Genomic DNA, 143093 nt, shown 5'->3' with positions numbered 1-143093 from the left:
GGAGTGTGTGTGTGTGTGTGTGTGTGTGTGTGTGTGTGTGTGTGCGGGGGGCTTTCGCGTTCCGCCGGCAGAACCAATGACGCGAAGGGGGGCCTCTGTCCGGACCAATGGAAAGGGAGCAGTGCGCCGGAGAGCGCGCGCCCCACCGGGGGTTCGGACAGAACCCGTCCCGCAGAAGCGGACCCATCGCGCCAAAGTTGCACCGACCACCCACACTGCAGATGGACGGCTCCGCGGGGGGCTCGGGGGAGGCTGTCAGAGCACCCGACAGCGGGGAGGGGGTTGTGGCCGGTAGACTCTGATGAAAGTCCTGCTCGATCCGAGCCCAGCCCTTTGTAACCGCGCGCGTCTCCCGCACTCTGCGACTTCCTCGTGAATAACGCCGGCGCGCGTCACGCGGGGGGTCGGGGATGGAGAGGAACCCCAGCACTGCGCCCGGTCGCCACGGCCCCGCTCCTCAGACCGCCCACCAGCAGCACGAGCCCATCAGCTTCGGCATCGACCAGATCCTCAGCGGCTCCGACCAGGACGCTTCCCATCAGAGCGGCTCCCGCGGCGGCTCCGACTCCGGTGCGCGTGCCGCCGGTGCGGGAAGGTTTGGCGTCGGCGGCCCCGCGGGCGCGAGCGCCGCGCCTCGCGCGTCCCTTTGCGGCTCGTTCAGTGGGATAGCGGGCGCGCTGGAGGAGTCGGGACGGCTGAGCGTCAGCCTCAGCCTGGCTCCCGGGGGGGTGATTCGGGTCCCCGCGCACAGACCCCTTCCTGCGGCCGTCCCGCCGCCCCTGAGCAGCGCAGTACCCGGCTTCGGCAGCCTCAGCTTCCCCTGGATGGAGAGCCGGAGCCGGTTCGCCAAGGACCGACACACAGGTACGGTGACAGCAGGACACCGCGGCACTGGCCGCTCGCATTTCTGAAATCATAATTCAGTTCTTTGTGGACAAAAGTCACGTTTTATTCGTTCACGTGAAAAATGTTTCCAAGGTGTAAGTGACGTGCTTTTCACACTGTCCGGTAATACCATCACTATTCCACATAACACGTAAACAACTGAGTTAACTGATTTAATTAATCATTCCTGGTGTGTGAATTTCTTTCATTATGAATACGACTGCTTCCATGAAGGTTGTGCGTTCAAGTCCCCGCATTTCCTGCAGTCCTTCGCTCTAAATGGAAACTGTAAGAATACCCTGCTGTGTAAATGGATTAATCATTGGAAATTTAATTATCTAGTATTGTAAGCTATCTTGGACAGAAACGTGAGCTAAGGAAGCTTAATAATAATAATAATAATAATAATAATAATAATAAATATGTGTTTTATTACCTTTACTTAAATATATTTTTTAGCAATATTTCCCTCAGATGACTAGAAAAATTATAAAATTCTAAAATATGTTTTTTTTTTAATTATTATTTTGTGCTGTTATTTTTTAAGTTCTTCACATTTTGCTTGGATTTTCAATATAATAGGAACACACCAGGAAGTGCGCGAAAAACTGGCATACTTTTGTCTGGACACGGGAAAACAGGAAAGCACAAGGAAGCCCGTGAATTGCAGCAAGGAAATAAAAAATAAAATTAATAATTCTGCCACGTTCAATATCATAGCCCTCTGACGATCGTAGGATGACAGATATCCGGAAGTGCAAAACACATCAGCACAGAACTGAATTGGTCCTTTTACGTATTTTTTATGATCAGGAGAAATAATTTTGTTATTAACCGTCAGTGCACGAGTTATTTTGACCAGTCTGCTGCCTTAAATTAGAATTACCTGAGAACCAGAACAATATCTCTTTATAATTAACCCAAATTACTGCATGTCACAGCTTTTAGGCTTTGGGATTAAACCGCAGAGGTCAAAACAAGTAACACTTACAAATAAAAAATAGAATATCAATAAATGCACTCATACTGAAGACAAAGATATTATATATCCATATACTAGTGCAATTCACTGTTTTTCTACGAAATGTTATAGCTCTCTCCGAATTTTCTATAAAATATGCCATATTCAGCCTATTTTGGACAGTTTTTAAACTGAAAATATACTCTATTTTAAAATATTTTTGAAAATTTGACGCCCATATTTAATTTCTAACATAATGCTTCGACCATTTGCATGTAAAACATTTTCCTTCAGTTTATTGCACAGTGATACGTTATAAAGCACAAAACAGCGACAAAAACTTGATGATGGTATCGTGACAGAAAAGAAAATGTGGAAATTCCTTCTGTTACCCAGGAAGAAATCACGGCTACAGCTCCTCCTGTATGAATGACAGTGAGGAAGACGTTATTATAATCCGTGTGTTTTTGGATTCACTGATGTCACCCACCTTTTATTATTATCCTTTTATAATAATGCCGGGGCATTTCGGGACATGGCCCTTCCTCAAGGGGACTGCAGCAGGTGATGACAAGGTGATGACTCAAACCACTGCGCCTCCCTCTGTACATATTGTATGTGACTCCGTTTTGGGAATTATTACTTTGCTGAAGAAAGAGCTCAGTGGGACCTGGTGCACTAAATAGGACTGTGGCTGAACATTTTTTCCATTCATAATTTAAGCGTAGTCTGACTTGCTGTGACTGTTTCTGCTATAGGCCGCTTATTGGGTTAATCGTTTTTCCTCGGTACGATTAAAAGAAACGTTAATGGTTTAATTAATTAATTAACTAATTAAATTAACATTCTGCGAAAATCAGTTTTATTTCGTGCTTTTCATTCGTTTGAAAATGATTTCAGAATTTGTTACGAGTGCGTCGGTTCAGCGGTTCCTGCGCTTCACTACATTCTCTGCACATCATCTGTTTCAGTTCTATACGCAGCTATTCGGCTCATGTGTGCTGGAAAAAAAAAAAAAAAACAAAAAAAAAAAAAAAACAAAAAAAAAAAAAGACAGAAAAAGCGGTGCTGTTGGACTGACTGACTGTAATAAGTCACGTGCGCGCGACTTTTCATGCCTCCATATGGATGGATGCGCTCTTTACATCAACCAGGTCTTTATATCAATGAGGTCTTTTTATCAATCCGGTCTCTCGGAGAAATGCACTTTTGTTCTCTCTCAATTGCTCGTCGCTTCGGAGAAAAGCGTCCGAGAAATTAATTAATAATATAATGTAAGTAATTAATAATTAATAAATAACAATTGTATAAACGTGAATGTAGATATAAACGAGGAAATATTTTATTGCAATTAAATTTTGCCGACTTTTCTCAACAAGGCGTTCACACAATATTTGTCTTTCCATTCTGATGCCCTTATGATTTGTTTCTTGCTGTCTGTCTTGAAAAAAGCATGGCTTTAAGAAATAATATACGAACGATCAGAAAGGAGAAATTCTAAGACAGTTATGTCATTTTAAGGACATTTCTAATTCCTGAATTGCTACGGAGAAACTTTTTTTTCAGATTTATTCAGGTTATAAACAAACTAAAGAAAGCAGTTGCATTTAAAATAAATATGACTTCTAATCTGTGTATTGATATCTTTTTTCCTGACAACTAATGAAACATATATACATATATACATACATATCATATCATATACTGTAAGTGTGTGTGTGCGTGCGCGTGAGATAAACGAGTTTTAATCAAATGTTTAATTCCGTGTACGCTTCTTGTTTTTTTTACATTATTTGTTTTAACTGCTCCTCTGCTTCCATGTTTTATCCCCGTTTTAAAGCAAATGGCCAAGTGATTTTTTTTTGGTTCAACACCTAGAGGAAACACAGTGACCAGCTATTCTGAATTTCTGTGAATGCTGCAACTCTAGACAACTGTGGACTGTCTCTGTAGAATATCCAGCTTTTTAAATTGTAAGACTTGTAATTTTCTGAAAATTAGCAGTTTTTTTTTTTTCCAAAATATAGTGACTGAATGCATATGTAGGGGTTTCTTTTATTTCTTATTAGTTCAATAGATTTCTTCATTTATTGGGCAATATAAAGAAAAAATTGGATGCCAAAGCTAAAATTAAATGAAATATATTTCAAGCCACTTACATGTAATTCCAGTTAAAAAATAGACAAAAATATCTTATTTCACAAAGTTTCAATTTATATTAAGGATGTATTGTATGCTTTGGCAGTTGGCATCATAATAATAAAAGAAGTGGACTTTTTAAGGTTACTAGTTTATGCCCTACCCAGGCTTATTGGTGTGGTGCCTACCCTGAAATGACACATCAAAATACCACGTGTATAAATAAAGCAAATGTTCTATATGGCATTGGATAAAGGAGTCAGCAAATAGCAGAATTAAAAGTAACACCAAGAGAACAATTAGTAACTGGCATGAAATTTCCCCAGCGATTCATATTAGGTAAAATCCCATGTTGAATTTATCCCAAGTCTGATACAGTTGTTGTTTTAAAATAGACTACTATATATATTAAGCATCTGCAAAATCGATAAAGGTAAATAACAAATAGTTACATACCACTTTTCCCTTTCCAAAATATATTACACTTTTTGTTTCATATTGTCCAGAAAATTGGGCTATCAAAAAAAAAAAAACCTTAAATCAGAGGTAGTAAAATGTCCTTGGTGTAGTTTCTATCTCTTATCAGCTCAGTTATCCTTCTTCCCTTCTTCCGGCAGCGCTGACCTCCTTCACTATGTCCCGGCGCATTGGCCACCCGTACCAGAACCGCACGCCACCAAAGCGCAAGAAGCCACGCACATCCTTCTCACGCGTACAGATCTGTGAGCTGGAGAAGCGCTTCCACCGGCAGAAGTACTTGGCCAGCGTTGAGAGGGCTGCCTTGGCCAAGACGCTCAAGATGACCGATGCTCAAGTGAAGACTTGGTTCCAGAATCGCAGAACCAAGTGGAGGTAAGAGAGCCACATGTCAAGGAATTGGTGTTATATGTACAGTGATGGTTATATGGATGGTGCTGCAGAAAAGAAGATCAAGTGACTCTTGCTGCTTTTCATGAGACGGTGGGGCCATTTCTTTTGTTTGTTCTTTAACGCCAGCACTAATACAAATTACGGTTGGAGAAGATATTGATAACGTCACAGAAGAACAAAAGATACATGACTAAATGATTTTTGTAACTTAGCGCTCTGAATAACTTTAACAAAAATATGCTATCTGAATGTCAGGAAGGAAAAAGCTCTACTCAGAAGGCCAGATGGATCAACTCAGTATGGTCTGTGCAGTTCCTCCCTTGTCCCACTGGTGTTTTGTGGCTTTGCCTTCTGCAGTAACTTTGGCCACTTCCTAATCGTCGTCTGACCAGTTCTCTGATTCTCCCCTGTCTGAATGTGACTTTGTCTCAAGGCGGCAGACGGCCGAGGAGCGGGAGGCAGAGCGTCAACAAGCCAATCGGCTGATGATCCAGCTGCAGCACGATGCCTTCCAGAAGTCGCTGAGTGATTCCGTGCCCCCCGACCCACTTTGCATACACAACTCCTCCCTCTTTGCCCTCCAAAACCTGCAGCCCTGGGCCAACGAGAGCAGCAAACTGGGGAGCGTCACCGCCCTGGTGTGATGGTACGAATGTCATCTCTCCAGATTCCTTATGGAACAGTTTGTTGACTGAAAATCAGACTTCCCACTGGCACAGATGGAATCTAGTATATACACATATTGAAAGCAGACTTTTTTTTTATGGCAGGTTGTGCTGACCAGTTGACCGACCCTCCTGGGGTGAGATGACATCACAGCCCTTCTTCCCCTGGAAATGAAGCAATACTGGACAAAAAAGTGGTAGTGCTGGCACCAGTGAGGGGTGGCGCTGAGGACACACCCCTTTAGCTAGTGCTAGAGGACCAACTGTGGGCGGAGCCTATTAAAAACACCAATAAGGTCTGGCAATGGAAAGTTGCCCCTTTAAGAAAAAGCAGTGCTGGAGGCAGTCCTTGGAGAACGGACCGGAATGATCTTTTTTCGGACTGTTTCCAAAATGGCTGGAATTTTTGCTTTTTGCATTGAAATTAACTCTCTTTCAGAAAATCACACTGAAAATGAAAATTAAGAGCCAGCTGTAATTAGTTGTTTGTAAAATAAGGACCATTACCTTTGACCTGTGATAAACTTCAGAAACAGCGCTCCTCTGGCAAGTTCCACGGCTGACGCGATCATTTTTCACAGAACAAAAGCTGTGCACACCAAAGGTTTGGTGCTATTGCTCCTTAGAACCGTTCAACAACAGAGAGTTTGTTTCAGCAGATATGACACTGTAAACCATCAAATTAACCCTTAGAGAAAAGCAAAATTCTGACAATTCTGGGTGAAATATCTGCTGCTTCCAATGCTTCCTGGACAGGTTTTTCTCTGCTGGTCCTTAAAAAATGTGCTTTATAAAGCACAACTGCCCCAGAGTAATTAGAGGGAAAGGAGGAATAAACTATTTTCATAACAGATGAAAAAGCAGAACTGGTGGCAGAAATATTCATCCAGTTCAGTCAGCTTTCTCTCTGAGTCGACGGCATGCAGAGACGCAGGCTGAAAAGGAAAATAGTGGTTTTCAGGGCCCTCACGCCTTCAGATGGATCATTGTATTGCGTAAGATGTATCAGCACAGCAGCCACACTGGCAATAATCTAACATTGTCCATTCATGATATTATACAGTATGTGGGGAACAAGCATTGTAATTGGGGAATAATGTCCGCACTGCATCTCCAGTTTAGAGAGAGATTAAAGGCAGCAAAGAAAGCAATATACAGTATTTATGCTGAAGTACGTATTTTGAGGGAAGGGTAGTTAGGTTTTAAAGTGCTCTGCTCTGTGGAACCCATGTAATGATTTTTACTGTTATGATTTGTATTTGATGTATATGTAAATAATAATAAACATTTACTCATTTTCTCATTTTCCTCTTATGATGCAGCATTACAGGGGAAGTATTTCAGTCACCCGCAGAGCCATATTCAGCCGCACTGTAAGCAGTAAGAAGTTAGACCCATTGTTTGGGACAAGGACAGAGGAAGGTATTTTTTGTAAAACCATTCCTCAATGATTAAGAAGCAAATGTGAACCGAAGCACTTATCAACCAAGAAGAGAAATTAATGAAAATTGCAAGCTGAGTATGAGTACTTCAAATTTGTTCTTCAAAAATACTGTCCAGCAAAACTGGTTTTGAGGTATTTATGTTTGCCAGATTATATTTTTATAGTTTTCCAGGGAATGCACACAAAGGGTGAGGAGACTTCTGCAGAAATTTCCCCACTAGGAAAGCAAATTACTTTTGAAATGTATTATGTATGAGGATCTGCCTTTGTGTTCATAAATTAATATTTCTTCAGATGCTTCCATTCCAAAATTAAGGTAGCATACCATAACTTTGCAGCATTATTCTTCTGACGTGCTTAAAAGAACCATAATCCTTGGCGTTTAAAACAGATAATGGGGGGAAAAAGCCTTTCAAACTTCAAGAGATCATTCAATGAATGGACACAAGCAAAAGGGTCTGGCTTGTCATGCAAACTTAGTTAACTGGGTGGCATGATGGCACAGTGAGCAGTGCTGCTGTCTTGCAGCACCTTGCTGTTGCAAGAGGATGTAGGTTCAAACCCCACTCAGTCTGTGTAGGATTTGCATATATTATTGTCTATGTGGGTTTCAGCCCAAAGACATGCTGTTCAGGTGGATGGGTGACTCTAAGTCATCCTGAGTGTGTTCTACTGTGAGTAGTGTATCTAGCAGAGTAAGATGTGGGCTGGTGACACTACATAGTGTTCAATGGAAGTCGCTTTGGAGAAAAGCGTCTGCTAAATGAAGTAAACGTAACCGGCACGCGGAATGTAGTGCGGAGTTAAACACGGCGCCACCTGTTGGTGAAAAACGTAACAAAGCTTTCTTTCTTAAGAAATCCTGCCACCTGGTGGTGAGAATTTAGAATTTAGAATTGATTTTCCGACGAACATTAGTATGTTTATTGCGAAGCTGTGGATTAAAGGCGGAGGAGGGAGGTGCTTGGACTCCAGCCTGTTGTTCATTCTACATTTCGCCTACGTGCGCAGTATAGCCATCCATTTATGACATGACATGACATATAAAAAGTCGGCGACCATTGTCTCACTAAGGAGCTGAATCATCATGTGCATGAATTAAACCCTGTCCTGTAGGTAATAATAAAACAGTACAGTGGGATCTGCTGTATAAATTAGTGCATACAAATAGTGACATGTTTCATTTAGTTGTAGACGCGATGTCGAACGTTATAATAAACGAGTCACACTTGTAGGATTTGCGGTGTTCCGTTGTTATATACTAGCGGGTTATGTACGCTGACTTGGGTCCGTCGTCACAAGAGGGACTTCGGAGGGACAGAAGCGAAGGGGGAGGCCGACGGTTCAGCGGGAATCAGTCCGATTTCTGCAGCTTTCGGCAGAATAAAACCGCCGGGTCTCCTTCGCACCTACAACGTCACGAAAACACTTTGCTTTTTCCTCTCGCTCATCGCAACGATCGCGACGCGGCCGCTGTGTGTCTCCGCTTTCCGGCCCGTCGCGTCCCGTCGCGTCGCGTCGCGCCCGTTTTATCCGACCGGCGCCGCGATGGAGCGCAACGGGAGCCGTGGAGCCGCGTGTCTGCAGGAGCCTCCGAGCTCCGAAGTGCTCATTTCCAGTAAGCAACAATGTCTCCTTGTCTGCACTTCGTTTATTTAAGTCGTTTTACCCCCCGTCTTGTCTCCTCCTGTGCAAAAACTCGTCTTGCGCTCGTCACGTCGCCGCGTAGAGGCAGGAAAACTGTGCTGCTTTTCCACTCAGTTTCACTGTGCAGTAATTATTACCTCATGAACGTGTTCCACTCGCACACAAAAAGGTCCTTTCAGGTAAATATTATATTGTATAAGTGCAATAGTTCAGTGTGCACTACCGCGTCTCATTTTATGTCTTATGTTGCGCAGAATTCACCTGTCAGTTTATTTATCTTTGGTTTCTAATTGTTACATTTCTTTTATTCTTTAAGAAACACAGGAAATGTAACAAACTTTTCTCTCATCATGTATGATATAGTGTAAAATTTTCCTCTCCTGGCACCGTGTGTCCCTTTCCTAGGCTATGGTCATCTTTCTCCATCAATGGATCCCTCTATATGATCTCACACACACACACACACACACACACACACCACCTGAACTGCTTGTCCCATACGGGGTCGCGTGGAACCGGAGCCTAACCCGGCAACACAGGGTGTAGGGCTGGAGGGGGAGGGGACACACCCGGGACAGGATGCCAGTCCGTCGCAAGGCACCCCAAGCTGGGCTCAAACCCCAGACCCACCAGAGAGCAGGACTCAGTCCAACCCACTGCACCCCCCCCTATATGATCACCTCTTTGTCCATCAATGGATCCCACTGTATGATCATCTCTTTGTCCCTCATCGTGTCCTTCTATATGATTGTCTCTTCCTATTCCTGAATTCCTCTGTATGACCCTTTCTGTGTTCCTGTCTGTGACCCTGTGTGTAGACATGGACATGACCATGGGCTCCCTGTACGCAGTCCTCACGTTGATGGCTGTGGCTGGAAGCCTTGTGTACCTGGAGGAGATCATCTACATCACCAGGAAAATCAGCCCTTCTTACAAGCGAACCACGTACATCTGGGTCACCGGGGCCGCACCCGTGAGGATACTCTTTTGACATGTTGGCCAGGGAATGGATAAGTTATAAGACCTCCTCAAAACATTGTGGAGTGTCCTCGGTATTCGCCAACTACTGTATACTGTCAAACATGGTCAGCTGCATCTGTGTGTTTCTCAGGTAATCGCAGCCACGTCGTGCATCGGCATGTGGATACCGCGCTCATCCATGTTCACAGACTTCACCGCCTCCATGTGAGCAAGAACATTTGTTGGTACTCGGGAGTTTTTGTACATGTTGCAAGATTTTACGGTCTTGGCCCACAACTCAGTCCTCAAACAACAGGGTCCTGTGCTCCAAAAACTGCTACAATGGCTTAGAAAAATATACACCCCTTTTCCATAAAACAGGCTTAGAATTCTTATAATTTCTCCTCTGACTATGACTTTCACTCTGCAAAGCACATGCTGATGACACTGTTCCTCCCATAACCAAACCAACTTTATCCTTCCTACTTTCCATTTTGTATCGCACGAACAGTCTCCACCAATAACAAATAAAGTACTAGTAAACACTGTATAAAACTGTCTCACAAGGCAAGTAACAGATCCAACATCATTACTCTCATTTATTATTTCATTATTTTATTTATGATTATTAATGATTTTATTTTAGTCACATAAAGAATTCAGCTATTTATACAGAAGGATAATTTCTTCTGGAGCAATTCAGGGTATTTACTTCTGCAGGAGTGGGATCCAACATTTTTTAGGAATGGTACACGGCATGGTGAGCAGCGCAGTGTCCATGTGCTATAGAGGGTGAACGACACAGTCGAGGTCTTGTGATTTTCATTTCTGCCATCTGGCAGCAGGGAGAGACACTCTGCTTCTCCAGCTGCTTCTTAACCTCTGGCATGATGGTTTGCAAGTTTTTATATGCTACACACTTTGGCTCAGCTTTTCCATTTTGTCCACTATAGAGGACAGTGTCTCTCCCAAACAGTACATGCTACAATACTGAGTCCTAATGCACCTTATACAGGACATTATATGTTTTTAAATAATACCACCTGCTTGGGGGATGGGGCTTGAACAACATCCTAGAAATCCCAGAAATACAGTATATCCAAAAACAATTTTTGCTGGGTCTCAGGATGATATTCGTTGCTTTTTTTTGTCCTGTCCGCCGTGCTCTGTCACCCACCCATTTCTCCTTCAGATACTTCACCATCTGTCTGCACAAGTTCCTGGTGATGATGGTGGAAGAGTATGGTGGCGATGAGGCCTGTGTGCAGCGGTTGCAGGGGGTGCCGCTGAAGACCAGTACTGGTCCTTGCTGCTGCTGTTGCCTCTGCCTACCACCACTACACATCGGCAGGTTACAGTGTCGAGGGGGGTAGCTTGTGGAGAACGGGCCCCTGGGACACAGGAAGGGTGCACATAAAGTTATACCTGCATGAGCTTTCTGAATACGACATATTAGGAATCTTACCAGACTCTTTTGTACAAGGGAACAGTAGGGACCTTCGTTTTATATGTTATGTGTTCATGCTGTAGGACATTCGGAAATTCAAGCATCTTGCAAGAACCTTCCTAGATTGAAAAGGATGCAATGTGGATGTGATATAGAGCACGAGCCTTGACTCTTACTCTCCATTTCTTCATGAACAGAAGAAGCCTGACGGTGCTGAAATGGGGTACCCTGCAGGCGGCTCTCCTTCGGCCCACGCTCATGTTCTTTGCCATCGTCCTCTGGACCAACGGCACGTATCAGCAAGGGAAGGCAAGTCAAAGCTCAGTGTGCAATGCTAAGACTACTCAGTGTTTCAGAGGGCAGTTGTACAGGACTTCACAGTCTGCCCCCTTCTTATGAAAGTGATGCATTTCTAAAATCCCTTCGCCGGTGAATCCTCTGAAACTGAAGCTGTAGTTACCATTAGTTTCAGCTATAACATTTTTTATGCATTCCTAAGCCCAAGAACTGGCAGTCATTTATGGTAAATTATCACTAAATCTCATTAAAATGAACACAATTCCTTCAATAGTTAACATTAGTTATCATAACACAACGTAACAATGCAGTTTCCCTTCATTACTCTATAATTACTCTATAATACTATATGTCTGTTTACTTGCGGGGGGGCGTGGTGGTGCAGTGGGTTGGACTGAGTCCTGCTCTCCGGTGGGTCTGGGGTTTGAGTCCCGCTTGGGGTGCCTTGCGACAGACTGACGTCCTGTCCCGGGTGTGTCCCTTCCCCCTCCAGCCCTACGCCATGTGCTGCTGGGTTAGGCTCTAGCTCCCTGTGACCCCGTATGGGACAAGCAGTTCAGACAATGTGTGTGTGTGTGTGTGTGTGTGTGTGTGTGTGTTTACCTGCACTCATTCAGCTCTTTCATATTTATTACACACCGTACACTTATTAAACTCTCACAAACTAAACATATACAGTATATATTTGACAACCAGTTTTTATGTGTTAATTCAGCTTTTAATACAAAAAACAGAGCAGTAAAGACTAAAAATACCAATGAAAACAATGCAAATGAATTCTGACTGGCTAAACAAGTTAAAGTGGTGTCTGCAGGGCACCTGGGCTGATGTTAGTTTGATTTCTGTTCCGTCTGTCTGGTTTGTACATTTGCCTCGCGTTTGCATGAGTTTCCTTCCATGTATAAATATGTGAGTGATTTCAGGGAGTTTATTGGTGTGTATCTAGCATTGTCAGTTGCCTTGGTTAAAGGTGTCAGCAGAATAAAATTCATAGTCACTGAAGTCACTTTGGAGAAAAGCATCTACAAAATAAATAAATGTCAAAGTTTCACTCTGCTCAGCTGTTGGGAGACACACAAAATCCAGATTTGGTCTTTGCAATTGAGATAAAAAGCCAAAGCAGTAGTATTACATTTATTCACTTAGCAGACACTTTTCTCCAAAGCAACTTCCACTGAACTCTATGTAGTGTTATCAACCCACACACCTTATTCACCAGGGTGACTTACATTGCTAGATACACTACTTACACTGGGTCACTCATCCATACATCAGTGTAACACACTCCCTCTGTGTCATTCACACACTATGGGTGAACCTGAATGTCTTTGGACTGTGGGAGGAAACCAGAGCACCTGGAATAAACCCACACAGACGTGGGGAGAACATGCAAACTCCACACAGACTGAGCAAGGATCAAACCCACGTTCTCTCGCACCACCCAGGCGCTGTGAGACAACAGCACTGCTCGCTGTGCCACCCTAGCATTAAAGGAAGTGCCACGAAAAGTCAAATTCTTACAGCTGGAATTAGCGTGTCTTGGGGGATGACTGCATATAAGACCAACAGAGGAACATCATTCTGCGAATTTAGAAAGGTGCTTTGTGTAAACACATTTGTTTTGTCAGTTACTACATATGTGTAAAATAAGGTATTGAGCTAATGATAATGGAGGTATATAATGACAGTAACACAAGATGTTTTTCACCCTAGATGAAGGTGAACGGTGCTTTCCCGTGGATAACGGCGCTATCTGTGGCTACGTTCATTCTCTCACTGTGGCCCATAGGAATTCTGTTTTCCCAGGCCAAGTCGAACCTCTCGAAACACAACATTGTGCCAAAGTTCGCCCTAAACCAGGTGAATCTCCCTCAGCAGGCTTCCTGCACAACTGCTTTTCCCGTATTGGATCACCTGGTGTAGGACTGAAAAGACAGATAAATCTTCACTTTCAGTCTTTCTTCTTGCAAATGCTTTTGTGTCTCTATGCCAAACTTAGGACGCTGGACATCCTGCATGAGCCATCTCTTCCGAGTGTCCTTCTTTCATCTTGTTTGTGTTCTCTCTTGTCTCACGAGAGCGTGGCAATTCTCAGCCAGGCCCAGGGTGGCGTTATAAGTTTGCTGGTCAGTACAGGAACAATTGTGTGTGCCCCTCCGTTCTCTGCCCGTGCAAGAGGAACATGTGAGTTCCTTCTTTCCTCTAAACAGACTCCTAAAATGTGCCGCTTGTAGTGGATGATATGAACGCCTGGATAATGAACTGATGTAGAACCTGCGATGTCCAGCACAATTGTGCAATGATTTCAGTTTGCGGGGAGTATATTTCTAGTAAGGCTCATACACGTTTCACTAACCTGATAAAATTACTGTATTTAGTTGTGCTTAACCTCCTTTGACCTGGCATTCAGTGTCTGTCAAAAGTTTGAGTTCACCTGGGCAACCTGTCCAATATTTCTATGTGAGGAACCTAGACAAATGAAAGCAAAGCAGCCAGAAAGTGTCCTACATCTCTGGGAATTGCTACAGATGAGCAGAGAAGACCTTCATTTCTAGATTCCACCAGATATACTCCAACTTTTGACGGGTACCACACCTAGAGAACTGTTACTTTCCCTGATGTTTCTATCCCTGATGTTTCTATCCATCCTTTTCCCTTAGTCATGCATCAGCAGCTCGTGGTGATGGAGATGTTCATCGTCATATTGGTGGCGCGCTTCTACTACAGACGGCGCTACAATGACCACGGCATTGAAAAGCCCTTCACCAAGCCTCTTGCCAAGGAGAATGTGCCAGGAGATGCAGACAGGCAGGATGGAGGTGTCTTCATGCAGCCTTTGGTCAGCTCAACCCACTGGGTTTGACCAGCACTGATGTAGCTCATTTTCCTTCACCTCCGTCCAAAAAGTACTACATTTCAGTATCATCCTGTTGTAAAATCAACACACTTGAATCTTGTTGATCCAGTAGGATCTCCATGGAATAAAATGAATTTCCATAGGCGATTTAACAATTTTATCTGATACATATAGAATGTTTACTATGTGTTTCTAACACTGTGAAGTTCAGCAGTGCTGTAAAAAATAGCCTGTTCAAAACAACTCAAGTTATACATTAAAAAGTACATGTATTGCTTTATTTAAGAAAAAAAAAAGAAAAAACATCATCCCCTATGAACACAAGGGTATCTCTATGGACAAGGATTTCTTTACGCGAATGCACCGCTGAGGTGTTCGGTTGTTCGCCGAGCTCGGCATTTAGGTTGCAAACGTTTCATCACCGGTCGAGGTGACATCATCAGTGCATAAGTTGTGTGATTTGTGTTGGATGCTTCCTCTTTTATGTGTAGTTTGATGGGTGGGATTGATCACCTCAACCATCAACCCAAGCTACGAAGACCACCAATATTCTCTATGATCTTCGAACGCACTGCTATTTTCTTGCTATTTCACTGCTATTAATCAACCGTTTGGTTGGAGTTTACCTTTATTTTCTATTGATTTGACAGTATATTTAAATGTGTTATAGAAATAGGCTTAGGTTCAAGTGTATAAATTGTATAAATAAATAAGTTTAAAGAAATCTGACATTTTATGATGTCAACAGCTACTTTTTAATGACTTGAAACTTTTTTTGATTTTACAATGAATGGGACTATTTAAAGATGTACTTCAGAACTGTTACTGAAAATCACTTCTAATATTTTATTAATATATTTTTCCTCTTTCTGTATTTTAAAATAAAAGTGTAGTTGATTTCAAAATTATTGTACTTTCTGTCCGGGAAGAGCAGGCCTATATAGATACAGTATGTGACCGTACTGCAAATACAGACATTTATGCATTTCCTTCCAAAGAATTATACCTCAAAAAGCTCTGTCCTTATCTTTCAACAACACACTGGTCACAGACAAATAGTCTTAGCCCAGCTCCATTCAGCTTTGTTACAAAGACCCATGAATGTTGCCTGGAAACACTGTTCCTGAGGACCCTCCATGAACAGAGGGGTCTTTCATGACCCTGAGCAGCCACATAACTGGCTGTTTCCATCAACTGCCAAACTAATCTGCAGTGAAGGCCTTCCCGACTTAACGATTAAAAAAAAGCAAAACAAAACAAAAACAATGAACAAACCAGGTTACTGCATATTCCGCTCCAGTCTGTTGTGGTTTAGCAGATTTGTTGTTAATCTTTGAATTGGGAGACTGTCTTTTCAGATTATGCAACTGTTATGAAAAAGCCTGGACTAAATAGCATTGTAACCCTCCTAAAAGTATATATTTCTCCTTTCTCTGCCTCTAGTTCCAAAAATAAAGGCATACGAAAGCAACTTTGTTCCTCATTAGTACAAAGAGGTGCCCTATGCTGAACATTAATAACTGTAAACAGGTCAATTCTATGTAAAGCAAAGTAACTAGACATATGTAAACTCTCTGATTTTTCAGTTATTCTTGAAAAAGATGCTTTAAAGGTTTTTTTTCTGAGCCCCTACTCCCATACGGGGTCACGGAGCCTAACCCAGCAACACAAGGCGTAAGGGACACACCCAGGACGGGACGCCAGTCCGTCGCAAGGCACCCCAAGCGGGACTCGAACCCCAGACCCCCTGGAGAGCAGGACCCGGTCCAACCCACTGCACCACCGTGCCCCCTCCTTTAAAGGTTAATATTATAAAATGTTCTAAAGCAGTAATATTTTCTGCAGTCATAAATAATAGGTATATTGTTGGTGACTGCAGGAATTATGGTGACAGATTCGTGACATGATTGTGCATTTTATTTAGGATAAAGTATTTTGCTTCATGCTTTTGTGTATTTGGGGAAATTACAGATGTTCATGTGCATACCTCATATTCTAGAACTACAGTTGTACATTAAAATGTTACTGGGACAAAAAAGTGTGATGAGATTATTCATTATATACTGAAATGGGAAAAAATTGCTGGAAACCACAGGGATTAAAAGATTTTAAATGGCAGTTCATGCACTTCTGTGTACAGCATGAAACATTTTATATATGCATGGAGTTATACCATTAGAGATTCACTAGACTTGAACAGAGTAAGACCAGTTTCTTCCTTCCTCCTATGAAAATGTATACTATGATATTACAGCAATGCTAAGTGAGTATGTGCAAACAAGCATTTGGTTGTGCAGCACACATCATGTTGAGAGCTTGCCGTCGGCAGAGCCATGTCATGTTGCAAGGATGAGCTCGACAGACAGCTCCCCACTCCAAAGTTTCCGGTGTGAATACGATTCGTCACCAGTCTGTCAGCATATTGCCTGCAGTCAAAGTCATATTGTGCACGACTCATAAAATATAGCTCCTTTACAGCATTTTATAATATTAACCTTTAAATCAACTGAAACTGGCCCCATGCCAGGCCAGGCTAATAGAGATCAGCCTCTGGTGATGGAGAGGACAATCAAGCTCAAGTGTTAAAGGCAGCTTGTCGGACAGTAGAGACAGTCTAGAGAGAAAGTAGGTGTCAAACCAGCTCACCTGTCACGTATTTTAAAGTCTTTTTCCCAGCCTGCCTATGATACCTCACATTATCCTATTTTCCAGAGTTTTAATGCAACTAATGGAAAGGGCAGAGACGTGTTGGATGTCTCTCGGTTATTTAAATGTGATTACAGTATAAATTGCAGTACTGCGTAGATACGATTGATCCTCTCAGCTTGTGGTTAAGCTGTGCTGCTGTTGCTGCTAATCCAAGAACCCATTTTTAGGCATAACTCATTCCTGCAGCTTTTCATTTATGAATATAACAGTTTCCCATTCCAGGCAAAGCAGAACTTGAGCATTTTCTTTTAATCATCTATTTTTTATTTTCTCAACAGATTGATGGTTGCCTTTGCATTTCAGAAGAATCTGTTAAGTGCAGGTAATAGGGAAAGACATTGTTTACTTTTTGATTAAAAAAATTAGGTTGGTATTATGATTCACATTGAAATGCTCACTTTTCAAGATAAGAGGTAAACCTTGCTAACACAAGTTGTAATCTCTATTAAATAGAAATATATACCATTCAAGAAAAGAGTAAACGTAAAACACTTTCACATCAGCACTATAGAGGTAAATTCAACAGATGTTAATCTGATTCATACCAATCCAGAGCATATACGTAGTTTCTAGTTATTCTTTTAATTGACACTAGTCAGCGACGCTCACTCGGCAGGTATGTGACCTCTTACAACAAATCCAAAGTTGCCCACATCAAAGTTAAATAGGCCAGTCTAAACTAGACACCTTATCACACCACAAATCATACCACAATTGTCAGACATGGACAATGAATTTACAGGCTTGATAAACAAAAACTTTCAAAGAGACATTTCAAACCTGGACGTGTGTACGATGAATAAATAACATTTTGCCACATACAACACTTAGAACACTGAGTGCATCAGGAATATTTCTTTGGTGATGATGAAGTGTTTGGTTGTGCTAGCTACATAATCCAACCACCTACACAGTATAACATTAACCATCAAAGAAGCAATACATTATCGTGGAGCCCTCCCTTTAAATCAGGGAAAACACTAATGATTTCTAGGCATGTGAGATTTGTGCTTTTCTCCTCTTGCACGATTCTTGACGAAATTTAATTAGCCCAGTCGTGTTGCGACACCAACCCTGTGAAATGCATCATCTTCAATGACACGGATCGCTGCATCACCAGATCGCCGTTTCACTAGCCTTTTGTGGGTTAATGTGCTTTACCGTTTCACCACTTTTCCCCCGACTCTGTCCTCGGGAGCTCACTTGAAGAAGTGGGGCCGCATGCTCGGTTTCACCAAGCTAAGCCCCAGGGCACCGAGGAAAACTGTGGAGATGGTCATCACTGACAGGAAGGCTGGAACTGAAGGCAGCCACTGTTCGAGGAAGCTCTCTCTTATTGGCTGTGATGGGACTTCCTGCAAAGTTTTCATCCACAACACAAGAAGAACAATGTGATCAAAAGGGGATCCACAAGTGACAGAAATGAGAAGCTCTGTGGCATTCTTTAACAAATGACATTGACTGTTTTGGGACTCACACCTATTAGAGTTGGGTAGGTATAGTGAATTGCATTTATTTACTCAGCTGACACTTTTCTCTAAAGTGACTCACAACGTTAATCTACCTACATTTATGTGCCCATTCATATAGCTGGGTAATTTTTACTGAAGCAATGCAGTGTAAGTGCCTTGCCCAAGGGTACTACAGCAGAAGGTGGAATTTGAGCCTCGATCTTTCAAATACAAGGTAGTAGCACTAACCGCTACACTACCGGTTGCCTGTTTACTTAATAGCAGTACTCTAGTCACAGTTTGTAAACTTAGGCTTACTTAATTTAATTAACAAGTAGTGTGTATACTGTACAGCTCTAGAAGTATAATGTCCTAGTGGTGCAGTACGTAGTGGGGACACAAAGTCTGTACAATGCTACAAGAAACCCTGTAAGGCACAAAATTAAGCAGTGATTGACAAAATCTTTTCCGATCACTGTACCAATAACATTACAAAGAAAAATACCTATAAATAAAGATGAGCCCAATGAATCGTTGGATCTTATTCAATTTCACCAGTGTTTCTGTTTAAATGTTTCTTTTAAAATTAGCTTTTCTACGCTGGTGTGTTGCTCCCAGAAACTCCCACACAATACCTGAGCCTCCTCATCCTCTTTCCAGATTTCCAGGGATGAGATGCGGCCCATGGCATGCAAAACCTGTGCGATAAACAGGCGCCTTTAAAACAATGATCAAACAACATTCGGGCCATAACGCATCTTCATGTGAAACCCTGGTCAAGTCAACATGCATACTGCAATGCTGGTTGATGAGCCAGCTTCCCCACACACCTCTCTGGCTGCCCTCTCCCCAGCTTGCACTGCTCCATCCATGTAGCCACTCCATTTGGTGGCTGTCTCTGTGCCAGCAAAGAAAAGTCGTCCAAAGGGTTTTCTTAGGGCCCTGCGTTACACAGAGAGCAAACCAAGGATTTTAGTATGAAAACAGAGCAGAGAAAAAAAGGGTCTAACCACCACATCTACACAAAGCAACATCCATAAATAACCACGTTCCTACAGTTCTGAAGTGTATTCTGCAGTGTGATACTTTGTTTGGGAGTATATTTGCACAGACACCACATTTTATTTATTCTTCACAAGGAATACATAAAGGTAAAACAAAATGCTAATACCCTTGTTCTTCCTCTTACAAACAAATCACCTTAAAGTTCCTCAGCTTACGAACACAGCTGGGACCACAAGTCTGTAACTTGGTTTGTTTGTAATTCTAAAGTTACTCAGTCATATAATAATAAAAGGTCACCAACAGAGACATCTCTCTGTTTATTAGCAGGATAGGTGCTGTAAAAACCTCAGACATTGCTATGCAAATTTACAAAAGACTTTGTGACACATTTAAATACAAGTCAAATATTTTGTTATTGATCACCAGCACTGATATATACGCTTATATATCAGTGCTGGTGATCAATAACAAAGTTTGTGTATATACATATTTAAAAACCTAATATAAGCTTCAAACATTGCAGAAGTGAGTTGAATGATGGGAGTCCCACACTCCTATTCTAATTGCTCCTACTCCTATTCCTGCAACCTAAATGCCAAGCTTGGCGAACAACCGAACGCCTCAACCATCAACGCGAGCTACAAAGACCACCAATATTCTCCGTGATCTTCACACTCCTATTCTGTTTAGTTCAGTTTTCCTCAACAGACAGAAATTGTACGAATTAGAAAAAGTATGGAAAATGCCATTAAAAAAATTAGTAAACTGGAAAATATTAAAATTTTCAGTGAACTTCATTCATCGCTTACAATCACACACACACACACACATTTTCAGAACCGCTTGTCCCTTACGGGGTCACGGGGAACCGGAGCCTACCCGGCAACACAGGGCGTAAGGCTGGAGAGAGGGAGGGGACACACCCAGGACGGGACGCCAGTCCGTCGCAAGGCACCCCAAGCGGGACTTGAACCCCAGACCCACCGGAGAGCAGGACTGCGGTCCAACCCACTGCGCCACCGCACCCCTCCGCTTACAATCAATTCATGAGTATTTAAAACATTTCCACAATTTAAATGAATGTTTCCACAGCGGGGGGGTGTGGTGGTGCAGTGGGTTGGACCACAGTCCTGCTGTCCGGTGGGTCTGGGGTTCAAGTCCCGCTTGGGGTACCTTGTGACGGACTGGCGTCCCGTCCTGGGTGTGTCCCCTCCCCCTCCGGCCTTACGCCCTGTGTTGCCGGGTAGGCTCCGGTTCCCTGTGACCCCATATGGGACAAGCGGCTCTGAAGATGTGTGTGTGTGTTTCCACAGCCTGTAAAAGAGTGTGTACTGTTGGAAGGGGTTCTACCTGCTGAACTGGAAGAAGGTTCCAGGTGGGAAGTAGGCTGAATAGCAGCCACCTGAGTACTGCTCTCCACACCAGTCCTTCTCCTCATAGTGGACAGGCTGTAGGGATCAACATCAGGTAGAGAAAGAAGACCAGGTTTTCTGGGGAGTTTACTGTCCTCATTCAGTATGATCAACTGATTTAGGAAAGTGAGTGCTATAGCATGGCAGTGTGGAAGAACAGCCTTTCAAGGACACAAGAAGGCCTTCCTTCCATGTTTTCATTACCCTACACTGCAAGATCTGTCTTTCATTACAGAAAAACACTGTTATTGTAGAGAATTACTTAATCAAAATGACACTTAATAGTAGCTACTGTTCATTTGCAGATAGCGTCTACTCACCTTAAGAGCTTCAGTAGTACCCAGCACTTTTGCATATATCTGACATATTTGCTGTTTTCTCTCATCCTTGGTCAGTTCAATGAGCTCCCTGGCTTTCCTAGCCAAGATGAACCTATAACAAACAGGATATCAGGCACTCTAAGGTAATTATTCAGATTTTCTGGCTAATTAAATGATAGAACAGTGAAAACATTTCGTTTTACAAATGCATTATATAATGAGACTATTTGGTAATTACACAGGAATTACAAAAAAAACAACTACCCTGATTTATGAAAATAATCTTCGCCTTTCAGTGATGGCCCATTCTGATGAATGACAAATAATACCAATGGCACATGTATTTATAAGTGGTTTTTATGTGTCTTGTTCATGACTGATGATATGTTTTTGTGGATGTACCACTTCTGTGGAATATCAGAAAAATTAAAATGTTTATTGTCCCAAATTGTTGTCTGCTCATGAGAAATCATTTTCATCTCCACAGTGCCCTAGCCTGGAGGGAGAATTGATTCATTTGCTCAATTTTAACCCAATAAACCCGACCATTGTCACAAACTCCGTGATCAACCAATTGCTTAGGAAATAAACACTGTAGCTTTATCTGAGCAATAAATTTCTGCTTCACAGGTCTGATCAATACAGTTGGAAAGCTATAGCTTGCCTTTATTATTTTGTAAATTGTACCAGCCTTTTTTATGGACACATTTCATTAAATATTTGTGAAAACTGCAGCATGGCTTCAAATAGGTGAAGGAGTAAAGTGCTCAGCATAAATCACATGACAAAGTTCTGTATAAAATATGAAAGGAGCAAAAGCTTGTTATTTTTTTGCAAATAAATTGATTTACTTTGCTCATTTTTTATAACTGTCATGGCCGGCTCCGGAAGGAAGTGGCGGACCCAAGTGCAGAGCGGAATTCGTGATTTGTTTCAGGGAAATCCAAGAGCGGAGGTCAAGGGACAGGCAATCGGTCTTTAAGGCGCAAACGTCATTGAAGGGGCAATCCAAAAGGCAAGGTCGGTACACAGGCAAGAAGTCGATGATCATAGAAAGGTACAGCATCGAGGGAACAAGGGAGGGGATCGGGGAAGGCGTCAGGGAACAGGAAGGAGTAAAGCAGGAGACTAGGAGATCGCTGACAAGAAGGCTGATCAAGGTTCCGCATCAGCTACCAGTTTGACGCAGCCTTTTATGCCCCAGTCTGCACTGCGCCCCAGGTGTTCTGCGTCGGCTTGAGGATGTGGACGTGACGATAACCAGCTATAGTGTTACTTCTGAGAACAGTATTTACCAGTTCACCAGTTCAACTTGCTGGTAAGTGGAATGCTAGGTATAAAAAAATAAACGCTTCCTTTCCTTCCTTCCTTTCCCTTCCTTTTATATTTTACATGAAATTTTCATAGAAATACTGCCTGCAGTGGGATGAAATAAAAACATATAGTTACCCCATTATACAAGGACAAGACCCATCAGGCTTCGTGTCATCTAGAGTCATTGAAATGGGGGAGTTTTCATCTTCAATCATCATTGTTCCACAGTAACCTGAAAAAAATATATGAGGTGTGCTGTAAGGTTTGTCAAAAAATGACTTAAAGTCATTCAGTCTCCATGTAAATCACTGATATTTGGCGACAGTGGTACAACAAATGTGACATTCCACTACTGATGGAAGATTTTACTTTTAATAGATATACCATCTTTGATGGATTAGTGTCCCACACAAGGTATACTTAGGTAAACTGAGTAAACCTGTGTTTCGGACCACTGCGACTACAGTGAAAGTGAGTGAGTGAGTGGCTAGATCATGATAGTTCTCAATCTGTATTAGTAACAATACAATAATCATGTAAAAAAAAGTTCAGGAATTGACAAACTCAGGTGTAATGACTGACACAACTGTATAAACCACAATCTTCTAGACAGATCTCAAAGTCCTGTTAGTCTAAAGAAGGTGCAGTTTTTCTGTTTTAAACCTCAGACTTTTATACAGTATACTCTTTCCTCCTTTTCAGCTTTTACCAGTTCCCCTCCACCGAGGTCATTCATAGTGTACACTGACAGTAAGATGGTAAAAATCCCAGCTGCTCTTCTGTTTCCCAAGGCTAATGGGTTATGAAGATATTCTGTTTTCTGTCTTTTTCCTCTCACTATGGGATATCTGATCCTGAGATCACAGTCAACTAGATGTGGACATCTAAATTGTGGCAGCAGTAAGACTCAGTGCCTTAGTCTGATCTGATCAACTTCAGTGTTGTGCCTTAAGCAAAACACGACTCAACCATTTGTAGGCCAGATGGCGGAGGGGTTAAGTAAGTGCCATCAAATCAAATTTGACTCATGGTGACCATTTACATGGCTTTCAAGGTAAGGAATGGTATGGAAATGGTTTAACAGTGCATTCCATGCCTGTCGTTGAACTGTGGGAGGAAATCCACATATGGATGGAAAAAATATATACAAGTTCTCCACAGACTGAGCCAGTTCTAAACCTCAAATCCCCATGTACAGCCCAGGCACTCTGAGGCACCAGCATTATTCACTGGGCCACTCCAGAACACCACATCATCATCTTCCTCCAAATATGAACGTGCATACTAAAGATTTTTAACCTGTAGACAAAATCTTTGTCAGTGATATCTGATTTCTTTCTTTACAAGGTTTTAGAAGAATCAGGTTTTGATTCATAAGGAAGATTATCTGTAGACTGTTTTGTGATTTTATTAATCTACTAGTGAAAAGTGGCCTCAATTTGGCCAGACTTTTCACTTTTCCTTGGTTCAAAAGCATCACCCCCTGAAGATCACAACTTCTGTAGACTTGTGAAGAGAAGAACTGGTCCCAAATATTAAAGACCTGAAAAGGCAGAGCACCAACTCTTAGACCAACAAGAGACTGAGGTCTTTGAGTAAGTAAGTTGTTTCCCTCTAATGAAAAAAAAAATGGATTATTAAAAACTGTGGCATTTGTTAATTACAAAAATGACATTCAAAGCCATTAACTAAAGGCAGCCAACCAATACAAACATATAAATATGAATAAAATTTGCACATGAATAAGATGGAGAACTGAGTAATAGTTTTTGAAAGTTATTTCTTCACATTCTGTGTTCAAATTCCATCATTTTCTATGTTCTGACATTGAAAACAAGACTGCAGACACTTCAAAACTGGAAAACTAAAGGAAAAGACCAATTATGGAGACTGCATCAAAGTCTTTTCATTAAGACTTGGGTTTTAGAAAAGTCCGTTTCCAAACCGTTCTCAAAAAAAGAGGGTAGTGTTTTTTCTTTCCCAGCTTTGAAATTATCTTCCCCATGTCTTTGTACTGGCATGGAACTTCTCTGCAGTGGTATTTTCAGTGTATTGACTACTGACATGGACATCATTCACTTTTGTTGAAGTTCTGACAAACAATAAAGCATCTAGGTACTTCTGGCAGTCTCATCTACTGTCTATGAATAAAGTCTGGCCATGTTGCACTACGAAGCTCTGAACATAATATTTAACATCATATCCCATGCATATCACTCAGGTTCTAAGTGATCCTTATCCCTCCTTACCCTTGTCCTTCCAGAATGCCTTTTGGTAGTACATCATGCACTTGATTATAGAGCCCATAGGCACCCTCTGGATTAGCTGGTTTCTGATGGGTGGCAGTTCAGGCTCATAGTGGATGTTCATGGTCAGGCCCGGTGGAATAGCACTGATAACATATGCTCCCTGGAGAAATACACATCACCCCAACAAGTAAGACCTTGGTAAGATTTAACTACATACAGTTTGATCATGGCAATGCATCATACTTTGGTAAAGGTAAGGCTCCACAGAAAGCTCTACATACACTCGTTGTGTGTTTTCTATTGACAGGGTCTATACAATTCTTAACGAAATTATAATGAGTACTCTGAATTGTGGTATTCACAGTAATGTCACACACCCAAAAATCCTGCCATGGTACTTCATCTGAAAAGAGGTGAATGAAAAATGAATGAAACAAATAAAAAATATACAGTGCCAACTGTGTTAAGTTCCTAATATGAAAACAAAAAGTGAATGCACCTGGTATTTTTCTCCAGTTAGGGTCTCTACAGAGACACCACCGGGATGCTGAGATACTCTGACAACAGGCTGCTTCAGCTTGACGCTCCCCTTCAACTGCTCTGCTATTTTCTCGCTGATTTGTCCAGACCCACCAACAAACTTTCTTTCCTTCAAATGTGAAATAAAACACTGACATCAGACGTTGGTGGTGGGAAGATTCACACTGATCTGGCTTTGGAAGGACACTTCATATGGACTTCAGCGAAGTAATATTAAAGAAACCTTAAGAAAATGACATGTGGTAGATCAGTTATCTTCTTTGTCTGGCACACTAAGATTTAGGCCAAATTTTCAGATGTTTATTTTATAGGACAAATGCTTCCATTGTTCTGCTCCTGAGAAGTTGCCCTTTCAAATGATGTATGCTTTGTCTAAATAGGCCAGATTTTAAAACTCACAAAAATGATTGAATACAATGTCATATTTCTGTTTGTTGTTTGTATATAAGAAATTATTTCGGCAAAGAATAATTCTCACCTGCCCTCCGTTTGATGTGGAAAATATCCTCTTCGTTCCTCCACACAGCTTTATGTACCAAAGAAACCAGAGGGCGGAAACTTCATGGGGCTCTGATGTCACATTCACATTCACAAACAGCCTGGCAAAGTCCTTGGCTGTCCTTTTGTAAATAAAAAAACAGTAATCTGTGGTCTTGTTTGATTTCCAGCTTTCTTGAATTGATGATCAAACTAATGATTAACTGATGAACAAGGAATTCATCTGGGATCGAAATAAAAGATAATATTCCAAAACACAAGCAGCATCAAGAGAGGCATGAAGAGAAGATGGTAAGGAAAAGGTTTCCTCTGACCTGGTCCAGCACACTTTGTCAATCAGCTCCTTCATAGTCATATTGTCCCATTGCTCAGCATAGCGACAGGTCCATGGCGCATTGGCAGGGATCTTTGGGGAAAAGAACACAGCTGAGTAATGATCATGGACAGTTAAACCTACATGACAGTTCTCTCATACAGGTATGTCAAGTTTTATTAATAGAAGGAGAAGTTTCAGCAGTATTAATAAATTCAGATGACCCGTTCATTTTTTTCTTTTTAAAATCCTTTCACATGGGCTAATACAAGTATAAGACTCAGTATGTTTGTATAAATATGTAATTATCAAGTATTCTTCCACATTTATTCTGCATCTTCAGATACTTCAACTTCCATGTATAGTTGTGCTCAGGTGATTCATTCTAGCACCTCTTTTCCTAGAGAGTCCAGGGTTCTCCAGAGGTTGTTGTAATCCAGGTACACTACAGGGTTCCAGGCTGGGGGAAAAGGGCCCCTGAAGGGGTAAGCTTTCCCCTGGCAGAAACATGGGAAAACAAAAAAATAGAAAATCACTGCAAAACAGAATCACTAACAAGGGGATGCTTTCTTGCAAAAAAGAACTAATGAAATTCTTTCCAGAGACCAGGCTTCAAATAAGAAGCTTTCTTATTAGCATGCACTTTGATCTAAACAGGGAAATACATCTAAATTAAAATGACACCATGCCTACAAGCCTTCCTGTATCCATGGCAACTGGGGACAGGGAGATAGGACCTTTAATAACCAGCAAAGCCAGCAAATTACTTCTGACAATATTGAATCTGTTAAAGTAAATAACAAGGCCTGGCCATTTTACAGGCATTGACAGAGGCAAAATCAGATGAAATGAACACAAAGGAGTATTTACAAATTCAGCACGCAAGACCGGGGAGATGTTTGTTCAATTAGTTTTCTAATGGATATTCTGTATGATAATATGGCATGCAACATTTGATTAACTTTTAATTATAGTACCTGCCTTGTACAGTTATAATGTGCACACCAGCAGAAAGAAGAACTTAGTTGTGTTTTCAGACGGTGCTCATTCTCTCCTGATATCGGACGACAGGTGGATAACAACCTGTGGTCCCTGCTTCTGAAACTGAGTACCTTTGTAGATGTAAGCACCACAGTTGTTTACCCCAACTGGACAGAGATGAAGACCCTCACACTGCCAGTGTTTACCTTGGTGTAGTGGATGAGGCGCTCCTTTTCATTCACCAAGTAAGTCTTCACCCCCAACTCTCTCGCCAGTCTGAGGATGCAGTTTTGGGTTGGGCCAACGTATGCGCCGCCGAGGTCCACATACTTAAACTTTGGCCCCTTGGACAAGAAGAGTGTTGTGCATTGTTTTCAAACTTGCATTAACCTGACAGTAAGTTTTATAGAAAAATATGATCAGCAGTGTGCAGATCATAACACCAAGAAAATGACAAGAGCATTTTTACAATACTGAAGGAAGTAAGCTGATCTATCAAGGGCACAACTCCCATTGTGCATATAGAGAACTCACTGTCACGGTGTAGGTCCTGCCCCCGACGCGATCCCGAGCCTCCAGGACCACCACAGTCAGACCAGCTTCCTTCAGCAATTTGGCCGCACTCAGGCCTTCAGAATAACCGGTGCAGGATGAATTAAGTGAGCACATACTGTAACAGTTTGTCACGAAATTGCTGAAAGCATGAACGTGCATCACTTTCATTGCAAAAGCGGAGTGTGCACTGTTACATTCAGTAAAACAGCATCTAGCTGTGTTTGCTCTAACTCTTCACGACATGTAAACACCACACTCTCATAATTCTTGCATTTGTAATTAAAACTGTCACAAACGTCCTTTAACACAGTCCCTGCACACTGAATATAACGGATGAAAGAGCACAGGAATCAGGTTTTGCACGTACTGCCGACAGCCCTTTTTTCTCCCTATCTCTCGTCCCTGCCTCCTATCTGCTCATTTCAGCACCATGACCACGTTGCATGTCGAGTTATCATTCAATAAGGCTGTAATGAAGACTTGTCCCTCAGGAAATTGTCCTTTCGCTCCCCAAACGTTACTCAGGAGAAAGAAGGGCGAGATGGGCAGGCTGGAAACAACCGTCTCAGTGGGACTTCAGCTACACCGTTTGGGAAATGATCACTTCTGCTCTAGCATTCCTGGCAGAAGAGATATAATAGTAATTTTTCTCTCTCGGTATATGTGCTCATCTGCTTGCTTTGTGTTCTCTCCTCTGATTTACATATCCTGTATCTGAGTTACAATATGATTTCCTTATAAGTTGTCTAAAAAGAATACTGTACTACCAAAACTTTAAAAATATGAATCTACAAATTTTAAATTTCTAGGTTGTCTCTTAACATTATCCCTAAAGACACACACACACACATTTTCAGAACCGCTTGTCCCTTACGGGGTCACGGGGAACCAGAGCCTACCCGGCAACACAGAGCGTAAGGCCAGAGGGGGAAGGGGACACACCCAGGATGGGACGCCAGTCCGCCACAAGGCACCCCAAGCGGGACTTGAACCCCAGACCCACCGGAGGGCAGGACTGCAGTCCAACCCACTGCGCCACCGCACCCCCATCCCTAAAGACAATTTTCTAAAAAATGTAATACAATGCTCATAAAAAAATAAATATCTCTAATATCTCTGTTACGAGACAGCTGGTAAGAAGACAGCATGACTATAGGCAGTTCTTCCTACGTGATGGACAAACCTTCGTCGAAAACATATGTAAGTTTTAAAGAGGACTGAAAGTCTACAGATTGATGCTGATGATGCTGATCCCCCAACTGCCACACCCCTCATATTATCAGGTTTTATAAATGGAAGGATCTGTAGCCAGTTCTGAATCAAGATGCTCCAAGCACACACACTTTTCCTCTTCGAAATGATAACTCACCACAGCTGTCTACACGCACGCTCGGCGCAGAAACCATGACATTTTCAGCAGGAAGTTCAAAAATCACCCGACAGCTTCAGCACCGCATTATCAACATTTAAGTCAAGGATTCAGTAAACATCTGCCCCATTTTCACTATTTACGGTTCACACTCAGGGTTTCCCAGAAAAAAAATGACACAACAAATTGTAAAATGTTACATGTGGACTCAGAACATTATGATGCGAACAGGTACTGCATTTGTTAAATTTATGAGTACAAAAACTTCTTTGTGTCAGTGCCTGCAAAGTGTTGACTTTGCTATAGCTTACAGTTCAGTCATACTGATATATTATATGCTGTTATCATCATGATCATGATAGCAAAAACAGTGATTTAATTCCAGTTTATTTCGTGTGAGGTAAAATGCACAAAGATGATATTTATGATAGTATTATTACTACAAGTACGCAGATGATGGAGTGTAATATTTATCGCAGCTGTTACAACATGACATTTATTATCATGTGGGAATTTCCGGCAGTGATATACAGCTATATATAATATAAGGAAAGAGAGCAAAGCAAAGAGGCTCGGCTTGTGCAAGGCAAGAGTGCGCAAACAGGTGTGAAAGCAGCCCGTTCTCACCCGACAGTCCGGCTCCGAGCACAATAACATCTGTCTTCTGCTTCCCCTCCATGTTGACTCTCCGCGGCGCGCTACCGACGCGCGTCTCCACCGCCCAGCGCTACAGCTCTGTCTGTGCGCGAGCGAGAGCGCGAGCGGGCGGCAAACAGTGGGCGTGCAGTGGGGCGGGGCTACACGCGCTCGCGCTCTCACTCGGGGGACATCTGGCGCGCGAGGCTCCCCCCTCCCACTCCCCCGCCCGCCACCCCGCGGCCAGGCGCGCTCCACGCTTTTGTGCGAACGCTCTCACCCGCCCCGTTACATTGTATCATGTATAATGATAGGGAGTCATAATGATATCATTCATAATGAGTTATACATTATACATGTATGTGCTGTGTGAACACAAGGAGGAGCACGTGGGCAGAAGCTGGGCCTTAGTTTGAAGTAACTAAAGCACATTACTAGAAAGGCAGTGAAGGTGAGTACCACTTACCCTCATCATCATGTATCTGCTAGTAAAGGTGGCACAGCCAGAACCCTACAGGCTGCAAAACCCAGACCCGAACCCATAACCGAAGCCCTGGTTCCAAAAGGAGGCGGTGGTGTGTCATGAGGGACGGGACTGAAGTGGGCAAAGTGAGGACGTCTTTATGATAAAATTCAGAGAGTGTGTTCACAGAATTTGGGAATTGCGGTCGACATTGATCTATAATAAACGGCACGTTGGTTCATAGAATTAATACTGAACTTTTTTTTACATAACTATCATAGGAGAGCAATTCTTATAATATTAGGTGTTGTGCCGAGTGCAGTATTTTTTAGGAAAGGGAAATAAATAGATAATTCGCCAAACTCTACAGAAGGGTTCATCCAGAAAAAATGCAATATCTGCATATTGTCATCGCTGACACGCATTCTCGTTTATAAGGCCCACACGACTTTGTAGAACTCAGATCTACAGTTAGATGTCGATTGCCAACTCACCAGTAGTAGTTACAAGCAAGCTAAAATACTTCAGAGTAATAATACTGAAAGTGGACAGTACGTGAATAAAGCGAGACACAATGAGATGCAACCAGCTAATGTTATGGAACAGCGGAAGGAGCGATTGTCCTACGATGAGACTTCCAAACGTAAGGCCTCAAAAATAATATAATAAGCTTAATGAACAGCCCATGAGACAAAAAAGCTAAAGGGGCACAAAAAAGCTTTTTACTACCTTGTACACGTTTTAAGAGAGTATTTTTCTGGCACCTCTCAGACTCCATCGTACACATAGTCGAACTCAGGTTTTCTCCCCAGGCCATGAATGAACAAAACTCAGCTTTAAAGTCTGACCAAATTCTGATTGTTGTTACTGCGAAGGAACTGAGCTATGGCCAATGAAAGTGAGAAAACGGTGGGGAGGTTAGGCCATTGTTAACGGCTCACATGAAAGTGACCGGCTAATGAAATAAGAGAACGGCTAGTGAAATCTACAGAAGGCATAATGTTCACAAAAAAATGGCTTCAGTTTTAGGGAAAGTTAAAATATTAAATGTGAAAAATTCAAAAGTAACTACAAAAGGATGACAGAAATGTAACAGAATTAAAGTATATTGTGGCGCAGAGCGCCATGGGTTTGGATGGGGCGAAGAAGGACACAGAGGCAGCGTTCATAACGAACGATTTATTCGAACACTGGCACAAGGGAAATGATGCTCTCGGTCCGAGGACCCCGTTTCCTCCAGGACCTGTGCTTACAGCCAGCCTGCCTAGAACCCCTAGGTTCTCCTCCAACACACTGGCAGACACAGTCAACCCACCATTTCCCCCTGAAGTGCCCCCAGCAGTTACAAACATTATTTACAGATTTCCCATAATTCAACTATTTACATTAAGCACACACTCCCTCCTAAAACAGTAACGCCGGGTCGTTACAATATTATAAAGATGTATTCAAGTAGGGGGTGCGGTGGCGCAGTGGGTTGGACCGGGTCTTGCTCTCCGGTGGGTCTGGGGTTCGAGTCCCGCTTGGGGTGCCTTGCGACAGACTGGCGTCCTGTCCTGGGTGTGTCCCCTCCCCCTCTGGCCTTACGCCCTGCGTTGCCGGGTGGGCTCCGGTTCCCCGCGACCCTGTAGGGGACAAGCGGTTCTGAAAGTGTGTGTGTTCAAGTAAAAGTAGAATTTCTCTGTTAAGTAACTTGTTGGGGGAAAGGAGGATATCTGCCCTGCCCCCCCAAGCCTATACATATTCTAGAGAATGACAGACAGCATTAAAAACTACCAGTGGTTGCCAATTGGATAATAGACAGCCCTACTGCTCAAAAATGCAAAACAAAATTCCTGGTCCAGTCTCCACAACAACTATGCATCATAAACTTCACGAGGTAAATATTTTGCAGAAGCAACTGTTGAGAAACCATTTACATCCAAAGATAAAGATAAAATCAGATAAGCCAGGGGACTGTGTAGAAAACCTGGACTTCTGAGCAGTGGAAAAACGTAGTATAAACCGAAGAGCCATCTTGTAGTCTTTGAACTATATTATGATATGAACTATATTATGATATGCCGCGATCCTGCTCAGGATAATCGGTTGTAGACATGTGTGCGTGTGAGTATATATACATTTATACGATATAGTGCTGCTTGAAAGTATGTGAACCCCTTGTGTCCTTTAATATTACCATAAAACAGTTATTTAATGAGAAACAGTCTTTCATATCTGATATAATAGGTGTGTTATAACCGATTTCATATGTTGCTTTAGAAGAAATCTTGTGTGTAGAAAAACAGAAGTAGTGCAGGCGCAAAAAGAAGTTGTGTTGGTTAAACCAAGTAGAATCAAGCGTGTGAAGCAAAATCATTTATTGTTTTTAAAAGTTTAAGATTTAACATTTAGATTTTATACATTTATTTTAATGTTTTATACAAAAATAATGACCATCTCTATAGAGTAAACACACTTCGAAGCAGCACTGTGTAGTAGTGTGTAGTCTGTGCTCTTACGCTACATCTTGTAAATCAGATTTTTCATATGTGAAGGACTTATGTAAAATAATCATTCTGAAAAATGAAACCAGATGGCTGGGTGTCTGGTTCGGACGGTTGCTTTCCCGATTCGCTGGAATTATAAAATCTCCCCATTGTGCCACCCACAAGATGGCCTGGAGCCAGTTAACCTTTTTGTTTCGGTGGAGCCGCGGCAGAGCCAATACATTGCATCCTTAGCCAGGAGAAGGCCGTTCCTGCCCCAGTGAGAAGAAGCAGGTCCTGCGGGCTTCTCAGTCTGAGCAGGGGCTGTAATCCTATTTGTGCCATGTCATAATCGGGTTACTCAGGCCTCACCAAAAGCTACAGGCTCTTTCTCTTTGCTCAGCCACACCACATCGGTCCATCAAATTGAATTAGCTGTGAATGAGAGTGAATAAGGAGCAGGGAGGCTTCACTCATTCCCTCAAGGGTCCTGTTAGATGTGCATCATGTTCAAGTGAAAGGTCCCTCAGCAAAGCTGCTTCATCTTATCACCAGGTATAGCAATACTTCTGTCTGGATCAACCCTTTGGAGCCACATATACATAACATTTACAAACGGTCCATGAAAGGAACTGCTGCTGATGGGAAGGAGCGAGGCTATGTGTCCCAGACCATGATACTGGCTTGGAAGAAAGAAAGAAAGAAAGAAAGAAAGAAAGAAAGAAAGAAAGAAAGAAAGAAAGATAGAAAGAAAGAACTAGAAGTAAGTGTGAAAGAGATGTTTTATATAGTCGGGTAGTTTCTACTGTATCAATGCAGGGTAAGTACTTTGCTCAGGGGTACTACAGCAGAAGGGGGACTTGAAGCTGCATCCTTTGAGTCCACACACACACTGTCTGAAACCGCTTGTCCCAAGTGGGGTCACACATTTTGGTTTTCTAGTTCATTTTGGGTGACACACTTTTCACTCAGGAACCAATTATTTTTTCCATAAGAAATAATTTCAGTTTGACCTATCATAATGGGAATTTGACTATTCTGTGATTTAACAGGGGGGGCGCGGTGGCGCAGTGGGTTGGACTAGGTCGGACCGGGTCCTGCTCTCCGGTGGGTCTGCGGTTCGAGTTCCGCTTGGGGTGCCTTGTGATGGACTGGTGTCCTGTCCTGGGTGTGTCCCCTCCCTCTTATGCCCTGAGTTGCCGGGTTAGGCTCCGGTTCCCCGCGGCCCCATAGGGGACAAGCGGTTCAGAAAGTGTGTGTGTGTGATTTAACAGAACAAATGAACCCTGTAAGGTAAAGGATGGGAGTCTTTACAATCTTTCCTGTGTTTATAGAGCTCAGTCATCTGAGAAGGGCTGTCATGGATGTTATAATCTGGGCATGACAGTCAGTGTGATGTGGTGTTCCAAAGCTTAATTGCCCATTTTCTTATTTATCATATATATATTACTCAATTTCAGCACACGTTCCCACCTTCCACGATGAAGCCAGGTTACTGTAATGACCAAAATGAACCAAAGGCTCAGGTATGTAAAGGAGGGAAGAAACCTCTTTGACAGAATTTCTACAAACCCTCTGCAGCACCTCTCAGAAAACGAGTCTAGCTAGGCATGTTCCTGAACTACATGTGAAGAGCTGTACTTCACAGTACTCAAAACTAAGCATATATTAAGAGTTCCTTTTTGAACAAAAGTTTGATTATCTAATCTGTCAGATATGTTATAGTTTTGTTTAACAACTCAAAGAATTAAACAGTTTGACAGTAAGATGTTCTTAATGCAATGGACTGGTGTGCCATTTGGGATGTACCTTCCTTAGTCTCCTCTCTAGAGTTCTTGGAATAGGTTCCAGTCTACCATGACCCAGAATTGGATAGGCAATTAATGACAGTGAGGGAGTGAGATGTACTGCATTCTCATTTCAATCTCTGCTATGAACTGTACAAAGAAATTTAAAATTCTTTTACTCTCAGCGTGTAATTTATTTTAATACATTTGTTCTGTGGCTGGGGGCACGGTGGTGCAGCAGGTTTGGCCGGGTCCTGCTCTCCGGTGGGTCTGGGGTCCAAGTCCCGTCCTGGGTGTGTCCCCTCCCCGTCCAGCCTTGCGCCCTGTGTTACTGGGTTTGGCTCCGGTTCGCCACGACCCCGCTTGGGACAAGCGGTTTCAGACTCTATCTGTGGTCTGTGGCTCAAACCAAATTTGCTGTAGTCACACTACACATTTTTGGAAGCTTTTGAAATAAAAATGTGAATTGTGACAAATAACTTTGTGTATTTTTAAAATAAAAAGCTATGATTAGATGGCCATTTAATAATTTATTTCTGAAGAACATCAATGTTATACTGTATACGTTGCATTATTATACAAATACTGTACAAAAGAAAACAGAAATGTAAAGTTTTACTGTCAGAGTGAATGTTTTTCAACATGCCTGTTTTAACCACTGGGTGGCATTTGCAATCTGTTATTAGGAACACAAACTCAAACGTGTCTTGTGAGAAAATTGTGCTAAATTTTACACCGTCCTCTCCTGCATTGTCCTTTATGTCATAAAGCACATGTTTCTCCTGACACTGATTTTATTGTTAATGATATCCAGTCACTTATCAATATCAGTAAGACACTGTGGTAACTCTACGCAACTCCTGGTCCAGACCATGGTGATGTCCTGCCTGGACTACAGCAAGTCTCTTCTGTCTGGCTTCCAGCCTCTACCATCGAACTTCTCCAGCTGATACAGAATGTTGCCGCATGAGTTTTACCTGCCGAAATGTTCCCACGCATCCCCCCCACTCGTCTTTCTGCACTGGCTCCCTATAGCTGTCCAGATCAAATTCAAAGCCCTGGTTCCAGCCTGCAAAACCATCAACGGATCTGCTCCCCTATATCTACAAGGCCTGATCTCTCGCTACACTTCGACCAGACTGCTACACTCCTTCACCTCTGTCCACTTGGTGGTCCTACACAAAAGAGGTCCAACATCAAAAGCACGCGGGTTTTCGGTTCTGGGTCTCATGTGGTGGAATGACCTCCCCCTCTCACTCGGAACTGCTGAATCTCTCTCTACATTTAAGAAGGGTCTCAAAACTCACCTCTTTCAGACTTGTTTGTTTATGTTCAATATTATTAATAACAATTTGTTTAATAATAGAGAAGCTTTTTTGCTGTTATCTGTGTGATGTACACTGGTTCATATGGTGGAATGAGACAAATTAAGTGCACTCTAGAATCACACATCTACATCCAGATCTCTTCTGTTGATGTAATGCGCTCTTTGTATTGTTCTCAGAGATGTACACAGGTTTGGAGAAAGCGTCTGCCAAATAAATAAATGTAAATGTAAATATAAGAGATCTTTTGTGGAATCATAGTCCAGTTTTAGTGACAAATGTATGACTGTGCCACTGATACATATTTGGTATTGCTTGTATACAACTTAACCTTGTGTTTGATTATTAGGCCCACAGAATCAGAGAAAGGAGAGGAAATAGAAAAAAATTAATATATGTGTGAGCATTTACATTTTGGAAGCTGAAAATGATGAAGGAATTCTCATTAAACAGCAACTGGTTGATTATCGTCATCATTTTATACGTGTGTTCCTTTAAAACTTCATTATTTTTAGACTGAGAGACATCAATAAGAGAAACAGAGCTACAAACCAGCACAAAACATATTACTAACCTAGGCTTAACCTTTCAGATTTGCTCTACTTCAGACAAATGGTCCAAAATGCATGCATTTCCAGCCTATGTTGGTCTTATGATCGCAATCCTCGGCCCAGAAATGTCTTGTTATTTTCTCTTTCCCAGCCGAATAATTGAGATCAGGGGAAATCGTATTCAGGAGAACTTGCCTAATCCGTGTAACAATGCATTTAACTTAGTTTTGCACACATTATCCTGACCTTCAGAGAGGGAAAGCCTAACTAGCTCATTCTGGGATAAGAGCATTTCCTTTCAATCAACAAACCGCTCGCTTTTCAGGAGAAATAAATCATTTCACCACTTTCTCCATTTCGGTTGCAGTAACAATGGAGTAATAAAGAAAGGCCGGATGCTGAGATGCAGCCACAGACACGGCCAAAGGCTTATCAAAATAGCTCTCCTATCGAACCACATCCTTCCTCTTCTCCTTTGCTACTGTGAACGTTTATCTGTCCCACTCAATGTTTTTCTTAAAGCACTTTGGTGGAATTAATCATAGCTTGAATTCTTAAGTAGGTTACACGTAGGACACAATGCAGTTTTCACTGATAGTCAAAGATGCTGCAGCTAAGAATTTTACATTGCTTCTGATTAAAAAACTGCTTCTTAATATGTTTGAAACAAACTTTCATTGGCTTTAACGGGAACAACCAACCATTTCTTCGTCTCACATTTTTCTCTCACAGTTTCCCATTTCCATCTCTTATTTTTGCTCGATTCATTTATTTTTTTGGACTTGGTTCATGAATTATATGCTCACTTTCTAATAGTTTAGAAAAGATTTAAGAAGAAAAGAGCAGTATTACTTGAAGCTGGGTTGTGCCTAGAACATTATGCAATTTAAAGACATAAAGCAAAGCGAAGGGAAATAGCAAGGAAATGATCCAGGATTCCTTTAAAATGTAGACCTGGTTCCTGGTACAGACTGAACCTTCTACATTCCTGGTACCCACCATTCTAAGGCACGCACGCACACACACACACACACACACACACACACACACACACACCTCTGGAATTCATCACTCTCGTCTGTTAATCTGTAACTTCACTTAAGTTATCTATGTTAGTAAAATTGGCACTGAAAATATAGCTTTTTATGCCACAAGTAACAACATGGTGGAACAGCGAGTAGCACTGGTGTCTCACAGCACCTGGGTGGTATGAGAGAACCTGGGTTTGATCCCTGCTCAGTCTGTGTGGAGTTTGCATGTTCTCCCCTGTGTCTGTGTGGCTTTTCTCTGGGTGCTCCTGTTTCCACCCACAATCCAAAGACATGCTGTTCAGGTTCACCCACAGTGTGTGAGTGACAGAGAGAGTGTGTTCCACTGATGAATGGATGAGTGACCCAGTGTAAGTAGTGCATCCAGCAGTGTAAGTCACCATGGTGAAAAAATTGTGTGGGCTAGTAACACTACGTAGTATCCATTGTAAGTCTCTTTGGAGAAAAGCTTCTGCTAAGTGAATAAATGTAAATGTATGTTCTCAAGCAGTATGGTCACTCTGTGGGTGTTACTTCGGCTTTCAGTTTTTGTCCTGGCTCAGTATGTAAGGAATGTCTTTTCTTGTGTTCCCTCTGGATGCTCCCGTTTCTTCTCACATGCGTAAAACATGTTGGGGTGAATTGACAAATTCATTAAATCTGGTCATTAATTCATTCCTTCAACTGATACTTTTCTCCAAAGCAACTCAGAGTGTTAAGATACTTACAATAATTTGTCCATTTACACTGTTGTCTGTTTTTCCCCGGAGAAATTCAAATTAAGTACCTTATTCAAATGTACTTACCGCGGAAGGTGGGATTTGGACCTGGGTTCTTCAGGTGCATAATTTCTCTGCATTAAGTCTGACTCTTACCCTCAGAATCACTGAATTGGGTTTGGATTTCTGTAACCTTGCACTGGATAAACAGTTTGTTTATGAAAATTATTTTTATTTGTAATGTTTTTTTTCTTGCTGGATAGCAAGGTGACAGACAGAGTAGTGAAATTTACCAGTGACCAGTGCGAAACTGAGTGCACGCATTGATGTATTTATTATTCTTAACAAATTCTTAGTAACAGATTTTGAAAACATTGATCTTGTGTGTGTACAGGGGGGCGCAGGGGCGCAGTGGCGCAGTGGGTTGGACCGCAGTCCTGCTGTCCGGTGGGTCTGGGGTTCGAGTCCCACTTGGGGTGCCTTGCGGCGGACTGGCGTCCCGTCCTGGGTGTGTCCCCTTCCCCCTTACGCCCTGTGTTGCTGGGTAGGCTCCGGTTCCCTGTGACCCCGTAAGGGACAAGCGGTTCTGAAAATGTGTGTGTGTGTGATCTTGTGTGTCAGATGTGTTGTATTTTGAGCAGAAGCAGATCTAAAACATTTCAAACGTGTTCTGTACAGCGGCATGGGACACGTGGATTTTGCAGTCTGAAGGGTGCCTGTTCGAATCCCACTCCTTGAACAAAGTACTAGGAGCTACTGCTGTAAGAACAGCCAGTTCCATGATTCATGAACGGAAAATCACCGTAAATCCAGCTGTCGGACATTGCAAGTGCGCTCGGAGGAATGCAGCGCCGCGTCATGAGCTCGAGCACAGCAGGGTAACCACCGCGGGAGGATGATCGATGGATGGGTTTCGCCCCCTGCCCTTGCGCTGAAGAGGGCACGAACGCACCTCCTCCTTCAGAAGCAGACGCTGCTGCTTCCCCTCACTCGCTCTGTCATTTCCCAACAGGCCTTTTCGTTTTCCACCAGCACCCGCTTCTGCGGTCCACACGCACCTTCCAGCTCCCAGAGTTGCGCAATCGCGCGAACGCCCTCGTTTTAAGCGCGTGTGTCACCCGCTGCGAGTCACAGTCGGTCACCGCGCGTGTGAGAGAGACGCGATCATGGGCACGCGGCGGTGCGGGTGCGGGTCCGTGTCCCTGGTCCTTCTCGGCGTGGCGCTGAAGGTGTCCCTGGGCGCCGTCAGGGAGTTCCACATGGCGGCCGTGGAGCTCGGCTGGGACTACCTGCACACCAAGAACCTGGAGCTGCAGCCGGAGCCCAGGTAGGTACGGCGTCGTGCGCGTGTAGCACACAACAGTGAAGTGAAGTGTACACACACACACACACGCACACACACACACACACACACACACACGTGTGACTGCCTGTGCGTATATATTATTCAAATGCGTATATTCATATGGTTTTAGATTATTAGTATTATTATTAGTAGTAGTAGTAGTAGTAATAATAATATTATTATTATTATATTACTATTTATTTCTATTCAGGATGCGTATTCCTATACGCACATACATAGTTTCATGTTTTCTTACTAGCTGTGTTACTTTAAGACTTGTGCGTGAGAATTATTTCCTTTTTTTTGAATGTGGTGTGCAACCAAATAAGTATACGTGTATTTTACGCTGACTTATGATATTCTTGAGTTTACATTTTCCAGTTCCAGCTATTGTAATTATAACCAAACGTCGCCACTTACCGTCTGTCGTCGTTTTTAGTCGATACCCGAAAACCCTTCTTTTAAGTTAACCCCCCCCCCCCCCCCCCAAAAAAAACATGATTTAAGGCAAACACACACACACACATTTTCAGAACCGCTTGTCCCATACGGGGTCACGGGGAACCGGAGCCTACCCGGCAACACAGGGCGTAAGGCCTGAGGGGGAAGGGGACACACCCAGGACAGGACGCCAGTCCATCGCAAGGTACCCCAAGCGGGACTCGAACCCCAGACCCACCGGACAGCAGGACTGCGGCCCAACCCACTGCGCCACCGCACCCCCTTAAGGCAAACAACAACAAAATATTATTATTATTGTTTTTCTTGTTGATTATCATTATCATAATAAAAAATAACCAAACCAATCATTTTTAGGCGGCACGTGGTACAGCGAGTAGCGCGGCTGTCTCACTACGCATGGGGGGTGAGAGAGGACGTGGGTTCGATCTCCGCTCAGTCCGTGTGGCGTTTGCATGTCCCCCCCGTGTCTGCGTGGGTCTCCTCTCACAGTCTAAAGACATGTTATTCAGGTTCCCCCATAGTGTGTGAGTGACAGAGAGATTGTTTTCCACTGATGTATGGATGAGTGACCCATTGCAAGTAGTGTATCTAGCAGTGTAAGTTACCCTGGTGAATAAGGTGTGTGGGCTGATAACACTACATAGAGTTCATTGGAAGTCACTTTGGACAAAGTGTCTGCTAAATAAATTTAAAAAAAATATTGTAGTAGTGAGGGGGTGCGGTGGCGCAGTGGGTTGGACCACAGTCCTGCTCTCCGGTGGGTCTGGGGTTCAAGTCCCGCTTGGGGTGCCTTGTGACGGACTGGCGTCCTGTCCTGGGTGTGTCCCCTCCCCCTCTGGCCTTACGCCCTGTGTTACCGGGTAGGCTCCGGTTCCCCGTGACCCCTTGTGGGACGAGCGGTTCTGAAAATGTGTGTGTGTATTGTAGTAGTAATAGTTTTACTATAATAATAATAATAACAGTATCAGCTAACACTGGTACTGAAGCAACTTTAGTAACAGGTTTGCACTATACAAACATTTAAAAGGAGTATTTATGTGCTTGTCATTTTGGTAACAATGTTGAGCATCTTTGTGCCTCTGTTTCACCAGGCAAGCTCCACAGTCCAAGGACGCCACACAGCAGTACATGAAGGCCGTTTACTGGGAGTACACGGACTCTACCTTCTCCACACCTAAACCCAAAGCTCCCTGGACTGGTCAGTACCAACAGCACCTGTAGCTTGTATTGTGTCATGTGTTCCTTTTCCAGACATGTGAGCACTGACTGCCTCTTCCTTTGCATCTTCAGAAAGTTTAAATGCTGCCATATATGAATTGCTTCCTATTCTTTTCTTTAAATGTTCAGTATGTGTTTCAATGAGTAAGAGAAGAAGAGCCTGCTTCATTATCTTTGTTCTAATCTGAACTCTTCTGTACTATGTAATTTTCAGGTACAAAATATGACAATGTAACTGAGAATTCTATTAACATTGTTTTCTCTAGGTATTTTAGGTCCAACCATAAGAGCTGAGGTGAATGACAAGGTTGTGGTACATTTTAAAAATTTTGCCTCCCAGCCCTACAGTGTACATCCTGTTGGTATATCTTACTGGAAGCAATCAGAGGGTGAGATAGTTTCTGAAGCTTCTTTAAAAGCTTTATAAATCATTTGAAAACATTTTTTGGTTACAACTGACAATTATGAATTATAATGACATAATTTTTGCAGCATAATTAATTGTGTCCGTTTTTAATCTAAGAACACTTCAGCATCTTGGGGAAAGTGTGCATAATCGTTTTCCTGCATGGAAATGACACTCTTGCAGGAGCTGGGTATGACGATGCCACATCTAGTCAGGAGAAGGAAGATGACGCAGTCGCCCCCGGTGGCTCCTACCGCTACGTGTGGGACATTCAGCCAGCCAGTGGCCCCACCTTGACTGATCCTGAATGCCTCACGTACTCCTACTCTTCCCAAGTAGACATCATCAGGGATTTGAACTCAGGCCTTATTGGTGCTCTTCTCATCTGTAAAGCAGGTCAGGCTCTTTGAGACATGTTTTCCATCAAGCTCATCATATCCAGTGTACTCCACTGAGAGGGTAAAGCAGCTTTACTCGACTGCTCTTCCTCCGCGTAATTATTGTTCCCGTCCTCATCGTAGGTGTTATATTGCTAAAGTTACTCAAAATGCCAAAAACAAATTTGCAATCAACCAACAAATAATTTGTGTCTTTCTCTTTCTTTGTGTCTAACTTTACCACACAGGAGCCCTTGGAAATGACGGCCACCAAAAGGTCCCAGTATACATCCTGCTTTTTGCTGTGTTTGATGAGGCAAGGAGCTGGTATGGAGAATCAAGGATGGCACGGGAAAACCTCCAGAAGTCTAGAGTGAAAAAGGTGTTCCACACCATCAATGGATATGTCAACTCAACTTTACCAGGTCTATCATTTCTCCTAGTATAAGTGGATTTATCAGTCATTTAATACTTACTGCACATGTAAAACTGTACATGACAGTAATTTCAAAGAAAGGTCACGATCAAGGTTGATATCTACTTACATCATTTCACCTTGTTCTTTTAAATGCATTTTGCTGTGTTGTAAATGCATTTTGCCCTGCTTGCTGTGTCCAAATGCTTAGGTTTGAAGCTGTGCCAGAAAACCAGCGTGTTCTGGCATCTAATCGGAATGGGCTCCTCTTCGGAAATCCACTCTATCCGGTTCCAGGATCACACACTACAGGTGCACAACCATAGGAAGGTGCTTGTGGAGGTGACGCCCATGTCATTTGCCACGGCCGAGATGAAGCCTGTGGCTCCTGGGAAGTTTCTCATCTCCTGTCAGATTCACTCTCATCAGATTGGTAAGCTAAATTCCTCAGTTATTATGTACATTAGAAAAAAAACCCTTATTCATTACCACATTACCACAGTATAATGTTTCTTGTGCCAGTTGTGCTGCAATATCAGCTGTACAGCCAACCCCCATTTTCATAATTAACTTTAGGTATTTGTTTCTTTTTGTCATGGAGGAGATTAATTGCGGCACAGAAAGTGGCACAGCAGGCTGCACTGGTGCCTCACAGCTCCTGGGCTCTGTGGTCAACTTGGGCCCATCTATGCAGAGTGTGCATGTTCTCCTTGTGTTTGCATGGGTTTCGTCTGGGTGCTTTATTTTCCTCACAGAGTCCGAATCAGGTGAATTGGTGACTCTTGGTTGCCCATAGTGTGTGTGGCTGTATAAGTAAATGAACGAATGTCATCATCTTGTACTGGACCTGTGTCCCATATAAGGTGTAGCCTACCTCATATCCCCTGATTCTGGGATGAACTCCACACTGCAAATATATTTTGTCACTGACAGCAGATTCCTATGGAAATGCACAGGAGATTAATCTATTACCTTTTTAGTGTGATGCAAAAAAATTCTCTGTTTATGGAGAGCTACCTTAAAAAACCACACAGAATCTACAAGTCTCGGTCTGTGAACATGAAATATCTCTTTGTGAAGAGCAGACAATAACTGACAGTAGAACTTCAGCATTTGTAGCTGTTAAGGATGCCTAACATCTCTCACCAGCTGGCATGAATGCTCACTTCACCGTGGACAACTGCCCAGAGCCAGCGGAGATGAGAGACAAAAAAAATGCCATCCACACAGACGACTACGAGTACGACATCACCTTGGAGGGACTGGTCTCCACCATGGTGATGAACTCAGGCCCGAATGTCCGTTCCTCCGTGAAGCTGAAGCCCAAGGTGTGGGAACATTACATTGCCGCAGAAGAGGTTGTGTGGGATTACGCACCAGAGCTCAGTGGAAGCGAAAGGTACCTGGAAAGCCGCCAGCGATCAGATCTCTTAGTGCTTTTAAATTCCGCCCTTGATCTTTTTTTCTGGTCAATTTTGCTGTCGTGTGCTTATGTTGTGATGTTTCAGCACATCAGACTATGTAGTTCGTGGCCCACAACGCATTGGGAAGGTATACAAGAAAGCAGCATATGTTGAATACACAGACAAAACCTTCAGGGTCCGGAAAACAACAGAAAAAAGTCTGATGGGGCCTGTGTTACGAGGAGAGGTGGAGGACAAATTGAAGGTGAAATAGTAATAATAACAATAATAATAGTAATAATAATGATATTTAAATTACATTGTGATATTTTCTTTACTGCTTTAATTGCACTTACTGTAACTGATTTGTGTGAAAATGTTAATTTTGTAATACATTTCATTTCCCCCCATTTAGATAGTGTTTAAAAATTTAGCGAGTGTGCCTTTCAACATTTACCCCACTGGCCTTGCCAGCATCTCTTTCCTTGGAAACCCAGCTTCACTTAAGGGTAAGATACGTTGATATTGAACAGCTTCAAGTAAATACAGGTGGTCCCCGATTGACGATGGTTCGACTTTCGATTTTTTCGACTTTACGATGATGAGCTGGCGATAGACATTCAGTAGAAACCATACTTCGAATTTTGGTTTTTTGCAAGAGGAAGGGATGTGCGGAGCAATACTTCCTTGCGATGCTGGGCAGCGGCAGCAATCCGCATCTCCCAGTTTGTCATGAAGAAGCGTGTATTAGGTGTATTAAATGCGTTTTCAACTTCCGATATTTTCGACTTACGATGGGTTTCGTGAAACGTAATCCCATCATAAACCGGGGACCACCTGTAACCAGTTCTGGGTTAGCAAAGGAATCCTCAGCATGTAATGCTGCAACACTATGTGATAGTTATTGGAGACTTTCAGCAGTGTGTGAACCTTGGTAGACACATAGGCCTGACTAGGACACAAATGTTTATGTTTGGGCTGGAAGGGAAGGACCTGAAGAACAATGGGGTGATACCCAACGAGACGGCCGTGTACATGTGGACAATCACAGCGGAGGATGGGCCCACCAAGGCGGATCCGCGATGCTTGACACGCCTTTACCAGAGCACTGTCAACCCAGAACGAGACCTGGCCTCAGGCCTTGTGGGCCATCTCATTGTGTGCTACAGGAAGACGCTGGACAAAAGAGGCAATGTGGTGAGATGGAATGTATTTCATTTTTTCGCTGAGCCTTAAACCTGATTTCAGTACCCATGTTACGTTTATGCTGTGAATGATTATTATAAACTGATTAGATCAAAGTTCCTCTACAATTTATGGCTCCTGCACTGAAAACTACAGTAAACATTTTCAGTGAGTAATAGTCAAGAAAAATTGCATAAAATGCTGCTTCAAACAGTGTAATAACTGTAAGTTAAACAGAAAACGGCGGTACTTTAAGATCCATTTAAAGGTACTTTGTTGGGCATTTGAAGTAATACTGCATCATTAAATGTCGTCTGGTGTTTTTGTACCAGCTAATGTCGGACAGGGAGAGGCATTTAACATTTGCAGTATTTGACGAAAACAAAAGCTGGTATATTGAGGAAAATATCCAGAAGTACACTAAGGATCCATCCAAAGTAGATCCCAATGATCCTAGTTTCTACAAGTCCAATGTGATGTACAGTAAGTATGTCTATATTGTGCTTAACACACTTTTAAAATGTGTGCATTTTGCAACGCTTGAAATTGCAACGTTAAACAAAGTGCTAGTTTAAAAAAATATGGAAAAGAAGACAAGACTTGCTGTTTTGGTTCTACAGGCTTTTTAAATAAGTTGATTGAGACAGTATCTTCTTTAAAAAAATCTTGTTTAATAACTTTTTACACAAAATTATTGATGGTTGCAATATGGTGTTTAGGCTTTTTTGTATTTTCTCTGCCCTGGCCTGCTTCTGATGGTAACATTTTCTTCTGTATGTGATATATACTGTTTTCATACTTTACAGTTTTTTGGCTCCCTTTACAAGCTATTTTTCTCTTCTTGCACCTCCTGATGAAAAATCAGAGAGACAACTCATCAGTGTCACTTCCGACTTACATGGTGGTACAGTAGTGACAGATGTTTATTTCATTACCGATGAATTTTATAAAACGCGCATTTGTAATTAGAGTAAGCTCAAATCAAATGCATTATCAGTTTATGTTAGAAAAACAGTATCCTAACTGAGGAATTCCTAATTAAAAAACAAAACACAGTAAAAACAGTTAATAGCAGAACTTTCTCTTTCTTAAACTCACCCAAAGCCTTACAAAAAAATCACACCACCCTGCACATCTCTTCTGAAAATTCTCTAAAAATTGTTCCTCGAAGAATGATTCCGAAGATCTGACAGCTTAAGACATTTTCAGAAGTGTCTTGACAGCATTTTTACCGCAGGGAACAGCTGTATGACGTGTCAGTCCTTCTTTTGTGACAGATGTTAATGGGTTAATGTACAACAACTTGAACTTCATGACTTGTCTGGGAGATGTCACGTTATGGCATGTGCTGAATGTGGGGACCCAGAGCAACTTCCTGTCAGTCTACTTTATGGGAAACACCTTCGAGCGAGACAAGATGTATGAAACAGTTCTCACTCTCTTCCCCATGAGCGGAGAGACTGTCAGCATGGAAATGGAGACTGCTGGTATGGTGAATTTGGCCGAAACGCTGTATTTTGCCTTTGCTGTACACGGACAAAAAAGTGACAAAGAAAACAAAATATGCCATAGATATTTACTGAAGAAATTGAAGTAAAATGCTTTGTAAATGCATTACGCGGTGGATGTCAAATGTGCGATATACACAGTATGTACTTCACTGTAAAGCAAATTATTTAAATTTTAAGATGGAAAACAGATAAATGTTTGTAACCCATCTCGGTTGCTGATCATAATTCTGAGTACAGCTCTGTTGGTGTCAGTGCATTTGCTGTTAACCTCCTGTGTACTTGCAGGGGAATGGGAAATCACTGCTTTTGACAGCAAAATTAAAAAGCGAGGCATGAGCGCCAGGTACACAGTGCAGCACTGTGAGAGGAATGCCTTGGTGGACGAAGAGGACTATTACGACTATCTGGAAAACAACATTGTACGCAGTTCTGGAAGCAGGAGGAACAGGACGTTGGCTGTCAAGCTGTGTAAAAGGCCAAAAAAGAATAACGTAGTGAACTCTGTGGGAAACGCCACTGTGGTGGGCCCTGAGAAGCCAGTCTGTGTGGTCAAGTACATCACACTCACCAAAGATGACAAGGAGGAAGACTTCTCAGACAATGATATCCCCGAGGAAGTCCTGCTGGAACTGGAAAAGGAGAATGTCCCAGTGACACCGCGCAAAAATATTACTCGTGGCAGTTTTCTTGCTGGTCTGTTAAGGCCAGTGGTGAACAGCACTTCCCTGTCCGAGTCTGGTAACGTCCTTGGGAAGCAGTGTGGATCCACCTGCCAGCAAAGGAGGAAGAAAAGAGCCTTGGCGATCCCTGTACAGGAGAGTGTTACGACTACCCCCCACAGTCCTACGACCCATTCCAAACAAAGTGAAGACATGGAGAAACAAAAGGACTACGTCAGCAGCCGAGTTCCTGATGCAGTGCTACCTGGGCCCACCAGGGAGGAAAGTGGACAGCAGAACCAAAATAACGGAGGCCATGTTACAGAGGGAGATGCTCTGGACAGAAACTTGAAGGAACAACTCGACAGGCCTGACTCATTTTTGGCTATGGCTACAAGTTACCACAGGATAGGTCATGCTGTTACACCACAATCCATTTTGGAAGCTAAAGCACATGACAGGCCAAAAGTAAACCGGCTACAGAGGCAAACCTCACACTCACAGCAGGAGAACCCAACACTGAAGTACAATTTTCTACCGGAGAAGGAAGATTCGATCCAAACCAACAATGTTCGACGCAGTCTGAGGCATGTCATCTTTAATAAAAAAGACCTCAGCAAAGCATCTTTGGACCTTCAAGAGTTGGATCTTGAGGCAAGAGGGCTGAATGTCAGCAACTCCACTCTCAACAAGCTGCCACAAGAGTATGACTATTATACCGATGAAGAGAATGAAACCTCCACAACGTCTGACTTGATTGACAATCTAGATCTCCGTTCCACTGAAGGGAAGTACCGCAGTTACTACATTGCTGCAGAAGAAATCATGTGGGATTATGGCTTGACGAAACCACAGCAACTTTTCAAACCAAAGTAAAGTTTTTCATCCATTTATAGATCTTAACTGTTTTGCTCAGTGGAATTTAGATTACTGTCTATGAGTTTTAATATGTATAATAATTCACTCAGGATTGTACGTGCAGATATACGGTACAGAGCAATACTTACAGGACATACTTCAAGTGGCTTTGAAGTTTTCTTGATTCGTATTTCTACTGTGTGTCTAAATCACATATCTGAAAGAAACTGCCACAATGTTATGAGATAAGGCAGGCAATTCTCAAGAAAACAATGCAGAAAACCTTTCAAGGACATATATTAAGGTATTCCTGTGACTCTGTTGACAGAGAAATGCGGAAAGGAATGAGAAAATATCTTCCAAAGTATAAGAAAGTGGTGTTCCGTGCCTACCTAGACCAGGACTTCAAGTATCCAGCATCACGAGGAGAACTGGAAGAGCACCTTGGAATCATGGGACCTGTGATTAAAGCGGAGATCAATGACTTTCTCACCGTGAGAGCAAAGTGCAATTTTCTATACAATACTCAAGTTGTTATTCAGTTATTCTTGTTAATTTTGTGTAATTTTTGGTATTGTTCAGTATTGATCATTTGTTATTTTCAGCAACACCATCTGACTAAATGTTTCCCTGCTCTTTTCAGGTGACCTTTAAGAATCTTGCTTCTAGGCCATTCTCTTTCCATTTGCATGGGGTTTTCGATAGAAGTCAGGGGCAAGAGTTTGGAGAAACCCTTGGAGAGGCAGTGCAGCCACAAGAGGTCCGTGTGTACAACTGGAAGATCACAAAGAGACAAGGTCCCTCCCCTAGAGACTTTAACTGCAAGGCCTGGACTTACTACTCCACCCTTAACATGGCAAGTTTTACTGTCAATTGTGCCAAAATTGTGTGCGAGTCTTGTAACTACATATGGGTTCATAATGTATCATAAAGTGTTGTAGCATCTTAACAGAAAATGTTCAGAGAAATAATATCTGCGTTTATGTCCATATGTTCATGTGTTGTTTGTATAACAGGAAAAGGATATCAACTCTGGCCTCATTGGCCCCTTAATTGTCTGCAAGCCTGGAACACTTAATAACCTTGATCTTGACATCCAGGAGTTTTACCTCCTTTTCAACGTGTTTGACGAAACCAAGAGCTGGTACTTTGATGAAAACATAAAAGAATTCTGTACACCGCCTTGCCAGTTCAACAAAGATGACCCCTGGTTAGAAATTGGGAATAAGTTTGCTGGTGAGACAATAGCTATACCAGATGTGTGAGATGTACATGTGCTTTGAATGCTACTCCACTGTATTATTAACCATGGTAAAATTAACTCGATTTCTGAGTTGTCTGAAGGTCCTGTATATGGAAGAAGCTCTGATCTTACTCTGTAACACTAAGTACAAGAGATGCTGCCAATGAGTCTCGCTCTGATTAATAAGTAGAACAAAAGAATTCTTAAGTCATTATTAGCTGTAAAAGTACAGAAGCAGTGTCTATACCCACATGTGGTATTTTTGTATGACCTGCTGTTTGCTAGAGTCAGATTTCAGCCGTGCTGGTTTCCCCACTGTTTCCTCCAGCAATCAATGGCTATGTGGCAGAGACTCTTCCCGGCCTGTTGGTTCCGCAACATCACCTTGTCCACTGGCACCTGCTGAACATGGGTGGTGATGGGGAGTTCCATGCTGTACACTTTCACGGTCTTCCTTTCACTGTGCGCAGTGACCAGGAGCACCGCATGGGTGTTTACAGGCTCTACCCTGGTAAGCATGCCATTAAGAGCATATTTGATCTCCCTGTTTCCTTAAAAGGGGGGGGGGGCATGGTGGCGTGGTGACTGTGACCTTGTCCTGCTCTCCGATGGGTCTGGGGTTCAAGTCCTGCTTGGGGTGCCCTGCGATGGACTGGCGTCCCGTCCTGGGTGTGTCCCCTCCCCCTTCAGCCTTGCGCCCTGTGTTGCCGTGTTAGGCTCCGGTTCGCCACAACTCCGCTTGGGACAAGCGGTTTCAGATAATGTGTGTGTGTGTATGTTTCCTTAAATATGAATGAGAAACCTACAGTACTGCAGCTGGTTTAGTAACATTAAATCCTTTTGTGATTTGTCAGTGTTGTTGTATGCTATTAATGTGTGAGAATGTAATATAACTAAGAACACCAGCTCCATTCTATAGGGCTGTGGACACCCTCATTGATGTACTAGTAGGAAAACTCCCATTGGGTAGTATTCCCTTAGGTAGGCGTGATTGCTGGGGTTCTCTCTCCCTCGCTACTTGCAGCAGCACTTACAGTCAGTGCAGTGCCTACAGATCGAAAAAGGTCAGAATGCGCTTTGCTCGAAAACATTTTATGTGACCCGATGAGGCCTGCAGATATAACAGGGAAACTGAGCTACTCTGAGTTGTATGTTTTATATTGCTTTTGGAAAAAAGCCTCTGCTAGATGAGTAAATGCACATGAAAAAGAAGGTATCAGACAATACACATATTAGAGAACAGACAAAAAGAAGACATCTGTTTGTGGAAGCATTCATGATTGATGTTGTGCTGTCCCATTGCCCCCATATGTGCACCAGGAGTTTTTGGGACTGTAGAGATGAGGCCAGCAATGGTAGGCACCTGGATGGTGGAGTGTTCTATTGGAGATCATCAGCTATCTGGAATGAGAGCCAAACTCCTGGTCTACAGTCCAAGTATGTACCTCTCCTTCATCCCTGTGTCAGTGGACCCATGTTTATATAAAATGCTGCAATGGAATAGAGTCAGTTTATAGGCCATTGATTGTGGAGTCTGTTCATGGTAGTTGCTCCAGCACCTTGATAGTAAGCAAAGTGAAGTTATTCTAACCCATACACAGTCTTTCCCCATCTTATGAAGGGTTCTTCTGGAACACAGAATGACACCCATTTATGCTAAAATATCACCAAGTCCCATTAAAGTGGAAACACGTTGATAGTTAGCATCAGTTATCATAACACAACATAACAAAGCAGTTTCCTTTCACTGATTTCTCGCTAAAGCTGTTTACCTGCACTTGTTCCACTCTTTCATAGATGATATGAACCATAAACTGAACAAAGCATAGTTTTTCTCTAGGTGCCTGGTCCTCCTCTCCCAGTTCAAAGATATAACTTTCATTTGAATAGAAGATGCTAAATTGTGTGTGTGTGTGTGTGTGTGTGTGTGTGTGTTACATTGCTTTGCTGCTGACAACTTGTAAAGCTAAAAATGGGGTCTAACCCGGTCAGCACTTAAACCTTATGCAATATGCTTAAGTAAACTTGCAATTACACAAAAATGAATAACACATATAACAGTAAACATGTATATCAAATTATATTGTAATTACCTACAAATAGTTTTAAAAAGTAAAAACACTAGTATACACAGAAGATATATACATATAAATACCCCCCGACAAATAACTCCCCTGTGTCTCCTCATGTTTGCTTGGGTTTCCTCCTTCCACAGTCCAAATACCTATACATCTCAGATGACCTGGTGACTCTGAATTGCTCTTCTTTTTATGTGTTTAAGTTATCTAGCATTGTAAGTCAGTGTGTATGAAACTGTCAGCTACATACTAGTTAGTAATCATTGTACGTCATTTTGGAGAAAAGCATCTGCTAATTGAACAAATGCAAATGTATACGTCTTGAGCTGCTCGGCTGTCGGAAGGTGCGCAAAATCCAAACGCGGTCCTTGTAAATGTGAAAAAATGTCTTGTAAGACAAAATAGGGCTATTAAAGAAATAATAATAAACTCCTCATAAAGTAAAATACTCATAACATGAATTGGCATATCTTGGGGGATGACTATGTTTTCGAAGATAATTTTTTGGATGAGTTTAGGAGTTTCTTTTTTAGGATGAATGTGACGATACAGAAAAACTTGATTGTGATGTTTATTTTGCAGCATGCAGTGAACAATTAGGGATGCGGACAGGAAGGATTACAGATAGTCAGATCACGGACTCAGATCATTACGGTAAGAACTATTCAGATTTACATATTTATGTATTCAGAAGAAGTTCACAGAGGCAGACAATGGAAAGTAGTGTAGATTTGGACTAAATTGCTGGAGTTATCTACACAGTTCTGGAAAAGGTACAGAAGTTGGCTTCATATTACCTATTCATATTATATATTATACCTTCGTATTATTGTTGCAGTTTTAATAGAACACCTTAGATGCTTGTTAAATGTATGACTTACAAGTTTTGTCTTACTTTAGCCTAAAATGCCTGTGATGCTTTTGATTTCTGCCATGTCAAAACTGTTGCTCTGGACAACAATATCTGAAAAGGGAATGAGCAAATGCTTGTATTGTTAGATTTAAGTGAAATGGGGGTGGGGGAAATTTATTAATGTGAACGCAGACATTGCTTTATGCTCTCGCGTATCTAATTGTATCCTACAAGTAAAGCACATGTCAGGTCTTAGTTTTAGTGTTTTTTTTCCAAGGCGACTGGGAGGCCAGGTTGGCAAGGCTGGAGCTGTCGGGCTCAATCAACGCCTGGAGCGGCTTGAACAACATCTCCTGGATTCAGGTGCAGTTAGGACTCTTGCTCTTTCATGTGAAGAACCTCGTAAAAAATTGAGCTTTCACATTAATGTCAGCCACTCGTCTTCTTTGGCACCTTGTACCGAAGCCTGGAAAGCGCCTATCAAAATATGTATCATTGGACCAATGTCAATTTGCACCGAAGGAAATGTCTGATATTTGAATAGCTACTGTAGCTACAAAAACAAGTTATTTTTAAACAGCCACATTTTAAAAAGAAAACATTGTATCTCAAAATTCATTTTCCGTGATTATGTTTTATTAATGCAGTCTACCAAGCCCCTGTGACACTGAAGCACTAACAGAAATATTACACATGATGTCTTTATGATCTGCAACTTTGTGACCCCTCCCGACAGTCAGGTGACCACAATCTCTTTACATTTAGGTGGATCTTCAGAGGCCAATGCTGGTCCATGAGATCCGAACACAGGGAGCATCACATCGATTCTCGGAGAGCTTTGTGTTGAGGTTCACCCTTTCGTACAGCCTAGACAACTTGGTCTGGAAAACATACAAAGGGAACAGCACAATATCAGAGAAGGTCAGCATATCAGTGAGAGGCACTCTCTCCACAAGACATTATGAACAGTATTGCTGAGAGTGTTCATCTCCTTTTAAAGGCAGTGTTAACTATTGTACCTGGCTCTTGTACTTCACAACAATGATGTGCAGTCCTGGGAAACAAAATAAAGTTAACTGTTGCATGATTTATAAAACATTTGGACAAGGTAAAATAAATTGTTTACGATTTTGGCTTTTACTTTTGAGAGAAACTGTGTGACAGTTTTTCACAGGTGTAAAACCTTTGTATATAATGGTGATTCTGTATCCCTTTTGTGTCAGTAGTTGACTTTTAACAGCTATGGACTGAACTCTTGTTTAGATGTTCAGTGGAAACACAGATGGGTCCAGAATCAAAAGCAACTTCATTTCCCCTCCAATGCTGGGCCGCTACATACGGGTTAACCCCATAGCATATAGAATCCGCCCCACTCTTCGCATGGAGCTCTACGGATGCGACTTGAACAGTGAGTCCAAGAAATCAACACCCACAGTTACACTTTGGCCATTGTGGGTTGAAGCTGGTTTCTTCCTGTTAAAAGTTTCCAAAACAATACAGAAAAATTCAGGATGGATATGAAATTTCAAATTGTCCTACATTATTAGGTATCATTTTTAAAGGCTGACTTTGTCAGAAGCATGCAAAGGAGGTGCTCCTCTGAAATACTCTACTAGGACTTGACAGGTGTTTTTCCATGTCTTTTCAGGTTGCTCAATGCCCATGGGAATGGAAAAGATGGTCATTCCAAATCACAGCATCAGTGCATCTTCCTTCTTTCAGAAATTATTCTTGTCCTGGAGCCCTTCTCTTGCCCGCTTGAACTTCGAAGGCTCTGCCAATGCTTGGAGACCAAAGGTATACCACTGGGGCAGCAGACTCTGCTGCCATCTTTCCTGCCTGAATTCAAACATGCAGTTACTACTATAGCATCCCTCATGCTAATACTGGTATCCCCTTTTCTGTTACCTTTTCTGATTTTGATTGTGTGTCTATCTTAATTTGCCAGACAAATAACCCCTATGAATGGATCCAGGTGGATTTTAAGGAGGTGAAGAGAATCACAGGGGTCATCACCCAGGGTGCACGGTCTTTTCTTACCCATATGATGGTTACGGAGTTCACTGTGTCATTTAGCAACAACGGTCATGTCTGGTCCAGCCTACAGGATGAATCCGCCAAAAGAGAAAAGGTAAAATCTGGAGATGGTTACAACACAGATCACACTCCACCAAATATGTAAAGTATCAATGGTTCTTTTGATCCTACTTTTTCATTTAAAGCACATAGCACATGACATTACATACCATGGTTTACATGTCTAGGAATCTATACGTGTTATTTAATGAGTAACATTGAATTTTTAAAAATTAAGTAAAATTAGCAGAAAAATAGACATTTGTAAGCTGCTTTCAAGCAAATTGTTATTAAAAACCAAATAAACTTTTCCTTAGGTCTTCCACGGAAACAATAAATATGACGAAGAAGTTCTGAACATATTTGAACCACCGCTGTTCACCAGATACATCCGCATCCATCCTAAAGGCTGGTATAATGATATTGCCTTGCGTCTGGAGTTCTTGGGTTGTGACACACAACAGTGACTCTAAATCTCTTCAGAAACTAACTGAAGCCTGCAACTGTATAACATGACAGAAGCAATGAACATTGACTGATGCATAAACATAATACCTTCTTCACTATGGAAATGGTTTAAAAAGCAGTGAGGAAAATGTATTAAAAAATATGTATATATTTACATTTGTTCATAACTATTTTTAAAATGCATCACTGCCACAATGCATTATTTTAATCTTACAAAGCTGATGCCTTTGTCCAAGGTGACTTACTGGAATACACTGTCTAAAGTAGTCATTTCAACCACCAAACCCATATGAATTGTACAATTTACCAATAACTACTACTAGAAATGTGTATTTTAAAGAAAAAACTATGCACTGTAAAAATAAGAGTTGTATTTTGGGAATTTTGTATGCTGTTACTGAAATCTACAGGATATTACTAAAGGATACTTCAGCTCTTCATTTCTGTTGAATGAAATTACTAAAATTAATGTGTGAGTGACACAGCAACAGAACATGTAAAGAAATTATTTTTTCAGCTATATAAATAAAATATATTTGTGAATAAAAGTATTATGCATCTTTATGCAAAGCTTTTGTGATATAGAATGCATCATTTGCTTTTTCATTAATTTTCACTTTCTTTTGAGTAAAAAATCTTGTTAGTTATTGATCCCTTGAACTCTTCTACCTGTTTTGTAAGAGTAGAAGGGAATATGTTTGCTTCGATCCATAAACTTTAGACAAGTAACACTAGTACACTAACATTTCCACTATGGCCTTTTTGCGAAAGAATTTTTTATTTTCCTACATTTTTCCTCAGTTACTTGTTCAGTGGATCATTTCCTTCACATGGAAAGATAACTGCAGTAAAAACACTGTCTATCTGTCTACCACTGATTTGCTGCTGTACTCAAGAGTAGTTCAACTGACAAGGCATTCCTGGTTAAAAAAAAAAGATTATGCTCTTTGGCAAGAACTGTGTTATTTTGTTATCCTGTTTCCATTGCACCTATTCTTTAAATGCTCCAGGAATGTTTTCACAACTTAAAGCTAAGGAGAGGCCATGAGAACCACACTGTCCACTTGTCTTCTTCTCTGGTTCACTTCTACCTAAGCCATGCGCATAAAGTTGAATTATAAGGTTTATGAAATTAATGTAAACTCTGGCTGGGAAAGTATTTATGTGCCACTCCAGGCAAACAGAAATTGACCTGAGGAATTGTTCTGTTGAGCTCTAATGGGTGGGGAGAACAGTTCCTATCTCAGGAAGTTTGAGAACACTCTGTTTAGCTTGGAATGTAGTGAAACATAAAATCAACCACTGAACAAATGTTAACATAAATACTCCTGTTCCCGGTAATTTTTCAAGAGTATAATTGATTGGAAGAAAAGCATTTTTCTTGTTTTTAAAAAAAATAAAAATTCCTGCAATTTGTGAGTGACTTGAATTTTCTGTTTTTTCATTCTCATTCTCGGTGAATGTCTGAAAAAACTCTGAACTATGATTATATATTGTGACACATTTTAGTTCCTTGATTCATTGCACATGACATTTGGAGGGGCAAAATATATGAATTGTGCCTAGCAGAAGTGATTACTGAAGACTGCATATGTTTTTTTTTTTTTTAAAAAAAAAAAAAAAAAAGATAAACAATGAAGGGGGGTGTGGTGGCGCAGTGGATTGGACCGGGTCCTGCCTTCCGGTGGGTCTGGGGTTTGAGTCCTGCTTGGGGTGCCTTCTGATGGACTGGCGTCCCGTCCTGGGTGTGTCCTCTTCCCCTCCAGCCTCGCACCCTATGTTGCCGGGTTAGGCTCCGGCTCCCCGTGACCCCGTATGGAACAAGCAGTTCAGACAATGCGTGTGTGTGTGTGTATGATAAACAATGAAGAATTCAGTTCCTAAGGTTCTGAGTCTTTTTTTTTTCCTTCACTGTCGCAACCTTGTTACTTGTCTTCATCTCGATGTGTTAAAGATTCACGCATCAGAGTGACAGCTTATGAGGAATATTGCTGGGAGGTCACACACTTTTGTATGTGGATGAAAGTGCCAGCCAGTCTGCTCCTACTCTTGGTGACCATATGTATGATTTTCTAGTCAAGGGCGAATGGAAGCGGTTTGCCAATACCTTCTTCTGTGTATATCTGTGGGGTGCAAACACTGGGAGAAACAACACACTTAAGTTATCTAAACTCTAAATCAGTAGGCCAAACAGAAGTGACTTTCATGGGGGGAGAGCAGGTATTGTAATGATTTAAGACAATGCCTTGCAGTTTAAAGGCCCAGGCTGTGAATCCCACACACCCTGTCATAACCCTGACCAACATGAATTGCTGTACCTTGAATTGCTCCAGGAAAAAATTACCCAGCTGTGTAAACAGTTTTAAGTAGCATAGTGGACAAACCTAACTCTGCAAGTTACCTTGGACAAAGGCAACAGTTCAGTGGATAAATGTAAAATTACAGTAAGCGGGTTGGCAAAGATTAATTTTCCGCTGACTCCGTTGCATGCATTGTAGATGAGGGTGTGATTATCGGAATGGTTATTTAATGGGATTGTACCCCCCTTTGTAAGCGTCTCCACATTAATCTCAATTTTAAAAGTAAAGCAGAATATTGTACTGCTACAGTGACTAGAAGTGTCACTCGGTCACAGAAAAAGCAAAGGAAATATGATTTATTCATCTCCAACTGCAGAGACCTTGAACAGGCCTACCTTCCTTATATTTAAAATATAAACTGTCTACACCCAGTACCTGAGGCACGTTCCCGTTAATGTTATTTTTTAATTTTATGTCCCAATATATATATGCAACAGAACCCACCGCCTTTCAATGTGAATACATGTGACGTCGGAAGAAAAGCTCTCTGAGCGGCGGCCTCAGTCCTTCCGTTCATCCAATCCGCTTCGCTCTAGTCACGTGGGCAGATATACTCATGAATATTCATAGAAGGAAACTAGGTGGGACTTATGTTTTTCCGGTGCACGGGACAGGGAAGCTACAGGAGGTTGCGATAACGTCAGTTGAATTGATGGAGTTATGGCTTTACAAGAGATACTCGCTCGTTCGTATCCTGATCTATAATTTAAGCGGGATTCGAAGAAACCCTGCAGGTCGCCTGCTGACATGTTGAGCAATGGCCAGCAGTGCGCCTTGCTTGAACGCAGGCCCCTTCTCCGAAGCCGTTATGTTTGTGTGAATATGAACCAGCATTTTTGTGAACCTAGTAGTAGTAGTATAGAAACTTGTAGAAGTCATATAATTCTGTGTTGTAGAGTTGTTTTAGGGCGAATTTAGTTGAACAACTGCGTGGTATATGCTGTTGTTCCTGTCCAACCTTCAGACTGTTGTTCTCCGTGGTTGAGACTCAAGGAAGTATTTATTTTATGACACGCGCGCGGCCGGCGACGTCACTTTAATGTAACTTTAATGTAAATCCGTGTGCGAATGCGGAATGGGGCGACACAGGCGCGCGCAGAGCTGTCTCGTGAGCAGCCCTCCTCGTCCTCAGAACAGTTTTGCGCTGTTTTTGCGTGCTTTTCAACGCTTTGTGGCACACCGCGCAGCGGCAGTGCTTCTTCTTGTGAGCTTCTCTTCGCTCTCAGTGTTTCCGGAACAGTTTCGTTTTCATTGAATTAAATTAAAGACCTCTCCGGCCGATTATTATTTTTTGGTCACTCACTCACTGTGTGACAAAATTTAAGTAAGTTAACGTTTTTCTTCAGCTGCAGCAGTCGAGTGTCGTGTGTGGAACTTGCGCGTGCAGCATTTTCCCTCTCTTTTTTCTTTTTTTTTTTGCCTGTTTCAGTCAGCGGAGAAACTAGTGGTGGATGCTGAGACAGGCGAGCGCGCTGTCTTTCATCTCGTCCTGTCCGTACCTGCTACAGTCCGAGAAGAGGAGCGCCATGTCGCGGTATAACGTGCGCACTTTGACGGACTGGCTGTACGGCGGGGTGGACCCTCGCTTCGCGGGCAACGGGGGCCCGCAGTGCGCCGCCTTCCTCACGGCCGAGCAGCGCCTCGCGGAGAGCCTCGTCATCAGCCTCATCTCCGTGTCCGAGGTGGCGCTCGCGCTGCGCCGCATCGACGTCTCCAGGGACTTCAGGGAGGCGTGCAGGAGGGAGGGCGCGCGGCCGCGGGAGGGCGTGGGCAGGAGCGTCTTACTGGTCTTTCTGTGCCTCACCTTCGGAGTGGAGGTGGGCTTCAAGTTCGCCACCAAGACCCTCATTTACCTGTTGAACCCCTGTCACGTGGTCACCATGATGCAGGTATGGGGTGAAACGAGAAGGCGAGCTCAAAAGTTAACTTTTAACACTCAGGACAGGAAGGTCATCATTTGTTTGGGGGGGGGTCCAGGTGTGTCTGTGTTTACATTTAGCTAACCCTTTTCTGGGAAGGGACTTGCAATAATAAGCTACACTGTTTATTCAGCTGGGTAATTTTACTAGAGCAATTTAAGAAAAATACCTTGCTCGAGGGTACTGCAGGTAGAGGTGGGATTCAAACCTGTGACCTTTGGGTCCAAAGGCAGCAACTATAACCACTGCCCGAACATAATCTGGGTGAGTGTGTCTATCTACAAACCCTAACTCAGTCTGGGGGTGTTGGTAAACATCCCACAGACTTTTCCAGATCAAGAAGCATTTCGTGAGCGATGCTGCGCACCTTCCGATGTTGACTTGAGTAATTCAAAAGCAGGTATGGGTTGACGTCCACAGTAGTTACAGTCTGAAGGTTGCCGGTTCCAATCACACTCTTGCCACAGAAAGTCATTTGAGGTACTTTCCCTGAATTAATACAGTAAGAAGACCTGGCTAAAAATGTGCAAATCATCATAAAATTGATTCTCTAACATTGTAAGTCACCTTGGACAAAGGGAAATTAATAATAACCAACATTTTGGTGAGGATTCTGTGTAAATTGACCCATATTATTTTCATAAAAAAACTGTCCAAGGTCTTACAGTTTTCATCTTTCTTTTATGTTGTTTAATGGCAGAAATATGTGAGTTCAGGGTGTTTGTTGTATGAAAACGCTGCAATTTAAGCATGTAATAAAAATATAAACAGAGCAATTGCTGTTTATTGTAGAAACACACATGGGTGTCTGCTTTGATGATGTTGCTCAACCTCCTGTACAGAGCCTGACTTGTAGCATTGTTATAATATGCTCATATTTAAATATTTGTAATAACATTCTTCTAGCATTATCTGATTTCCCTCAAGGTTCAAGACAGACAGGACTAAACCAGTAGGCATCGATGGATAGTGCCTTACTGCAAAAATAGTATGCTGAGTCAACAGAGAGGTGTGGACAAGGGCATTTGACGTAACCTTTGTAATTCCAGTTCTTCACTTACAGGAAGGTGCTGTGGGATAGGTGGTTTCAGTAAGGTGCATGATTCTTGGAGGATTTCAAACACCAGTAGTACATAGCCGTTACGTGTGTGTCGTAGAAACTGGGAGCCTGTGTCAAATTTTATCTGAAAATCATACAGCTTTTGCCACACTGAACCGTAATTTAGGTGCGCATTTTAAAACAAGAATTTTGAGATGGGCAGCATGTTGGCACATCAGGTAGCGCTGGTGCCTCACATCTCCTGGGCTGTGGGTTCAGAAGTGAGGTCAGACCTATTGAAGTTTGCACAGTTATCACTGTGTTTGCATCCAAAGATGTGTTTCAGGTGAACTGGTGACTAAGGTGCCCTTTGTGTGTACATGTGAGTGAAAGAGGGTGTGAATGACTCTCCTGATGGCTTTGCTTCCTGTCCAGGGTGCACCTTGCCTTGTATCATATGCTTCTAGGATAGGGCCCAGACAATCTTGATCCTGTATTAGAGCAAGCCGTTGTTGATAATGGATGGATTGGATTGTGAGATGTGAAAGGATAGCAGGAGGTGTATTCAGTGAGCCTGCTGCTGATCTGTGTCCTTCACCAGTTTGTTCTCGGAGGCCTTCTGAGGACTCTTCTTTGTCCAGAATTGCCTGTAAAATTGACAACTCACTACCCAGTGCAGATAATCGAAGAACATCTGAAATAATATGAATCACGAAAGTTGAACACAGAAGCTAATAACATGCTTGAATTTTAAAATGGAAAGCAACCGTTGGTTTTATCAAAGAGTGTGAGTACATACCTAGCTTCATTATTCTATGTTTTGAATTTTATAACCTTTGAGGAGATTGCAATGCTAGTTTTTCCACATTGAGTTTGTGTGCTGCAATGTGTAAATGAAACTAAAGTAATTTAATCTGTTTTAGGCTGTTAAAGCTAATGTGTTACTTTGGAAAGGGTGTGTACACTGACTAGAGCAGGAGTGTCCAGCTCTGGCCTTGGAATGCCATAATCCTTGAGGGTTTATAGAAGAAATTAACACCTGAATTACACTTGGCATAAAGTAATGTGAATTAATTCTTAACTAATGACAGAATAGTAAATGACTGGAATAAAACAATTAAGAGCTGAGAAAAGAAACATACAGGATGGCCCTTGAGGACTGTATTCACATCAGAATCCAAGAAGGGTGAACCAATAACTGATTGCTTGTTCTGTTTCTTATTCTGATCCTTTTACAACGTGAACTCATACCTATTGAGGCAAGTGTTTTAAATGTGTTTCAGAACACAGATGGCAACCTGTGTTTAAAAAAATTATATGTTTTCTTCCTGTGCTTTCCCCTGCAATAAATCTGTTTCCGTTTAGTTGTTATGGCTACACATGACCCCTTTTCCTTGTATTTCTTGTCATTGGCCATAACTCTTTGCTTCCATTCTTTCTCTTTGTTGTGAAAGGAAACGCTTGCATAGTTGCCTCTCTGAGGAAGGGTGGTCTGCACAAGGTGAACAAACAGCTAAATTTGGCTGGCGGTCTGTCAGTCGGGCAAGAACAGGTCTAGAACTTCAATGGGAAAAAGCAGAAAGTGGCTTGATTGTGTAATGAGTGTGATAAGGTTGCCGACACACTGATTAGTGTAAACAGTCATCTTCGATATGTGGATTACCTAAAATGACTGATTTGGACAAGTGTGAGAAAGTATTCCTGCCACGATATAATTTCTTCAAGGTGTGTACCCATTGATTTGTGAATCTGATCAGTGCAAAAATTCTCCTTTTTGTGCCAGATGTTTTATTCATGTCCTCCTGCTGTTACAGCAGCTTGTTTCACTCTTGTCACCTTTTACATTTAGGAGTGTCGCAACATCCGGGTTGGGTTTTAGTACAAGTGTACCGCCCGTTTGTCTCTGTGGTTAATTGGGAAATAGTTTTGGTTCTCAGCCCTAACTTGTATGTAAATATCTCTCAGGTCAGTCATCTAGCTCGCTGAATAGCGTCTCGTAGGAGAGTTGTCACTGCAGTTATACCGGGATAGGGTAACTATCAGTTATAATCTAGTATGTGTTACCTTTGTGTGAACTGCTTGTGGAACTAGATCATTGGCTTTTGTGTCACATACAAACTTCTTAAAGTTTTGCTGGTTTATTCAGGAAAAAAAAGCTGTGTTTTTGCGCCAGCATATTGCTCCTTTCAGTTGTTAGATATCCGATTTGGTCTTCAGATGACATAGATTTGTTTTCTTATTATGGAAGGGTGCAAAGTCACGGGAGTCCACTGTCGTAACATATCCTGGCGTCAAACACTGTCAAAGTGGTCTGTAGCAGCAGCTGAACAAAATACCATCACTGTCATCACAGGCCCAAACGCTTTTGTTCCACTCTAGCCTCCTCTTTCATCTTTTCCGTTCTGTTTTTTTCCATACACCTCTGGTTGCTGCCAATGTGCTGTGAAGACGGCTGACTTGATTTTGGTCTGTGTCTACCACCTCTCTCTTGACCTCTCCACAGTGGGAATGTTCATTTCTCCTTTACCGCCATCATTTTCTGTCCTTGTTTGAATTCCATGCTCTTTATGACTCCTCCAGTTTCTTGAATGATCTTGACATTTTGTTGAGTACCCCCTGTGGACAATGTTCCACTAATTCTTCCAGGAGACTTTAACATACATCTTGACAATATTCAAGCAATCAGCATTCAGTCACTTCTGCAGTCCTTTGACCACCCTGTGTTCCAGTCCTCTGCCGCTCACAAGGCTGGCAACCATCTTTTACAGGAAGTGTGCCTTTCCTGGTCTTTCTGTTACTTCATATTTCTGATCACTTCTTCATCTCACTCCACCCCTCCATCAGCACTGCTACCCCATCTTCCTTCTCCACACCCGTGTTCACTTGCCAGCATAATTTAAACACCCTCCCACTTTTAGTTTTCTAATTACCCTCCATTCCACTGCAGCATTCTCATAATTATGGATAGATGATGCCACATTTGTCCTCCTCTCTTGATTCTAACTTGTAAACCAGCACATTGCACCTGCAGCCCAAACTCCATGTTGCTGAACAGAAATAGCAGAGATCCGTTAGTCTTCACACTATATAATGGTCTCCTCATGCCCTTTGACCCTGCTCTTTCCTCAGCTGGAAGTACTTTTCCCATATAAACAACAGTCTGCAGCTAATAACCTCCACAAACTTACCAGTTTTTCTTTCCTCCTCACCCCACCCTCACTGCTGACAGTTTTGCAGACAAAACTGACTGCATTACCAGTCAGTTCTCAACATCCTCCTTCTCCCTCAATCATGCCAGGACTCCCTGCAAAGTCTTATCCTCAGTCCATCCGCCTTTCAGGATCTCTCCATCAAACTGGACAGTTCATTCATTTAATTCGCTTCATTGGTCAAGCTTGGATGCAGCAGTCAGCTTAGGTGTCTGCTTCTCACAGCACAGTGAAGCCATAATGCCATTCTTTATAACATCTGCAGTATCTGCACATATTTCACCCCTTCCCTCAGCCCTGTCTGCTATACTGGCCTCTATAAGAGAGTCAGAATGCTGCTTTATCAGTTGTGTTTTACCTGTTAAAACATTATGTTATGTATCTGGGGACAGCCAGTACTGTAGTGGATAGCACTGCTGCCTTTGAATCTAAAGGTTGCAGGTTTAAATCTCTGTTGTACTGCACATGAGCAAGGTACCTACTCAAAATTGCTCCAGTAAAATTGCCAGTTGGGTAAATAATTGTACGTATCTTAACATTGTGAGTCACTTTGGAGAAAAGCATTGGATAAATTGGAAGCCTTCAAGTTCTTGGGTTTTTCTCCAATCTAGGGGGGCAAGCTCTCTCTCTCAGCACTGCCATAGAGTCTCAAAATATTTCTTTTTTCGACCCGCTCCTCTGTTGATGATGTGGCAGCTCTGTAAATTTACATCTTACCATCTGCTATAACCAACCTCATATTTGCTGTCAGACTCAATTGTATAGGCAGCTGCTTGTGTAATGCACAGCGGCAAAAAATGCTGGTGTCAGACAAACATCCTGTAATTTGACAATCCCTTTTCAGCATGTAAAGCTCTTGCCTGTTTTGAAATGCAATTTACCCTGAGTCTGTCGCTCAAATGCATCTGCTAAAATTAATAAATATGAACTTTTAAAATAAACCGTTAAGAGCTGTGCCTTTATGTGGACATATTTTCGCTGCATTATGTAACAACCGTTTTCAGTGGCCTCATTTGCCTAATTATCTAGGTGGCAGTTTTGTGTGAAATATTCATGAATATTGCTGGAATTAAATGACTGTTAAGTATATTCTTTGGCATAGTGGTTTCATTGATCTTTTGGTGATGAGGGAGTGAAATGGAAGTCAAAAACTGAGAAAAGATCCAGGCTTTACAACATTAAACTATCTACAGTTACTTACCTTAGCAGCATGGTAGCACGGTGAGTACTGCTGCTGTCTCACACCGCCTGTATGGGGCAAGAGGACGTGGGTTTGATCCCTGCTCAGTCTGCATAGAGTTTGCATGTTCTCCCTGTGTCTGCATGGGTTTCCTCCTCCATCCTAAGATATGCTGTTCAGGTTCCCCATAGTGAGTGAGAGAGTGTTCCACTGATGTATGGATGAGTGACCTGGTGTAAGTAGTGTATCTAGCAGTGTAAGTGACCTTGGTGAATAAGGTGTGTGGGTTGATAACAGTACCTAGTGTTCACTGGAAGTTGCTTTGGAGAAAAGCATCTGCTAAATAATTAAATGTACTTACCTATTTGTACAGCTAGGTAATGAGATTAAAACCTGCCTGCAACCTTTGGGTCCAAAGGCAGTAGCACTAACTACTATGCTAATGGATTTAATGTAGCCACCTATTCTGGCTGCATGTGCAATCAGGTCCTTTGGTGAGAAATTATAGTTGTCATACACAAGGGTCTGGACCCTTTATAACTGCTTTTTCACCATTTGCCAGTTGGTCTCACCCAAAATGAAAGAAAAGAAATTGCACCAAAGAAAAATGTGTTTAGATAAAGCTTTATATGAAGACTAAAGCTGTGTTTTGTCATCAGTTACATTTTTTTTTTTTTCCCGTAAAATGTGTTGTGCTATGCTTTCATACACAAATGGCACCTATTCACTGCAGGCTATAGAGTCATCAGTTTCTTTGGCAGCCAGGGAATAACTGAGGATGACTATTTCTGGGGATATCCTCATGAAGATGTATTCTGTAATGATGTGTTAAGCGTGTAGAGTGTTTGCTGTGAATGTTCAGCACACTTCTCCAGCAACCAGGTAAAAGAATATTGCCTGAAAATGTCTTCATTTTCTCACTGTCATAGATCTTCCTGCTAGCCTGTCCACCATGTAGAACAGCCATGGTCGTCTTTAGGTAAGTGTTCCTGCATCCCTCAGCGGACTCCACAAATAGTCATGTATATAATTCAGGAATTCACAGGTAGTTGTTGTCCCTGGTATGGAACTTTAAGAAATATATTTTGTAATTCTGCATAGTTGCCTGATTGTTAGATGGCCATGTGTCTCTCCTCGTTCCTCATTTCCTCAACTGTCCACCTGCTAACCCTTTGAGAAAGTATTCAAACTAAATTTGTTTGGAAAGGAGCATTTAGATTTTTGATCTGAAAATCCTCTTGGGATGCTCGCTCTTTGACACCAGTGCATCCATCGAGAAGAAGTGTGTAACCATTAAATATGACAGACAATGTAGATGAACAACAGCAGAGCTCCTCCTGGGCCTTGAACCAGTCACAACTCTTGTTCCTTTTTTTCAGTTTTTTATTTATTTATTTTTTGTTGTTGTTTACAGGTTTAAATATGGTGTTCTGCCTTTTGTTTGCCTGTGTTCCAGAATAATGTGTTTCAGGGATGACGGCTATGTTTACTTTACCTTTGGCAGTGTGTGTGTGTGTGTGACCTCCCCTCCTGTCGCTTCAGGCTCCAGGTCCACATGCTGAATGGTGCTGCTTTGGCTCTACTCTTCCCTGTTGTTAACACCAGGCTGGTGAGTACGCTGTCACCTCTGGAACATGAAAGAGCCGCCTCCGTCACAGTGTTCCCAGTGTGTGTGGCCATAACAACATATGTAAATATTGCCCTATTGTTACTTTGTCTTTGATAAGCTCTCTTCAGAATTAGGCATAAAAGAAACTGAAAGGCTGCTTATTTAACAGTGTCATGTAACAGTGCAGACTTATAAGATGTACATTTTGTGGGAGAATTTTTTTTTTAAACCAGTTATTTTGTGTGTGCTAAAATGTAGGATGTGGGAACAATGTTCTTTTTAAGTAGCTGTAATGCTGTACCACATCTCTTCTCTCAGCTCCCTTTTGAAAAGGAAGTGTACTACATTCAACACATCATGCTGTATCTGGTTCCTGTCTATCTATTTAGGAAAGGAGGTATGTATGTCTCTGCCATGTGCACACTCACTGTTTTTCACATGATGTACTACATCGCCTAGAGCCGCTGACAGCGTGTGGGTAGAGCTGCTGTCTTTGGACCCAGAGGTTTGAGCCTCACCTCCAACTGTAGTACCTCTATGCAAGGTACTTAGCCTAAAATTGCTTCAGTAAAAAGGAAAATATCCAGCTGTTTAAATGGGTAAATAGGTTAACATTGTAAGTCACTTTGGAGAAAAGCATAGCTAAATGAGTAAATGTACATCACCTATGAGTAGTATGGCATGCACATCACACACATCATCTGAAACCGCTTGTCCCATGTGGGGTCGCGGGGATCCGGACCCTAACCCGGCAGCACAGGGTGTAAGGCTGGAGGGGACCCACCCAGGACAGAACGCCAGTCCGTCGTAAGGCACCCTAAGCGGGACTTGAACTCCAGACCCATCGGAGAGCAGGCCCCCGTCAAACTCGCTGCACCCCTGCGCCACCACGCCCCCCGGATGGCATGCATTTCTACTTATATACACATTTTAATCAGTAGTCTAAGCAGCTATCTTGTCTAAATCACAAAATCTAGGGGGATAATTTTAGAAGATGTAGTTTAACTTGTTTATCAAGACCTGCAGTTTGGATAATTTTTCGTAACTGGGTTTCCATGCTGGAACTGGTAGAAAAGCAAACAGGATAACACTGCCATCTACTGTTGATTCTGCCACTTGCAATCAATAAATCATGATTTTCCTTCTTTTGGAATGTTGTCTGTGTTTTCTTACACATTTTTATGTAGAAGGTGCCATCTGAAGCTTGCAGGGAAATCTAAGGACAAGCTCTTTCCACAGTCTGAAAATGTGTTCTGTTTGTCACAGACTACAGTCTCATTTAGGATCAGGGTTGTTTGACTTTTGATGTCCTTCCAGGAGTATACAAACCAGAACCTTTGAGAGATTTGTGGTGGGCTCTTCTTTCCACTGGGGTCCTCTTCCTGTACCACTTCACCTTCCTGCAGGCCCTGGGGCTGGTAAGACAGTTTGCATATTTCTTCTTGTACGATGTTTGTGCAGTAAGGTATAGTAATGTATTAGTGAAGTACCACATGTATCCTTTTTCTTAACGTAGTAACACAAAGTCTTAGGATTTATAAGGTGGAAGGCAGGTCTCACACTCAGGTTGCATGACCTAATCCTGGTGTTTAATTTGTGTAGGAATATTTCAATAATTGCCTTACTTCAGTATTTGCGTTTTGCTTGCTTTGGTACCCCAAGTGAAATTCTCTGGTATAAATGATTTTTTTTTTTTTTTTTGCACTTGGAACATATGACACTGACATCACATTGTAGGTAATTTTCTTTTATCTAATGTTGCTCCTCTTCTCTGAGATAATATTTAATGGGAACCACTGATTGTGACATGATGTCATGATTCTCAATTTTTAAAAAATATCAGAATGATTTCTTTTGTAATACCTTCAGCGATCTTCATAAACATTTGTAAACAGTGTGTACCTTAGAAAGGCATAAGGCTCCTGATAAAAATAGTTCTCAAAATAGTCCTGACCTCTTTGGAGCTTCAGTGCAGCAGCCAAGCTTTCCCACATCACTGCTCTTTTCTTCCTTTCTGCCCCAGGTGACAGAGGTCAACCTGAATAATATGCTGTGTCCCGCCGTCTCGGACCCATTCTATGGGCAGTGGTACCGGGTTTGGGCCACGGGCCACCAGACTTTGCTCACCTTGCTGCATGGCAAGGCACTGACAGTGATCTTCTACTCCTCTGGCTCTGCCTGCAGACATCTCATGGAGATGGGCAGACTGCGTAGCAAAAAGGTGGACTGACTCACTATTCCTTGTGCTTTTGTCCATAGTTTCACTCCAGTTTTATCAATGTAAAAATGGAGGTCAGTTTGCTAATATTTTTAAATGTATTTGTACTTTTTATTACAGGAGTGGTAAAGATAAATTATGCATGGATTTGTGAACTTGGGTAGCATTGTTAATTTTACAGTGTGAATTTATTTAAATGTGCTGTAAAAGTGACTTTTCTCAGGAAGCCTTTGTTGGGTATTCAGACTTGACACTGATAAGAGCTTATTTTACTAAGAGTTCATATTATTAGTGGTCCTACATGGTGTACATATCAGTTTTTTGAAAATGTAGTTCATTTACATACCAAGCCTTTAGTGAAAATGTGATATAAGGGACATTTTAATCAGTTAAAGCAGTTGAGGAATCTGGCTGGATCAGCAGGATGACACACTCCCCCCACTGCAGGACCACGGTTCTCTGTGTTCTGCCCAGTCTAATACCCTGGTCTCGCAGAGTCCACAAGTTCTTGGTGTTTTCTTGGGTCTGGGACCTCTGGCACAGAATGAAGTAAGAGGCTACCAGGACACACTGGACTCAAGAGCCCTGCGAGGGCCACTACCTGGCTGAAGAGCGTCAGCCCTTACGTGCGGATAAAGGGAAGTCATTTTTGTGGAATAACTGATGGACATTGTGGGCCCTGTGTTTTTCATACTGTTTTGTCATTTAAATTAAACTGCCACTTTAATTTTACCATTAAGTATCCATGTTTACTTTACCTTACCACCTACTGCCCAACCCCCAAAAAGTGTCCGCTATCATCTGCACTTCCAGTTTTTAGTCTTGTAGATGCTTTCACTTCCCCTTGTCTAATAGAAGAAACAGGTTTATGTAGGTGTGTTAGGGAAGTGCTACAGTGAGTGAAGTCTTTGTGACACCTTAAGGCCGGACAAGGACCGACAGGCATTCCACTGTCCCCCGGTGTCCTCTATCCATGCATGTGTCCATTATGGTTAAGGTTTGTCTCACCCTACGGTTGGAGTGCCTTTCTTCTAACAGAAAGGGACATACCGTTCAGACACTGATCTAATTACTAAAGGCATAACACTATAAAGAGGATGAAAAGGGTCATGTTTCAAGTTTATTCATGACACAGTAATTGGCTTTAACTTAAACTTTTATTGGGTAAATGATTTAAAAATGCAATAACAATAGTGTTTGAAACTACAATAGCATTTCCACAGCCATAAGTCACATATCCACAGACAAGTCATCCATATGGAAGGATATACCTCCTTTTTTTCTTTTCATTTTTAAAATTATCACATTGAAATGTCCATTCCGAGTTCCAAAATGAATAATCTATTTCTACAGGGTAATGTATTCTTATTTGTCCATTTGTTTGCTCAATCTGTTGCAAAGAACTAAGCAGATAAAGGAAACAAAAAAAAAAAAATTAAAAAAGATGAGCACTTTGGGCTACACCAGGTAACCATTAAGCCCATCTAATCCCCAGCTCATGACATAGCTGGAAGCATTCCAACACATTGTTTCAGAACTTAGAAAAGCATTAAAATAATTTACAAACTAGATCAAAAATTTTCTTTGAAAAGAATAAACTTTTATGTAGAAAATGTCTCTCCCCCCCCCTTTTTTTTATTTTTATTTTTTTTTATACAAAAGGTTCAAACATTTATTGTAAGTCTTGTTTCCATTACTTATTGTAACTATCAGTGCGATTGTTTGCCAGTGAAGCTACTGGGTCAAGAGTAATGAAACAAGGCTTCATATACACAAAAAAAAAAAAAAAAAAAAAAAATAAATGCATCACTTTACATAAAATATCACTGCTGGTCATTAGGAAAAACATTAAGAAACCCATAGATCTCAGAGGCACACTATGGGGCATTAAAGAATGACAAACTAGGGGAAAAAAAAAAAAAAAAAAAAAGGACATACAGCCAGTTCTTCAACCATCTGAAGTGCTATGAGGTTTCTCAGACTACAACAACAGGTCTTTGACATGAATTTATTAACAGAAAAAAAAATTCTAATGTTTATGGAAGTCAGCTTACAAAAAGAAAGGTTTCTCCTGCAGGTGTGCTTCTGGAAGGACAGAGGAAGGCAGACTTAGGGGCTGAGGTGAGGGGATGGGGTGGGATGGGAGCAGCATTTGAACAAGGCTGGAGGCATCTTTGGTTCCTTCGAACACACAAACGTATGAGAAGCCCAAGGGCATAACAGTTAAGTGGAATACACAAGTGAAATGTTTTACATTTTTATCTGAGCCAAACTGGGGGGGGTGGCACAAAGCCTCCGCCCTCTTACAGGACTGTCCACACCGCACTCCGAAGGAATGTGACACTCACTCCGACCCAAAGCTGTGCGCATTTCTGCTGCCTCATTTTCTACTGTAGCGAATCTCAAGCTTGTGTTAAGATTTCTGATGCGCACACAGACAGGCCTTATAAATAGTAAATATGTACATACACACACACACATTTGGAATGTGTAGGGAGGCTCACAATGTGAGGCTACATATGAAATAATCATACTGCTGGGGTTCATCCAATATTAAAAAGAAGGGACTCTCTGGGTCTTGCTGACACCTGACGGCAAACTGTAGTATCTGGTGGGATAATGAGTGGGGCAGTAGGTGTAAAATCTCCCAACACCACAGAGGTCTTTGTTCAGTTCGTTCAAAACCCTCACAAGTCCACTTAAATATCGACTAGGAGACTCTACACGTTTTCACGAAACAAGACGCACTGTGACGAAGGCAAGACTTGCATAATTGTTCAAAAAAAAAGTCGACAATATCAAAATAGATGGTTCACACCAGAAGCATGCCTTAGCTCAACATTCTGCTTTTTGGCGAATTACAGGAGAAGTGGTAACGGGCGAACGCGGAAGCCCTTGGAGGCTGCCGAGCGCCAAAGAAGAGCACTTGGGCGCGATCTCGCACCGTTACCGAAACGCCACCGCACGCGCCGTCCACAGGGCTGCGAAGAGACGTTGAGGTCTATGTTCAAGCCCTGTTGCACTGCAAGTGGCTCACAAGTCTAGCCACCCTCCCCTCTGCCCAGTGCCTTCCCTTGTGGTTATTTCTTAATTCTGTTCTTAATTGTCTCATAAAAGGCGTTCGTTACAAAGATTCAAGGTCCTCATTTCAGATGGTCGGATAAAACACTTAACAACATAGTGTTATAATTCGAGTCCAGCAGTGAAGAGGGCTGGGTTGGGGAGTATGTCACATATCCTTGTCCATTCCAACCTGCAGGATATTATTAGATACTAACTACACAGGAGGGAAAAGAAAAGAGGGAGAGGAGGAAGGGGGAAAAAAAAAAAAAAAAAAAAAATTACAAAACAGATCTGCATATATCAAGAAAGATACTCTGATATGATTAAAAAGTCCGCATGACCAGGTCATGTAACCTCTCCTACGCGAGGTTCATTAGCACCATTTTGAAGATTATATTTCTATAATCTTTAGCAGTAGAAATAACAAGTCATTTGTATACATGTGCCCAAAACATTCATCGGGAACATATATAGTGTCCAGAGGGTATAATACTACACATAAAAATCTCCGTAACAGACTTTAGTTCTGCAGCAGAAAACATACACACAATTGTGCGCCATTTGAAAAGTGAACCACAAAACAGAGTACGGATGCCCTACCTTCCTTTCTCGGGGGAAATGAATAGTCCCACTAATAAGAGTAACGCTAATAAAACCAAAAGGAGGAAAATTTATGTGGTTTTTGGCCTGAAAATGTTTGCGACCCTAGAGCGGGCGGTATTTTCCGCCCCGACGTGACGCTTTGACAGTTTCAAACTCCACCTGCTACACTCAGCAGGCAGAACATCACAGCTGAGCTTGAGCGACGTCTGAAATGACGAACGAACGAGCGACGAGCGCATCCCGAAGTTCGATTGTCAGTTCTTGCAGCCTGGCAATTAACAAACGGCAAAAATTACGCGGTGGTGAGAACGAAGACAAGCCATGTAGAAAACGCAGAAAACGCCTGCCTCTGGGAGTATCTGAGGTTCAAATCCATTTCTCTCTACTAACGTAGGCCCCCATGGACCCAAAGCATGCATCACCATGAGCGGAGTGAACAGAAGCACATCCGTGGCAGAAAGGTCCATCCCTGTTCACACACTCATTTCAGGTGAAGTCCAGTGAAATCCTACGGTTCGGGTTGCTCCACGTAACGCGCTACTACCTCCTCAGTAGTCTGTGTGCTTTCGCCGGGCGTCAGCGGGCCGAGGAATCCTTTACAAACGCGTTTCCGCCGTCACTCGTCACCGAGAGAAGCCGACTTCGCAGGTAGCCTTCCAGCGTGGAAACACATTGGAACGCATCACGTGCGACAAACTGCGTTGCGCATTTTACCGGGCGTCTCTTAAGGCGGAGCAACTGAAAAAGAGCACGTCGTTCGGTCTAAAAGAGGACTCCGCTGGTTGCTGCGGATGGAATATTAAAAGCCCTTAAATGATCCGGTCTTGGGTTGAGATGCAGAAGCTATGAGGAACGCGTTTTCACACATTAAGTATTCCAGGTATTTTCCTTTTAAAAACAGATGCCGAAAGAATGAACGTAGTTTACCCAAGAAAGCTGTCAGTCGTGCTGGTTTTGATGATCGGTTTTTGGAAACGGGAACAACAGCGATCTGCATACTCATGTGAGCCACACCGGAGAGCTCTAGTGAACCGTGTGTTCTTGACTGTGCTCCTCTCATGAAGGGCTTGTCTCCTTCACCAGTAGTGCTGCTCCAGCCCTTCTCCCACACACACACACACACACACACACACACACACACACACACACACACCCCAAAACCCTACATTTCAGGGGCCCTATCAGAGCATGTCAGACCACAAGCAACTAGAAGCAGCAACATGTCTAGGGGAACAAAAACACAGGTCAGCTGAGGGCAGACAAGATATCAGGACTGTTAGTGACTATGGCTTTATCTCAGTAGTTTGTAACGTCCCTGCGCCGTTCTGGAGAGGAAATTAAAACGAAAGGCTTACCGCAAAGCAGGGAAGTAACGGAACTGTTCCTAGCCAACGCTCGCATGCTCAGCGAAACACGCAGAACGCCGTCCTAGGCAGCGAAGTCCGGTTTCACCAAGATAAATAAAACAGGTATTTTGCCCATTATTTATCGCACGGCCTCGATTTTTCTAGCCGCATCCCCGATCTAAAACCTCGAGGCGGAAGCACAACCGTCTGGTCAACACAAGTGATCTCAGGTAGCGCCCGGCATGAGCGATCGCATTGCCTCGCGTCGCGTCACGTCACGTCACAGACCGCTCACACGCCCGGTAAACATTAGGCAGGACCAAGAGGCCTTCTCGGTCACTCGGGAATTATATGCGCTCTGGTGACTTCACCAGCACACAGACACCAAGAATCTTAACTACCCTTTTTAGAGAGGGGTACAGAATAATTTTCAGACTTGCAGTTCAAATGTTCCATAAATCACTGCAAATAGGTGAAGGGTTCAGGAAATTTAAAAAAAAAAAAAAAAACCTAGACTGATTGCCAAAAAGCTGTATACGGTATCAAAGACACCCGGGCTGGGAGAAATAAACTGCCTCAAAATACACTGTAAAAACATATTTTCTAACTGTTCAGTTAGTACATAGCAGCCAACAACGGATCTGATCAGCTGGTTCCATTTGCCAACCAACATGTGCAGTACGCTGGTTGACACCACAGTCCTCGCCTGTTGTACAATAAATTACAACATGTCTCACGAACTCGCTTCAAGAACATGTGAATTGCACAAAAACAGCTGTCAGTTCGACCATTTTCCGGAGCGCCGGAAAACATCCACCTTTCCTTCAGAAATACATGCTCCGCTGTAGATCCTTCCGTACAATTACAAGAAATATGTGCAAGAATATTAGATTGCAACTATACCGGTTAGAACCCAAAAATGAGTCCCTTCCACACGCGGACAAAACAAACCCGAGTTGGGTTGATGAAACAAACTGCAAAGTAAGGAAATCAAAACAAAAGTAGATTAGTGACATAAAAGGAATGATAGAGCAGTAAGAAATGAGTAACAAAAAGAATTCTAAAAAGATACACCTTAACAACTGTCAAATAAATAATAGTAATAACAATAATAATAATAATAATAATAATAATAATAATAATGAGGCTATTGTCATCCGTTGCCATGCTGGTGTTTGGAAAATAAGACATGGCAACGGAAACAATCATCATAAAATGGTACAGTAGTAGATGTAGTTGGACCAGGAAGCAGCAGGTTCCCCGGGAACGAGATCGGCAGAGAGGTCCAGCGACTGGTCGTGCGGCTCGGTGTCAGGAATAATGGTTGTAGGGCGGAAGGGGGTGCCCCATGCCGTTCTGGTAGTGATGATGCTGGCGGTGGGCAATGTACTCTGCGTAGCTCATTGTCATCTTCTCACTATGATACCTGTAGGGAAACGGGGGTTGGGGGATGGGCGGCGCTGGGCACTTTAGCATCAATGCTTCAAACAGTTGACACACCTACAGTGATCCCCATCGTGCTCTCGGGAAGTCTGGGCCCAGACACTCCCTCTGCACTAGGACAGATTCTGAAATCTTCAACTAGCCAACAGAAAACAGCACTTGATGAAATTTTTTTTTTTTTTTAAAAAAAAAAAAAAAGGGGGGGGGGGCAAAATGAAGAGCACCGAAGAGTCTCTCGTGCGTCTGGATCTTTCAAAGGCAGCGCTTTAAGTTAATATTAAACACATATTTTGTTCCAGGCCAATAATCAGATTGTCCACCTGCAGTGGTCTCCCAGAGTAAAGCGTTATAAATACTGAAAACAGCGGGTAAATAATTATTCGATTTAGGCAACCGAGCAAAGCACGCCATACATCATCCTGTTCCGCAGACCTCCCAGCGCAAGTCCGGAATGAACCCGGTGCTGAACGGGCGCCAGAGAGCCGCACTGTTCATTATCAGCGGCGAAGGCTGCCAAGCGCTGACAGCTCACTCAATGAGCCCCGCATTCTCACCCGGCCGTGCCCAGGACTATATGCCACTGGGCTGTTTTACACGGCTAGGAATTCAATAAACAAAGTATAAAAATTCTCCAATCAGAGGCTTCCCACTTCCCCCTGGTATCCAATCATCTCACGGTAAACTGTGATCGAACTGTATTTTCCATTGCAATGTTTCAGGGAGATAAACGTAAAGGACAACATCCACCTCCACCCCCCCCCCCCCCAAACATACTTCCCCAGATGTATCGTGTTTAAATGTATAGCAAATCTCCCAAATGCCTTCTGAAAAACGACATTCTACCAACCTGATTTTATGTTTATAGCCAAAACCCACGTCCACCACTATCACAGCACTGTAGGTAAAAGCTCTACTGATCCTCAAGCAAATCACAGCAACTGTGATTTTCTTGAGGATCAGTAGAGCTTTTACCTATAGTGCTATGAACAAGCATCTGCCCTCTTTCCACATTTTTGGAGCTCTCTGAATTTGATCCTGATGATGTGCCTTTACGGATTTCTGCTTTGCCAACTTGACTCTTGCTGTAAGAGTGTAAGTAGATGAAAATTATATTGAATGGGGCTGGGCCAAACCATCAGGCTGATTAAAGTTTGGGGGCAATAACTTTTTCACACCTATGACTGCACATTTTCATTCCCTCCCATACCAAGGAAGTGACATAAAAACAACACCGGTTTCACCTTTTTCTCTCTCAGGCTCCATTCATAAAATACTACAACCGATCACAATACCCGATCAAATTGAACGTCAAGAAAACTGCAGAAACAAAATCATAAAGGGGGGTAGATATTTTTTTCTACTGCACGGCATCCGTCTAATTGGGATAAAGAGAGCAGCGTTTTTTTGGGATCGACTCAGAACAAACACACTGTACCACTACGAGCGTTTTTTTTCTTTCTTTTTTTTTTTTTTTTTAAAAAAAAACATCTCTTCAGCTGCACCACTGGGGAATTCAGAGAAATAAAATGGTTCAGTGCTCTTTGTTCTGTGCTGTCACTCTGCTCCAGCAGTACTGCAGGTGCACATCTCACAGATGTGTCCAAATATCGTCTCTCTTCTTACCTGGTCAATTTAATGGTCTTCCTAAAGTCATTTGTGATGGGAGCTTTGTAGCCTCCCTTCCGCAGTAAGGAGTCTATGGTCTGAATATGGTCCCATCCTGGGGAGAAGAAAACAGGCCATTCTGAGCCCAAAAGCAGCCTCTCACCGCCATCAAATATTGACACGCGCTGCAACGGTCTCTCGTTTTTCCTCATGTTGAAGTCCAAGCCTTAAGTTTAGCACGTCCTCTTTCATTCCTCTTCGAAAAGGCCTGAGAAGACGTGCATTCCGAACTGCGCCTCAAAAGCAGCTATTCACCTCACCTGGTGAGGCCCGGCCACGGCTAACACTGGTTTCGCAGTCATAAGTGTTTACAGAGTTATTGAGAAAATTAGGGGTAGGTCTTCTTAATTCTGTTTGCTCTTGTGCTTAATTTCTCATACCAAGTGCTACTTTGCTAAGAACATGCAGAAGAGACTAATTTTCTAGTTCATGCCATTAGCCATCATTCTTGCCTTGCTCCTTCGCAACCTCCGGAAGGTAGGTAGCAGTGCGCTTTGATCCTTTCTCACTGATAAATTCTATCCTAATGCCATGTACACCCACCTGTAAGAAAGAGAGGCAGAAAAAGAGCAGATTAAATATGAACAAAACCTTGGATTGCAGTATTTAGCTGAGGACGGTAAAAGGTCGGTGCGAACGCACAGCGCTCAAAGCGCGACGGGCAAAGCTTGGAGACAGGAGTTAGAAAATAAAGATAAGCAGCAAGAGATCCCGGAAACACAATGAGTGACAGTTAATACAGTTAATACAGCACACGGTATGCAGCCCACATAATCCATCATATTGCTAACATTCTGTTGGATGCAATCAATCCGTCGGTCCGCTTCCTGGAGGCAAACGCGACGCGTCAACGGCGAAAACCAAGGTGGCTGGGAAGGACAATGCATCGAAAGAGATGAAGCAGGTGAGAACATTCACAAACATTGTAAAAACAGAGGGGGGGGGGGACAAAAAAAAAAAAAACATGCATATTAGGCTGCATCTGCTGTGAACATTACAAGGAAATGGCAGTGTAAATATGTTTAAGATTTGTTTGCATTGCAACCTTGACTTGAGAATAACATGGTAATGTGAAACAAGCCCACAAGGGTGTGAATCACACCTGGTTATTTATTTTTACCCTTTTAAAGCTGTAAACTAAATCTGCCCACCGCCTCCCACCACTACTGCAGCATTACATTTAAAACAGCTCAGCAAGGCTTAACCTGGACATAGAAGAAAACGCGAGCAGCTGAACACCGCAGGCCAAGGGTTGACGAGAGAGAAGCTGTCCGTTCAGCACCACGACGGGCCAACGGACCGATCAATAAAGCAAGCTGTCCGTTCAGCACCGCGAGACGAAAATCAACCGAGCGGCCGGAGCAGTCTGCTCAGCACCAGGAGCCTAAAGGGTCCGTCAGGTCTACGCAGTGCCCAGAACAATCTTCAAACACCCAGCAGAGCATGCGACAAAACCCCAGGGAAACACATGCTCCGCACAGAGTGAGAATGACTCGTCTGGTGACGAAGCGCTCATGGGTAGGCAGCCAAATCCAGCGAGCGCTTCACCCAAATGCTGATTAACACGAGCTTATTTTGCTTGGGTTTGTCTCAAATCTATTGGGCTCCGGGTTTGGATATGGGTTTCAATCCGTCTTAGTGTGTATGGAGCCCGTATGCTCTCTCCGTATTCGTGCGGGTTCCCTCCGAGTGCTCCAGCGTCCTCCTACGGCACAAAGACACGTGCTGCAGGTGAGTTTCACTCGAAACTGCTCGTGGTTTGAGAACGTGCGAGTGCACGTGTTACGTATGGATTGGTGAATGACTGAAGGTCATTTAGTGTAAAATACAGTGCTTTGAAAATGTATTCAGACCAATGACCAATTCTCACACATTAACACTTGGTAGACTCACCTCTTGCTGCAGTGACAGCTTTGAGCCTTTGGAAACAAGCATGACCAGATTTACACACCGGACAGAACTGATTTTGGCCTGTTCTTCGATGTAGATTGGCTGCAGGTTGTTCGGGTTGGTTGGACGAAAACATGTGGACCGCAATTTTCCACCATTCTTAATGCACTTGAAATCAGGACTTTGACAGGGCCACTGTAGGACATTCGCTTTTTTTTTTTTTTTTTTTTTTTTAAATCCTGTCCACGGTGCTTTGGCTTTGTGCTTGGGATCGCTGTCCTGCTGAGATGTGAACTTTCTAGTGTTGTCTAACAGTATTTCCAGTATTTTGCTTCATCCATTGTTCCTTCTATGCTAACAAGAGGTCTGGTCCCTGCTGGCTAAAAGCAGCCCCACGGCATGATCCTGTCACCTTTATGCTTCTCTGCAGAACTGAAATTTGAGGCATGGGCAGTGTTAGGCCTATGCTACACATAGCACATACTTTACAGTAATTTTGACAAAAAAGTTTTATCTTGGTCTCACCTTTCCCCATATTTCAGTTATGCCATTCTCTTGCTTTCTGGCAAAAACCAAAAATGCTTCAAGATGGTTCTTTTTTGAGTAACGCCTCTTTTGTTCCACTCCCCCATAAAGGCCAGTGTTATGGAAAGCTCTTGTTATGGATGACTGGTGCACCTTTATTCCAGTCTCAGCTGCTAAGCGCAGCTCCTTAAAAGGTGGCTGGCTGGCTGGCTTCTAGGACACTTCTGTCACAAAGCTCTTTGTTTGCATGCTGAATTTTAAGGGATGGCCTCTTCTGGGTGGTGTGACCTATCATCCGCTTCCTAATGGCAACTCTTGTTACACCCTACTAGATCATTAATAGATCTGCTCCTCATATCTGCAAAACCTGATCATTCACTACTCCCCAGCAACACTGCTTTGCTCCTCAACCTCTGGCTGCTTGGTGGCCCCATGTACAAGAGGTCCAAAATGAAAAGTCTAAAGGACCTTGGTTGTGCCTCCACTGTGGGAGATTGATCCGTGTCTCCCTCAGAACAGCTCAGTCACACTCAACATTCGAAAAAGGAACCAAAACACCTCTCTTCAGACCCACTTTTCTCCTGATCTGCTGTCTGCTGCATAAACCTGGACTATATTATCTGTCACAAACACCTTTATATTCCCCATCAATTCTATATACAGCTACTCAATGTATTTCCACAAAACGGAGGTATAAATGGTATTGCATTATGTGCCTGCATCTATAACTCTTCATCTGTTGGTAAAATGCACTTTTGTTTTAAGTCGTACATCACTTTTGGAAAGAGTGCTCTGGATAAATAAATATACACGTAAATTAAACTAACAGTGCACACTGGGATATCCAAAACGGTTAAATGTTATTTTTTTTTCTTTTCCTAAATTATGCATTTGTGCTATTTTACCTCTAACTTCCGTAGAATTCCCGTTAGTCTTCATTTTCGTATCTTTCCTTTAGATTCCCAGCGTGACTAATGACCCTTCAACAAAAGTGACAGTAACCCTAATGGTTCAGACAGAAGCCAACCGTGAGGCAATGTTTATAAGGTAATGTTTTTTGATCTGTGTAAACTTGGAACCTCCATACTACACATCTTCAATTCTCAGCCAAACAGCATATTTCAGTTCTTTTTTATTTTTCTTAAAAGTATTTAACAGCGGCTCTGTCACCTTAAAATAATTACAGTTTTGCTGTTTTGAACTAAAATTACAGAGAATGAAATGTCACTGTATCATTTGTCATTTAGTAAGATGAGACAGTTGGTCAGGGGTCTGCACACATGTACTTCACCATATCCAACACCAAGTTTCCTTGGACAAAGGCTAAAAACTAGTTAATATTAGTTAAACTGAATGATTGGAGCCGCACTACCATACAGCAAATCTTTTTTTCGAGAAAAAAAATTTTCCCTTTCAGAAGTAATGCTGCAGAGATTTTTTTTTTTTTAAGCATCTTTGGAAAAATGTTAACCTAATGCAACTCACAGATCTAATTATATCCATTTTGAGTGAGTAATTTTACAGAAGCAAATCAGATTAAGTACCTTTCTCAAGGGCACAGCCAGCAAGGCTTCCCTACACACTTCAATATTTTGATTACACGCCTGCTTCCCTTAATGATGAACCATACAAGCACGTGCCTGCTGAGCGGTCTTTCATCCAAAACACTTTTTCTGGGTCATTCCTCTCTGTGAACTCAAACAGAACGTTAGATCTTAAACGCAGTATTCAAAATTGCCCCTCAGATAAATTTGCAATCAAAAAATACCATCTTAATATTTCTGCTTATTTATGAAACCCAATTACTTACTGTTTAACATTCAGCAGAAAGATTTCTTTTGAAGTACACTGTTAAATTCTGTACAAATGCCATCTAACTACAAAGGTTCTTCAATTCCTCCTCACATATGAACTTATTAAATAAAAAAAAAAAAAAGACTAATAATCAATGATTGGGAATTTTGAATGGACATTTAAATAGTAGGATTATATGATCTTATCTAAAGTGTTGCACATATAATAATAATTATTAATATGCACCAGCTAAGCAAATTTGAGCATGGTGGCAAAACAGATAATGCTGAAGCATCACAGGCCTTGAGCTATGCATTTAAGCACAAGTTTGACTGACTCGGTGTATGAAGTTTGCATGTTTTCCCCATGGTTGCAAGTGAAAGACAGGCATGGAAGAAGGCCATGATAAACCACTTCCTTTACTCTTTCTTACCACGAAAAAAGAGGGGGGGGGGGGGGGGAAAAAAAAAAAAAAAAAAAAAAAAAAAAATCACACAATTTGTTGCTGTAAGTCAAATTCAGCATGACAGCACTAACCCTATCCACCCTAAGCAGATATTAAACCAATACACATTTCATGGGAGTTTACACTTTTATCTACTTGTACAGCTGGATATGTAGGTGACCTGGCTTTGGGTAAAAAGTACTCGTGCGAACCATCTTGGCCATGCAAAATCCTAACACGTGACCCTTCCTGCTGCCTTTCTCAAGTCAGAAAATAAAACTTGTTACCCACCCTGCTCAACCTGGAGACACAAACAGATAACAGCAATGGGAATACTGACACAAGCAGCCAAGATGATACAGGAAGACGTTGGAGAGGCTCAATTACGTGACATGTAACCTGTACATTAAGCCCATCATTGACACATGATCGGTTTTTAAATGCATGATAATAAGTGACAGTTATGAAGAACTTGGTCATCAATCTAGACTGGAGATACTTAGCCTTAATTTTCATGACAAAACCAGGACAGTAAGGAAAGCAATAGGATCTTAATTTTTTTAAATTTATCTTATGCCACCTTGAGTACGTAGAGATCACAGGATCTACTAGGAAGATTTTCTATTACCATCTATACTGTGAAAGATCCTTCAAACTATTATGTAACACTGACCGAAAGAGCCCAGTTCTGCGTGGCCCCTTTCTTGTGCGTTTGCCCTCTGGTCTGCTCTTACCTCCCAGTCTAGGTAATCGCCAACGTCCTCGAAGTTAGTGAGCAGAGACACAGAGCAGAAGAGCCGCGGCAGCTCCTCCCTGGTCATTGGGGGGAAGCGGCTGTCTTTAAGGGCACTGTGGACACAGGGAGACAAAAGAGGCACCTTTACCACTTTCGCACCAGCGGGTAACAGACAGGCTGCCCCCGAGTCCTAAGACTCTGACCTTAACGCAATTTTACGCACAAGGCAGCACAGCTACCACAAGATGTGCATTGTTGAGGATTAAGTGTGAAGACTGATAAAGTATGGTTAAAATCATGTTAAAACGGGCGAGGCGTCATGAATCACAACCAGCTCAAATACTGTGTTTCTATGGATACAGTACGAACAATCCTTGCAACTCTTGCATTACAATAAATTATAACTCAGCTGAATTAAACTGCTCAAAAATTCTGCGGTGCAATTTGTCCAAAGACTTCTTCCTTCAAGAGAGCTGAGGAACAAAACTGGGGGAAAAAAAAAAAATTGCTTAGCTGGAAAAACTAAGGAAAAGATCAAGAGAAGGTGAGGATACACAAACTATCCATTCAATATTGGCATTTAGTCATTTTTGTGAACCACTTCTCCTGGTCAGGGTCATAGTGGTATGGAGCCTATACCGGAATCACTGGGCACGATGCGTTGGGGGTACACCCTGGATGGGACGCCAGTCTATCGCAGGGTAGCCCCACACACACACACACACACACACACACACACACACACACACACACACACACACACACACACACAGAGAAACAGGTAATTCAGCATCCACAATTCACCTGAACTGCATGTTTTATGACTGTGGGAGGAAACCAGAGACCCAGAAGACGCCCATGCAGACACGGAGAGAACATGCAAACACCACACAGACTGACCCGGATACTAGCGTAGACCCGAACAGCCTAGTCACCGTGACACCGTACCCCCCCCCCCCCCCCCCCAACACTGCCATGTTTATTACAAATTATCTTGATTTAAAGCCTATGCTGTAAACAGAGCACAACTCAAGGCATGTTCTGATATCCACAGTTTCAATTCTTGACTTTATTTAAACCCTTGACATTTGAAAATGAGCATTACAGAGGGCATCTTAAATAAACTTAGAGTTGGGGCTCAGTGAGCACCTAGAAACCTGGAGGTAGGAGGCGAGAGGTTCTACCCGAGAGCCCTGCGCAACGGGCAGCCGCTCCGCTACCTTCTCCGTTCCCAAAGTCAGAACGGCACAAGGCGCCGCAGCGGTACCTCTAGCAGACTCGCAGAGATCACATTATGAGTTCAATCACCAGTGCACTTTATGCCATCCAACAGGATCATCATTTACAGCAAATTGAAAATGTCCAAATAAAAAAATACAACATGCACCATAAACGATGACTGGTGTCGTCTTTTAAATTCTCCACGCTTGAGCCGAGTTCCCTGTCGGCAAGAACAGAGCGCTTTTCATCACTCCCGAGGCTCCATCTCTCCACTTGGATTACTGGCGCTGCAAACCCGTCTAGACGGTCAGCGGAGACCGTAAAACCACGCTGAGCGCGGACAACAGCGAAAGATTCATTAACGCAAACAAGGACCCGTCAGCCGCAACGGTAATCGAACGGAGCGTTTCGTGTGGTCGAACCTTTTCCGCAAATTTACTCGAAATTAAGGCATAATTGAGGTAAACTTGATTTCAGGGAACAGTTCTCAGGTTATTTTAAAATCCATTTCAAATAATCTGTCGTTCCGTATTACATTCAGTTGATAAACTGGGCAAAAGCTTTCCTCCGAGCCAACATCCAACTCGGAGTAAACAAAAGCGCGTCCCACCACGGACGGGCGGCTTAAACGCATCCATGCGACCGCTGAAGCAGAGCTTGTTTGTCGATACCGACGTTGTCATATTCCAGAAGCGACCTGGAGAAGTGGCGCTGCAGTAGAGAAATACGTACATAAAAATGTGACAAGTGGAGGATTCATTTACAAATTTGTCACGAGAAATGGGATTAAATTAGATCAATTTTAAAACCGTTCCTGAATATTTAAAGGGACTCAGCTGTTCTGAAGGACAGAGGAAGTTCATTCTACCACCCTGGGACCAAGACTATATTAGTGCAAAGGTACCTTTGGTGGAGTCACATATAAACGGACACAGTAATACTGACATAGAAACAATGTTTAACACACTAATACTTAACTTATAAAAGTAGTTGCAAATATTTGTTTTACAGAATCTTTCGCAGTGCAGCGGGTTTGGCCAGGTCCCACTCTCTGGTGGGTCTGGGGTTCGAGTCCTGTTTGGGGTGCCTTGCGACAGACTGGCGTCTCACCCTAGGAGTGTCCCCTCCCCCTCCAGCCTTACGCCGTGTGTTGCCGGGTTAGGCTCCGGTCCACCGCGACCCCGTTCGGAACAAGCGGTTTCGGACAGTGTGTGTGTGTGTCTTTGTGAATCTTTTGCCGAGCACAAGGATTTAAAAATTGGAAATATAAATCAACAGGTGGACTGTTACACTAGCCAAGTCCATCGGCCAAGACGGGATGGAACCATCAGCGGCAATAATCTACGTGAGACGCAAGCACCTGCTCGACTCGCGGCGTCCTCGTCCTCACAAAGCCAGACGTTTTGGAACAGTTTGTCCATCATCAAGAAATCAGACTACAATCACGCCTGGGAATTCTGTCCTCGTTCAAGTCACAAAGCACGAATCATTCCAGACAACTGTCACCCAGGCTGGTATCTCCTCTCCAATGTACCTCAAAAACCCTCACTCAAGGAAATAACAGCGTTAACTCCAGGACCATGTGAGCTTCCTAGAAGCACCCGTACTCTGGCATCTCGTCTCGACCCCTTGTCATTTTCCTCTGCAACATCCATACACGTACACCAGACACGTTCCCTCCCTGACACCAAGATTCTGTTCAAGATACACTTTGAGTCATCACCATTCCAGCTAAGAAAGGTCACTTTCCTTTAAATACGGCTCTACCGGAGCTCTCCAACACACCTTCACACCTGACATGCTCAGGGAGAAGGGTCCTTCTGAATTAGAAACTTTCTCAAGTGATCAACATAAGAACAATTTTTCATGTACAGAGAGGTACAACCTACATAACCACCAATGACACAAGTAAGTTATTAAAGATTTAATACCTATCTTGAAACAACCTGTCAGTCCCTTGGTTCTCCTAAGGCAAAGTGCACAATGGAACACAAAACTGACTTTACAATGCATTACTGTAAAAGTGTAACAACAAGTACCCATCCATCAAAAGTGGGTCTATACTTCTGCAACCCATACACAAGGATATTTTTCTTCTTCCGCAGGGCAGCGGGCAGCGGCAGGTAGAGCCATCATCACCTTCTTCTCCAAAGACCTGGAATACCCTGGAGCAAGGTACTTACCCCAAACTGATAGAGTAAGAACACCCTGCCATATAAATCACTGCAAGAAGCTTAGGGTTCAGTCAAAGAAATAAAGAAAAGTATCAGCTAAATAAATATAAAAATTGATATAATGCCCATTTCTGGAAGAGGACTGATGCACTTGATCAGTGACAGTGTCCAGCGGTGCCACATCACCGGCAGTGATTTTGCCTAGGCTTGATCTTCTTAATTATCAAAATCACATTACTCTATTAAATAAATAAATAAATGCTACAGCAGAAATGTAACAATTCTGTTGAATAGGCATCCTGTTTTTTTATACAAGTAAGCTAAAGTGCAAAAAAAAGTTAACAGTCTACATCAATTTCTTTACATTAATTGCCTGCTGTCAAGTATGATTCAGTTGTGTTGATTTGTCTGAGAGATGTAATGAGTCACTTTACCACGCTTGAACACAGTACTTACTAGGTAGGGAAACCACTCCATCAGGAATTTGAGTATGGGCACCACACACAGGATACCGCCACCAAAACCAGGTTGAAAACAACAGCACTAAACTTACTAAAAGATGTCAGACTTGAAATGAGTGGGGGGGAGAGAAAAAAAAAAAAAAAATACAGCTGGACGGTTAGGAGACATTTAATTTAAAGTCTCAGCTTCTCTTTTAAAGCGTTATTTTCATGGCAGCTTCTGTCTTACAAGTATAAACTGGGTGTTGACAAGCCAATAGACTACAGATAATAATATTCAGGCGTCTGAACACTGAGAAAAGGAATAATTGGATTTCACGTTCTGTTTATGATTATTGCAATGACCAGAATAACAAACAGTGTTGGAAAAACGAAGCAAGTGTTGACTGACAAAAACATTAACTCAGTCCAGAAAAGTAAAGCAATTAAACTGATAATGTGATATATACACCCCAAACACACACAATAATATATATACACACACAAATACATATCTACATATATATACACACACACATATATATATACGCATAAATATATATGTAAAATATATGTTATTGGGGGGGGGTGCGGTGGCGCAGTGGGTTGGACCGGGTCCTGCTCTCCAGTGGGTCTGGGGTTCGAGTCCCGCTTGGGGTGCCTTGCGACGGACTGGCATCCCGTCCTGGGTGTGTCCCCTCCCCCTCCAGCCTTACGCCCTGAGTTGCCGGGTAGGCTCCGGTTCCCCGTGACCCCGCATGGGACAAGCGGTTCAGAAAGTGTGTGTATATGTTATTAGATGTGTGTGTATACAGACAGCAGGTAGGCAGGCAGTGTAGTGTTTAGAGCCGCTAAAATTACCCACCTGTATAAACAGGTAAATACTTGTAAGCAGCTTAACTTAAGTCACTTTGGAGAAAAGCCTCAGCTAAATTAATACATATAAATTACAGACAATTCGACCAAACTACTGTTAGGAAAATACTCCTCTCTGCGTAAGGCCACTCGCAAAAGCGCCTTGATTTTACGCCCTAATCTTACTTTTTGTAGCTTAACTTGTGACAGCGAAAGAAAACGGACACCAACATGAGACGTACTCCATGAGAACGCGACACGGGCGGTACGTACCTTAGGGTTAGATAGAGCGGCGACCCTAAATTCTTCTCTGCCGTCATTCCCGCGACCGAGGTACTCGCTCTGACGTAAAACTAATCGCGTGCCCAACTGCAGAAACGAGTTAAAAACGAAGCGCGATCTCGGCCGGCTTCCCCGCGAGCGTGCGCTGAGGAGAGAAGGCCGAAACGAAGCGGCGGGAGCGACGCGAAGCATGACCACATCAACATCCACATCCACATCACAGCGGGCGGGAGAAGAGAGGGCCGTACCTGGTGAGGGTGTACTCCCTGAGTCCTGAGTGCAGGTTCATGGCAGAAAATGTACCTATACAGCCCCTCAACCGCTTGTCTCGCCCTATCTTCCAAGTGACGAATAGTGGGCTGCAACACAAAGAACATAAAGGAAGAGATCAACACATTTGATGGCAACAGCTTAAACGTCTTCCCAGCTGCACCGCGTGTCAAACTGCGGAGCTCCGGCTTCGGTTCCGCGCGGCTGAGTCCGGCACGTCTTCCGCCCGTGCCCCGAACGAGAGAGAGAGAACGCGAGACAAATGGCTTCGGTCAGCACGTTAAGAAGACCTCGAAGGAAGATCTCCGAGGAAGATCTCCGCACTCCGGCCACAACGGAAGCCTGCATTCAGACCTCCGTAACTGCACTCGTAAGGCCCCTGGTATAACTCTATAACCATCGTCATCATTTATCAGACATTGTTATTTTATTACACCACCTTGTACAAACCGGTTACCAACGGCAAGGCGAAAAGGATGCAGTGAAAGCAGCAGCAGATACCGGCGAGGCTGAGCTCACCCTGCTCATACAGATATGTGCGCCACGGGAGGAATGCGAGGCGAAGGGGACCTTTGCTCAGACTTGGCTCGTCGCACGTGTCCGAGATCAGAAGCGACGCACGTGGCGGCTTCGGACGGCACGGTTCGAGACCGGAAAGCGATGCCAACTGTGATGCTTCTCATACATCTACAGACGTATAGAAGATACACTACAACTTGCACTATATACTGTTGCACTACATACCGTTTTAATTTATTTAATATACTTTTTATTTTTTATTCTTCCAACTGTATATATAATTGTACATATTTATATTTTTATCTTGTATTTTTCCACTTGTTTTCTATGTTTTGTTTTTTTTTTTTAATATTACGAGTATTTTCCAGACTTGTGTTCTGCTGCTGTAACATAATTTCCCTTGTGGGATCAATAAAGTATATCTATCTATACAAGAACTGAAGAGTGCCATGGTGGCACAGCACCCGGGTGGTGCGAGAGGATGTTGGTTCGATCCCCGCTCGGTCTGTGTGGAGATTGCACGTTCTCCCCGCGTTTGTATGGGTTCCCTCCGGGTGCTCTGGTTTCCTCCCACAGTCCAAAGACATACTCTTCAGGTTTCCCATAGTGTGTGAGTGACAGAGTGTGAGTGTTCCACTGATGTATGGATGACTGACCCAGCGTAAGTAGTGTAAGTCACCGCGGTGAATAAGATGTGTGGGCTCATAACACTACATGGAGTTCAGTGGAAGTCGCTTTGGAGAAAAGCGTCTGGCAAAAAAAAAATAAATGTAATGAACGGGTCACACACTGAGCTCAGGAACAATTTAAAAATGTTAATTTCCTAAAAAGTGAAGACACCGCATTTCAGCGGATCGTCACCTCGATCCTTACCGGGTTCCCACAAAACAGCACATCCAAAAAACACATTTTGATATTTTCCTGACATCCCGAAACAGAACCTTGACTGGTGACCCGGCCCCGTTAATACTCGGTAACGGTTACGAGAACTCGGAGAATCGGGGCAAACTCACAACTGTTGACGTTTCTCGAGAAATACCGAATCCGTGCGGGATTTATCAAGCTTGAAACGTGTCCGACTTGACTGGAAAAGCGCAGGGAGAAGGAGGAGGGGGAAATGGAAACGACACCAAAGGTGTTCATATCGTTCTCGCACAATAAAAAGGTGAGGCTGCGAGGGAAGGAGCGACGCTCACCGAAGAGACGGAGACGGGCGCCGAGGGTGGGGCGCGAGTCAAAGCACAGGCACCGTACGTTCGCCGTCTCGTACCTATCGGGTTTATATTTAGCTCTCGGTTCCCGTCGGTTCTCCCCCGTGCGAAGCGTCCAAGTGCGGCGAGAAGCTCTGCGCCACCTTGGATGCTCCTCTTCTCAAGGAGACAAGTTAATAAAAAACTGTTATCCCTGAAAGAGCTGCATCCAGGTGTGTGGTCCATCAGCTCCAGACCAGCTGTGTGCATCTGCACTCGTCTGCTCTGCTGTCCTCCTTTTATTACTTATTCAACACTTTAAACCTCTTCGAACACTTTGAACAGACTTGCTTTTTTTCAGAAAATAAAAAGCAAATCTGAACGCTGAAGCCAGTTAGCAATGTTTATTGAAAACACCTATGGATTGCGGGGGGGTAGTGTAAACACAGATGAAATGCCAGAACTGAGTTCAGCACCACTGATCTTGGGAATATTATTTAGACTTTAAAAACAAAATACCACGAAGACAGACACCACCTTTCAAGCAAAGGTCCTTTGTTGCGATCTCATCTGAGGCTGATGCATAACTGCAAAATAAACGTCTTCTGATTCATGGTACTATTTCTGCCGAAGCAGCGTTCACGTGGACCTTGTACAGACGGGGTAATTCATACCACAATTTGCCAAAGGCATCTGCAGCCATGATGCCATGAAAGAAAGTACATAATGTAAACCATTTAACAGCGCTGTGCTGTTTTCTCCCCCGATCAGGACTGAGCCCACCGCGGTTCTGTGACACGGGTAGAAAGGGCAGCTTCGGGCATCTCTCCTCACATCACCTCTCTGCCGGAAGTGATGGCGAGGATCCGTGGGAACTCTCCCGAGACCCTCAACCTTACCGCTACCTGTCAGTCAGGCGGCAGAGATTTAGCCTCGTGCTGAAACTCCCCGCTATTCCGAACCTGTGAACTTGGCCCATTTTCCTGTCCGAAATACCAGCCAACACCGTCCATCCCGTGACATGAAAGCACAGGGTGACAAACACTAAATAAATCAAATTAAATGGGACAAATGATGCACAAAGAACATTTTATTGCATGTGATGCTACCCATCTGTAATCAGTAACTACTTATCCGATGCAGAGTATCAATGATTCAGAGTCTATCCCAGAAGCACCACGAGCACAAGGCAGGGCACACCCTGGAAGGGACGCCAGCCTGTCACGCCGTAATCTCGCACGCTCCTTCGCTCGCATCGAGACACCGTGGCCAAGCTAGTCGCCCGTTCACCCGAAACCTGTGTCTTTGGAGTGTGGGAGGAAACCAGAGCACCCGGAGCAAACTCGCACAGACGCAGGGAGAAAAGGGAAACTCCGCACAGAGCGAGCTGGATTCCATCCAATACGTTGCACTGTGCCAGCGTACTGCCACCGCATGTTGCGCCAACAACAAAAACTGAAGGTCACAATCTGTGCGGTGGAGTGAAGCTTGTTCCAGTAACCTGTTCTTGAAAAGGACTGAATGGAGGAGCCTTTTAAGGAAAAGCGTGCTGAAAATAACACTTTCGTTTCTTCCCGGTGTTTGGCAGGTGTAAGATCCTCTCTGCCGCTGCTCTTTCACAAGGCTGCACGTGAGAGAGGACATTCCATCTAGGGCAGGAAACAAACTGCATTAAAAGGAGGAAGACCCAAAAAGTTAATGAAATGTGAAATGGTGCTCTGCAAAGCAGGGGGGGGGGGGTTATTTCCTCTTGGTTTTCAACTTTTATGTCAGCTTGTTCTAAACCTCGGAGGGGAAACGGACAGTTTTATCAGTGATACAATTACTGCTCTCTTAATTTATATTAATTTGGCTTCCTTGCCTACTTAAGAATCAAGTCTGAGCAGAACTATAAGATAATTTTGATTGGGGGGGGTGGAAACAAACAAAATAATAAGAGATTTCTTTTACAGAGGCTGTTTTTTCCAATTTCTTTCCGCCCCAGAGGTGACGGATATAAACGTCATAATAAAGACCATCGCTTAGCCACAATACCGTAACTAAAATTATATATTCAGCCTTGCTTACACTCTTTCATACCAATGTGCACATCATCATGGTGGGAAAGCTGCAACATCAAGCGTCAGAACTAATTTCTTGGACCGCTGGTTTTCATTACAACTGTTTCCCCCGGCACAGACGTTTTTAGTCAGTTTGGGGCTATTTATATTATTTAGAATTATGCATTTCCCTTAAGACCGTTCCAGGTCTTAAATAATCTGAAAGCTTCGGATTCAGTTTATCACGGGGGAAAAAATACCAGAAGTGCCCGATTAAGCTCGGTGCGAAACAGTTTTTAACATAATGGATAACTGTCCTCTTTGCATCCATAATGGGCATTAGTTCATGCTACCTTCGCAAACTATTACAAGGAGGTGCAAGTCCAGCTGCCTGGGCCTCATTTTTATTATTATTTTCTGTCCGTGCCAAATCTGAGCGTTTCTGTCCACGCAATGCATACATTGCATTTTCTACGAGATGCACGTTGCTTTCGAGAGAAGCGTCTGCTAAATGAATAAATGTAAATATGTTCAGAAGCACTGTACTGAGAAAGGAGCACACACCCTTTACAAAAAAGTCATCCAGAAACGATACCTGATAAAGGTCTAGAGCAACAGTTCCTTAAAATGACTGCAGTAATTCAGAAGTGGGACAAATAAACAGGTACGATCAGCTAGCTGACCCCGCAACCCTCAGGTCTTTAATGGATAAAACAGCTATTTAGCAGATATTTTCTAATATCAGTCATATGTCATCTTTGTGCTCCTGTTCTCACCTCAGCATTTGACAGCAGTAAAGAGCTGAACAAAGACTTGTACACGTCATCAGTGGGGACACACTCGGCCCTTATTGGGGCGGCACGGCTATGTCTCACAGCACCTGGGTGGCGTGACAGGACATGGGTTCGATCCCGGCTCAGTCTGTGTGGAGTTTGTACGTTCTCCCCGTGTCTGTGCGGGTTTCCTCCGGGTGCTCTGGTTTCCTCCCACACTCCAAAAAACATGCTGTTCACTCCTAGTGTGATGTATGGATGAGTGACCCAGTGCAAGTAGTGTATCTAGCAGTGTAAGTTACCCTGGTGAATAAGGTGTGTGGGCTGATAACACTACATAGAGTTCACTGGAAGTCACTTTGGAGAAAAGCCTCTGCTAAATAAATAAATAAATAAATAAATAAATAAATAAATAAATAAATAAATGTACACTCTGTAAATGTCATGGTCCCACCCAGCGAAAAACTGCTACAACAGCTCATGAAAACACACAAATTCATTTCTTACTGGGGGTTACAACAGCATTTTTTTTTTGTCTGTTACATGGTCACTTTACTGCCAGAACAGGTATTTCACGCTGTAGAATGGCTTGTGTCAGACAGACATACACACCTTGTGTCTCACACCCAAAAGGCTTTGGTCCCTCAGTGCTGTCAATCTAGCCATTTTCCCTTCAGTGTATTGCCAAAGTGTCACTTCTTCCATAACAAATCCAACTGCACATTCCCCGCTTCCTATCACAACAACAACCACTGATTAAGGTAAACATACAGTAAATCACATGTATTCATTGAGCTGAGGCTATTCGCACAAAGCAACTTGTACCGTTTAGCTGCATACACTGATTTACCCAGTTATACAGCTGGGTGTTTTCAATGGAATTTGAACCTGGGACCGTTGAGTCCTTACAGAAATAAAATAGGTTCTCTAACCTCAATGCCTTTACAATATTATAAATTAAGCCTTAATCTTGCAATCAGATGAAAATTGAGTGTCAGGCGTGTTAGTAACACAGCACCTCTAACAGCAAGGTGGTTTAAATAAACATTCGTAAACCAAATTACCAGAATGTCCCTATGCAAGGCGTACCTACCTTATACCCTATGGTTTCCTGGACGAACTCCAGCTCTCCCTCATCCTTCATTAGACAAGCACACGCACACACACGCACGCGCGCGCGCGCGCGCGCGCTCGCTCGCATGCACACCACCTGAAACCACTTGTCCCATACTGGGTCACGGGGAGCCGGAGCCTAACCCGGCAACACAGGGCAAAAGGCTGGAGGTGACACACCCAGGACGGGGCGCCAGTCCATCGCAAGGGACCCCAAGCGGGACTCGAACCCCAGACCCACCGGAGAGCAGGACCCGGTCCAACCCGCTGCACCACCACACCCCCCATTAGACAAGCAATTAATGACAATGAATGAATGAAAATGTAACAATAAAAAATAGGCTACACACAATTAAGGTATGTTACCATACTGGATACTTCATGGATAAAAATAGCTTTCATTGCACTTAACTAGGTGATCTAACTGAATAAATTAAATTTTGGGAACAGGTGCACCTTTAAGAAAGTCATACAAGCACATATTTTTCAGGGGTCTTTTTGTTCCAGCACTGAAGAAACTAGAGTTCATGTGAAAGGCCAACATTATTCAGTTTTTCTTTAAAAAAAAAAAAAAAGTAAAGCAATGATTGCCAGCTGACCACTCTGTTATTTTCCAGTTTTTGTAGGACTGCCCTTTCTCAATCAGCAAGGGCCTCTTGCATTTATTTCCAGTTTTAGAGTCCCACTGGAGTGTGTGGAAAAAACCTAGACTAAAAGTGTGTCAAGAAGTTGATTGAAAAAATTTATATGTATCCTGGTCTGTAAATACTGTAGAGAACTGGTTATCGTTCAAGGCCAGACACACTATCAGAGCTGGGCCGCTGAAACACTCCGTGCTGATGACACACACACACACACACACACACACACACACACACATACACACACACACACACACACACACACACACACACAGAAAAGGCAGGTGCTGAGACCAGTCATTGAAAGTATTATTATACTCTGCAAACATCACCAGCTCAAAATCTTCGGCAGAATTTGGTGTAAAATGCAGAAAAGAGCGAGCAGAGCTCTGCAACTGTGCGTTTTTTTTGACTGATAAGATTAAAAATTTAACTATGAGATATAGTAAAGAAATAAGGGGTGCTGACTTTGCTGAATTTGACCTGCAATACATTTCACCACCTCAACTATACAGCGACATCTTGCTTGTTTATGTACAGGAAAACACCCCTCGAAGCAAACTTGTCAGCGCTTTCCCACCCAGCAATACAGGCGCTTAAAACACACTGCCAACACAATCAGGACTCTCTTTTGGGGGGGAAAGAAGGAAAAGTCCCAGTCTGGCCAAAATACTCTCCTGATCATAATGTTAGGAAACAAACTCCACTGTCTGCTAAACCTAGAAGAGCACCTGAGACCAGAGGACTGTTCTTAACTTGATTTCTTCATAACTCCAAAATCACTTTTACTTCTAAATCACTACGAGACACTCACGAAAAGCTTAATAATACGGACACTTTGACATACAGCGCTGCTGGGAAGTATGTGAAGCCTACAAAGATGGTCGTGATTCGTGCAGAAAATATTAAAATAGGTGTATACAATCGAAATCTTAAAAACTTACACAACAAGCGATTATGATTTACACACCCGATTCTACTTATCCACTTGGTTTAACCAACGCAACTCGGGGTTCGCTTATTTTTGCACCTGCACCGTTTCCGTGTTTCTACAACACACACGATTTCCTCCAAACATATGGAACTGGTCATTACACACCTGCTATGTCACATAAGAAGGACTGCTTCTCATTAAATAACCATTTTGCGGTAAAACTAAGGGACACAAGGGGTTTGCATGCTTTCAAGCAGCACTGTAAATGTTCTGTAAAATCTGTACTGCTATAGATAAATCATACAGTTAAATTTTAAGCTTTGTTTCATTTTAATGTTGTTCAAAGAGAAATAGGTCATGTCCACAAACAACAGTCAATGTTGACTGTTGACCAGTTCATTCCATAAACATGTCAATGTTCATCATCTCGTTCTCGATCGCTGACGATATGGAACGTCGGACGGGGCCCGTAAATGACGAAAACGAGTTGAACCCAGGCGGTGTCACGCTCCTATTCTGTTTAGGTGCATTTTACCACCTGGCTGGAGAATCAGAGGTCACTTAAGAAAAGGTCATTACAAATAAAAAGGAAAACATTTGCGCATTCAAAAAAATCCTAATATGAGGATCCAGTGGATTTACTTGCCGAAAAGGACACAATGATCAGAAGAGGCTGAAAATAACTCCCAAAATGCATGAAATAAAAACGTGCGCCAAAGCAGCGGGATGATCAACGTACCTCAAACACGGGTTCAGTTTGAGTTACGGTAGGGATACGTAGAACTCCGCCATGGATGGTCCCAAGCCCGGCTGAGAAAGGAGAAGGGTTGGGCACGGGTATAGCTACCCCAAACCATAAAAACCTTGCCAGCTACAGAAACGCCAACAAGAAAACTTCATGACGTCTCTGCTCTTAGGGACACCTGGAGAGCCCTTGTTGGCGGCCTATGTCCCAGGAGGGGTGGAAGGCATGAGAAGAAGAAGGAAACGTGCCCTGAGAAGTACACTTACTGTAAGCGGAAACTCAAAAGTTATACTATTGCGAAAAGGAAGAACACTATAGAGCTCTCACTCCCTTGACCTCAAATTTTGAATTTCATCTGCGAACACCATTATTTTGACTTCATTGTTCTAAGAGAGATTCCATACCACTGTCAAACAATGAAACCAAAACACCATAGAAGCCAAAAGCCAAGTTTAAAATGCAGCTTTATGGAACGAGGTCCACCGTGCACTCGGTTTCCCCTTTCACCGAACCATCTGTGAAAGACATCAGCGAAAAGGCAAAAACGTACAAGTTTCCTTAAATAAGACAAGAGCAGAGCTGGAGGGCACGGCTTTTTCGTTTAAAAAGGGAAAGCGCACTACAAAAAGGGCCACAAACTAGAAGTATTCCCCGTTCGGTGCTTGGCTGGGAAACGACTCCACACAAAAGGTGTCCTCACATTAACCCGACCAAAGGGTCACTCGAAAGCCCAGGAGGACCCAAGCATCACATGCTTCATTCAAAAGCCATCTGCTGCATGTTGTTTTCTCATTAGAAAAATAAGAGGCCAGAATCTCTATAACTATTTCATCAGTCTACAGCTTTATGGAACGTAAGTTGTTACCTAGGGAGCGTTTGCTCCATCGGTTTTAGACTCTCGCCGCAGTGATGGGACGTCCCCGGGGTCAGCAAGGTTTCTGAACGCATTTTAATCAGTTTCATTAAAAATTGTATTTGAAAGAGGCATTTTGAGGCTGAGGAAAGAAGTTACATAGTTGGGTGAGCAAGAAAAAAAAAAAAAATTTAACTGATGACTGAACTGACTGAAAGGCAGAGGCCAACACTCTCGGACAGTTTCCTTAAGACGCCGTGCGTACACCTGTGATGCCGCTGCCTTCTGATATAGAAAAGCGGGTTGATTTCTAAGCCATAGCTTAGGATTTCAGAAAACTGTCAAGTAAACAAAAAACAACAGTAAACGAGAGTAAATGTTTGTTTTTTGCGTACAAAGTGATTTTTAACACCGTTGCTAGTATTGCTGTTTGTGAACTTCATAATCTCTCACCGCAGCAGTTCAATCAACCTTGCGAAAGCAGCTTTCAGGGCGTAAGTAGGAGCTTGGGGAAGGTGCTGACGACACGGGCTTGTTTTGACTGGAAAACCGAAAAAAAAAAAAAAACACATAAAACATAAACACTGACCAGTTTTCCCTGAACTTACAGTTAAACCAAAATAAAGGCATATTACATCTACCCGACAGACTAAGAAAATGTGTCTGAACATTACTTTGACAGGACAGCTAGGGTCATATTAAAGACAAACACCCGCTATATTAATTAGCTCGTAATAATAAATATGTCAATGAATGAAAACTTTCAACGGCGACTAAATTGCTTCCTAAGGAACACAAATTGACAGCAATTCCTTACAAATTATGAGTGACCTTTTAGATCCAAAGGTAAACGGACGAACGAGTCGTCACCGTTAACGGTAATATTCAACGATGCTATATTAACACTTCTAAGTCAAGGTGTTTAGCAGTTATCTGTACAGTCGCCCATTGGTACAACCCCCCCCCATGGTGACAAGAGTGGTACAAACCTCCCTGCGGCAACAAGTGGATTGCAATTCCAAAACACGTGCACACTCCGGCCACACGGGGCGCTGTTCCGAACAAACACTCAACAACTCACTATGAGTTTGCATTGTTAATAACATTCAATGGGCAGACGATGTCTCAACTATTCTAAATTCAAGGTGTTTAGTAATATGGTGGTACAAAGCCCACCCGCTGTGACGACAAGCGTGGTATAAACCACCCCCTGCGGCGACAAGAATGGTACAAACCACCCCCTGAACGGCGAGTGTGGTACAAGCCCACAACACGTGCACGCTCCGGCCACACGGGGCGCTGTTCTCAACAAACACTCGATGACTCACACACAGAGTTGCCGGTTACTTTGTTTAAGCGGGTTTACGGTGCTCAAGTACCACAGCGACCGAACCGAGAGCGACGTGTCAGTGTTGTCATGACAGCAGTACGTTTACTGAGGAAAGAAGGCTGAGCGAAGACACCAGGCAGGACAATGAATGAAAAGTGTAACATTCTGAACTTGAACTTGTTTCATCATAAGTTTAAAATCTGTTTCTCCGTTTTTTTACTTTTTCGGGCAGCTGGGAGGGCGGAGTGCGGAAAACCCCAAAACGTAAACTTTTTTTTAACAGTTAATCAGTTAGCGGTAACTGCTGCTCTAAGTTACAACAACAGTGAGTGACAGTCAGTGAAAAGTATCGATGAAGTTGACATCTGATCAGAGCGCAAGACGACACTGAAATACAACGGACAGGTAGGTAGGCAGTCGGGCAGGTGACTGACTGACTGTGGAAAAAAGATCAGAAGAAAATCGCTACAGTCAATTAGGCGCACACAGTTACAGTAGTTAGTTTGCGTACTTACTAAGGGTCGTTTGTAAACCTGGGTGTTCGGGGTGGCTGGTATCCATAAAGATGGCAATAAAGCACGTCGAAACAGAAGCAGCACATCTCAGCCGACACCACCATCCTCCTCCCGCCGCCGAGTCCGGGGCTGAGATTGGGGGAGAGGCCGGTGGTGCCGTAGCCTCCCGGAGTTGGGGACATCGCGCTGCTGTTGCTACTACTGCTACTCCCCGGACCCCCCAGGCCATTCGCCCGATTCACACTTCCCGCCGGAACAGCGGAGGAGGAACCAATCCCCAAGTCCGATCCGCAGTGTCCCGTCCCAGGTACCGCGCTGCCCCCTCCGCCGGGACCCCCTGACCCGGGGGACCCCGACAGCTTCTGCTTCTTCACCCCGCAGCACCCGGCCGCCATCTTGGAACAATCGGCACCGACACACCGCTTCCTACCCATCGTTGTGAGCGCGGGATGGGCGGGGCGAATCGCCGAGCACACGTAGAAATCCCGGCGCGTCAGCACGAACGTCCAGCAAAAGCTCCGCCCCCTCTCCTTCTCCGAACGTAACACCCAGCGTCGCTTACGACGTTATTGTCACCTCGTTACCCGGGCTATGGACGAGGAAGAGGTGCCCGAGGAAGGCTGGAGTGCGGCCAGTTTGCGAACATGTCAAGTCATTGTCGGCGTGGGCCTCGTTGCGTGCAGCTCGAAAGAGCGAGAGGGCAGGTCCACGCTGCGGATGAACTAGTCGCGTCTGCAGGAACGGCGATTCATCGAGGGGCGAGTCGGTCGCGGAGCGGGGTCAGCGGCACCTGCCAGGCGAGGCGGAGCGATACGCAGTCCCGCGTGTGCGTGTGACACACGCACGCAGAGCTGAGATGGAGCCTGTGCGCTCTGAGCTCGAGCAAGAAGGGCCCACGGGCTTTAGCGAGGACGTGAGGTGCGATTGAGAGGCTCGCAGCTCTCGCATTCCAGGCAGCGTCTTTCTTTGTGTCCAAACGGCGCACGCAGTTCCGCTCTTTCCTCACATCATGATCCCCCGCAGCGTCAAAGTCATTTCCCAGCAGCGGCGGCGGCGGCGGCGACGGCCGGGTCCTCCCCTCCTTGTCAAACGGCTCTCCGATCGGGCTCTCCTACTGTCCCGATGAGTTGGGCAGGCGGGAAGAGCGAGTGCAGAGTTTGTCGCGCCTCGGAAAAGACCTCTTCCGTGCTTTTCCGTCCATGCTGTCGGGCGGCTGTGTTCAGAATGAGCAATGAGTCGCTCCGTCCCCCCGTCGCTCGAGTCGTGCTGATGCTGAAATCTGCAGAAATGAGCCCCCGGCGGCTTAGGTCGTCCGAAACCGCCGTCCCTTCATTCGATTCTTTTTACCCCTCGACATAGAGAGAGAGATCGTTCCTTTCCAATCCCAAAAAAAAAAAAACCACACACACACAAAATAAATTCCTACAGATGAAATGTAGTACCCGAAGCGGAGTCCTGTTCCATCCTGGAGGACGCGGCGTGTCAGAGGGAGGAAGCCCGGTAAGGAGCCGGCGTCGCTCCAATGATGCCCGGCGAAGGGCCTCCGCAGAGCCCCGCTCCAGTCTGGGCTCCTCCTGGGAAAGGCGCGATGAGATGCAGTATTACGGGCAGAGGGTGTCCGAGTGTGTGATGGCGAGCGGGAGCGGATTGCCCCGGTGTCGGTGGAGAACACCGGCAGCCCGAGCGGTGGGGGTGGGGGTGTAGGGGGGGAGGCGTTCTGAGAGCCGCTCCGCGGAGCGCCTTTAAAGACACAGAGCATCGCGGCGCTCCGGCCACATCTCTCTACCTCCTCCTCATCATCATCATGATCATCATCATCTCTCTCTCTCTCTCTTACTTACACACACACACACACACACACACACACACATATACATACACGGCTTTGCCAAGGGGCACACGCAGTCCTCCCCGCACCAGGGAACACGACAGCCCCGGGGATGCCCGCGGGGACAGCGGCTCGCCCTTTTACCGCCGCTCATCTTTTATTCGAAAAAACCAAAAAAAAACTTAAAAGAGCAGTGTTGGCAGTCGTGATTAAACCAAGATCGTGATCGGTTCAGATTTGCTTAAGTTTAACAAGAGGCATAGGCCTGTAGGTTGTTTTGGCCCGGCGTTGAAAATGGTCATATTTCTGTTATCAGTATCTATAATTTTAGTAGACTTGTGTTTAATCATAAGTTGGCACGACTTCAGCGGACACAAAGAACGTGTGGGTGGGTCACTGCATGGGTATGGCCTATATATTCCCTGAAGCATAGGCATGGCAGGAGCACAATATGTACCCCCCCCCCCCCCCAAGATTTATCCATGGCATCTTAATATTATTGCTATCTTTCATCCTGCCAATTCTTGGCAAGTTTTTGTGCTCCTAACCCTGAATTATGCACACCATGGAAAAAGAAAAAAAAAAAAACATAAGCTGTTACCAAGGACAGGAAACCTAATAAAGAAAAAAACTACATTTGTTATCCTAAAATAAAACCTTATATCAAGCTTTGGGGACATAGGGCAGCTAAAAGTGCCTGGAGCTTAATTCTGAGTAGAATATGTTTGTATTCGTTTTGCTACCAATTACAGGCACTGAAAAAGTTTTGTTTTCCAGCTTGAATGAAGTACAAAACTTTGCCTTTGGCTGTTTTCATTAGAGTTTATATGAAAAACTCATAGCAATCTGAATTCCAGCAGTTTCGCGTCGGTTTAGCAGCCTTCGCCTTTGGAAGATTTCAAGTCTCAGATTATATGAGGGTTGGTAACACAAGATCATGCATTTGGGTGGATGAGAAATGCTGTGGATTTGGATCTAACTGACATCAGGTGTTTATTTGTTCAAAAATTGTATCATTTTGCGTTTTCTCTTTGGCACACATATCCTCAAGCAAACAGATATCTTCAGTTCCTCACTTATTTTGACATTCAGAAGATGAGAGAAATTCCGGGCCTTTGCATATGAACCAAATGGACTTCCTGAAATAAAATTACTTTTGCTGGCATTTCCTCTTCACAGCAGTTGCTGTGATTCAAATAGTCAGCTTCTTTAGGAGAATAAGCATATAGATTATGTGAATTGTTACTTTGTATATTGGATAATGTTTACACTGCCAGTCATGCTAATAACCTGTACTTTATTATCCTGCCATCACCCTGTGATTTACATCTCGGGGATCCAATTTCTTTGTTCCGGCTCTTACTTTGAAGAGCACCAGTACTTTAAAGTCATCAGGAATATGAGTCTGCATCTTAGCAACTTCTTTAGGAAACTCAATGAGTTTGAAAGGATGCTTATGCCACCAGGTTGCTGCTTGAACTAACAAAAATTAGTGATTGCCACCGAAAGCTGAGATTTCATTAGCAGCATGAGAGCTGGTTGCCCTCATACAGGAGCTATTTCACACTTAAGAGGGTGTTGGAGGCACTAGGGAGAATCTACAGACAGAACTCGGCATAAGAAATTGCTTTTCTCCTCAATGGAAGCTGCTGACTTTGGGGTCTTAGTTTCAAAGCCAAGACAATTCTTACAGGACTTTTCATCTATGAATGAAATAGAAAATAGAAATTCAATATAAAGATGAACATTACAAAGTTCTACTCATGAAAAAATAATCAAAATAACTGCTTTACATTTGTAAAAATGTATGAGTAGTAAATACGTATGAAATGGAGGTTCCCTGTAGGGGTTTATGTCCAACATGAGCTTACCTATTTTCCAATAGCCACAGACTGCAGATTGTAGAGAAATTAGCACATTTTCAATTACCAGATTTAGATGACAGGAGGCAATATTTCAGAAAAAAGCTCAGGCCAGCAGGTAACTTGATGGCACCAGAATAACCAGAAACTCAGGCCATCATATTAGCTGGGATCCCTTTTGACCCCCTCCATTCTAAGCCATCCAAAATGCAAAATGCCAGAGGATCTTGGCACAAACTGTCAACAGCATGAGGGGACATTGAGTAGGAGAAATGTCATGTCCAGGCAGTAGTTCTCTGTGAGTGCCGTAGACCTTGAGTAGTTATTCAAAGTGGTCATCATGCATTACCAACCTGAAAAGGAGCATTTTCAGATGGCCTGCACCTCATATCCACCATGGGGGCTGTTTTGAGAAATCTGTTTTTTTTTTTTTTTTTTTCTTCTCTGCATCTGGTCTTTAGCCAGGCTTTATGAAGGCAAACCGTTCAGGAAACACCTGCTGGGTGCTTATTATCACCCCTGGAATAATCCCAGGCACATAGGGTTGACGCTGTGGAGGCGGTAAAAAGATCCATAGGTAAGACTTCCTCTGATTTCCTGTAAATGAAATCAGTTTACTTTAGTCTTATGTACCATCCATCAATATCTATAGGAAAGCATTAGGAAAGCATTATGCAGTCTCAGCCACACCCACAGCAGAACTTTGCAGCTATAAACTTGGCTGGATTGAAAGGATAATTATAAAGCATGAGATTTTGAGCGCCAATTTTTTCCCCTCTTAGTCTCATTCAATTTGCCCTTACTGCCCTAGTTCTATTTATATTCCAGCAGCACAATAGCTCCCAGAGACAGGAAATGAGATACACTTGATGTATACACCCAGTCATAATTGAAAAATTGAGTGCAGTAGCTAGACCAAATTAGATATCCTTATCTTCTGTCTACTAATTTCTGTCAACATGTAAGGAGAGCAATGGGTGGTGCTGATATTGGTTGATCTATCTGATGTAGCTAGAAAAGAAAACTTTACTCCAAGTTAATGGGCTTTTTTAACAGCATGATGGAGGTGAACATCTGGTGCTATAATTATGCCAAACAGTACCTAAATAGTAACGCTTATGGTTTACTGGACCATTCATTTTTATTTGCACTGCAGGTTACATTGTAGTTTGTTTAGAATTCTGACCATAACGAACAAATGAATCTTAGCAGGTCTTTGGAATTGTATAAATACGGAATGAGGGTCCCCAGGGATGACGGCACACGAAAGAGGCTCTCCTGTCGTGTTTCAGTATTTGAATGGGTGTGTTTTCAGCAAGTGCGGTCTTGTCCTGTCAAAATGATGATGCTGACATATTCGCAGGAAAATCCACAGAGGTCCAGGTCTTATTAGCTATGGCTCTGCACCCAGATTGCCGTTTCACCCAGAAGCATTGCCTGTGGAAAGAGAGGAACAGTGTAATGGCACGTGTGCAGTCGTCCGTTTCCTTTAATGTATGTCCCACTTATTGCAACTCGACGTGCAAGGTTTGAATTCCCTGCTTCTGCTGTAGTACCCTTGAGCACAAGGTATTTATCTTCAATGAATACAGTGAGAATACCCTGCTGTGAGGGGGTGCGGTGGCGCAGTGGGTTGGACCGCAGTCCTGCTCTCTGGTGGGTCTGGGGTTCGAGTCCTGCTTGGGGTGTCTTGCAATGGATTGGCGTCCCGTCCTGGGTGTGTCCCCTTCCCCCTCCGGCCTTACGCCCTGTGTTGCCGGGTAGGCTCCGGTTTCCCGTGACCCCGTGAGGGACAAGCGGTTCTGAAAATGTGTGTGTGTGTGTACCCTGCTGTATAAATGGATAATTTTTGTTGTGTGTTACTCTAAGTCACCTTGGAAAGGTTAGGTTATAGAATGGCCGGTAAGTTGTGCGCATGCTATTATACCATAATTTTATAGTAGCATCTTCTTACCACAAAGAGGCGCCATCACTCTACTTGGTAATGTGCCGCGTATTTAGATGTTGTCACAAACAGGACGAGTTCTATGCAGTGACAGTGCGAAATTCCACAAGATGGCCCGTTGCGGTTCTTGTGTCAGTCAGAAAGACCACTTGGTGCAGGAAGGCCCCGTTGCAGCCCTAAGGTCGCTCAGCAGCCTCCCACACTGACGGCGGCATGGAAAGACTTGACGTGATGTGTCGTTCTGTATATATTGTCCTGATGTTGTATGAAATGTATCAGTGTTATATTTATTGTTTGTTTATTTCTGTTGCATTTACTGTCTGAATTTACTTTTACATTTATTCATTTGGCAGATGCTTTTCTCCAAGGGGGTGAGGTGGCGAAGTGGGTTTGACCGTGTCCTGCTCTCCAGTGGGTCTGGGGTTTGAGTCCCGCTTGGGGTGCCTTGTGATGGACGGGTGTCCCGTCCTGGGTGTGTCCCTCCCCTTCCAGCCTTATGTCCTGTGCTGCCAGGTTAGGCTCTGGCTCCCTGCAACCCTGCTTGGGACAAGCGGTTTCAGATTGTGTGTGTTGTGTTTGCGTGCTTTTCTCCAAAGTACAATGTACATCTCTGGGAACAATACAATGAGTGCATTATGTTAACAGAAGGAGAGATATGGATGCAGACACGTGATTCCGAAGCACAGTTAATTTGTCACATACCACCATATGAACAAATATACATAACGCTAGTAGCTACGTGAATTTATTTATTCATCGTGTTTATTGCTTAGTTTGTATTTATAACATTTACGTTTACAGACATGCAGCCAACAATGTGAATGTGCAGTATTAATATATCCTTTTGTGTTTTTATTTCCTGATTGGTTGTTAAAAATATATATCATTGATGTTTAATTTTAGCACACATGATCTAAATGAGATAGGACTACACCAGCAAAGAACTGGGTTGCTGGCTTTTTTTCTTCATCCCTAGAGTGATACAGCTGAGTGACTTAATCGTGGATTCCGGGGCCTTCTGATTTGTAGAGGCAGTTGTGTCCAACAGGCCTGTGACAAATCATGCAGGATAGTATCTCCTGAGCAGTAGGTTTGCACACCCTTGGTCTAAAAACACCTACATCAGGGCAAGACCAAAAGCCATAATGATCACTCTTATCTGGCTCACGCTCCATCAGTCATGTGTGACTCGTATCTGACCATGTTAACCCGGTCGAAAATGTAAAAATATGGCAGCAGTCCGCACAGAGCTCTGAATTACAAGTGAGGCTCACAAATGACACTTTTTTCCAGCTGTCAAAATGGATTAGAGAAAGTGTAATAAGTAAAACGTACTGTAAGATGCGCTGCAGGAAGACACGCCGCTCAAAGTGAGGAAATGGAGCACCTCGAGCTTTGCAGCTCCGCAGCTCATAATTGGCGAGGAGTGTGTCTGGTGGCAGAGTAACACTGCGCTTCTCTAAACCACGAGAGACAGAAACACACTGAGGTCAAAAGAGATTCCCTCCCAAAGCTGACGTTCAATCAATTTATGATAAAAGAAGAAACTTGTGTGATGACAACATGCCGTGAACACCTTTTGGATGCCAAATGTGTCTCTGCTGAATATTTCCATATTTCCTTTAGGTTTATAGGCTTTTTCTTCTTTTTAAAGTGATTAGACGTCAATGAAATGTTGACAAATGTGAAAATGAAATATAGATTATCCTATTTATATGGGGTAGAAATATGAAGTTACTGAGTTGTGTTGGGGGGGGGTGCGGTGGCGCAGTGGGTTGGACCACGGTCCTGCTCTCCGGTAGGTCTGGGGTTCGAGTCCTGCTTGGGGTGCCTTGTGACAGACTGGCGTCCTGTCCTGGGTGTGTCCCCTCCCCCTCCAGCCTTATGCCCTGTGTTACCGGGTTGGCTCCGGTTCCCCGTGATCCCGTCTGGGACAAGCGGTTCTGAAAGTGTGTGTGTGTGAGTTGTGTTGTAGGAGGGGGTGTAGTGGTGCAGCGGGATTGACTGTGTCCTGCTCTCTGGTGGGTCTGGGGTTTGAGTCCCACTTGGAGTGCCTTGCAATGGACTGGCATCCCCTCCTGGGTGTGTCCCCTCCCCCTCCAGCCTTGTGCCCTGCGTTGCCAGGTTAGGCTTCGGTTCACTGTGAGCCAGCCTAGGGCAAGTGATTTCAGATAATGTGTGTGTGTGAGTTGTGTTGTGCTGTGGTCCAGGCATAATGTGCTCAGCAGAAAACCTGCATGGATAATGTGATGCTATGAATGTTGGCTAACAGTGTAAATAGATAGTCTTTTTCCCAGAAATGTTTCTCATGAGCTGATAGGCTGCCAGAGGAGCCCGTGCCAGAACAAATGAGGATATCAGCTGGAATCCGCTCAATGTGTGCACATGGAACGCCGAGAGAATGGAAACACATTCCTGCCGGAGCAGGACCGGGTCTGCCAGCACACCCTGTGCACTATGTTAATTTAACACGCCAGGAATCCGCGCTGCTCGTGGGACAGCAATGTGGACGGCGGTCCCTGCCAATCCTTCTTCACTCCCTGCTTTTAACTGTTGGACTTAGCATGACATCGCAGTTTATAAAGTTGTTCTTCGTTGTAGTGGTGCAGCTGCCATACTGCTCTTAGTTCATACTTCTCCACATGTTCGATAGTGTTAAATTGCTGCATAAAAGCACCCTTTTTTCAAAAGCAGTACTCCCATCTAAGTGTCCCTCTTCCCAGATCTTACTGATGTTTTTGGTGTTACCAGTGATTTTTTTTTTTTTTCCCCAGAAAGGGAAAGGGTTTCAATAATAACAAGCGCTAGTGCTAAAGGCATTGCAAACAAAAAGAAACTATTAAAGTTAGTGAATCTAAAGTCCGACATAATGTTCAAAGAATCCCCTCATAAAACCGACATCTGACTGCATCCTCCGGGAATACGAGAGGCCTATCTGGACTGAATAAGTCAGAAAAGGTTTAGTAAAATGCACAAGTCAGCTGGGTCATCCAGCTGTCATGACACAGTGCGTTTAGTATAGGCAGAGAGCGTGCGGAGAGGCGTGATGGAACCAACGATGGCGACTCCTCGTGGTGTCACGGAGGCTGCCCTCGCAACCCTGTCGCAAGCAGAGGCTCGGCCTCAGGGGAGGAAAAGAGGCTGCGGAACAGCCTAATAATGCACACACGGGCAGGATGTTAATTGGCTGGACCCGCGGGGGTCTCTAGGCGAGGGGACCGGGGAGGCCGAGGGGGGAGGGGGGGTGTAGAGACCAGGTTGAATAAACTCGTTTGACCACGGCAGCTCCGGCTCAGTGAGCTCATCTGCGTGGCCAGTGGGAAAAGTGCACCCAGAGTGCAAGGCGTGCGGGAACATCAGCTAATGATGTGTGCGGTTTGGGTTCGGACCAAACAGACGGGACAGGAGAGCGGGCCAGGTCAGTGGCCTGAAGCCAGTGGCGTCAAATGGGTCAAGGAGGGCAGGCACACACAACACCACCGCCGAGAGGTGAGGCCACAAAGCAAGCAGGGTTTACTGCGATTTACAGCGCTGCCCGTAAGGCGGAGGACTACACTGACGTTGGAAATGGCTTCAAAAACATATGATGTACATTCCGGTGCATGTGCCACGATGTTTTAGCCTTTAGAGGGTATGATTATATTTTTCTTCAAGTAAATTGTGAATATGTACATGCGCAGAGTTTTCATCCTGGCTATTTCTGTGAGAGTTTGCATGCAGCACTAAAACTTTCATAAGTTGTGCTACCTATTCAGCTGTGGTCTTTTGGCTGTGTTGCTAGCATTTCACAGCAAGGCAGACATTAGCTATTAATAAAATTCAGTGTAGCATAAAAATGGCTCTAATTATGTGCCCTTCCCAAGTTTGTCAGTACAACTGTTGTGCTGCCAGATCAATGCAAATGTTGTCAGGCAAATAAACATGGCCTTCAAATGTTCCGTTGTCATCAGTTTCAGAGGAATTCTCCCATTAAAAAAAAAAAAAAAAAAAAACAAAAAAATCAATGCAAGTCATTTTCCTGGCCAGTATTTTTTTATCTCACTGATTAGAAGTACCCGTTATCTACCATAATACCCAAATGTGGGGACAATAATTTCATAATGATATTGTCATTCCTTTTACTAAACACCAACATTACTATATTAGTCATATCAACATTGAGCAGGGCCATGCATAATAATAGTAATAATAATAATAATAATTGTGAGGACTGGACAGGTACAGTTGTTTTTTGTTTATAGAAGTGTATCTTTTAAGGCATCACTGCAACACCTGCAAATTCCTTTTCAAAGCAATTCTGGTTTCTTATGTTACCAATAATATGATACGTGTACACATGCATATTCCTACCTGTTGGATCAGTGCCATGGCACCAAAACATGGTGTTTCTGGATGAAGACTGAAGATTGTGAAACCATCTTAATCACCGCCACAGTATAAGAGTCGAAGACACGAAGGTATTGAAAGTCTTTATCGGCAGTTTTGTTCAAGATCACATTCCATAAACACGCTCTTAAAAACATAACTGCTAGTAATTAATTTCAGTACGTATAGAGTTTCTAATTAGATGTCAGTATGAGAGCACATTTTCTCACTAAATCTACAAGTCAAGGTTTACAGTCAGGTGAATTAAACGAACCTTTTACCTTTTCATTTCGGCCCTTGGGAGGCTGTGTAGCTTCTGGAACACAATTTATTCATGTTAATTCCCAGCAGAGCCGAAAATCCTGAGAAGTACACGTAGACCTTCGAAACACTGGAGGCCGTGAGTTGCCTAGCTGCGCAGAGGACCTGTGGCATACCAGCATGTTTGAACACATTTTATAAAACAGCATACGTTTTGCAAAATTTCTTTAATTTAAAATCCGCTTTGATCTGGAATTAAAAACATTATGAATAAACTGCGGTTTTTTTTTTTTCTTTCATTTAACTTGCCATTTATGATCCTTATTTCTCATGAAAAGCCATTCCAGCTCATAAAGCAGTTTGTTATTTAACTGTTATACTGTATAAAGCCTCAGTAAAAATTGGACTTGTTAGCTTTGACAAGTGCTGAAAAAGTTCACTGTTGCTTTATTGAACACTGGCAGCTTTGCTGTTAATTAATTGAACAATTGTGTTATCTGGGCCAAGGGTTGGGGGGATTTTGGAACATGACCAGATCATTCATTTCAATGGCTTCAGTGGTTATTATACGACCACTTCTCTCTGTTATTTTGAGGAGGGCAAACACGACAAGCAAACTGGTTGCTGTGACTAGCTAAGACCAATTTCAAGGTATTGAAACATTTTATTTTCCCTTACAAAAGGCATTTTTTCTGGTTTTTAAGATGCAACGCTACACCCACTGATGTCTGATGTTCTGAAATGCCATACCTAAAACAAGGATTAAAGCATGACTTGTATCGCATGTATGGTTTGAAATATGAACCAACGTAAAATGATGTTACTGAGTTCTGTATGTTTCCCTTTTCTTTGCCAGCTTTCCGTACGACGAGAGATTGCCAACGTTAAAAACCAAAACAGTTGTTCGGTAAGGGCAACAGCGAGGAATGTGAAATAATTCTGCATAAAAGAACGGGGAATTTGGTTTTGTGGGGAGCGTATGTATCACAAATTCTCTGTGCAATCTGCATTAGAAAATACATTTTGATTAAAAGGACCCTTCAGATTTTTTAAGTAAAAATTATTGGATTAGCAGCCATCAGTTTTAACAGTCCATTTCCATTCATTGCCAGTATTAGTAAGCTTTGACAAAAGAGCATGTCTTTATCTAGTATTGAAAATAAGCCATCTTTGTGAACAAAGTAGCCCTAACCCTAAGCCACAGAAATTCACCCCAGTGGCTCTAATGTCCATGACCAATTCAAAGTTTACTGCTTGCGTGCGCAGAGTAACTGGTCATTTTGGTAGGACTCATAAAAAAACAATCATTTCAAATTATTACTGAAACACAGAGGCTGCAATGGTATGAAATAAACGGTTATTCAATGAATGATTTTTACTATAATTTACCAGAATTGTGTTTTCAAGCTTTTACCAAAGGAAAAACAACCTTCCGAACAACTCAGGATTAGGCTTTAGCTAAAGATCACTTGAGGGCAGAACAAATAACCAGTTAATCGGGGGTCAAGTTTGTAATTTATACTTAACTGCTGATATGATTTTTAGCCTGAAACTAATTGACTGCATGCTGTATATTGAGGTATTTCAAATGGCAAAGGAGTACATAAAAAACAAACTCAATAAGGTTGTTAAAAGAGAGGGGCAGCCTGTGGTGTAGTGGTTAGAACAACTGCCTTTGGACCCAAAAGTTATAGGTTTGAGTCTCCCCTCTGGCTGTAGTACCCTTGAGCAAGGTACTTACCCTCAATTGCTCTAGTAAAATAATTATAATCTTAACATTAAAAAGCATCAGCTAAGTGAATAAATATAAGAAGCTGCCCTTACTTTATCAATTCAAGGTATATATTTTAATCAAAGGTACTACAGCAAAACCAATTCTTTCTGATTACAAGACCACAACCCAAAATGACTTGAGTATAATCATGAAATAAAGCTAAGACTGACTTGAATAAAAACAACCTTTACAGGGTACGGAATTACTGGGGAAATTAAATTAAGGATGCCACAATGTTTATTGATGCACTTTAGAAATACCCAGAAAACACCATAAAATCTTGCTGAATGAGAAGCTTCATCAGTGAGACATGGTGATGCTTGAATCCTGATACATTTGAAGGTCAAGAAAACATTTTACATTGTTCTACTAGTATTAACTCTTTCTGTCCTAAATGTTAATACACACACACACACACACACACACATTTTCAGAACCGCTTGTCCCATATGGGGTCACGGGGAACCGGAGCCTAACCCAGTAACACAGGGCATAAGGCCGGAGGGGGAGGGGACACACCCAGGACGGGACGCCAGTCCGCCGCAAGGCACCCCAAGCGGGATTCGAACCCCAGACCCACTGGAGAGCAGGACTGTGGTCCAACCCACTGCGCCACCACACCCCCAATGTTAAGACATTCAGCTGATATTTTTCTCCAGAGTAATTTATTAAACAATTATTTACATAGGTGGGTGGTTTTTATTTGAGCAATTACAGGGTAAATACCTTGCTTAAGGATACTCTACCAAGAGGTGGGATTTGAACATGCAACCTTTGCAGTATGAAGGCAGTAGCACTAATCCCTACACTACCTGCTCTCCCTTCAGCTCAAGGGCCTAAAGATTACATTTTGTAGTGTAAACCTATGTTTTTCACTAGCTTTACCATCATTTGTGCCTTGGCCCATTTCCTTGTACTGTAACACATTTTATTATATCATTCTTGCAAACTGAACAAACTTGAAGCTTGTTTTTATGGGCTTATTTACTTTCAAATATGTCTGTAATTAGCTCCATCATTGTGTTCTTTTGTGGCGAACCCATGATTTCTATTGCTCTTCATCAACTTTAACTTTCCATCTGTTGTTACAATAAAATAATAGCAATACATGTATAATAAATGCAGCATGCTTTTTTGCTTTCACACCACTTACACAGCTCTTTGTCCAAGAAATGTATTGTGTGCTTTATTTCAGAACAATTTTCTTTTCTTGTGGATGTTGCTTTTCCAAAACCAGACTAGAGTATGTCCAAGTACTTAAGTTCTCTGTTGTTTTTCGTTGACTATACACGAGTCCTGTCAGTGATTATATAAAAGAAAAAAATTAAATATCACATTTATGTTCTCACATAGTTCACACACAGACAGACATTACCTCTCACCTGAAGTGCTCTGTAAATCAACAAGCTGAGAGTTGCAAATAGACGACATGGCAGCGTACTGCTTTATTCAACCACGATGAACTTAGCCACAGCACAGGAGGCCAAAGACACAGGAAATCCATTCATGTGCTCCAAACCAGCCGGTCACTGGTGGGTTTGACATATGGAGCGAGTCGTCGCTCTTCTTCACTCAGCTGAGCATGCTGGCTCATAAAAAGGCCTTGAAAAAAGTGTTCCACAAAGTTTTCGTCAAAAGACCCATTGTCAGAAAATTTGGGAGACCCGTAAATGAGGAAAGCGCGGGGGCAGTGCTACACAAACCCCTCCGGGCACAATGTTTCCTGTATCTATTCAACCAGAGCAAAAGCTTTTTTGCTGTTCACTTAGTACACAGCTATAATTATAGTTACAGTTCATTTAGCTACAATCCAGGTGCACGTTACACAACTTGGTGGAAGAGCTTGTTCTCATTGTCTTGCACAGAAAGCGTCTGCCAGTGAAAACAGCCAACCGGGGGCTATGTTTGAGATCAACAAAACCATGATAGATGTCTCAGTAAGTGGAGCATCACAATCCGTCCCCCCCCGGTAGGGGTCTAAAGCAGGCCTTGTTAGCTGTGATAGTCTGGCAATGATGCCGCGGGGCCATAATCCAAATTACAGCACCTGTGGAATCTCTGGAGACTTCCATCCAGATAATTAAATTTATACAGACCATCACTTTTCTGGGTCTAGGGTTGAAGAACCCTGTTCTCTGACTACACAGTCAGTCTCATCTGCACCGCTGGAAAACTTCAAAATGCTACACACCTGAACTAGACCTGGTGCAACAAACCCCAGGAGGCATGCCCAGTGACAGCAAGAGGACTGACTGCCTCCATGCATACCTCCTACACATCAGCCCATCAAGGAAGACTTTAAAAGAAATCTTAAGGAAAGGGAATGCCGCACTGAGTTCTGCAAATTAAACTTTTAGAAGTTCTACTTTGCTTTTGTACATTCAGAGTGGTTTCTGACCCCGGTCTTGTTGAGTCTAAGGTTTGTGTTCTGAATTTCATGATTACAAAAAAAAAAAATCTTCACAGCTGAGTTTGCCACAATCCCCCATCCCCATGTCATGATAGAAGGTTCCACCTGCTACAGATGGACCCCTTGGAGCTGGGCTCATTGAAAACTAAAGTTGCTGCCTGGGGGTGGTCCTGGGAACTTGTGCTCAATATCTATGATGTCCCACTGAGTCCATGGATGAAGTAGTCTCGATCCTCCAAGGGAACACCGTGACATCACAAGCTCCGGCAGCCCAGGCAGCCACTGTGGCACTGATCGCCTCTATCAAACCAGCCAGTTCACTCTTGACAACAGAAAGATATGATGGCTCATGTGACCAGTATCAAGGGTTCTTTCTGCAATCCTCACTTTTTTCTTGCATCGGCCCAAGGCATACAGCTTGGATGCTGCCAGCGTGGAATTCATCATTTCCTTGCAATTGGAAAAAGTGCTTGAGTGGGCCACAGCAATTTGGAATCTGTAGAAACTAATTCCTGTGCCCACAGGAAACCTACTCCTGGAAATCAGCCGAGGGAATTGGACCACACCTGAGGTCACACCCAAACTCTATACACTTAGCTGCTAGCAGATGGAACAATGCCACTATCCTGTCCTTGTACCAGCATGGATTAAACAAGAAGCTAAGCAGACCTTGCTTGCAGTGACAAAGAGTGGAGCCTGAACAAACTCATTCCCCATTCCATCCTACTGGATAACCTCAATTTGGAGTGGTACAGGCCACAGAAACCAATGTCCAGGACAATCCATTGTCTTCCAATAGAACTGCCCAAACCTATGCAGATCGGGAGAGGTCATCTGCCCATAGCAGTGAGGCAATGGTGTGAGCAGAGAGGACCCTGCCTCTGTTGGAGAACTGTGGACCATTTCCAAATTTCTAAAGCGATCAGGCCACCGTAAGGAACTTCAGGGACTCTTTCAGAGGTGAGTGGTTCTCCTAAATCTGCCTTGAAATTATTAGTGCTGGTTAAACTCTTGTGGGGTTTTCAAGTCAATGACGTTCAGGTCTTTGTAGATTCTTTAGCTGCAGGAATTTTTTTAGGCTTCTCTTTGGCTTGGTCATGGGGAGAGTTTGTTTACAAGTGTAACTTGTATGCCTAAGATGGGCAACCTATAGGGCCATGTACGGTGGAATACGTTACTGTCCTCTTCAGGTTACAGCTGGGATTGTATCACACTAAAATGATTTAGTGTAAAATGTTTTTTTTTTCCTTGTAAGATGCAGGACACACACACACTTTCAGAACCGCTTGTCCCATACAGGGTCACAAGAAACCAGAGCCTACCCAGTAACACAGGGCGTAAGGCCAGAGGGGGAGGGGACACACCCAGGACGGGACACTAGTCCATCACAAGGCACCCCAAGCAGGACTCGAACCCCAGACCCACCAGAGAGCAGGACTGTGGTCTAACCCACTGCCCCACCGCACCAGATGCAGGACAGTCTGGTTAATTTTGAGTAGTCTTTGCCACATGACCTACCTTTTATGCAATTTTTGAAAAAAGATTCTTGGGGAAACAATGCAATGTCTAATACAATACTGTGCTTCGCCATGCTACTTCAATAAAGGGGCCTAATGCAGATGTTCCAGACCACATCCCCAGAGTAGATTGTGATTTAGAGGATGTTTTCATTAACTCTGTGCCATTAGAACTCCTTCCTCATTGCTGTTGGGACTGTTCCAATAATTCTCTGCTTGGCACTAGTCCACCTACACGTGGAGCTCTCCCTGTCTGAGCATCAAGCTATAAAGGCATGCATTACTGAGGCCTCGGAGTCATTTCAAGCATAGGAATCATCTCCAATCCACCCTTTGTTTTTATAGAGAAAAAGGATAGAGGCCCTAGGCTTCTATAATTTACTGATTATGAGGGACTGAGTGCAATAACGGTAAATCACCCGCATCCTATACCTTTGATCACTGCCACCCTTGAATAAGTCACCTGAGCAACCATACTTACTGAAGTAAACTTGGTCTTAGGAGTGTGTTCGCATTTGACTTGGAAAACTTGAAATGGAAAACTTTTAGCAAAGCAGTTGCCCCAATGAACGTATTTCAGTTGTTTATTTTTTTCAGGTTTGGTGACAGTGGTTAGGGCTGCTGCCTTTAGACCCCATAATTGCAGGTTGGACTCCCACCTTCAGCTGTAGCACTCCTGAGCAAAGTGCTTACCATAAATTGCTCCAGTAAAATTGCGCATCTGTATTAATGGGTAAATAATTGTAAGTCACGTTGGAGAAAAGCATCAGATCAATGTAAGTTTTTGTCAATGAGGTGCTTAAAAAGAAATTTGACCATTTTTTCCTATTTTGCTGAAAATTCATCATGGTTTTCCAATCTAATAAGGGTCATGTGAATCATAGGAATCTTTTGAAACAGCTTTTGAGACAGTTATTTCTTAAAGATGAGAACTGTCAGTTTCATGAAGCTACACCATGTTTTCGGGATTTGTAGTAGACCCACAAGGCAGTGAGATGGACCATAAGAAAGTAGCTGCTGCAATATTATGGCCACATCATCAAGCATTGAAAGAGATAAACAGTTTTTGGAGTTTGTTAGCTTTTAACACCAGTTCTGTCCATGATTCAGTCACAATCCCTCTGTCCAGATTGATTGAGGAGTACCTGAATAACTTTTTTGGACTCCTGATGCTCTCGTGTTATTCAGGGGCTTAAATAGACAGTTTACCACATCCTCCACACAGATCAGCCACGCTTCAGTCTACAAAAGGGAACTTTAAAAGAAAGCCAACAGAAAGGGGATGCTGCAGAATCAAGTCCTAGAGAAATTCTACTTTGCTTTTCTAGATTCTGAGCAGTCCATGGAATTAACTTATCAAGATACAGTATGTTCCTCGTGAATAGTTAAAAACAATATTTTCTAGTTTATTGCCAATAGAATCCCTGTAAGTAAATACGGACCACGGGCACTTGTATTTTGCCCCTTTGACCCCTGGCCTGTCTTCTTCATCGTGCTGTTTCCCTCATTCGCTAACAGAGGTAACGAGCCTTGAAGGGGCATAAACTTGTGCATCAAACACACATGCCAGACACAGTGACAGCATTTCTTAACAAGCGGCGTTACTTTGTTCCTTCCGCGCCTATGATCTACACATACAGAATATAATGTGCACAGCGGTTGTCTTTCAGAGAGGAGCTGTGAAGACACTTGTGAATAGGCAACAATTTAGGGACTGTAAACAGCCCTTGCCATCTGAGTGTGACGCAATAAGTGAGCCCTTTCCCAGCTGAGAGGCAGCTCAGCAAAGGCAGACACCCTTGCATCACTAAACACAGGGCCCCTTTGTCCAGGGCTGCCAATTAAACGGCAGCTCTGTCCGCGATATTAAGCCTGCCCACCAGCACTTTTGTGAGAGGCGTAATTGAGGAACCGTCAGCAAGGATTTCACCCTCTTTTGTCTTAATCGTCTTTTCTTCGGTGGAACAAAAAAGGTGGCAGTCTGAGTGGCACAGCCCAGGGTGTCGCTGCGTTGGCAAGATGGCACAGTAAGTGCTGTATACGTAAGTTGTCATGCCTGGTGGGAAACTGACTTGCGTTTCGGCATTTGCAGAAGAATTGTTCGCTGCGGCATTGTGTTTCTCCGACACTTTTTTCCAAAGCCAGTTACAATGTTAAGCTACCTTCAGTTATTTACCCATTTCTACAGCTGGGTAATTTTACGGGAGCAATTTAGACTCAGTACCTTGCTCAGGGTACTATAGCTGGAGGTGTGACTCAAACCTGTGACATGTGTGCCCAAACGCATCAGCTTGAACCATTACGCTACCCACTGCCCTGCCTGTGGATGTTTTAATAGACGTCCCTGATCACGAGTTGATGTTGGAAGGGGTGTGTGCCCGGGGCTGTCAGCTCACTGCCAGAGGTGCCCTGGCCACTGCCACTGAGCCTTTACCCGCAGCCTCAAGGGTTTCCCCAGCCAGTAATGAGATTAACTGCTCCAGAGGCCAATCCATGCACTGAGAAATGGGTTTTTTGTTCTTCTCCTCATTCAAGATTTTTGTTGCTCTCTATCTTGTACTTCCTGAACCAGCAGCTGCTAATGACCTGGTTGGTTGTCTAATATCACAGTCCCTCTCAAGCCAGATCACATCAGAGTGGCAGCAGGGCTGTGGAGTTGCACGTCTGCTGTTGAACATCAGACATCCCTCTTTTATTCTTTTTGACTTAATCCCACCAGAAACATGAAGACTAACTCATCTTCCTAAAATCTTAAGATAATAGGTGAGAAATATCATACTCATGACATCAGTCATGTATGAACGCCTGGGGGTTAGGGTTAGGGTTAGTGCCACCGTTCCCTGTTGGAACCTCACTCTTGCTAGAGTTCTGAGCAGAATACCAGTAAGAATGCGCTGTTATTTATGAACAGGTAAATCACTGAAAAAGTGTCACTTGTTCAAATCCTACTCTGCAAGATGCCTTACATTGAGGTTTCAGATAAAGGATAATGAGAAAGGAAATAAGATCTTTGCCCCATTACTATGTTAAAACTATATTTCAGGTTAAACAGTTCTAATATAAGGATGCAGCAGCAAGTTTTATAGATCCATTGCTTCCTGCTTCCTCCACAAAAGTACAGACACCAGAAATGATACCAAATGAGACCCGCTGCCCTGTGAGTGAGTCCAGAGGTTGAATTTGCTTCTTCCTTTTCCTCCTCTTAGCTGTTACTTCCTAACATTGATACATCTCATATTTACTGAGATTATCGTGCTTTTTATGTTTGTAAATGTTTGTGAAAGCAAGGTAATGCATGGGGTTATTACCTTGCTATGAAGTGGCTGAAAGGGAACTATGAAACATAGCCTTCTTGTGAATCCATATGCAATCCTTGACTTTCTGTGGAAAATTTATGTCCCATATTAAGCTCAGCGGGGCTTTGTTTGTAACCAGTGCTCATAGCTGCGATGTGTTACTGTGCACCTTCTGAAGTATATGTTCTGTAATTTGAGACTCGTGGAAAAGGGCTCATTACCAGTTCTGCCGTGGTGCTTCGGAAGCGCAGTTGTCGCAACAGAAGCCTCCAAAGGACCAGCAAGATGATTAAGGGTAATCCCCTTTTATAAAGTCCCATGCGCAGGGTAAGAAAATAGTGTATTGCTGCAAAAATAGTTGGCAGTAAAGAGCAGTTCGATTCAGCTGCTGGAGCCAGGCATCAGTCTGCAGGGGATGGATCAAAATACCACATGGAAACTGTTTAACACTGTCATGAGTGACTGCAGCACAGTGGTCTTTACATTATTTTCAAAATTAAGAGTACATTGGAAATTTCATGGTACATTATGTCACTGAACAATTTCACTGAAATTTTGCGGCAACCAGAACTGTAATTGGAGAAAGAACATCGTAAATTTTTTAAGTGAAGGATAAACTGACAAACTGGAGGTTGAATATGATTGAATAAAACACTGTCGTTTTTTTTTAACATAGCTGCTCTCCAGCATAATGCGTGATGATGTAATATTATATTTGTTCGAAAATAGTACATAGGACTTTGTGGTGTTAACCTAGATTCGTGTTACGGCTCTTTTCTGTATTTCATACAAAAAAAAAAACATCAGTTCTGTGTATGCGTGTGTATTAAAGCACACGTTTTAGCTGACGTGAATTTCTCGGTGTATAGAGCAAAATGATGCAAAGAATGTCATAAGAATAGGTGAAATGATTGTGATCATTCAAACTGCACACATTGTTTGAATGCCTCCCAATCTCTCAGTCCAGTTGTCTGCGTGCAGTATTGTTTTGCTCTTCTGGTCTGTCTAAGGTCAAAATTTCGTTGTTCAAAAATCGTGAGCTCTATTCCCTGGAGCCGGAGTTGCGTGTTACCAGGACATTATTAGCGAGTGTGCTGCTCAGGATGAACTCTTCAATTGCTTTGATAGATGGGACATGTGGGCGTATTATTACTGGACTGAAGGTTTGCTGATAGCTGTGCTATGTGTGTGTCATAAGGACCACAATGAAGAATATGTGCTTTTCTGGGTGTTTCTCTCTTCACCGATGACAGTCTTGGCAGCCGAGCTGAAGATTATCTCAAAAAGATTGTTTTTCAGACCCTTTGCCGGGTGGGACCCGTATATCCCTTCCCCAGTTCTTCCAGCTAAACCTCACTGATTCCATTACTCTTGCTGTTCCTAATGTGGAACTCAGCTCACTCATCCAACACAAGCGCCAGGGTCCATATGTCTGCCGTCCATCATCGCTAATCCCGCGGCACGACGGAGCCTTTCGGCGCGGAGCCGGGCCGCCGACGCCAGCCGCACGGGGCGTTTGATCGTAGCCCGTTTTGTTGCGACTTGGCGCGGGTCACCCTTCCGCAGACCAGCTGATGATGAACGTGGCGTCAGCGTTAACAGAAGGAGGATATCGCCAGACATCGCTTCAGCGTTTGGAAGCGGTTAAGAACCTCTTGCTCACCTCTGATTTTGGGAGCGATTTTGTTGAACAGATCTCAGCCCTGCGGTTCTGTGAATTCCGAAAGCCTGGCACGTACGCGCTTGAACACTGCCAGAGGACGCGCTTTATATTTCTTATGCATCTTTCCATATCTGTGGAGCAGTTACACCATATACAATGTAGCCCGGGAGGCCAACCGTGCGCCGGACTGTTACGCATTAAAATCTGTATTGCATGAAACTATTTGTGTACATAAAACGGTTATTTAAATGCATTGTCTTCCTTTGGCATTTCCCCAGATTCACAGCACAGATGTGTTGCGACAGTATAAACGTGCAAACAATATTTATTACTTATCGCTCGACATTTCTTATGACAGCGATACCATTAGGTGCACATTTCTTCCTTTGTGCAACAGGAACGTTCTGCAATATAGGATAAAAACTACATTATGGCTCTGAAGGTTTCAGAAGTGAGAATTTAATACAGAACAAGGAATAATAATGAAATAAATTTCTGAAGTGATGTCAGGCAAATGTCTCGAGGCCGCATTAGTACAACAGAAACGTTTTAGTTTAACGCCGCAAGCCATCTCGGCCACATTTCCTGCAGCAGCACACGGTCCTGACAAGTGCTCTGAAGTCTTTTCCCCTTTGTTGGACGTACAGCTTGTCACCACTCAGGCTTTCTTCACAGCCCACATACCAGCGAGTCCTTCGTTCCTGATCCAGAAGCTCCCCACCCTACCCTCATCGCTGTAAGACTGAGCGCATTAGGGCAGCCTGTAAGAACGAGCGAAATACACGAGAGGAATGTTCCGGAATATGGAGGCCTTGGGCGCATCAACTTGTTGGGGAAAAATGCACTGTCCATAGTACTTTAAAAAAAGATTTTGAAAGTGAGCACTCCTCACGTGGATTAAGACAGCTGCAAAATGGATGTTCATGGATGGAAGTGGTTTTTTTCTTTCCTTAAAGCAGGTGTTGCAATAATTTCTTGTACTGGTTGTAGGGATCGTTCCCAGACTTGAGGAGGTAAAGTGTGATCTGATGGCAACAATACCGCCACGCCGCCTAGGAGAGAAAAATTACTGCTCTGCTCTGCTGGACATTTTCAGAAATGAATGGGTTGGATATGCGGAGACCCTGTATAAACAAATATTTGACAGGTACATTTTTGACATAAAACAAAAGGAATCTAAAGCTTGAATAAAAGTATCTTAAAACATTAATAAAACAATAAGAGAACCATTAAGAATTCTGCAGGACTGGATTATATGGATTCCTAAATAGGGTCTCTGTAATTTAAAAATATAGTTTCCAAACATCTTTAGTGATCAGTACCTGAGATCACAGTAATAGCATCATTGATGGTGCAGGGTATTTCATCAGCAGGGTTTTACGTGTTCACAGATATTTTAGATGATAGGAAGTAATAATTTATTACTTACTGAATAACGTTTCATGTCTAATTCAGTACTAATTTGAAGTGTAGCCCAGGCCAAGCTGTTTGCAAGGTCCAAACACACAAACACATTACCTCCTTTAAAATTACAGGTAGTAATACTGATGCACGCTACACAAAGCTTGTATTAGTCCAGTCCCGCTCTCTGGTGGGTCTGGGGTTCGAGTCCTGCTTGGGGTGCTTTGTGGCGGACCGGAACCCATCCTGGGTGCGTCCCCTCCCCCTCCAGCCTTGCGCCCTATGTTGCCGGGTTAGGCTCCGGTTCACCGTGACCCCGCTTGGGACGAGTGGTTTCTGACAACGCGTGTGTATTAGTCCATAAAACCAACAGAATGACACAATGTATTACACACTGAGAAAACAGGCTATCTTTATAAATTTTTTAAAAATCTTGATTATGCTCTTAAGTTGGTCTTTCCTTTTTTTTCAATGTAATAGGTTATCATTTTTTCAGTTACAAATAGCTATTACTTTACTATTTGCATTTAATACGAGAAACCATAAACATTAACAAAAACACGAGAGCCAAATCTAAATGATCAGTAAATAAATGAGTAAAGTGAAACAAAATATATTACTATATTTCTTCGCCTTTTGTTAAAAATGTTCCAGGACGTCTCAGTTTCGTAGACACACTGACAAACCTCTAATAAATAAAGAACATCTAATTATGACACGGACCACTTATTCGGAAACGGCATGAAAAAAAATCAAGATAAATGAAAAATGATATATTGCCACTACTTGACAGTGTATACAGTTTGCTTGTACCTCGCACCAAATCAATCACAGAGCACTGATTCAAACAACCGTGGTAAAGAAGTTCAGATCACACTATGGTTCAGAGCCCAAAAACTTTTTTTTTTTTTTTACCTTGGATTATGAAGCAGCATGGCTCACATGTTGAAAGCTGGTTAAGGAAAAGTCCTGCGTGACAAATATAGAAAGAAATCTGAAGTGAATTAAACAACGAGCTGTCTGATGATGGCTGACCCCCGTCTGAGGGATTAGCTGCTGTTGCATATTAACAAATTAAGTAAAATTGTGTCTTTTAGGCAAACAAATCCCTTTCTGAGACAATTCTGCACGCTGCAGGACGATTTGCGGGGCTTTATCTGCTGATCTGACTGTAAAGGAAAGACGACAGGTCGTGTCAGTCTGCATCCACGCCTGCGACGGATCCGGCGGAGAGTCGGCGCCGCTCCCTCCCTTTCGCTCGGCTCTTTTTCAGCAGTGGCTCTTCTCCGGCTTGTCCAGGAACAGAACTCGCACGAGGTCCTCCAGTTCTGTGCGGCAGGTCTGGTTGGCGCACATCTGACTGATCTGGGTCTCACCCTCACGGAAGATCTTCCATCGACCTGATGCGTTCATGCAAATTAAAAAATAAAAAATAAAAAAATACCTTCATTAGTAAAAGTGCATTTATTCTTCTAGCAAAGGCTTTTCTTCAAAGCAACTTACAGTATCAAGGTACTTTCAGATATTACACTTTTATGTAATTCAAGGAAGTACCATGCTCAAGGGCACTAGCACAGCAAGGGGGATTTGAACCTGCAACAATCAGAACTAAAGGCAGCAGCGCTACCTGCTGTGCTATTAGATGCCCTGGTAAATTACCTCCCTTTTAATGCAACATGTATTTCCCAAAGGTCCTGCCAAAGCATTACAAAACGAAGCAGACGGACATACTCTGCGTTGTCCTTGTTAATGGTTTAAAGTCACTCTTCTTGTGGAAGTCCTTTTTGGACATCTTCTCTATCTGGAAATTTCTCAGAACACCTGTAATAGAGCATTAAAGACAAATTCATTAGCTCTGCTTACCTGTGCACTCAGTTGTCATCGAAATAATTTGTCAGATTTAAATGTCTGCTGCACAGAACGCTGCTTGTCTTGTTGGTTTTCCGGATCGTAAGGTGGACATTCCGGACGGCGGAGAAGTGTCTCCATTGTGGGACAGCTGAGAAATCACAGCATAGTGGTCCACCCCTCTGATAATAATTTGTTATGCCTGATGTCAGTGTGAGTGTGTGTGTGTGTGTGTGTGTGTGTGTGTGTGTGTGTGAGAGACATCAGTCTGTAATGAATTTCCATCTTTGTGCCCCATACCCTTTTTACTTGTCCTGCTCTTTTTGGGTTTCTTTTTTTATATATAATGAACCTACCACACTAATTTACATGTTTATTTTGTTCCAGGGGTGTTTTTTTTTTCTTTTTGCCAAGACTGGTATATCATGCATGAAATCAGCACGCAAATAAAAGCCGCGTAGCTGGAAATATATGCTTCCCACAGACACACTAAACCACAGTGGTAACAGGTTCTGGACAGGAAACAGCATAACAAATGTGTTACCTTTCTGTTAATTAATAACTCAATTTAGTTATTGCCTTTGGATGGAGTCCAGACTGAGTGAAAAATGAGAGACTCCGTGCAACCTGCGTGAGTACGTGAAAACAGCCTTCAATATTTTATTTAAAAAGCAGCGACATATTTGTACATCGCTGCCATCTGATTTTTTTCACCATTCGACACAGATCAGCGAACGGTTAAAACTTAAAAGGAGAATACAAGCAGACTGAGTGTATACTGACATTCTCTGACCAGTGTTTCTGCAAACCCTGGTTTTCTCAGACTTTCCAGTGACGTGCTGCGCACGTACACGGGCAATGCTGTATAACCTGTGCCAGTGAATTCCCCACGGTGGTTGTGTTATAACCCTTTCCGACTCCCGGGGCAGATTCTGGGTCCCCCTGAACGCTGACCGGCCGTGGAGATGACTGGGTAGTAAATCTGTCACGATGACCTTTGACGATGGTCCAGATGTGAAGCTCAGCCTCCGCGGGCTCCTCCGTCTCCAGGGCGATGGTCCTGATGCTGCCCTCTTCTCCAGAGAGCAGGGCCTCGTACACGGGCCACGTCTCCTCGCCGCAAAAGTACTCCCCGCTGTCCTCGTCCTTCAGGGTCAGCTCCTCTGCTGCTGAGCGAAAGAGCGCATCTACAAAAACTGGCCAAGTAGGGCATCTGCACCAATCCTCTAACTCCCAAGACTCTGACGTAAACATGTCAATACTGTGAAATACAGCATCGCTGTTTTTTAACGTTCAAAGCCATTTTTATAATGCATATTTGGAAACAAGTATACGCTCTAATCTATGTTTTTCATCATGATGCTCTGTGATCTATGTTCTGTGACAACAGTCTTGCCCTGGCAAGGGCATATAATGATATTAAATGAAAACCTGAGTCACGTACGCATTGTTTTTGCTTCATTACAGCCATTTGCCTTCCATTTCCACGGTGCAAAGCCATGACAAGACATGATTTTACTGGCTCTTTGCAAACTAAAACCAGGCCATATTCTAAGTGTCTTGGATTTGGTTACCAGGCAGCATTCCAGTCCTCAAACAAGCCAGATTCGCAAACTCTTCCAGCAGTGCAACTAGAGACATGACATGTAACAGCCTCAGAGTTTTCCTTCTCTTTTTACATTTGCATTTATCTGTTTAGAAATGTTGTCTATGTCTAGGTTCACATCTCTTTTGCATCTTTTTTTGCTAAGCTTCTTGGACATTCAAAATAATGTAAGAAAGAGCGAGATGTGTTGCTGTCACTGATAATAACCAGAGAAACTATTTTATATATGAATTATAAATGGCAGAGGGGGTGGCGCAGTGGGTTGGACCAGGTCCTGCTCTCTAGTGGGTCTGGGGTTCGAGTCCTATTTGGGGTGCCTTGCGACGGACTGGCGTCCCGTCCTGGGTGTGTCCCCTCCCCCTCCGGCCTTACACCCTGTGTTGCCGGGTAGGCTCCGCGACCCCGTATGGGCCAAGCGGTTCTGAAAATGTGTGTGTATAAATGGCAGAGTAGTTAATTTAATACAAATAAGGAGCCAATAATTTGCCTTGGACTTCCAAGTACAGTATTGATGCAGATCAGTTAAATATCATTGGATTAGATATCTATGCTGGTTGGCAGCACTTTAAAAAAAGCAAATTATTATTATTATTTTTTGTGATTTGCATTGGGAAGGGGTGTGGTGGCGCGCTGGCGTGGTGGGTTGGACCAGGCCTTGCTCTCCGGTGGGTCCGGGGTTCGAGTCCCACTTGGGGTGCCTTGTGACGGACTGGCGTCCCGTCCTGGGTGTATCCCCTCCCCCTCTGGCCTTGTGCCCTGTGTTGCCGGGTAGGCTCTGGCTCCCCATGACCCCGTATGGGACAAGTGGTTCTGCAAATGTGTGTGTGTGTGTGTGTGTGTGTGTGTGTGTGAGATTTCCCTTGTTGAGCCTTGAGAAAGCATTCATGCCTTACAACGTGTCTTATTTAACAGCATCACATGGAATATTCTCTGTTGTTCTTTCTTTCATTACAGTGATTTGTACCGTCTCAGAATGTCTAAATCATTACAAATGAGGTGTTTTATATACTGCAGCTCGGGTTTGTACCTTGACAGACCTTGCAGCACTTGCCGTCTATCTTCTGTGGGTACTTGCAGGGGTACCGGTCAGGGCAGTGGATCTTCCTGCACTCCTGCCGTGTAACATTGCAGGTGCACAGCACGCACTCCATGACCCCAAAAGCGCGCAGGATGGGGTGCCAGGACTCGCCATGGGAGTAGGTTTTCCCATTGGCTACGCACACTGAGCACAGAGGGGACACAGCGTGGTTGAGGGTTGGAGGAGGGTGGGGGTGGACAGACCGGGATTGGCCGTGCATTGACGGCATCAAGGTACAGTACATCACCTTAGAGCACAGAGCACTATGTCATATTCTGTCTGCATCTGAGCCTTGTCCTTCTGACTATCCAGGCAAGAGAAGGCAACCTTTACTGCGTTGAATGAGGAGCAAGGTACTTAAAAACTAGGTGTCTCTCATCAAAAGGAACATGGTATATAATATATTTCCCTTCACCAGTTGGTTCTTTGCGATTCCAGACACGAGAGCTCCTCAGCTCACCCCAAAAATGCTGACTATGGGCCAAACTATTTACTCTGTCCCAACCGGTATGTTAAAAACAACAAACAAATCCCGTCCATGGAAAAGCACTCGTATTTCCCAGCGTCGCCAGAGAGGAATGCAAATTTTAGGCAGCAACCGCCGTTCAGCGACAAAAGCGCAATGGCACGAGAGGACGATACGCGCACCTTTCCGCAAGCCTAAAGTTCCGCACGTGTTGCGTGCGAACAGACCATTGGTAAAAGCTGACATTTTCAGTGTATTGCAGTTGAAGCCACGCACGGCGTGCACTTAAACACTCTGAACCCTGGCGTGGCCGCACCGCGGCAGTCAAGCTCAAGGCGAGGCCGGGGGAAAAGCCGCCCCGGGACCCATTACCCTGGCTGTGCTGATCACGCTTGTCGATGAGGATCTGCACCGTGGTGCCTGCTGCCTGGACCTGGTCGGTCAGGAGGCGTCGGTGGGCGCGCAAGCTGGACAGGCGGGGCAGGCCGGCCAGGGCGCGGGCAGGCAGCAGCTCATACTGCGTGCGCTGGTACGAGTGCCTCTGCAAGAAGTGACAGCAAGGTCACCTTGAGCCCTTTCCCAGCTAATACTGCTGCGGTTCACTGGGGAGACCGGTTACGTGCTCGAATCAAAGAGACTCTGAAAGGAATGCGAACCGTAGGATTTCACAGGTACCGCTCTGATCACGACAGTACGAACACAGCTACGCTTCAGCGAAGCGAAGCCGCTTCCTATGAAGAAATAAATATTTTATAATCAAAGTTCCGTCCATTTACAAAACATCTGGAGATTCCGTCTGATACGCATACCAGGAATAGCCTGATCATTTAACCTTGGTATTTACACCCACAGTGCTTTGCTTGAATATTCTGTAACGCAGTAAAAGTTAACAGGATTTAATGCAATGCTGGTAGCAATGGTACATCATTTTATCGGTGTTATAAATAAAAAGATCTACAATCTTTTATATCAAATCCATTCTCACACCACTTTAGATGGCCCATAGATGGCCTTGTGCATCGTGTGCTACGTACCGCCTCTCTGTTCGCTGGTTGCCGCGAGCTCTCCCCTTCAGCCTGGTCCCAGGATACATCGCCATCACCTAATCCTCTCACACACACACACACACAAGGAGTCCACATTACCGAAATGCAGCCAGGGTGGAGAACCAGTGCCCATAATTTCAAATCAGGTATGGACCTAACTGGACAGCATCAGTGTACAACTTCAGCAAATTTGACTGCCAAAATAGGCTCCGGTTCACTGCGACCCTGCTCAGGACAATCTGCCGTCGGTGGAAGTCCAAGCACGGTGGAAGTTTGAATAAAAGATTATGCACATCGGTGAAATCCAATAAAAAATAATGTCTTCAATTCGGCAAGAAGCCTCTGCTGAAAGCCCCATTCATATTATCTCCAACACCAAAATCACCCACAGTACAATGTAAACTGTGTGCAGTTTACTTTAAATACAAGCGATCCAGTCTGATTTGAGAAGTCTGCAAATACTGATTCCCAGCTGCAATGCTCTAAGCGGAGTTTCGTTCGATATTTGTACATGCTTGTAGCTTCTCGAGGATTTTGACTCACAGTTCTAGACGAGTAAGGCATTCGTAAGAAATTTCCTTTCTTCAGACGAAAAATTATTCAGAAGACATGTTAACTTGTCAGTAGTCAAAATAAGTCAACTATTCATATACAGCTTATCTTTGAGCAACGGAAGTACCTCGCTCAAGGGTACCATAGCCAGAAATCCAACAGGCGACCTTGGGGTCCAAAGGCAGTAGCTCTATCCACTACTCTACCAGCTCCCCCAGATACAAAAAAGTAGACCTGATGTGCGAGTGTGGAGGTGCACGGTCCTCCGCCTACCTTTACACACATGGCAGCAAGAGTCTGGGGTGGACGCGGGGAAGGGACAGGTGAGCTTGGGACAGGTGCGTAGCCGGCAGTACACATTCCCTTCCTGGAAGACACACAGCAAACTGTCCCTAGTCCACCCTACCAGAAAACGAGCTAAACAGACAATATAAGGACAGCAAAATATGCACGTGTTTATTTAGGAGATGCTGTAACGTAGAGGGATGTATGTGATTTTACTACGAATTGTACAGTCTTATAGTTAATTACAATCTAGCTGAGGTATCACAGCTGTGACGCTCATTTCAGGCCGACGGAAGGAGCCACGTGGCTCACGGATGGAGGTGGGGGTTGGTGTCGGGGATCCTGGTGCGTGCACCTACGGAGCAGCTGCACTGGGAACACTGGTTGGCCTGGCGACCGGGAAACAGTCCCTCGGCTACGAACACGTCACCGTGTTGGTACTGAGTTCCACCGTACTCACAGGGTTTCCCCGCAGACCGGGCCACCTGGGGCGAAGGTGACGCCTCTGCGGACACAAGGACAGAACCAGCACTCAGGACGAGCGCACGGGAATTTCCGGGCACGTTGATTCATTAAGCGGAAACGCATTGATTGATTTTCGCCAAAGCCACGTACAACCCGGAGCAAACAAAAGCGCATTTCAGCAACGCGCGGAGAGAAAAGGGTGCCGACACACCGTTCTCCGTGTACAATCAGTTAGTCCAATGCCACCGTTTTTGGCAGCATACTTTGGAATAGGAAGAGCTGCACAGAGAACCGGTGGAGCTCAAGTCGCACTGAATCTTGTATTAGCAGCACGTGGCTTCCTGATCATATTTTTGCCACTGACTTTGCACATTTGCTTAAATGTGCTGGAGAGGTCAGGGGTATAGAGCGGTCTCACCTGGGCAACGGTGACAGCACTGATGGGGCACCGGCACAGGGTTGGCGCACGGCAGAGGGGGGCACTTTGTTCGGCTGCACAGCACATTGCCACCCTGTCAACAAGATGGGCAGAGGAGGGGGGGCAGCAACGCCAGCAATCCCTACTCGTGGGGCGATAACGTGGCCACGGAATTATTCGACGGAAAGGGGAGCTAGCCAACAAACTATTTGAATTTCTTTTCACGTGCAGTTTTGAAAGTCGAATGCCTGCGGAAACCCGCGCTGCAGTAACAACATACAAATGTATGAAACAAAAAGCTGTTCTGCAGTTATTCATACACCTGAAAAGGAGAGAAAAGTATATGCTTTACAAAAAAGGCTCCAACTGTCACCTTGGCTGATGTACTGCACTGTCGGTGATTGATAATAGAATATAGTTTTGCTGTTATGTTTTGTTACAGTGAAAAAAGTAAGAGGCCTGGAGTGGCAAATGAACACTAGACCGGCAACACAGGGCGCGAGGCTGGAGTGGGGGGGACGCACCCGGGACGGGACGCCACTCCATCACAAGGCACCCCGAGCGGGACTTAAACCCTAGACCCACCGGAGAGCAGGACCCGGTCAAACCCGCTGCACCCCCCAAAAACAAAACACGTGGCCAAAATAGCGTGTTTCCATCATTGCCATGTCTGTGGGGAATAAAAGAACAGTCCGTCTCCTTTGACCGACCGATATGTCCCGAAAGCGATATGTTGCTGTGCGGTGACATTTTCACGCTAGGGGCAGTAATTTACAAAAGAAAGTCCTAAAACAAGACGGTTTATAAAGCGCACAACCGATACCCACATTCGAGCAGAGGCAGCTGATGCAGTACACGTATCCGTAGGGCTCCAGGTAGGGGTGCCAGCGCTCTCCCATTTTGTACTTCTTCTCCTGGAACACGCAGAGCGAGTCGGACTCTGGGGGAGGGAGGAGGGAGAGGGAGCTGCTGAGGATGCCGAGTGCCGCGTCGCCCCCCTCGTACCAGCACCCTCCACGTTTGCGCTGGGGTCTCCTCGCACTGCTCCTACTCCTACGCTCAAAGGCCCCTCTGTGCCAACTGCTCCCTTTAATGGTCTTTTCACCATCGGCAGCGTTCCGGCACCAACCCCCGGAGACCCCGAGCCCAGGGGGTCGAGCTGCGAACACGGGGTGGGCATAAGGAGTCTGCTGACAAGCGCGAGCCGTAGAGTAAGTCCTAGTGGGATGCCGAGGATGGAAATCAAGTTGGACTATGCTGAATAACTTAGCAAACACGAAAGAGGCAGTGCAGCTAGGCCTTCGTCTTTGGCGGACGTCCTTTGACAGACACTTTTCGCCACCGAAAGCACTTTAGAATAAAATCAAAAGCTGAAAATTAAAATGCTACGTACTGCATTCTGACCGATTGCTGGTGCTGCACAGATTACAGTTACAGTTAACGGGCCGATTAAGCTTAGGAACCCAGGTTTGAGCGAGTAGGGCAGAGGAACGCTTAGCGCTCCGGCACCAGGCGCCGCTTACGTTTCGAGGAGTGGCCGCGCGTTCCTTCGATGATGCTCAGCAGGAGCACTGATACCAGGAGCGCGCTGGGATCCCTGGGGCCCTGCTGCAACGCCATCGCTTCCTGGAGGAGCCTGCGTTTTGGGCAAAATGGAATGGTTACTATTAGGGCTTTAGTTAGCTGACGCAGCGCACACTACAACATGGGGTCCCCAAACACACCACTTGTCCCAAGGCGAACCGGAGCCTAATCCAGCAACACAGGGTGTAGGGACACACCCAGGACGGGACGCCAGTCCATCAAAAGGCACCCCAAGTGGGACTCGAACCCCCCACCCAGCAGGGAGCAGGACCTGGGCAAACCTGCTGCGCCACCATGCCCCCAGGGTTTATATACTCAACAATATACAACCATTTATATAGCTGCAGAACGGGAGCAATTCATGTTTAGCAACTTGATCCAGGGCAGTGCAGATGTCCTGAAACAACAGTCTTTGTGTTATTATTATTGCTTTTAATATTAAATCATTAAAAATACAAATACTAAGTTAAGGAAATTCTTCATGCTGTACTACATAGTTGGGGGATCATTGAAAATGTCATTCTAAATATTTGCTCATTGCGAAAGCAAATTCTAAAGACCCATTTCAAAGCACGGTAAAAGGCAGTAAATGTATCTTGCCATTTCTAATCAGTGAACTATTGATTTTTATTTTCAAAACTGCATGCTCTCCAAAGCTACTTTGACACAAGACAATCGTGATGATAAAAGACAAATTAATTAAATGGTTAACTCTTACTCCAGGGAGTATATCATAAATACCTCCTTTCTGCAATTCAAAGAAAAGACAGCAGACAGGATGATGTAAATAACATATTTTAATGTGATTAAGTGTCGTTTGTTGCAACTGATGACAATGTACTCAACAAACTCATTGATACCGAAGGAGACCAGTACTCTCCCTAATTTAAGGGGTGTCATTATGAATTTCACCACCTGACATAAGTATGTTATGTACAGTATGCCGCATTTCTATAGTTATGATCATGGCTTCTTTTGGTCTGAAAATGCTGCAGTTCAGCTTCACACATTGCTGCCAGAGACTTGGTTGAGTCTCTGGGCTCATGAATATCTAAAAACAAGGCTGCAAAGGGCAGGAGAATAAACCCAGTGGGAGGTCGAGGAGCTGCTATCAAGCTTCAATCTCAGCTATATTTGCACTAAAGCCCAGGCAGGCAAAACATTGTTTTTGGAGAGTAGTGTCTAAAGTCCCCCTACACGACTCATTTCTCTGAAGGTAAACAGCAGAGGGACTCCTCATGGGCAACGGATACCCGGGCGTAAAAATGGAAAAATCAGAGGCACGCTTTAAATGTTAAGAGAGGAGGTCATAAAAGATATGGTACGGAGCACCTTTGCTTGCTCTGAAGAGCCTTTTTAAATCTGTGAGGAGGCCCTGTTACTAGAAAACTGTGAGGAAGTGAAAGTTCTTGTCATGAGCCGAGGGGATCCAGGGGATCGAAGCTTTCTGCAGTACAGAAGAGTGAAGACAAGCGAAGATTGATGATGTTGATTTACAGAAGAGTTGAAGACTGCATCTCAGTGATGGACATTGAGGACAAGGCAAGGTATGACCTTTCAGGGCTGCCCTCTCTCAAAGGTTTTAGAGATGTACAATCGTAGACGTTCGATCACGGCAACAACGAACACACTCCTTTCAAGCCCGAGGACACGGGTGGAGGGCAGACTATTCTGGAGACTCTCAATCTATGTTGTTGCTAATGGTCAATATTGGCTCAAAAGCACTTCGCCAACAATCATGCACTGATTTATCTCCTTCCGTTGACCTAATGCGGTAATGATGAGCGACGTTGATGTAATGCACTCTTTGTATTCTTCTCTGAGATGTATGTCGCTTTGGAGAAAAGTGCCTGCGAAATGAATAAATGTAAATTTATCTGATCATCTCCAAAGTGACCAGCAACTATTCGTCAACTTATACAGCAGGCTTTTCCCCCCCCCCCACTAAAGCAAGTTAGGGTAAGTACCTTGGTCGAGGGTAGTACAGCAGGAGTTAGGATTCAAACTCGGATCGCTTCCGTGCAAGGCAGCAGCTCTGACTGCTCTGCCACCTGCTGCGCTGGTCAAGTTTGATTTGCCTTTAAGCGCACCGAGGGCTGCGCAGCTTCGGTCCTCAAGGGCCACGGGACATGCTGTGCATTAAGTCTCAAATCAAAACTGCCGCACTGAGTTAGCGAACTCACCACACGTGTTCCACCTCGACATATAGCGCTGCGTATAGTAACACATAAGATTGCGATTCATAATACACTGTCCATGCACAACTGGCAGTACTGAATAAACGTAATAATGCATAACACTGATTACATACAATACTAAGTGTGCGCAGTTCCGACTCTCTGTGGATGTTTTACACAAATGGCCACTTGCACGAGAATTTTAAAAACGATTTAGAGCTGAAAAATAGCCCTATTTAAAGAGTAAAACAAGAGTCTTCAGGATCAGAGCTAAGGAACATCCCCTACCATTCCCTACCCTCAGATTTGGATGGCCACTGGGTAGTATGGTAATTATACTCATATACTTGTAACCTTAAGGTTACTGGTTCAAGTCTGGGGACAGCTGGTAGTGTAGTGGTTAGAGCAACTGCCTTTGGACCCAAAGGTTGCAAGTCTGAGCCTCCCCTCTCTCTGTAGTACCCTTGAGCAAGGTACTACTACTAATGTCTACTAGCCCTCTTGGGGCATAGGCTGTCAATAAGGGCTCTCCAGGCATCTCTGTGAGATGTCTTGAGTACTTGTTGGCGTTTCCGGAGCGGTGTGGGTTTTTTACGGGACGGGGTCGCTAGCCCCACGCCCAACCCTCCTCCTTTATCCGGGCTTGGGACCGGCAGGGGACCCCGAAGGCATGACTGACAGTACCTGGTGTAATTTGGTCTACTGCTGTTTCGAGTATCTCCTTCCTATCGGTATCACGGCAGCCAAGGAAAGAAAGAGTGTGTTCGCGAATCGTTTTTTTCCACAATTCCGCACTGCTCGCGGCTTGTTCAGAAGACACGGACTATGGAGAGATACATCGCCTAGCAATGGCTGAGACTGATACTGTTCAAGCTGTTATGATGAATACCCGGGAAGGCATTAGAGGCAGAAGCTCTTCAGTCGGTGCTGCAGTGAACAAATAAACGTTGCAAAAACAGACAACGGCGCATACCTCCGAGGGCTGACAAAGAATGGAAATCTAAGCTTTTCCCCTCCGTGCTAAGATCCGTGAGGTTGACCAAGGATTGAACGAGCACAGTGTGTCTCCACCCCTTGTCAGCAAGCACTCATCCGCCGTGCGAGGCGGGTTCGCACCCGACGGGGCACAGACACCTGACTGGCCGTCCACACGCGGTCAGCAGCTCGCCTGAACGCACAAGATCCGAGACAAAACAAAGGTAACTGACAAATACAAAGAGGACGTGCAGCCTTTGGACACAGACCTGGAGCTCGATTCAAACCCATAACCACTGAGCGGAAAGCGAAACAACAACCTACCGTTCTGTTGTTACCCCAACCCCTGTGCCTCCACTGTGTACGTGTGAATATTATTATTACATATCCTGATATTCACTAAAATAGTTCAGCGGGTGGCAGGCAGAGTGATGTTTAGGGTTGTGCCCACCCAGCCAAAAGGTTCCCAGGTTGAATCCCACTCCAGCTGCAGTATCCTTGGTCAAGGCACTTACCCTGAATGACTGCAGTAAGAATAACCCGGCCTGCTGTGTAAACTGGTAAGTCGCGGCTGTAAAGCTTATTAACATGAAGGAAAGCAGTTAATAGCTTTTGACGAATCAACAGACAAAAAGACAATTTCAGTCTCCACAAATATTGACACCACTCCGAGTTCAATTTATCACTCTTAGCAGTGTAGAGTGGCTGTGAACAGCTCCACCTTCAGTTAAAAAGGGAGCCCTTGGCTTCAAACAACTGACACTTACCAAACACACAAGGTTGTGACACTGGAGGAAGCTGTTCCCCGCGATTGCCCCGTAAGGATAAATAGACAGCAGAGCTGTGGCGCCGTCGCGCAATTCAGCTGATAAATCCGAACATCCCTTTGCGTTGCGTTGGTGATAATAGAGATCGACGCTGCTTCGCGAGTCACGTGTGTGTGACACAGGAGCGCTTGCACTCGCCGCGCACTCAGAGGTTAGTGTGTGTGTGTGTGTGTGTGTGTGTGTGTGTGTGTGCGCGCGCGCGCACTTGTGGCTTTTACTCACCGGGGGGTCTCTGCTTTCGAGCCGAGCGTCTCTGCGCGCCTCTCTCTAATCGGTGCGCTCCGCTGCGCGCGCGTCTCTCCGCGCGCTCTGCCGGGTCTCCCCTCGCACTGAAAGGTCCCGACACACCACTCAGCGACACACACACACAGCAGTGCGACGCACGCAGCAACACACACGGACACTCGGGCCCCAGGGCTACGTGGATGGAGCGATGCGGCGGGGCAGCCGGCGAGTCACGCGGATAAAAACTCGCGGACTGTCACTGTCGCCTTTTAAGCTCACAGAGTGACAGAGTGTGAACTACACACCAGTGATCACTAACCACTGAGTACAGACCGTTGACTACTGGCAGAAGTTAACTGACCACAGATCACTAACCACTGAGTACACAGACCGTCGACAGAAGTTAACTGACCACAGATCAGTAACCACTGAGTACAGACCACTGACAGAAGTTAACTGACCACAGATCACTAACCACTGAGTACAGACCACTGACAGAAGTTAACTGACCACAGATCACTAACCACTGAGTACAGACCACTGGCAGAAGTTAAATGACCACGGATCACTTACCACTGAGTAAAGACCACTAATCACTGACAAGTGACCATCTCCTCCTGGAGCTCCCTTTTCTCATCAGAGCAGCACTCAGGCCACAGGACAAAAAATACAGACCCGGTCCTTTGTAGTTCTTGCTGGCCAATGGTGTGAAGAGAACGATTGTGAGAAAGTGCGTGTGGGGTGTTAACTCCTGGGACACGCTTCATATTAATTATGGAATACATCACAATGTAACTCGCTACTCGATCTGCTTAGTTAATCATGGATTGCTGTTCTTCACTATATAACATCCTAGAAACAATACAGATTGCTTACCAAGGAATTTAATTTGTATGTTATAGTGTAAACACAAACTTACACCTCACTAATAACATCTTATAAAATCTGATACATCCTACCACCAAATAGGCACATCATTAACAAAAAAAAGTGCAAAATTACTATGTCACTTACTAATAATCGATCCATAAGTTAAGACAAATGATACATGTATTCCTTTTTATTTGGTGTCATCCCGAAGAGTGATTTTCCCCACCAGATGATGTTTACGCCCTTTACATAGTGTACGCCAGCATCCCGGGGTATATGCTGACATCACATAAAAGGAGCAGAGCGATGTGATTTGGAGGACGTTGGTCTTCAGCCTGTTTCTCGTACCCAGCGTTTAATGTACAAAAACGTTCTTCCGCACTGATGAAAGAGTTGAACTGTTCGGCGAGAGTTCCCTTGATCCCTGTGCATTTCATTAATCTCCTTAAAAGTGGTGTTTTTTTGGGTCCCTTAACTGTACACACAGCAATTAACATGCAGGAATGAAGCTCAAGCTGGACCACAGCGTGAATATTACACATGTGAAATATTATCTCTAGGACCGGCGGTGTCAAGTTCAGAACTAATATAAAAACATGTTTGACTGCCAATAGCACACAATGAAAAGGGGGTGTGATGTTTCACATCATCCAGCACAGGTTAAATAAGGACAACTAATTAGATAAATCCTCTGCCTTTCCAGAAAGAAACATTTCAGATTGATTCAATTTCATGCATAATATCCCCAGCTGAGCATAAATACCATTCTGGCCAAACGTGTGAAAAATGTTAGGTTTAACAGTAACCGCACGCTGCACCGTTCCCAGCATAAGAGCCGCCTCCAGGGAAAGGGGAGGGGGGGGGAGTGCTCATCATTGAGTCACCTTAGAGAAGATGAGTTCCAGGCTGACCGCTGCAGTAAGAGGCTCTTCTGAGCACCAACAGTGGAGCGATGAGACCACCTGTCCAACTGCGCTGTGAGGACCGTCCTAACGCGCTGCTCTTCACCATCCCACTGATTCATGTTAACATTTGCATTCACATTTATTTGCTTAGCAGACGCTTTTCTCCTGAACGACTTCCAACGAACTCGATGTAGTGTTATGAGCTCACACACCTTATTCACCGCGGTGACTTACACTGCTAGATACACTGCTTACACTGGGTCACTCATCCATACATCAGTGGAACACACGCACTCTCTCTGTCACTCACACACTATCTGTGTGTGACGTATCGTGTGTCACGTGCGTTTTCACTCAGAATCATGAAACCTTTACTTTTTAGATGAAAAAACTTTAGAATGAGTAGAGCTGCCTAGGGTTTGTCACACATACACACGCAAGCCCCCAAACTGTGCCTGAACCAAGTGAATCCAGCTTGTAGAGCTTTTGCCAATTAGTGTTTCCTAATTAACTCCCAAAACTGTGCAATGGTCCATCAGGGAGTACCCATGAAAGAACTTTTTTTTTTTTTTTTTTAAATCAGACCTTTTAAATAGCTTCTTTCCAAGAAGCAGTGGAATACACATTTATACTGCGGTGTGGGTAGAGGCTTAGGACTAATGATGTTTGGAGTGAATTCCCGGTGTGTTTCCTGTGCTCAGCACAAATAGCTGTGTTTTCTTTTTTTTTTTTTAAGTGGATTATCATAAAAAACATGTAGGCATTGATTTACCTTTTCTTATATTCTTTCATAAAAGCAGTGAGGCAATATAAATGAGTTATTAAGAAACACTCGCAGTCTCGGTTTTAATCTTTAACTTTTACTGATGTTTTTGTGCTGGCTGTTTCAACGATATAATAAAATGCTTATCGTTGTCATTAAAACCCCAATGAGGCGCTGGTTCTTCAAATAACCGTTTCCTCGAAACCGCATCCATCTTATTCCTAATTCCATCCTTCCGTGACACACACTCACTCACATACATGCTAGTTAGAATTTAGAATCACCGGTCCTCCGAAACACATGTCTTTGGATGGTGTGTGGAAACCAGAGCACCGGGAGGAAACACCTGTCAACATGGGGAGAACATGCAAACTCTCCAGACTGAACTGGACTCAAACCTACGTCCAAATCAGAAGTGCAGGTGCCGAGAGATAGCAGCGCTGTCCGCTACGCCCCTCTTTACTGATATCATTATCGTTAAAGTCTCACTGAGATGAAATTGCTGGAGGTCTTGCTGCTGTTTTAGTCGATAATGACAGACGTTGAGGGCAGAGCTCACGACCGACTACGACCATAGCGACTCCAACGATCACGCTCTGATGCGTGTGTGCCTGCAGGAACACATCCTCAGCCAGCGCACCTCTCCTCTCCTCCTACACTTTCTCACCTCCCTCCGATCCCTAGCAACACCTGGCATCCTCTCCGACGCCAGGGCGGCTGAAATTTCATCCGACACCTGTGGGCCTCAATTACCGTGCGGCAGCGTTCCTCCTGCCCGAGATCCCCGCTTCTATCGGAGAGATGAAGAAAAAATTATTCAAACGTTTTCAGCTGAAAACTCATTTCTAGTGGTGTCCACGGGAACATGCCCTTTGCACAAATCACGCATTTCCCTTGACTTCAAATATAATTTAAAATTGCTGGAACTAAAAAATGGAATTTCCTCGACCTCTTGCGCAGTCCTGATTGCTGACCAATCGACCACGTGAGGAGGTCCTGTGTCCGTCTGCTTCCGGCCTCTTTTGGCTTTCTTTATGCTCAACACAATGAATAAAAATATAGCAATAGAGATGTTCCTCAATTTCTTTGCTGGTTAAGCTCTGGAAGACTCTCAGATACAGTATAACTAAAAAACATTTTTTAAAAATCTGTAAGACTTCTGAAATTTTTCATTGTCTTTAAAGATAAAAATACACCTTCTCTCACCCTCTCATTCCTCACCTTGCTACTTATGGCAGACACTGACACAGTTTCTAAAATTTGTAACTCAGACGCGCATAACAGCGCAAACATCTGCACTCTAATTATTTGTCAGTTTCTGCTTATTTTCTATTATGGTGTTCATCATTTTTATACAATTTATTTTCATTGAAATTATCTGAACTCTATTATTACGGTTGTACAATGTCGATGGGTCATTATTTTTGTTACTACCGTGCTACCATAATCGTGTAACTTCATACGTAAAGGGTATGCAATGAGCTTTCCGAAAAGAGCTGTGCACAAAAATGTATTTAATAAATTAATTTGAATTCAATCTTTTATTTTCACTCCATATTTTATTTAGATTGTAGAAATATGTTTTATCTTACAAGAAACCCCAGCATGTTTGGTGAGGCACGCAAGGGTAGCGATAGGGCCATAAAGCCACACACACCTTCGGTGAGCACTGAGCAGGTCCTCAGAGAAGAGAGTGTGTTCTTATTCCTTCACTGTCCAGGTGAGAAAGAAGTTTCCAGAAAGTGTATTGAAACTGGAAGCTGTACTTCAGCGGCACTAATTGGTGCTTTGAAAAAAAAAAAAAAAAAAACCCATACATGTTATTAAACATTTGAATGATTTTGAAAATGTTTCCAAATATCTTCTGAGGGCTGTTGAAATGCCACCCATAATTTACACAAACTGTTCTGCTGTCAAATGATGAATTTATAATTTAGTGACCCTTCCAAACCCATGACGTCTTGTTTTGCATCCAGTGAGTTTTGATGTTAATTCATTAATATTTTTCCCGTTATCACTCTAATTTTACCCGCTACTGAAGTTGTATAAACTGCATTTTACATTTGATGGTGTCACACAGATTGAATGAAACTTGGAATAAAAGTGAACTGAGTGAAACTGATGGATTTGTGCGCTCTGCCCTCTGGCGGTGGACAGTTGAACTACACGTGGCAGCAGGACCCAGAGCAACGTGTTAGAAACAACAGAAAACAACCTAAAACAGCTTCAGCAGCAATGAATCAGTCAAATTGAACATAAGGGAAAGAGATAGACTGAGCAAATACTGCAAAAGCTCTTAAAGGGTTAAAAGGGTTTTTTTTCCTCTTTTTTTAAATCTGAGATTTTATCTTCAGACACTTTGAGACAATCTCCTCCCAATCTCAGTCTTGCAAGCCCTGGAACCCAGTTATAGAAGATCTTTTTCTCACTTTTGTGGATGTTTGTTTCATAAGATTTTAGTCGGTTTTGACAAAGATGCGGTCTCAGCTCGATGCTATTTTTCATTGCCCTTATTGTCTCCAGACTGCATCTTTCCTGCTTTTTGCCGCTTTATTGAATTTATCACATGAATTCACCCCTTGAAACTGTTTAGCTGACCTGACCTCCAGTGGTGTTTGCATTCTCTAAGACATGTTTCCCAAGTATCTTTAAAAAGGCATGCATTTTCTACAAAATTCCAGGTTCTTTTGTGGTTCCAGGCTCTGTTTTTACCACGCCAAGAAAGCAACTGTAATCTTTGGGCGGGTGAAACAACTGTGATCTCAGTCTAATCTGTACATACCTCAGTATAAGGACGGAAAAAAACGGGAAGGGCAGAATGACTCTTGGAATTTCAGGGGGTATTTGTACATGCAAATTTTGTGTAGCTTGTCCTTCTCTGGCAATGAAGCACATCCCCAGTACTGTATTTGTACCCAATGACTCTGGGCTGCACTGCAATGACAGCAACTGGCCACAAGAGGGCGCCAGTTCCTAAGGAAAGACCAACTGCGCGGATACGGATTTTTCCTTCATTTCCCAACAGCAATTCTTGAAAAACGATAAAAACAATATTTTTCCTATAAAAAGAATGCGGTTCGCAATATGGTTCTAAACTATGCGGCGTATGCCCACTATGCGCAAAGAAGAAACATCCTTGCCTTTTTGGTTTATTACCTGGAATTCATGAAGCTGGAAAACATCAGCTAGATTATAGATATGCAATGCACTGTTGGAATGTACTTATTTTTTAGCATTTTGTCATTTACCCTGTGTTTTTCTATTCTTTAGGTATACTTTTTAATTTTCCTGTTGTAGAAGTTTCTGGAACAGAGTATTTCTCCTACTGGATATACACACACACATTTTCAGAACCGCTTGTCCCATACGGGGTCACCGGGAACCGGAGCCTACCCGGTAACGCAGGGCGTAAGGCCTGAGGGGGAGGGGACATACCCAGGACGGGACGCCAGTCCGTCACAAGGCACCCCAAGCGGGACTCGAACCCCAGACCCACCGGAGAGCAGAACTGCAGTTCAACCCACTGCGCCACCGCACCCCCTTGCTCCTACTGGATAAATTCAGCTTAATTGGGATTGGGCGAAGGAACCTCAGGGTTACGGGGCGCAGTGGTTTGGCTGGGTCCTGCTTTCCAGTGGGTCTAGGGTTTGAGTCCCGCTTGGGGTGCCTTGCGATGGACTGGCGTCCCGTCCTGGGTGTGTCCCCTCCCCCTCCAGCATTTCACCCTGTGTTGCTGGGTTAGGCTCTGACTCCCCACGACCCCGCTAGGGACCAGCAGTTCAGACAATGTGTGTGCATTAAGGTTAGAGTTAGGTTCTTGTGCATGGGGTACAAGGAGATGAAACAGGTTAAGCAGTGTAAAAGACACAGGAGAGCGTGTGCATCTGTGATAGACAACATCTGGTGAGAAGCGTAACAAAGCACCAGTACTGTGCCTTCTGATTGGAACCTCAAATCAAAAAAGATCAGATCTAACAGCGGGTAAAGTGAAGCAGGAAAATCGTGCTTCAGAACCTGTAAAAATAGACACGCGCAGTATTGTGCTTGCGTGTCTACTGCGCGTGTCAGCAGAGTAGAGGAGGGATGTGCATTTCATGGGGTTCTGCTGAGCCAGTAAGAGATGAGAGCGACCAAAGAGCAACGTTTCAGCCTTCGTTTTTGTGTTAATGCGGGTCTCGCCTCCAGGAACCATCTGTCCGGGCCTGCAGCGCTCCAGAAGTGCTCCTATAGTTGCTATGGGGCGGCGGAGCACACCAAGGGCCTCGGGGGCCACGGTGCACCAGGAGAGCCGTTCGGTGGAGGAGTTCGCGATCCTGGTCCTCAGAGTCCCGGCCACGTTCTGCTTTTGCTTTTGTTCTTTCAACTAATTGCTTCGCTGCAGCAAATGTTTGGATCATAAACAGTGTAACTTGATGCTTCGGGTGTAAATCAGGTGCTGATTACATAAAGAAATTAACATTTGGTATTAATTAAAATGAGATATTAGAAAATATACTGATCCACGACAGGTCCTTTCAGGACGCAAAAAATCTGCTATGGAAATTTGCCTCTGGCAGTGCAGAAATTTAATTTGAGCACAACTTTAAGAGCAGAAAACATTTCAGAAGACACAAACTTTGCAATTTAAGCGGGTAATTGCTCCGCAAGTTTAATGTAATAGAACACGTGGCCTTTGAACTTATTCCAATAAATGCTAATTCCCAGTCTTCGTAATTTAACTGATGTATTTCGGAACAGTCATTATTTGTTCTGCTGTCTGCACTCTGGGACTGTAGAGTAAGGAGAATGTCCTTCATGTGCTGAATTCTAGCAGTATTTTCCCCTTACAGAAAACATATTCTAACAACAAATTAGGATATAATACATTTAATAAGAGAGGGCACAGTGGCGCAGTGGGTTGGCCTGGGTCCTGCTCTCTGGTGGGTCTGGGGTTTGAGTCCCCCTTGGGGTGCCTCGTGATGGACTGGCATCCTGTTTAGGTTCTGGCTCCCTGCGAGCCTGTATGGGACAAGTGGTTTCAGATGGTGTGTGTATACACATTTAATAATATATTATATATTCTCGGTCACACAGAACTAACAACAGCTTGAAACAAATTTTGGAACCAGGTTTCAGAACTTAGATTAGCCACTGATTTTTTTTGCCTATATATCCCATAAAAGTGGTGGTTTAAAACTGTGTAAATCTCAGATTCTGAAACCTGAAATTATTTCATATTTCAATAACAGTTTTTTCAAACATCTATGTATATGTTCAGCCATTTCTGAAATAAGCTTCCCAGCAAGGAATGTCATAATCCAGAATTCTCCATGGCCCAGGAAATGTAGAGCATGAGCCAGGGTACAGCCTGAGTAGCAGCAGAGTGGGATTCACACACACACACCCTTATAGCATGTGTATACGCCATGAAGGTGTGGATGCTGCTCACACAACTGCCCATAAGCTGTAGAAGTCTGTAAAAACCATGCTTACATTCATAATGTTAACTTTGAACATAAATATCCAGTGACCCCTGCAGTAAAACAAATAGTGGGACAACATAGCTGGCGTTTGGACAATAAACACACTCTGACTTCCTTCCAAAGTCCACAGGCGACTTTATTGCATCACCGTTCCCATAATAAGAAACCTTTTACTATTTAAGACATGGCATTTTTGCTCGTCCTCCAGGACTGCTTGTTAGTGTGCAGACTGTGCAATGGGAGGAGGTAACAACTCTGGTTTCCATGGCAACCTGCACTGACTCATTTGTTGAATAGCTGGATCAGTTAATTTGATGGAGTCTTATGTTACAGAAAGTCAGGGCTCATCTGTCTCCTCTGTCTGCTGGGCCTCTCCTCTCCTTACACTGCCCTGCAGCTGGACTTCTAGAACACTCTTTTGTTTTATATATACACAGCATGTTTTAAGGCAGGAGGCATGGTGGCACAGCAGGTTTGGCCTGTGCCTGCTCTGTGGTGGGTCTGGGGTTTGAGTCCCGCTTGGGGTGCCTTGTGATGGACTGGCATCTCGTCCTGGGTGTGTCCCCTCCCCCTCCAGCCTCGCGCCCTGTGTTGCTGGGTTAGGTTCCAGTTCACTGCAACCCCTGCTTGAGACAAGCAGTTGCACACATTGTGTGTATGTATGTATTTTAATCCATTAACAGTGATTCTAGCTTACACTGACATGAAATGACATAGGATTCATTGAATAATCACTTTTTGTTGATTTGGTAACTGTTTTTTGGTCATTTTGATTTCATATACTACAGCTGCACCTCAACTTGCAAAGTTAATTGGTACCGAGAGCCGGTCAGTCCCTGGAAAAATGTTCAATGTGAATGCAAGATGGAGCGGCGAGGGGCTCCTCGTCAGTTCCGCAGGCAGTTAATCCTGTAACGTGCACTGGGAAATAAAGTGATATTGGACTTAATGACTACTTCGAAAATGGTGTGTGTGTGTGTGTGTGTGTGTGTGTGTGTGTGTGTGTGTGTGTGTGTGTGTGTGTGTGTGTGCGTGCTGGTACATTAACTCTCCCTCTGTTGGGAAAAGTACATCACTTTGGAAAAAGGTGTGGTATAAGTGAAAAAATGGAATTGTCTGCAACTTGGCAGCCTGATCAGGAGGGAAGTAGAAGTGGGGTTTTTAGCATCGGAACCGCATTTCTCTCCCGCCGAGCAGATCGTGGAGACCGAGGGAAAGACAGTCCCTCCCTCTGGTGAGCCAGGATGACTCGTGCACATGCATGGGTTTTGTGAGTCCCCTGGCAGGAGTATTTACTACACGGTGTAAAACAGAAAGCCCAATAAAGGGTGAAAAGTTTATGACTTAAAATTTCATAGCTCCAGGGTCAGCTGTATTTCAACAGTCGAGTGTGAAAATATATTAAAATATTAAACAGCTTTTTTACACCCGTTTTTAAAGACATTCTATTTTTCGATTTTTAGAAATAAAGAACAACGAAAGACCTTTTCTTCACTATTTATTTATAAATGCATGTTGTAGGTAAGGGGGGGTGCGGTGGCGCAGTGGGTTGGACCGCAGTCCTGCTCTCCGGTGGGTCTGGGGTTCAAGTCCCACTTGGGGTGCCTTGTGATGGACTGGCGTCCCGTCCTGGGTGTGTCCCCTTCCCCCTCCGGCCTTACGCCCTGTGTTGCCGGGTAGGCTCCGGTTCCCCGTGACCCCGTAAGGGACAAGCGGTTCTGAAAATGTGTGTGTGTGTGTGTGTTGTAGGTAATAAAGAAATAGACTTTACGGTTTGTTCCCCGCTGCTGTGAAGTTAGGCCTTCGGAAAATGATGACTGTTGATCCAGAAGATCGTAAACACCCAGGCCAACAATATC

General features: G+C 43.6%; 7 protein-coding genes across 17 annotated transcripts; 4 read left to right on the top strand and 3 right to left on the bottom strand.

The window, feature by feature from the left end:
• The first annotated feature begins 172 nt into the window (after positions 1 to 172).
• Positions 173 to 6883, top strand: LOC108925283 (T-cell leukemia homeobox protein 3-like). The gene is made up of 4 exons (XM_029257170.1): positions 173 to 864; positions 4603 to 4837; positions 5289 to 5501; positions 5626 to 6883. Exons 1-3 carry the CDS (start codon positions 411 to 413, stop codon positions 5497 to 5499), a joined length of 900 nt encoding a protein of 299 aa, XP_029113003.1. The 5' UTR covers positions 173 to 410; the 3' UTR covers positions 5500 to 5501; positions 5626 to 6883.
• An 811-nt stretch (positions 6884 to 7694) lies between these two features.
• Positions 7695 to 14604, top strand: LOC108925225 (organic solute transporter subunit alpha-like). 3 transcript variants are annotated; one of them, XM_018737042.2, is made up of 8 exons: positions 7695 to 8582; positions 9430 to 9584; positions 9723 to 9796; positions 10764 to 10922; positions 11216 to 11327; positions 13029 to 13175; positions 13394 to 13499; positions 13976 to 14604. In XM_018737042.2, the coding sequence occupies exons 1-8, from the start codon at positions 8513 to 8515 to the stop codon at positions 14176 to 14178; spliced, it is 1026 nt and encodes a 341-aa protein (XP_018592558.2). In that variant the 5' UTR covers positions 7695 to 8512; the 3' UTR covers positions 14179 to 14604. The 3 variants fall into 3 exon arrangements, with proteins under 3 accessions (XP_018592558.2, XP_018592559.2, XP_018592560.2); XM_018737043.2 differs by lacking the exon at positions 10764 to 10922; XM_018737044.2 differs by lacking the exon at positions 13394 to 13499 and having other exon boundaries at positions 13976 to 14063.
• A 2885-nt stretch (positions 14605 to 17489) lies between these two features.
• Positions 17490 to 29613, bottom strand: LOC108925327 (amine oxidase [flavin-containing] B-like). The gene is made up of 14 exons (XM_018737165.2): positions 29516 to 29613; positions 27499 to 27593; positions 27171 to 27308; positions 26376 to 26480; positions 25985 to 26076; positions 25651 to 25792; positions 25132 to 25281; positions 24633 to 24792; positions 22519 to 22615; positions 21070 to 21181; positions 20688 to 20785; positions 19163 to 19274; positions 18968 to 19030; positions 17490 to 18236 (listed from the first exon to the last, which is right to left on the bottom strand). Exons 1-14 carry the CDS (start codon positions 29565 to 29567, stop codon positions 18081 to 18083), a joined length of 1572 nt encoding a protein of 523 aa, XP_018592681.2. The 5' UTR covers positions 29568 to 29613; the 3' UTR covers positions 17490 to 18080.
• A 9077-nt stretch (positions 29614 to 38690) lies between these two features.
• On the top strand, positions 38691 to 54931 carry f8 (coagulation factor VIII, procoagulant component). The gene is made up of 25 exons (XM_018737472.2): positions 38691 to 39192; positions 40764 to 40870; positions 41157 to 41279; positions 41480 to 41692; positions 41922 to 42098; positions 42300 to 42521; positions 43238 to 43487; positions 43597 to 43756; positions 43907 to 44000; positions 44477 to 44688; positions 45009 to 45159; positions 45954 to 46163; positions 46473 to 47718; positions 48033 to 48198; positions 48348 to 48560; positions 48721 to 48940; positions 49276 to 49458; positions 50268 to 50384; positions 51608 to 51679; positions 52156 to 52241; positions 52644 to 52799; positions 53142 to 53286; positions 53527 to 53675; positions 53827 to 54009; positions 54272 to 54931. Exons 1-25 carry the CDS (start codon positions 39032 to 39034, stop codon positions 54419 to 54421), a joined length of 5166 nt encoding a protein of 1721 aa, XP_018592988.1. The 5' UTR covers positions 38691 to 39031; the 3' UTR covers positions 54422 to 54931.
• A 2440-nt stretch (positions 54932 to 57371) lies between these two features.
• LOC108925437 (transmembrane protein 164) lies at positions 57372 to 68687 on the top strand. Of its 4 annotated transcripts, none has more exons than XM_018737355.2 (7): positions 57372 to 58106; positions 58212 to 58671; positions 65059 to 65108; positions 65672 to 65738; positions 66057 to 66135; positions 67056 to 67156; positions 67762 to 68687. In XM_018737355.2, the coding sequence occupies exons 2-7, from the start codon at positions 58234 to 58236 to the stop codon at positions 67966 to 67968; spliced, it is 942 nt and encodes a 313-aa protein (XP_018592871.1). In that variant the 5' UTR covers positions 57372 to 58106; positions 58212 to 58233; the 3' UTR covers positions 67969 to 68687. The 4 variants fall into 4 exon arrangements, with proteins under 4 accessions (XP_018592871.1, XP_018592870.1, XP_018592872.1 ...); XM_018737356.2 differs by having other exon boundaries at positions 57403 to 57421; XM_018737354.2 differs by having other exon boundaries at positions 57372 to 58671.
• Positions 68688 to 69093: 406 nt separating this feature from the next.
• Positions 69094 to 99028, bottom strand: LOC108925495 (AMME syndrome candidate gene 1 protein-like). The gene is made up of 6 exons (XM_018737480.2): positions 97361 to 99028; positions 86687 to 86797; positions 81465 to 81579; positions 76529 to 76619; positions 76035 to 76131; positions 69094 to 74394 (listed from the first exon to the last, which is right to left on the bottom strand). The coding sequence occupies exons 1-6, from the start codon at positions 97792 to 97794 to the stop codon at positions 74280 to 74282; spliced, it is 963 nt and encodes a 320-aa protein (XP_018592996.1). The 5' UTR covers positions 97795 to 99028; the 3' UTR covers positions 69094 to 74279.
• Positions 99029 to 119955: 20927 nt separating this feature from the next.
• LOC108925191 (chordin-like protein 1) lies at positions 119956 to 134614 on the bottom strand. Of its 6 annotated transcripts, none has more exons than XM_029257633.1 (13): positions 134249 to 134614; positions 133232 to 133338; positions 128970 to 129082; positions 128274 to 128386; positions 127447 to 127540; positions 126923 to 127068; positions 126552 to 126645; positions 125715 to 125788; positions 125053 to 125221; positions 124164 to 124358; positions 122526 to 122699; positions 121414 to 121503; positions 119956 to 121082 (listed from the first exon to the last, which is right to left on the bottom strand). In XM_029257633.1, exons 1-13 carry the CDS (start codon positions 134261 to 134263, stop codon positions 120952 to 120954), a joined length of 1515 nt encoding a protein of 504 aa, XP_029113466.1. In that variant the 5' UTR covers positions 134264 to 134614; the 3' UTR covers positions 119956 to 120951. The 6 variants fall into 6 exon arrangements, with proteins under 6 accessions (XP_029113466.1, XP_018592503.2, XP_029113467.1 ...); XM_018736987.2 differs by having other exon boundaries at positions 125715 to 125782; XM_029257634.1 differs by having other exon boundaries at positions 122526 to 122696; positions 134249 to 134613.
• Between the last annotated feature and the right edge of the window lie 8479 nt (positions 134615 to 143093).

Source organism: Scleropages formosus, chromosome 13, assembly GCF_900964775.1.
Source record: "Scleropages formosus chromosome 13, fSclFor1.1, whole genome shotgun sequence".
NCBI classification, from domain to species: domain Eukaryota; kingdom Metazoa; phylum Chordata; class Actinopteri; order Osteoglossiformes; family Osteoglossidae; genus Scleropages; species Scleropages formosus.
The sequence above is the reverse complement of the archived record's forward strand: the minus strand, read 5'-3'. Positions and strand labels throughout refer to the sequence as shown.

Bases quoted from the DNA above. Each gene is read 5' to 3' on its own strand.
- LOC108925327 (XM_018737165.2), bottom strand. From the start codon at position 29,567: ATGGAGGGGAAGCAGAAGACAGATGTTATTGTGCTCGGAGCCGGACTG. The intron at 25,282-25,650 runs GTGAGAATTATT...TCACATTTGAAG, and splicing joins CCACATCAAACGGAGGGCAG to GAAAGAAAGTTTGTTGGTGG. The intron at 21,182-22,518 runs GTAACTATATGT...TGTTTGTTATAG, and splicing joins TCTTGTCCTTGTATAATGGG to GTTCATCTTGGCTAGGAAAG.
- LOC108925225 (XM_018737042.2), top strand. From the start codon at position 8,513: ATGGAGCGCAACGGGAGCCGTGGAGCCGCGTGTCTGCAGGAGCCTCCG. The intron at 11,328-13,028 runs GCAAGTCAAAGC...TTTTCACCCTAG, and splicing joins GCACGTATCAGCAAGGGAAG to ATGAAGGTGAACGGTGCTTT. The intron at 13,500-13,975 runs GTGAGTTCCTTC...CTTTTCCCTTAG, and splicing joins TGCCCGTGCAAGAGGAACAT to TCATGCATCAGCAGCTCGTG.
- LOC108925283 (XM_029257170.1), top strand. From the start codon at position 411: ATGGAGAGGAACCCCAGCACTGCGCCCGGTCGCCACGGCCCCGCTCCT. The intron at 865-4,602 runs GTACGGTGACAG...TTCTTCCGGCAG, and splicing joins CGCCAAGGACCGACACACAG to CGCTGACCTCCTTCACTATG. The intron at 4,838-5,288 runs GTAAGAGAGCCA...CTTTGTCTCAAG, and splicing joins AATCGCAGAACCAAGTGGAG to GCGGCAGACGGCCGAGGAGC.
- LOC108925437 (XM_018737355.2), top strand. From the start codon at position 58,234: ATGCTGAGACAGGCGAGCGCGCTGTCTTTCATCTCGTCCTGTCCGTAC. The intron at 65,109-65,671 runs GTAAGTGTTCCT...CTGTCGCTTCAG, and splicing joins ACAGCCATGGTCGTCTTTAG to GCTCCAGGTCCACATGCTGA. The intron at 65,739-66,056 runs GTGAGTACGCTG...CTCTTCTCTCAG, and splicing joins CTGTTGTTAACACCAGGCTG to CTCCCTTTTGAAAAGGAAGT.
- f8 (XM_018737472.2), top strand. From the start codon at position 39,032: ATGGGCACGCGGCGGTGCGGGTGCGGGTCCGTGTCCCTGGTCCTTCTC. The intron at 48,561-48,720 runs GCAAGTTTTACT...TTTGTATAACAG, and splicing joins ACTACTCCACCCTTAACATG to GAAAAGGATATCAACTCTGG. The intron at 48,941-49,275 runs GTGAGACAATAG...TGTTTCCTCCAG, and splicing joins AATTGGGAATAAGTTTGCTG to CAATCAATGGCTATGTGGCA.
- LOC108925495 (XM_018737480.2), bottom strand. From the start codon at position 97,794: ATGGGTAGGAAGCGGTGTGTCGGTGCCGATTGTTCCAAGATGGCGGCC. The intron at 86,798-97,360 runs GTAAGTACGCAA...TTTGTGTTGCAG, and splicing joins AGGTTTACAAACGACCCTTA to CCCACTATTCGTCACTTGGA. The intron at 81,580-86,686 runs GTACGGCCCTCT...CTGTGTCCACAG, and splicing joins AGGGAGTACACCCTCACCAG to TGCCCTTAAAGACAGCCGCT.
- LOC108925191 (XM_029257633.1), bottom strand. The intron at 127,541-128,273 runs GTGGGTATCGGT...TCTTGTTGACAG, and splicing joins TCAGCTGCCTCTGCTCGAAT to GGTGGCAATGTGCTGTGCAG. The intron at 121,504-122,525 runs GTCATCGTGACA...GCTCTATTACAG, and splicing joins CATCTGGACCATCGTCAAAG to GTGTTCTGAGAAATTTCCAG.